This window comes from Pristiophorus japonicus, chromosome 4, assembly GCF_044704955.1.
Source record: "Pristiophorus japonicus isolate sPriJap1 chromosome 4, sPriJap1.hap1, whole genome shotgun sequence".
Lineage (NCBI taxonomy): Eukaryota > Metazoa > Chordata > Chondrichthyes > Pristiophoridae > Pristiophorus > Pristiophorus japonicus.
The window spans coordinates 68706340-68850518 of NC_091980.1; the positions used below are offsets into that span (position 1 = coordinate 68706340).

Below are 144179 nucleotides of genomic sequence, written 5' to 3' on the forward strand. Positions count from 1 at the left end.
ATTAGCTAATCCCGGAATTTTTGATGGGATCAGCTTCATTTTCATTGGGTGCAGTTAAGTTCCTCCCCCTTGCAATTCTAGCAGTAGATTGCTGGACTCGGACTTTCAGGGCCAAGATTAGTACTTCTCAACAGCTAGCTCAGTGCAGAAACAGTTCTGAAAATAAGAACATAAGAAATAGGAGCAGGAGTAGGTCATTTGGTCCTTCGAGCCTGCTACGCCATTTAATAAGATCATGGCTGATCTGATCATGGACTCAGCTCCACTTACGCCCGCTCCCCATAACCGTTTATTCTCTTATCGCTCAAAAATCTGTCTATCTCCGTCTTAAATATATTCAATGACCCAGCCTCCACAGCTCTCTGGTGCAGAGAATTCAACAGATTTACAACCCTCTGAGAGAAGAAATTCCTCCTCATCTCAGTTTGAAATGGGTAGCCCCTTATTCTGATACTATGTCCCCTAGTTTTAGTTTCACCTATGAGTGGAAATATCCTCTCTCCATCCACCTTGTCGAGCCCCCTCATTATCTTATATGTTTCAATAAGGTCAACTCTCATTCTTCTGAACTCCAATGAGTATAGGCTGAACCCATCTTCATAGGTCAACCCCCTCATCTCCAGAATCAACCTAGTGAACCTACTCTGAACAGCCTCCAATGCAAGTATATCCTTTCTTAAATAGGGAGACCAAAACTGTACGCAGTACTCTAGGTATGGCCTCACCAAAAGCCTGTATAGTTGTAGCAGGGCTTCTCTGCTTTTATGCTCCATCCCCCTTGCAATAAAGGCCAACATTCCATTTGCCTTCCTGATTATTTGCTGTACCTGCATACTAACTTTTTGTGTTTCATGCACAAAGGCCCCCAGGTCCCTCTGTACTGCAGCACTTTGCATTTTTTCTCCATTTAAATTATAATTTGCTTTTCTATTATTTCTGCCAAAGTGAATAACCTTACATTTTCCCACATTATACTCCATCTGCCAAATTTTTGCCCACTCACTTAGCCTGTCTATAATCGCTTTGCAGATTTCTTGTGTCTTCCTCACAATTTGCTCTCCCACCCATCTTTTTATCAGCAAACTTGGCTACATTACACTCGGTCCCTTCATCCAAGTCATTCATATAGATTGTAAATAGTTGAGGCCCCAGCACCGATCCCTGCGGCGCCCCACTAGTTACTGTTTGCCAACCAGAAAATGACCCTTTTATTCTGACTCTCTGATTTCTGTTAGTTAGCTAATCCTCTATCCATGCTAATATATTACCCCCAACCCCTTGAACTTTTATCTTGTGCATTAACCTTTTATGTGGCAACTTATCGAATGCCTTCTGGAGATCCAAATACACCACATCCACTGGTTTCCCCTTATCCACCCTGTTCATTGCATCCTCAAAGAACTCCCGCAAGTTTGTCAAACATGATTTCCCTTTCATAAAACCACGTTGCCTCTGCTTGATTGAATCATGCTTTTCCAAAATGTCCTGCTACTGCTTCGTTAATAATGGACTCCAGCATTTTACGAACGACAGATGTTAGGCTAACTGGCCTATAGTTTCCTGCTTTCTGTCTGCCTCCTTTTTTAAATAGGGGTGTTACATTTGCGGTTTTCCGAGCTGCTGGGACCTCCCCAGAATCCAGGGAATTTTGGTAGATTACAACCAATGCATCCACTATCTCTGCAGCAACTTCTTTTATGACCCTAGGATGCAAGCCATCAGGTCCAGGGGACGTCTGCTTTTAGTCCTATTAATTTACCGAGTACTGCTTCTTTAGTGTATTAAGTTCCTCCCTCCCTATAGCCCCTTGATTATCCATTATTGGGATGATTTTAGTGTCTTTTACCGTGAAGACAGATACAAAATATTTGTTCAAAGTCTCTGCCATTTCTCTGTTCCCCATTATTAATTCCCCAGTTTCATCCTCTAAGGGAACAACATTTAGCCACTCTTTTTATGTATCTGTAGAAACTCTTGCTATCTGTTTTTATATTTCGTGCTAGTTTGCTTTCATAATCTATCTTCCCTCTCTATTATTTTTTTGGTCGTTCCTTGCTGGCTTTTACAAGTTTCCCAATCCTCTCGCCTCCCACTAGACTTGGCCACTTTGTATGCCCTTGTTTCCAATTTGATACCATCCCTTATTTCCTTAATTAGCCACAATCGTTATCCCTTCTCTTAAAGTCTTCTCATTGGAATATATTTTTGTTGAGAGTTATGAAATATTTCCTTCAATGTTTGCCACTGCTCATCAACCGTCCCACACTTTAATCTATTTTCTCAGTACACTTTAGCCAACTCTGCCCTCATACCTTTGTAGTCTCTGTTATTTAAGCTTAGTTTGAGATCCAACTTTCTCACCCTCCAACTGAATTTGAAATTCAACCATGTTATGGTCACTCATTCCTAGAGGATCCTTTACTAGGAAATTGTTTATTAGTCCTGTCTCATTACACAGTACCAAATAGAAGATAGCCTGATCCAAGGTTGGTTCCACAACATATTGTTCAAGTAAACTATCCTGGATACACTCTATGAACACTTCCTCATGGCTACCCTGGCAAGTTTGCTTTGTCCAATCAATATGAAGGTTAAAATCGCCCATGATTATTGCCGTTCCTTTTTTACAAACCTCCATTATTACTTGATCTATACTCCGTCCAACAGTGTAGCTACTGTTAGGGGGCCTATAGACTACGCCCACCAGCAACTTTTTCCCCTTATTACTCCTTATCTCCACCCAAACTGATTCAACATCTTGATGTTCTGAGTTATCCACCTAGGATAACCGTCTATAGTTATTCTTACCAAACAGCTTCATTAAATATCATTTGGAAACAAGAATCAAATAAAAATGTAGAGGATGCAACAGAATATGTTTCATATTGTTTCATGGTTATAATGGCTTGCTTCATTTATTAGAAGAGTTTAAAACATTCACAACTATGGGTACAAAAATTAGAAATTGACAACCATTTAGCCAAACTGTTAGAACACAGTATAAATTGCACAATATATAAATTTTATGCACAGATAAATTAGCCAGAATATTAACAATATTTCCATTAACATCATACAGCAGTATCAAAAAAAATAATTTTCAAATACCACAGCTGCAACTTCATATTTTTTTAACCAAATTAAGCATACAGCTACAAAACTGTAGAAGAAATCATGCTATTTTAGGCTCTTTACAGGAAGCATTTGACAACAAAACAGATTTTCAAGAGTGAAAGGTGGGAATGAAATGTAAGAATGACAAGTATGTTCCAGCACAATATGGAGAACTACATATGTTAAGCCTCATTATACATTGTGCTACAGTGTGTCCAATTACAGCCAGCAGTTTCGCCAAATTTACCACTCAGGAACAGATAGATATCAGCTGTGTAGAGTTATGAGTGATCTTAGTAATCCTCGTTTAATTATTAAATGGATAAAGTGATTGATATACAATTTACAAAAATATTGTTTGTAAAACAAGTGCTTGCAATGGCTTGCAGGGAACAGAAGACCAGTACATGTATATATATGACACCTGTCATATAATACTAGTATGGCTAATATGTGACACCATTTACAATATTATGTGCTACAAAAATATTTTGCTATTTAAGTAGTTTTGACAATCAAATGCCATTATATATGTATGTCACTGCTCCGTGTATTTTCAATGGCTTTAATTTCCAGACTTTTAATTAACAGTGGTATAATCATACACAGTTATCATCTAGACTTAGTTCTTCCTCAATATTCTTGACCAACATGATGGTTCAGATAGCAGTCAACAGTATTAATCAATAATACATTTGCTGTAGTAAATTATAAAGGTTAGTAGAAGTATGTGAAAATCACATTTATACACACAAAATTATCACATTCTGCAGAAAAAGGCATGTTTATGCCAGATTTGAACCCTATAAATTATAATAAAATGTTATGGAGGTTCAACAGACTAATTACATTATTTAATAGATAATGTAAATAATCTATGTCTAATAATCTAAGCAGTTACGTTATTTCATAGATAATGCAACTGCAGTCTGTTAAATCTCCATAACCTTTTAATATAATTATTCAGGTTTAAATCTGTTGTATTAATCTGTGATTTAATGTGAACAAGGCATACTGACAAATGGCATTTTACAACTCAAATTCTTTTCCACATCTGAAAGGGCTCAAAAGAAAATCAGATTTATAGTTACATTATGCATTTCTATATTGTTTAAACAATGTTAGCGATGAATTGTATCATCTAGCCTTGCTAAACAAGTTAAAAATGTCACAATAATTCAAACTTTAATGAGACATTTTAAATACATGCACATGATCAGGTCAGGTACCCATTGAGTAAAATTTTACAACACAAAATATGTGCTTTGTAGAATTACCAAGTAATGCACACAACTGAATATCAGTCTAGTAGAATCTTCCTGCATATGGAAGTGATCCGTTCCAGTTGAGATAAAGAGCAGTTACCTTTGCACAGTGAATCCTCTGCTTCTCGAATTCAGCTCACATGTTCAAACCCATTTCAAGTCGAGTTTAAAACATGAGCAATCCAGTGCCCAGAATATAAAAACATGTATTTACTGACACATCCAGAGTTCATTGAGAGAAAATATTTCTGCAGTCTGTTGTTTGTCTAGATCAGTCACAGAACATGTAATAATAGAAATATTTCTGTTTTCAGTATTTCTGTAATTTAGTATTATCTGGTTTTCTGTAAATTAGGATCTGTACATCTTAAATACTGCTTTTGTTCAGAGAAGATTGCAGTGGAGGAATCAATTTTCTCTCTGCATCTAAATAATTCTGACTGATGAATCCTGCTCATCAAAGTTCATAAGAAAACCTAGGTCTTTGCTGGTTTCTGACGTCAATAGTGCAAGCTATGTTATTGGTAGATTTGTATCCTACTGCTTCGATACACTCATGTCTTTCCTAAAAGTGTTGATCTGAAACAAATAAAAGTCAGAAAATTTAGAAGAGGAGATTTCTGTCAGATTTATGAAAATACTTTGCATCCTTTAAATTATCTAAAGCATGAAAACATGTTACCGAGAAATATATATATATTTTATTCATTCCAGGGAGGTGGATGTCGCTGGCAAGGTCTAATTGCCCTTGAGAAGGTGGTGGTGAGCTGGTTTCTTGAATCGCTGTAGTCCTTGTGGTGAAGGTACTCCCACAGTGCTGTTAAGGAGAGAGTTCCAGGATTTTGCCCCAGCGACGATGAAGGAATGACGATATATTTCCAAGTCAGGATGGTGTGTGACTTGGAGGGGAACTTGCAGGTGATGGCGTTCCATGCGCCTTGTCCTTCTAGGTGGTAGAGGTTGCGGGTTTGGGAGGTGCTGCTGAAGAAGCCTTGGCGAGCTACTGCAGTGCATCTTGTAGACAGTACACACTGCACCAGTGGTGGAGGGAGTGAATGTTTAAGGTGGTGGATGGGGTGCCAATCAGGCGGGCTGCTTTGTCCTGGATTGTGCCAAGCTTCTTGAGTGTTGTTGGAGCTGCACTCATCCAGGCAAGTGGAGAGTATTCCATTACACTCCTGACATGTGATTTGTAGATGGTGGAAAGGCTTTGTGGAGTCAGGAGCTGAGACACTCGCTGCAGAATACCCAGTCTCTGACCTGCTCTTATAGCCACAGTATTTATGTGGCTAGTTCAATTAAGTTTCTGGTCAATGGTGACCCCCAGGATGTTGATAGTGGGGGATTTGGTGATGATAATGCCATTGAATGTCAAGGGGTGGTGGTTAGACTCTTGCTTGTTGGAAATAGTCATTGCCTGGCACTTGTGTGACGTGAATGTTACTTGCCACTTATCAGCCCAAGCCTGAATGTCATCCAAGTCTTGCTGCATTTGGGCATGGACTGCTCCATTATCTGAGGAGTTGTGATTGTGAATGAAACTGAACGCTGTGCAATCATCAGCGAACATCCCCACTTCAGACCTTATAATGGAGGAAAGGTCATTGATGAAGCAGCTGAAGATGGTTGGGCCTAGGACACTGCCCTGAGGAACTCCTGCAGCGATGTCCTGCGGCTGGGATGATTGTCCTCCAACTACTACAACCATCTTCCTTTGTGCTAAGTATCACTCCAGCCATTGGAGAGTTTTCCCTCTGATTCCCATTATCTTCAATTTTATTAGTGCTCCTTCATGCCACACTGTCAAATGCGCCTTGATGTCAGGGGCAATCACTCTCACCTCACCTCTGGCATTCAGCTCTTTTGTCCATGTTTGAACCAAGGCTGTAATGAGGTCTGGAGCCGAGTGGTCCTGGTGGAACCCAAACTGAGCATCGGTGAACAGGTTATTGGTGAGTAAGTGCCCCTTTATAGCACTGTTAATGACACCTTCCATCACTTTGCTGATGATTGAACGCAGACTGATGGGGCAGTAATTGGCCGAATTGGATTTGTCCTGCGTTTTGTGGACAGGACATACCTGGCCAGTTTTCCACAGTGTAGGGTAGATGCCAGTGTTGTAGCTGTACTGGAACAGCTTGGCTGGAGGCATAGCTAGTTCTGGAGCACAAGTCTTCAGCATGACATCTGGGATGTTGTCAGGGCCATAGCCTTTCCTGTATCCAGTGTGCTCAGCCACTTCACATGGAGTGAATCGACTTTGCTGAAGACTGGCTTCTGTGATGGTTGGGACCTCAGGAGGAGGCCGATATAGATCATCCACTCGGCACTTCTGGCTGAAGATGGTTGCAAACACTTCAGCCTGGTCTTTTGCACTCACGAGCGCGGCTCCACCATCATTGAGGATGGGGACATTCATGGAGCCTCCTCCTCCCGTTAATTGTCTATCACCATTCACAACTGAATGTGGCAGGACTACAGAGCTTTGATCTAATCCGTTGATTGTGGGATCGCTTAGCTCTGTCTATAGCATACTGCTTCCGTTGCTTAGCATGCATTTAGTGCTGTACTGCAGCTTCCCCAGGTTGGCACCTCATTTTTAGGTACGCCTGATGCTGCTCTTAGCATGATCTTCTGCACTCCTCATTGAACCAGGGTTGGTCCCTTGGCTTGATGGTAATGATAGAGTGAGGGATATGCCGGGCCATGAGGTTATAGATTATGGTGGAATAGAATTCTGCTGCTGCTGATGGCCCACAGCGCCTTATGGATGCCCAGTTTTGAGCTGCTAGATCTGTTCTGAATCTATCCCATTGAGCACGGTGGTAATGCCACACAACATGATGAAGGATGTTCTCTGTGAAGATGGGATTTTGTCTCCACAAGGACTGTGGGTGGTCACTGCTACCAATGCTGTCATGGACAGCAATATTGGAATACTTACTATTACAAACAGTTTGAGTGTACTAATAAACTGTATCTAAACTTAACAGATAAACCCACCAATTCAGATTATGGTAAATCCAGAGATTTGGTAGGTTGGAGTTCAGTAATGAAATCTTACCATGCAACTCCAGATTTACCAAAGTTCACATTTATTGAACAGGTTCCTTACTTTGATACAATTATGTTCTATTGTTGCCCACAATATAAGTCACTGCACTTTAAAATAATTCATTGTATGTGAAATACTTTGCAACATTGTGATATATTTGATAAGTTGTGATTATACATATAAAACTTTTTGCATTCTCTTGGAAATGACATGAAAACACCTATAGTAAACATTTCATAGTTTTTATCCATAACAGCTTTTGGAATAAAATATATTAGAATTTGAGTTTACCTTAAAGTTTTCCATCTATCTTTTTCAAGCTGATTTTCTGGACTTTCACTTTCATACGATGCCAAATACAAACCTTACAGTAGGAATGGAATGCAATTTCTGTTAATGTATTTCATCAAAGCGATGTAGATCAGCTTCATTTGCTAACTTTTCAAGTGTAAAATCTAACTTTTAATTAGAGAACTAATAAATATGATTTTAGGACTAGAACAAGTAAAATTAAAAAACATGGAGTACTGGAAACTAAAATCAGGAATAGTTATGAGAAACTGTATTTAGAAATAATCTTTAACCACAATATAGCAAATTGAAGCCAATCAGAAGAGTAAAGAAACAAATTTCAACTCACTAAACACTGAAACAGGTTATTTCAGAGTGGGGATGATTGCGCTGTTCTTTAACCTATAGATTCAAATCTAGCCCAGACTAATGGAACTTCTCATCTCAGCCAATTGTAAAGGTCTCATGCAAAATGACCCAAAGTTCACAGCACATAATTTGCTATTGACTAAATTTTGTTCACAGCAAGTAGCAACTTTAAAGGTTGGATTTTTCTTTGAGGGTCATATGATGCGACTTCTGCCCACCCCTCTGGCTTTGCCCCGACCCCAACTCATTATTTTTGGTAGGGATCGTTAAGGATGCAAGGCAGGCTCCTGGTAGGACTCCCGCTGCCAAGAAAAAAGTCTGCAAAATCCCAGTAGTACTGCATTGGGACCAAGGCCTTCAGAAGCCATGTACTTGGGCCAAAATGGTGTGAGACGGGGTTGCTACAAAGTCGCCTTTTTCCATCAGGATAAAATGGAACACCCAGTAGTTGCCCTCGGGACTAACTACCTCAGCTTTGCAAGTTGCTCCTGCGGAGAGATGGGATGGTAGGCCAGTACAGTACAGTGAAAACTTACCATGCAACTCCAGAGCTACCAAAGTTCCAACTTCCTGCCGGTATTTGCATACAGCAGAGGGGGAAGGGAAATTGAGATCTCTGCAGAGGTTGTGGAAGGAAAATCGAGGTTGGGTTGGGGAGACTGTGGTAGGCCTCGCCATCCTACTTTCCCTGCTATATCCGCCCACTATCCTGCCCAATTTTGATGAATTAGTGGAGGAAAGTCCAGGCCTAAACATCAGTAAAATCAGAATATAAACTTGAGCCCTCAGTATAGGAGTGCTCTACCACAGTTTTGCAATTTTAATAATGTAACATAAAAAATGACTTTCTGTATGATTAGTGAACCAAAAACTTACCATCCTCAGAGAAGACAGGGGCTGTGTGAAGATAATGGATGATATTCTGATCATCTTCAAAAGGACATGTCACCTGCTTCCACATCATAAATTCTCCTACTTGTTTGGCTAATTCTAAAAATTTCTACGGGTACAAAGAACACATTATACTTCATAGCAAAACATAAAATCCTCCCTAAATTTCTATAATTTGGAAGTAACAGTATTAGATTTTAAAATATGCTTCTATCTGATGATCTCAAACATTAGAAAATTCTTTGTATTTACATGTAATAAAGTGCACCAACAAATTTTATTTGTTTTGAATGTAAAAATAGCTTTTTAAAAAAGTTTTGAATAATTATACTCTAGTAGCTGAATCAAAGGTAATCGAATTTTTTTGCTGCAGAATCAAAGTATGATGAAATCTATAAAAATACACTGTTGAGATGAAAATACTTGTAGTATCTTTCAACTTATTTGCTCTCATATTTCCTTGGCCAAACGCAAACTGGGGCCGAGAACGTTGGCAGACAACTTGCTCCCAGGTATCCATCAATGTTGCTCTGAACTGAATGTTACGAGTGCATAAGAGGAGCCTGCAGCTGACTCACATGTGCAGTAGCTCCTGTGCGATGTTCTGCAGGCTGTGTGGGAGGGGCCTGAAGCACACCGCCCCTAGCCCTGGCTGAATGGACTCCCTCATCGGTGGCCCGCTGCGTTCCCTAAGGTAGGACTTCTATTTTTTATTTGTTATTATTGATTGATTGATTGCTTATTACTTTGGTCTTGGTGCTTCAGGTGCAGGGTTCCTTCTATTTTTTATTTGTTAATTAATTGTTCATTACTTTTTGTGCTTTGTTTAGTGCTTTGTGCAAATGTACTGCTTTGTTTAGTGCTTGGTGCTTTAAATGTATTTATGCTTCTTTAATGTTGTTGTGAAGGTGTTTAGTGCTTTGCAAGGTCCCCTTCCCCACCCCCCAACCCCCCATCTCTGGCTGCCTGCGCTGATTTCTTAATTCACTGCTGGGTTTTTCAGAACGTACGCTTACGCTGGTCTAAGTTAGTTTGGAGTAACTATTAGCTGGCTAAACTTGCTTAAATGGCCAAAACAGACACAAGTGGCTGGTAATGGCCCCTTTTGAAAAAACAATGGAACTTTTAAAAAAAACCTAACTAATTCACTTATACTAGAGCAACTTAAATGGGGAGAATTGCAATTTTTAAGTTACTCCAAACAAATCTAGTTGCTCCAAAAAAATGGAGCAACTCCTGGGGAAATTTGGAACTAATAGGAGTGAAAAACCGGAGGCAAAATGCACTGTTTGAGATTTTCTGACTGGACAACACTGGAGGACGAGGTGGCTTGCGCTGCCTGATGGTGAAGTTCATGAAACTTTTATGAAGTATTTAAATTAAGGGGGTGGCTCTTTCCCCACACTCTATGGTGGTTTGCACCACCAGTGTTCACCATTGTTGAGTGTCTCTATAAACAGGTGCATAGCTAATGGAAGTGAATTATTGCTCCTCTTAAAGTTGCTTCTTTTAAGGTTTGGTGACTACTTTAAAAAAAAACTTTTTTTTCTATTGTGGCATTCTGTAGGGAGTATTTTTTACATTTCAATTTAATTTAGCTTTTTAAAAAAACTTTTTCCTGTTATGTGTCAAATTATTATTGTACAATGCTCCTTTGAAGCGCCTTGCAACATCTCACGACATTAAAGGTGCTAAATAAAGACAAGTTGTTGTTGTTATCATCCATCAGTTAGGGGAGTATCACTGTGATTTACTATAACTCCTGTAGGGAGAATTGCCATTCCTTTTGAAATCCCTCTCCTCCTATAGGAGCTGGAGGACAATTTCAGAGAATTAATTACAAGGAGGCCTGTCTGCACCTGAGGCAGGTGGCACAGACCTTTGTCAACAGACCCTGCCACAGTTCCTAGGGCACATTGTGGAAGAATTGAGCAGATGATCCTTTCTCCAGGTCGTGATTGTTCCTACAAAGTGCACATCTACTTGTGCCAACAGAAAAGATAGTCTTTAGAAGTTGAAGGAGCACACGTTTAATGACAGACATGTGCACAACGTACACCAGTCTGGGGATCAGTGAGTGATTGTGAAACAAACTAGCCACATGATGCACAGTGAGTTTGAGGTGTTTTAGCTTTGGAAGTTTTCCAGGATTTCAGTTGTAAGGTGCATTTTGAAGATGTTCCCATCTCAAGTATAAGTAGGCATAAGATGCAAAAAATAAACTGCAATGGTTCTATGAGGGCTTGGCAAGATGAGTATGTGCGGAACAGGCAACACTTTGTGGCAAGCAATTATTGAACAATCCACAAGATGTTTAATTTTGGGACTAAACGAGGTGGCTCATGTGGGGAAAAACACAGATACAGACTTGATGGGCTGAATGGCTTGTTTGTGTGCTGTAACATTCTGAGATTCTATCTGCAGACACTGCCTCTGGTTATGTGCAGAATTATCCTGCAAACAGGATAGAAAAGGGAGTTTTGTTATAGAAAGGATGGTTTAGTATAATGGCTGCCACCCAATTGCCCAGGCTGTTTACCACTTTGATTGGGTATATAGACCTTGGGCTCAAATTTCCAGCTATCTGCCTCATATGGATTCATCATGTGGGGCATCAACACCTTCTTGCTGTCCAACAGCCTGCTCTCACACAGCTCTGTTCTTGCTGTCAGTGTGCCCAGCAGCAGGGTGATGGTAGGACTTGGGGATTGATAGTGGGGGTGACTTGCTGGGTAATCCCACTACCACAACACTGAGTCATCTTGCTCAAGTGACAGCGGGCCAGGCAGCCACCACTATGAGAAAAGCAAAATATTGTAGATGTTGGAATCTGAAATAAAAACAGAGTGTGACCCCGAGCTTCTGGTTGCCTGTCACTTTAATTCCCTGTTCCACTCCCACACCAACATCTCTGTCCTCGGCCTCCTACACTGTTCCAATGAAACTCAACGCAAGCTCGAGGAACAGCACCTCATCTTTCGTTTATCACTTTACAACCATCTGGACTCAACATCAAGTTCAACAATTTCAGACCATAACCCCTGCCCATATTTTGCTCTGTTCCCTCATTTTTTTAACCCCCCCCTCCCCTCCCTCCGATCTTATGTATTTTTTCTCTTTGCTTCCCATGGCAGCTGGTAATTATTCCGTCATTCGCACCCTATCTAGACTAATCTTTTTCTAACTTCTGCCATTACCATCACAAGTCGGCCCATCATCCATTTTGTCTCTCAAATCTCTCCTGTCTTCCACCCAACACAGACCTTCCCTTTTGTTCTTTCCTCTCCTCCCCCTTTCAGTGCTTCTTAAGAATCTGTTCATTTCGAACATTTGCCAGTTTCGATGAAGGGTCATCGACCTGAAACATTAACTCTGTTTTTCTCTCCATAGATGCTGCCTGACCCGGAGATTTCCAGCATTTTCTATTTTTAAGCCGCCACTGCAATACAGTCTACTGCTGACAATTCAAAGTTGTTTTTGCACTAAAAAATATTCAATAATTTGAAATAGGTTACATACATAGCACAGTTGGGAATTTGGCGCTAAAAAGATTTGAATTATTAAATATTTTTTCATGATGTCATTTTGAATTAAGAGTAGACAGTTGGAAATGGGAGGTCATGTTATAAAACCTTCTGGAATACATCAATCAGAGTCGGCAACCCTAGCTGACAGGGCTTGTGAACTATAATGTGTGATGCTGTACACAGTAGGCACTGATAAAGTGAGATGCCCATGTCGATATACAACTGCACTTAAGGGTCTTATCAGCCCCACTCTGGTACATTGTGTTTAATCTTTGTAAATGTAAGCAACAAATGAGAGTCAGCTTTCAAAAGATTCCAGGTACCTATCTAACACCTATAGTAGAAACTGGTCATTTATTAGTACTACAACAAATGTGGTGATATCTGTGACACTTACCTCAAAATTGACATGCCCATTAGGAAGACGGTTTGCACAACCCTCATTTAAGAAGTAAATGTCTTTGATCAGTAGACTGAAGAATGGGATAACTATCTGGAAAATAGCAAATTATGATTTCACCCACAATTTTCCATTTATACTTATTGCTTTTTACTTCTCTATTGTAATAAATATAAAAATGTGTTCCAGTTGAGCTACCAAATGAAGCATTTACTACACAATCCTAAAATCCCATGGATTTAAGTTCCACCACAAACCGATGCACCAGCTTTCAGGGATGATCTCAAAACTCATATTATTCGTATCACTTACACTAATTAGACATATCTACATTTGAGCAACTCTAATGAATTTAGACTTTGGATGCTATCTTTGCTTGTCCAGTATACATTCATTGATAGTTATGTAATAAATTGATAACACTGCTTTAAAAACTGATTGCACGGTTAAAATATTCTGAATTTGCTTATGAAAAACGGAGCTCAGAATCTGAATCCAAATCAGATTTGAATTCAAGTAACTTGCTTAATCCCACCAACCTACTCAGGGCTAGATTTGTCACTTCTCAAACAGGCCACTAGATGGGGTTACCCACAGTTTATAAATGGACATTCCATTTTTCATGTTCTTTTGAGGCATGCACATTTTGGGAGCAGTTGTCGTCTGTTCACTTCCTCTTTTGGATGGAGTGGTATACTGGAGGGGAGTGAGCCATGGAGAGTGGGATGGGAAAAGGAAGTCAGAAAAATAATAAAAAATTTAAAAAGTACAATTTTGTTTTAATGTACTGCAACTCCATAAACCCTCATATTAGATGATTATACTCAAGTAAGGTACTGGGTAAATGTTAAAATGTTTGTCCAGTTGAAAAAAGTACACTCCAGTTTATATATTCTAGCCTGCCCTGTACCATAATACATTATTGGTAATCTTACCTTTTCTCGGTTACTATGTGCAGTCAGAGATCGATGAGCTGCCCCTCGGAGAGCTGTCCTGTAATTGTAGAAGTTACCTGTAGGATCCATTTGATGCTGTATATCAAATTTAGAAAGGTCATTATATTAGACATTAGCTTAACTAACAAGGGATAATCATACTTTAATGTAATTTTGTTGTCATATTGTACTAACCTCAAGAATGAAAAATTTGGCTGTTTTAACTTTCCCCCATGTCTTCTTTAGCCGAGCAACAGGGCTCATGTTCATACCAGCTGCGGAAGGTAAACAAAACTGATCACTTTACAAAACCTTTTTCCTGAAGGTACAAGTGCATAATAGTGACATTTTGCATTCTGTAAAAATGTATATTGATTCTCTCTGCAAATAGTACAAGATAAAGATTTTAAAAAGTAATGACAAAAATCCTAAAAGGTTGGATCTTGACTGGATAATTATGTGGATCAAACCAAACTAATACAATCCGTTAAAATGCCTGATCTTTTAAATTTTTTTTAAAAAGGTTGGTTTTATTTAAAATTCATTCACGGGATGTGAGCATCGCTGGTAAGCCCAGCATTTATTGCCCATCCCTATACAACTGAGTGGCTTGATAGGCCATGTAGTCAACTGCATTGCTGTGGGTCTGGAGTCACATATAGGCCAGACCAGGTAAGGATGGCAGATTTCCTTCCCTAAAAGGACATTAGTGAACCAGATGGATTTTTAACAACAATCTGGTAGTTTCATGGTCACCATTACTGATATTAGCTCTTTATTCCAGATTTATTTAATTAACTACATTTAAATTCCCTAGCTGCCGTGGTGGGATTTGAACCTGCCTCCGGATCATTAGTTCAGGCCTCTGGATTATTAGTCCAGGAACATAACCACTATGCTACTGTTCCCACTAAAAAGTGTCATCATAAAACATATTTCATGAGGTAGGACTGAACCTGGCTTATTTACCCTGGGAAATAATAACTCATGATAAATCATGAGACCAATGTTATAAAGTGTAACTTAGGGAATAAAAAAATCCTACTGCTCGTCTGTATTCACCCGAATTGTTTTATTCAATATTCATATTCCTCTCCTTTAAAAAAGGACAATTCAGTCATACTTACATATAATTGCCATCAAGGAATTAAAGTTGCCAATATTAAAGCACTCTCGAGCAACATCAATAAAAAATTCTATTACTTGTGCTCGGTGTTTCTTCTTCGCGGGCTGCAATTAAAAAAAATATATTAAATTGATAAAATAGTGCAACTACATATATTAAATTGTTATTTTATAGAATTACTTTTAAAGAATTTTGAGCCAAGTATTATCAAAAAAACCTGTATTATATATTGTAAAAAAAAAGCACTTACCATGCATATTTCAGTAGCTACTAAATAGCAGAGTCTGTTGAACCATTTAACGTAGGCTTCGAGATTGTCTGTTTTCTTTTGGTCACTGAAGCAAGTCTTGAGATAAAGAGAGGGAAAGTTAAGTATTTATTATGGACTAATGTAGCCATGATGATAAACTGATTTTGCGGTCAGTGGCGAAGAAATGATGCCCGCCATTCACCTCGCAGACAGCTGCTCACAGAGCTTTTGCGGGTTTTTGAGCAGAGACTTGCTGTCATTGGGCATCTGATCCAGTGTGGTGCCCTCTACAGGGGATCTGTGGTGTCTGTAAGCAGGACAAGGAACAACGAAGTTCGTCAACCAATCAGCTTGAAGAATCCTCCCCGAGAAACACAGGGCTGGATTTTGAAGAGGAAGGCAGGGTGGGGGCAGGACTCTGAGGCGGTCGGGAAACCCTGGAGGTTTTTAACAATTTAACTACCCCCACGCTCCAACTCACCCATTTAATGTATGTTAAAATTCCCCCCAAAGAGTCTAAACCAGGAATTATAATTGAGATTTAAATCATGGACAGAAAGCAAAATTAAGATTGGGAATGAAAGATGAGATTAAGAGAGAAAAATAAAAGAGACAGACAGAAAAAGTAAAAACATTTTTTTAATTATTTAATTTAAAAAAAGTTCACCAATGCTAATTAAATTCTGAAGGAATGAGACTCCACACTTGTAAAATTAATTTTATGTGCCAGAGAGGTTGTTTGGCAGTAATTATGACTGATCATGCTGTTAAAAATTCACTTACACCTGAATGCACGAGCCCAAACTTTTTCTTGCATGTCTAATGGGTAAGTAACACAACTTCATTCCCTTACATTGATTTATTTGCCAAATATCGATGAGGTACTTGTTATGTCTTTAGATGCTCTGATGATGATGATTCCACGAGGCAATGTGTTGTACTTGAACTGTAGTGACCTTAGTCCTTTATTGATAACTCCAGAGTGAGGGTCACACCTGGTGGCCTGCCTTTTATACTAAGCCAGGCACATCTGTATAGGTAACCTGCAAGTCTCCCACTGCGGTGCCCTCTGGTGGCACACCTTGTGATGGTGCACACAGTAACCATGTTGGATACATGACATCACTCTCCCCCAAGCCTTTAGTGCAAATCGCCTTTGCATTGGGCTTAGCTCTATCTGGTTGACCCTTGGCCGGTCGTTTCTATCTTGGGTGAGTGGGTGGTGTTTCGTTGGCAGTAGAGTGCTGATGTTTCTGTTTGTGTGTCCATGACCACTCCATTCTCTCCCCCCCCACCGCGCATATTGTCGGAGGCTCATTACATACATACACATTCATAGAAACATAGAAACATAGAAAATAGGTGCAGGAGTAGGCCATTCGGCCCTTCTAGCCTGCACCGCCATTCAATGAGTTCATGGCTGAACATGCAACTTAAGTACCCCATTCTTGCTTTCTTGCCATACCCCTTGATCCCCCTAGTAGTAAGGACTTCATCTAACTCCCTTTTGAATATATTTAGTGAATTGGCCTCAACAACTTTCTGTGGTAGAGAATTCCACAGGTTCACCACTCTCTGGGTGAAGAAGTTTCTCCTCATCTCGGTCCTAAATGGCTTACCCCTTATCCTTAGACTGTGACCCCTGGTTCTGGACTTCCCCAACATTGGGAACATTCTTCCTGCATCTAACCTGTCTAAACCCATCAGAATTTTAAATGTTTCTATGAGGTCCCCTCTCATTCTTCTGAACTCCAGTGAATACAAGCCCAATTGATCCAGTCTTTCTTGATAGGTCAGTCCCACCATCCTGGGAATCAGTCTGGTGAGCCTTCGCTGCACTCCCTTAATAGCAAGAATGTCCTTCCTCAGGTTAGGAGACCAAAACTGTACACAATACTCCAGGTGTGGCCTCACCAATGCCCTGTACAACTGTAGCAACACCTCCCTGCCCCTGTACTCAAATCCCCTCGCTATGAAGCCAACATGCCATTTGCTTTCTTAACCGCCTGCTGTACCTGCATGCCAACCTTCAATGACTAATGTACCATGACACCCAGGTCTCGTTGCACCTCTCCTTTTCCTAATCTGTCACCATTCAGATAATAGTCTGTCTCTCTGTTTTTACCACCAAAGTGGATAACCTCACATTTATCCACATTATACTTCATCTGTCATGCATTTGCCCACTCACCTAACCTATCCAAGTCCAGAAAAAAAGCTTGCATTAACAGCATTACATTTGTGGTTCAGTTGTGAGGCAAGTACATTCGACTGGTGAGATACATTCTTGATTCGTACAAGGGATCGGTAACCGGTGTGTAAGGACAAGCTAGTTCCAGAACTGCTGGATGGTGTCCAGGCAGTCTGGTGGCAGCATGGTGCCCAGTGCTGGCAGTGGGAACCCGGTTGGCTCAAGTTACCTGCTCTCAGGACTGTTGCCGTAGCTCCTAGCGTGGGGCAGGTTCACAGATGCCTGTGACCTCCCTGTCCTTTCTTTGTGCCCTGGTTGCTGCTGCTCCTGGAGGAGCTGTCATCTAGCAGTGCACAGGGAACTGCTGACACGCTGGCCTGGGCGTTGTTTGGTTTGGGATCCCGGCTAGTCCCGGTCCCCTTTGGGTGAACTGTTGCGGGTGACCCTTCGTTCCCGGGTATGGCCTTGGTGGCGATGGGGTCTGGGGGCTGCGGCTTAGCACAGTTTGCTCTTTCAGGCTTGTGGCGGTTGGTGCCATCGGGTGCCTGAGAGGTGGAGCCGATCAGGGGCAGGGTAGCGATACCGGCGCTGTTGCCCTCCTGAGATCGCTTGCTCTGCAGCTTGTATATGTTGGCTGCTTGTGGTCACACTCCATGGAGCATAACTCTGGTCCCAGGGACGCAGGCTACTACGTTGGGTAGCTCGCTGGACCAGTGTGCTCCCCATGGGTGTCTGCCCGCTGCACTGACTGAGTGCAGTTGAAGTCCTACATTACACATCATTTCATTACTCATTGTAACTATCTTGTAGCTCTGATCGCATGCCTTTTTTTTGGTTATTGCCTGTACACAACTCTGATCATCAACTGCACATTTTACATCTAACTCAAGTTGCTCTTACATTGTTTGAAAATGTGTAACTGTCCCTTTAAGTGGGTTGCAGGCCTCTTTTAAGAGAGCCTTGCTTTCTTTACCCCAATCCTCTTTGTTTGGAGCCACGTGTTGCCCCATCAGCGCTGCACTTCGTGGTCTGGCCGCAGCCATCTTTTTCTTCAGCACATTACGTCGTGGTTTGGGCGCCATCTTTCCTCCATCCACGATGTCGGTTGTGGTGACTCTCTTCTCCCCGGGTTCTGCCACCGAAGCTGGGAAGTCGCCTTTGGATCCAATTTTCTTCCTCCAGAGTCCTGCCACTGGAGCCTGGTAGGTGCGTTCGGGTTGTATCAGCTGGATCATCTCCACGCAGTTGTGCTGGGCGGTCTATGCCTCGGGTGCTGTGCTGGTATGCTCTCTGGTGCCGGATCCACCCTCAAGTGAGAGCTTGCTTTGCCTCTGAACGCGGAGGACGTCGATCGCTGGAAGAGTGAAGTCTTTCCACTTTCAATGGATCTTCTCCATCCACCTTCTTCCACGTAGTGTTGGTCCATCATCTGCAACAATCCACAAAGGTAACTTGTGCACCGCGCCGTCATGGAGAACCTTTACATCCGCACTACCAACGACTGGGATAAGTTCATCGGTGTAGTTGCGCAGCTTTACCTGAACCAGGACCAACTTGAGTCATTCAGCTTGATTGTCCCATAGCCTCTCAAAAGCTTCTTGGTTCATTACTGACTGGCTCGCCCCCTGTCCACTTCCATGAAGACTGGAACGCCATCTATCTCAACTTCCATCCTCAACGGGGAACACTCGATGGTGCAGGTAAACATGCTATATACCTCATAGTGGGGCTGAGCTGCCTCTCCGCCTACCGTTTCATAATCCGCGCTGGATTCATGGCCATCTGCAGACTCTTCATCAACACAGTGAGTCATATTTCTCTTACACATTTGCTGGAGGTGGTCCTTTGTACTGCAGCCTTTACACACATAGTCTTTAAAACGGCACTAGTGAGCCCTGTGATTCCCTCCACAATGCCAACATGGAGCTACTCGACTAGCCTCCCTCGCCAGATTCTGAGTTAAGGGACTCTGGGGCTTGTTCTCTCTCCCCTGAGAAGGTTTACGTTCTACAGTCCAGCCTCTAAAAGGCGTCGCTCTGTGCACAGTACTTGCCGGGTTTGAGTCCTGAAGATGAGTCATCTGCCTAGAGCCCTAGGTCGAGGTCACGAATGCCTGGCTCACAGAAATGGCCTTCTGCAGTGTAACTGTGGTATCTGCAGACAGTAGCTTATGAAGAAGGCCCTCATGGCCGATTCCAATGACAAAAATGTCCCGCAGCGCTTCGGTGAGGTGCTTGCCGAAATCACATGGTGCCGCCAGCCTCCTGGTCTGCAGCATATTTCGTGATTTCCTGGCCTTCGGGCCGTCGGTGGGTGTAGAACCGGTGTCTGGCTGTGAGGATGTTCTCCTTGGGCTTGAGTTGCTCTTGGATCAGTGTTATGAGCTCCTCGTACGTCTTGGTTGTTGTCTTTGCTGGTGCCAGCAAGTCCCTGACGAGGCCATAGACAGTGGGCCCACAACTGGTTATTAGGATAGCTCTGCATTTATCAGTTAGTGTGGCCAGGTTGTCGCCTGCCAGGTCATTTGCTGTGAAGAAATAGTTGAGCCTCTCCATAAAGGCGTCCCAATCATCACCATTGGCGAATTCTGCAACGTACCAAGGGTAGCCATTTTCGCGTGAAGGTCCGTAACCTCGTCGCCAATTGTTATGTCTTTAGATGCTCTGATAATGACTCCACAAGGCAATGTGTCATATTTGAACTGTAGTGACCGTGGTCCTTTATTGATAACTCCAGAGTGAGGATCACACATGGTGGCCTGCCTTTTATACTAGGCCAGGCACACCTGTACAGGTATCTTGCAAGTCTCCCAGTGCTGTGCCCTTTGGTGGCACACCTTGTGATGGTGCACACAGTAACCATGTAGGATACATGACAGTACTGTTATAGCACAGCCTGTGAAAGAGCAGGTTAACTCAGACCGCAACTTCCGGATTTCTGCGATTAATCGCGCATTCGCATACTCCGGAAGTTGCTGTCCGATTTACTCCTTAATAATGGTGATCACTGTTAATCTCACTGTTATTCTCAATGCAAAGTCTGGGCCAATGTCTTCGAGATAATACACTGAGAAATTATATACTACTACTCAAATAAATGCACTACTTACGAGGTTGGTAATTCAGTGCAGTACTGAAACAGAGTACATGCATCAAACTACAGTATTGCAGATTTCTGAGATCCACTCAGTGCAGACATGGCCTATACAGCATGCCACCAATAAAAATGTTACCAATGAAACAAGACCAAGTGATATAATTCCCCAAAATTGCTAATACTCAATTTGTTTTCCCCCTCTGGGGAAAATCTTGTATGATAGGAGTTTGAAAAAAGGTTTTTGATCTAGGAGCTAGGAATTTAAAGAACTCATTAAAAATTCCCATAAACATAAAAAATTCTAGGTTATATTTATCCAAAATACATGTAAATACATTTCCCCTTACTCCTCAACTAGTAGGTAAGATGTGATCAAGTAAGATCCATTTTAGAATAGGAACAGTAAGCTGATTAAAACATTAAACAGCCGCCTTCAACTTTAATGATCTTTTTGTCCTGTGGTGCACAGCATTATACACTTCTTAATAAATAATGCAGTGACATCAATGTCAATCATGCTTTGCTTAATTTCCTTTCTGGCAAGTTTCAATATGAGATAGTGCAGTGTATCTATATCTGAGCAACTCAAATTAATTTAGACTTTGGATGCTACCTTTACTTGGTCAGCTTAAGTCTATTGACAATTTTGTAATAAATTGCTAACACTGATTGCATTGTTAAAAGAATCTGAATTTGGCTTTGAAAAACAGAGATCAGAATCTGAATCTCAAATCAGATTTAGATTTAAGTAACTTTACTGAATCCCACCAACCCATTTGTCACTTCTCAAACAGGCCACTAGATGGTATAATGCTAATGCTCGAGTTTCAGTTTTTCTTTTAATTTTATTGTGCTGAATAATGTTGGTTATATTTTGCGCTAGAACACCATGTATATGTATACTGCTGCGATTGGTCTTATACATAAATTCTATAGAAACAAAATAAATCAATAGCTTAACTTATGAACTCTATAGGATGAATACAATATTAATTTAGAAAATATTCTGCATACAAGATTATCTGCATGAAGTTGTACCTTTGTGTTATCCAAAGAATCCTTATGTACAAATGCTTGCACAAATTCTTCAGGACCAATAAGACTCAATCGTTCCTTGGGAAAATTAAATAAGTGTTAATATACTTTAAATCAAAAACCGAGCAGAAGCATTCTATATACAGTTGAAAGCAATTTATGGTTAAAAAGTGCAATCTCACCTATCTCATCAATAGTACAATGTGTGTATGTATTTATTCGCGTAGTTCAGAAACACTAAAATTAAATCTGATAGATTTTTAATATGTTAAGTCAATGTTTTATTCATGGTTGTGTCATATTATGGTTATTTATTTATGTATAGCCAAATCCCATTATTGTAGAGGCTTGAGACACAAATATCCTGTTGAAACAATAGCTAATTTATTGCTCCAGTCAACACTCATTAAAAGATTAATTGTTAGTTTTGATTATTCCTGATAATAAATACATAATATGCAGGATGATAAATTTAGAATGACTGATTTCTGGAAAAATACATCTGAATGAGATTATACTGGATATTATTATGGTCAAAAGATGTTTATTTTAACTGGTTGTGAAATACCATTAGTAAATGATTCCCAAACACAGGTAAGTAACACAAAATAGGTATCTCACACTTGTGCACACATTACCAGAAAAACTCATTGGTGATTGATTAACAGCTAATAAACCTTGATAATATTCCGGCACCTTTAAACAATGACAATGCTCTGTGTATATTGCTAGAAGATACTGAAAAGATAGTTTACTTCTATTTTCTTATTTTTATTGAGTTAGTTGTTTGGAACAACATTGTGTTTGGATTTTTTACTAGTATCACAGCATTTGAGACAAGAATATCTGTAGCAGATGCCTGATCAAAAAGTTTAGAGAATTTATAGGCCTAGAAATTGTATTGCGCTGCACCCGCTTTTTAAGGAATGAAATGAGGGCCTAAGGATGCAATATGGTGGGTGATGCATGCAGATCCCTCCCCCCATTGGATTGGTCTCCCCCATAGGCATCGAAGTATTCAAAAAGCTCATTATCTGTAATGGAGCTCGGTCACCTGCTGCAGCTACAACTGGAGCACCAAACAGGGCATGCCGGCTGCTGTTAAAGTTGTTGTAACCCATAACTTTTACTCCACAGGGTCGTTCCAGGCTGCATCAGAGAATCTGGATGCACCTTGCAGCCATGTTTGCCAGCTTCCAGCATTTCCTGCTGCCTGCAGCCACCATGTACCTCCCCTTTAAGAGGTGACAGTTGCCTTTAAGTAGCAACAGTGAAACTTGCTTACTCCTCCAAACAAACATGCAGCCAATAGCAAGCAGCATGTGTAGCGCTGTCTGCTCAGTATAATGAGCTGCCAGCACCAATTTCACGGTGTCCCCGCAACCACACAAAGACACGTTCAGCATGCTCCCTGCCTCTTGCGTGCCTGTTTTCGACCGCGATCAAATTTCTAGGCCACAATGTTACTTGAATGTTTAGTATACTTCCTCTTCATGGTTCCTCGTTTATTGTGGTCATTCAAATGTTTTATTAAAATTTGTAATTAAAGATATTGTATTACAATAAATATATAAAATATATAAATTAAGGATAAAATTGTACAAAGGTAATATGCAAGATGGAAAACTACTTGTCATTACAAACAGCACTCATTTATAAACCCTAGGACAATTTATGGCAGCTGATACCTATGATATGCAACTAGTCGTATCACTGAACCAATGGAAAGAGTTAGGTATGTTGTATATAGAAGCTGTGAAAATCAAAATCCCAGTTGAGTCCCATTTTTAATGGTAAAACCCCTGTTAGATTGCCATGTGGGCAATAAAGATCAAAATCAACAACAAATATTTATATAACACCTTTAACGTAGTGAAATGTTCCAAGGCGCTTCGCAGGAATATTATGCGATAGAAATTTGACACCGAGCCGCATAAGTAGAAATTAGCGCAGGTGACCAAAAGCTTGGTCAAAGAGGTATGTTTTAAGGAGATTCTTGAAAGGAGGAAAGAGAGATTATGAAGTGGAGAGGTTTAGGCAGAGAGTTCCAGAGCTTGGGGCCTAGGCAACAAAAGGCACGACCACTAATGGTTGAGCGATTATAATCAGGGATGTTCAGGAGGGCAGAATTAGAGGAGCACAGACATCTCGGGAGGGTTGTGGAGCTGGAGGAGATTAGAGAGATAGGGAGAGGCAAGGTCATGGAGGGAATTGATAATAGGATGAGAATTTTGAAATCAAGGTGTTGCTTAACCGGAAGCCAATGTAGGTCATTAGGCACAGGGATAACGGGTGAGCGGGACTTGGTTCGAGTCAGGACATGAGTTTTAGATCATCTCTAGTTTACGTAGAGTAAAATGTGGGAGGCCAGGCAGGAGTGCATTGAAATAGTCAAGTCTAGAGGTTACAAAGGCTTGGATGAGGGCTTTAGCAGCGGATGAGCTGAGACAAGAGCAGAGACAGGCGATGATATGGAGGTGGAAATAGGCGGTCTTAGTATTATGTGGTCGAAAGTTCATTTCAGGGTCAAATATGACACCAAGGTTGTGAACAGTTTGGTTCATCCTCAGACAGGAGTTGGGGAGAGGGATGGAGTCAATGTCTAGGAAACAGAGTTTGTGGCGGGGACCGAAAACAATGGCATCGGTCTTCCCAATATTCAATTGGAGAAAATTTCTGCTCATCCAGAACTGGATGTCGGATAAGCTGTCTGACAAGTTAGAGACCGTGGATATAAATCAGGAAGTGACGGGAATACAAAAACTTTACTTTACATTTCATTTTAAATTGCAAGTTTCTGATAATTACCCCTCAATACAGTCATAGTAATTTTCATAATGAAGATTGCAAATTTCTTGTCAATACTTTTGATCCTCACCTTTTGTTTGGTCAATTGCCCCAGTCCCATACTGGCTGCCATTCCATGCCTCCATCATTCCCCTCCCCTGGTCTATGAGCTTTCAAAATGAAAGCGAGGCAGAGGCAAGTTCATATATACCTGGAGCCAGCACTTACTCAGCCTTAATATTATTGAACCACTCTATAAACATTATAAATACCAAAGAGGCCAACTTAGTTCAATCAATGTGATCTGAAATGGAATTAAACACTGGTTCTAAGATATTACATTGAATATTGCATCTCCTGCTGAAATGTCAACTTTCCTCGCCACTTTGAATTAGTTGAATTATGCATTCTGAATTGCTGCAGTGTTCACCAGAATCATTTCAGGAGTTGGTCTCATGCCAGTGCTCAGTCAGACTAGTGATAGTATCATAATTCTGGCACTCTGCTGGCAGATGTGTTTTACCTCCTTTCAGTTAGCACACCTTGCAATTTCTTCAGTGCCATTTCATGTGTTGTGCCACCATTATATTGAAACCCCTTACACCAAAAAATGTTTATCAGATCCATGTATTCAAAGGCTAAGAAAGATGATGGTGCTGATCAAGCTCTATGAAAATATTCATCCTACTTACCAGTTCTATATGAGTTAGCTGCTGTGCTAGTGTATAAGGGTCATTGCAGATACTCAGCACATCCCTTTGAATAGATGGAGGCTTTGTTTTGATAATAACCAATTTATCAGACACACTAGCATTAACCTTGATCGTGTTTTCTTCACCTTGATTTAAAGTTGCCAATTTTTGGTTCAGTGTTTGCAAAAGCTGATTCATCGTCTTCCAATAACTCTGGGGGAAAAAATGACATGTACATGAATTGTGAAAGTGACTGCACATTCTTACCTGTACCTACAGCAAATAAAGTATACCAATGCTAGACTTGCTTCATTTTATAAAACATTCTGAACATTCATGAAGTTGTACCAAGGGTTCAGCATCATCATAGGCAGTCCCTCAGAATCAAGGAAGACTTGCTTCCACTCTAAAAATGAGTTCTTAGGTGACTGAACAGTCCAATACAAGAATTACAGTCTCTGTCACAGGTGGGACAGACAGCTGTTGAGGGAAAGGGTGGGTGGGACTGGTTTGCCGCACGCTCCTTCTGCTGCCTGCGCTTGGTTTCTGCATGCTCTCAGCGATGAGAGTTCATAAGTGCTCAATCTCTGGATCTTTGGATTGCAATCACAAATGGGAACTTTGGCTGATTCTCCACTCCCTAAGCCTGAGTGTGCCACCCGAATTATAGTTTTATATCATGCCCCTATTGAAAGAATAATATAAACTCATGGAGACTTTTGATTAATGATCAGTAAACATTTGCTTGCACACGTGAGAGTTGTCATTTTTAGTGTAGCTTCAAAGCCAAGCATTTTGCATGCTATAAGCTACATGAAACAAACGAATTAAACTTCAAATTTTGAGTTGATCAATGCAGTTTCACAAAAGATGTAGTCTAACTATAGTTTGTGTCTTATTAATTTGTGCTCACATTGCTCATCAGAAGTGCTGTAAGATGACTGCTTGTACAGAAGCCAACTTTTTAAAACATTGATTTATTTTTTATTTTTAAATGCTAGAAAAGTGCTTATTGTCCCTACCAATTCTTTTCTAGTATTGAAGCATTTCACCAGCAGTCAGGAGACCAGTATGCAGAGCTCCGCTTGTGCATTTAAATGCTTATCTGTAATCTTGATCTGAGTGATGTGATGGATGTAATATAATTGGATGCTGTCAGTTCGTATTGCTCTGAAAACAGGTAGTGATGTCAAACCAGTAAAGAAAGAAGTTTGATTTATATTGTGCTTTATTACCTCTCATGAAGTGAAAGTTACTATTGTTATGTAGTTAAACATGGCAGCCATTTTGTGTATAGGAGGTCACGCAAACAACAAGATGAGTAACTAGTTATTCTATTTCTGAGGGTGTTTGTTATTGATGAATGTTGTCTTAAGCCACCAAGAGAGCTCCCTGTTCTTTCACTAGTGCCATGAGATACGAGGGTAATCTTTGTGTGGAGGCGGAAGATGTTAGTAAGGTTCTTAACGAATACTTTGCATCTATTTTCACAAAGGAAAGGGGCAATGCTATCGAGGAGGAGTGTGATATTCTGGATGAAATAAATATAGTGAGAGAGGAAGTATTAAGGGGTTTAGCAGCTTTGAAAGTAGATAAGTCCCCAGGCCCAGATGAAATGCATCCCAGACTGCTGAATAAAGTAAAAGAGGAAATAGCAGAAGCCTTGACCATCATTTTCCAGTCCTCTTTGGATTTGGGCATGGTGCCGGAGGATTGGAGGACTGATAATGTAGTACCCTTGCTTAAGAAGGGAGAAAGGGATAGGCCGAATAATTACAGGCCTGTCAGCCTAACCTCAGTGGTGGGAAAATTATTGGAAGCAATCCTGAAAGACAGAATAAATCTACATTTGAAAAGGCAATGATTAATTAAGGACAGTCAGCACAGACTTGTTAAGGGAAGATTGTGTTTGACTAACCTGATTGAATTTTTCGAGGAGGTAACCAAGAGAGTCGATGATGGTAGTGCGTACGATGTAGTGTATATGGACTTTAGCAAAGTTTTTGATAAGGTCCCACATGGTAGACTGAAGGTTAAAGCTCATGGGATCCAGGGCAAAGTGGCAATTTGGATCCAAAATTGGCTTAGAGGTAGGAAGCAAAGGGTAATGGTCGATGGATATTTTTGTGACTGGAAGGATGTTTCCAGTGGGGTTCCACAGGGTTCAGTACTGGGTAGCTTGCTTTTTGTGGTATATATCAATGATTTAGATTTGAATATAGGGAGTATGATTAAGAAGTTTGCAGACGACACTAAAATTGACTGTGTGGTTGATAATGAAGAGGAAAGTCATGGGCTGCAGGAGGATATCAATCTACTGATCAGGTGGGCAGAGCAGTGGCAAATGGAATTTAATTCAAAGAAGTGTGAGGTAATGCACTTTGGGAGGGCTAATAAGGAAAGGGTATACACATTCAGCGGTAGGCCACTTAATAGTGCAGGTGAACAAAGGGACTTTGGAGTGCTTGTCCACAGATCCCTGAAAGTAGCAGGTCAGGTGGATAAGGTGGTTAAGAAGACATACGGAATGCTTGCCTTTATTGGCCGAGCCATAGAATATAAGAGCAGGAAGGTTATGCTTAAATTGTATAAATCTTTGGTTAGGCCACAGCTGGAGTACTGCGTGCAGTTCTGGCCACCATATTATAGGAAGGACGTGATTGCACTAGAGAGGGTGCAGAGCAGATTTACTAGGATGCTGCCTGGAATGGAGAATCTTAGTATTGAGGACAGATTGGATAGGCTGGGTTTGTTCTCATTGGAACAGAGGAGGTTGAGAGGAGACCTCATTGAGGTGCACCAAATATTGTGGGGCCTGGATATAGTGGTTCGATAGTAAGGGCCTATTTCCATTGGTGGAGTGGTCTATTACGAGGGGGCATAGTTTTAACGTAGTTGGTGGAAGGTTTAGAGGGGATTTGGGGGGAGGGGCTTCTTTACACAGAGGGTTGTGGGGATCTGGAACTCACTGCCTGGAAGAATGGTGGATGCAGAAACCCTCACCACTTTTAAGAGATGGTTGGATGGACACTTAAAGTGCCGTAACTTGCAGGATTACGGACCTAGAGCTGATAATTGGGATTAGACTCTTGTTGGCTGGTGCAGATATAATAAGTACTGCAGGGAATCGAATATGGCCAGGGTGATCTCCTGGACTAGTTTCAATTGCCTGGATGGGTTGGAGAGGAATTTTCCCAGATTTCTCTTCTCTAAATTGGCCTGGGTTTTTAATCTGGTTTTTGCCTCTCCCAGGCTCTGGTTGGAGTGGAGTGTAGAATGTTTCAGTGTAAAGGGTGTCGCAGTTGTGTGGGACGGACTGGTTGGGCTGGGTGCTCTACCTTTCTGCCATTGTTCATAGGTTTATATGTAACCTTCAGGGCTGCTGACTGAGGGCCGTGTGGCTCTTTGTCAGCCGGCGATGGGCCGAAATGGCCTCCTTCTGCACTATAAATTTCTATGCTTCTATGTTTCTATATTTAACATCCATCTGAAAAAGCAATTTAACATCTCATCCAACAACACAGCACTCCCTCAGTATTGCATTGAAGTGTCAGCTTATGTCTTTTGCTCAAGTCCTGGAGTGAGACTGGAACCTAGAACGTCTGTCTCAGAGCACGTGCTACAGCTTTGCCAATGGTACCCGCAGTATAGCAATAATTAACGGGAACATTGTTGTAGAGAAGCGGCAAAACACAGTTAATGTAAAATGTGTTCTTTGTATAGTTGATTGCGGGAAAAACAAAATCATGAATCGATTTTTCTACCCGTTAGGAGGAATCTTAACTTCCTTCTTTAGCAGCCTGTGAGACCCACTTATCAGGTGGCCAGAAGACAATAATTTAAGTGCAGCCAGCAGACTCCAGAATGATTTATACTGCACCACTGTAAAGAGACTTTAGATGTGGATCATACAAATTGGCAGAATAACTTTGAAGTCAGGTCCCAATCTGACTGTGGAACATGCTAAAAGCAAACAGTGCAAGACCCACTAGGGTTTTACATTACCAGGACTTGGGGACCATGTGGAGTATAATTCTAATGCAGTATGGAACCAGTTTTGAAAAGCTGATCTCCTAGGCACCTTATCAACTTAATGCAGAGCTTTTTAATATTATCTCAAAACATTAAAATGTATTGCCAGCAAGCAGAGATGTGTGCATGTACGTGACCATGTACGTGACCATGCACACACAATGTTCACTCGTAGTGGACAGAAAGAAATGTGCAGCCCGCAGTCAAACACACAAAATGCCAGCTGCGTTTTGCACTGTTCAACTCCCTATCTCAGACCCGTAGTGGAGTATTAAAAATTCAGAGCCTCGACCACAGCTTTAATATTAAATAGGTGTTGACTCCAGTATTGACATTCAGTGCTGATAGAAAGAAAGATACTGATTTATGAACTCAATGCATTTGCCAGGTGAGTGTCACTCAGCCAAGCTTTGAGATCTAACGTAGCAGGTCTGTGGTACACTGCCAGGGTGGGGAGTAAAGTTAGAATGGTCACAACATTGCATTAGCATGTGAGCTATTTATTTTTTGGTTGTCTTTATTAAGCTCTAAATAAATATCTAATTATTGAAGAAGCAAAATGTTGATCTTGTTGCAATCATGATAATATTTGCTGGGGAATGATTATGTATTCTTGGTGTTAAGATCAAACATATTCATTTACTTCTAAAACACAATATTTGCAAAGACAGTGAAAAATCTATTTCTGTTTAGTCAGAAGCAGTATCTGTAGTCAGACATGGCGAGTTTATTTACTGGTAACTTTGTTCTATTGATCATTAGTCACATAATTTACTCAAAATGAATAAATGAATCAGGATGTGTTTGTCTTTGGTATATAATAAAAGGGTTCTCTAACAATTATTTTTATTTTAAATTAGTGGGTGCTTTTATATTATAAAAAGTGGTATTAATGATTTTATAGATTACTGTTAAAAGGCAGAACTCAAACATAATTTTGGTACACGGTTATAGACTTTTAATTATATATTCATCAGAATTTATTTCACAAGGGTTTCTACATAATTAAAAGTGCAAAAAAGCCAATAGAAGGTTAAACTAATAAAAATAAAAATATGGGAATAATCTTGCTTGGGACATATAGAACAAGCATTCCAGTAGATATTTTAATTCTGATGCTTCATAATTCTTGAAACTCACCTCATCACAGGGAGCTATCCTACGGATCATGTCCTTTAGATGTCCAATCATTCTCTCATCCCGAAAATCAGAAGGGAAAGTTTCAGTCCATTCTGTCAGCAGCTGCATTATCTTCGGTCCAAATTTTCTAATTCGTACCTAAACTCCAGCAAAAAAGGTATAATTAAAGTTAAAATAAAAGTACAGGAGTCAAATATCTGCAGAGCTTTGATCCTGGCAGTAGTCCCAGGGTCCTGGCACCTCCACCACTGACCCTATTCAGTGTCTAAGGGGTCAGGGACAGGTTCCTTTATTAATATAAAGTTGTGGGCACCCATGCCACTAAGGCAGATCTTGGACCAGAGTTGGGGTTGCCAGAAGTAGGATATGCCAGTCACATTTGAAAGTGTGGTGGAATCGGGGACTGAATTTTATATACTGGCAACCCGAGTCTTCAGGGGTCCAGGCTGAGACCCAACCCTTGGCTCTCAGGTAGGCTTTGCTTCTGCTGATAGCCAGTGCGAGGAGCCTATCTGGAAGATCTTAGGCCTGGGACTCTCCTCCTGAGAATCGCTTCTCCTGATGTGAATAACTTGGTTTGGGGTGGATAGAGGCTCCGCCCCAAACAATGCCCTATGAATACTGGCAGCATCTAATTTTCAGGCCTTCCACTGCACTCCCATCTGACCTACAACAGGAATGAGCTGGAAATTCATGGCCACAGTCTTAGGAATGGAACGTGAAAATTATCTATCCCAGTTAATTGTGTGCAAATTTTGTTATCAAATAGTGTAAATTATATTCAGCATCTGTACTTGGGTATTGTCTTTTTCTAAGAAAAAAATGTCACAACTCCTACTGACCACTTTAAAAAAATCATACTGAACATATATTGTAAAAAATCATCAGTAAGCTTTTAAATGTATCCAGCATTAATGCAGCTCGTGCAAATTTTTCATTATCTGTATCGTTAGTAAAATCTATCAAAATAACTTGAGAATGTAGGAAGAAGAAGGGGCTATTGTGATATCACAATTGGTTTAAATTTCTGTCTGCCCTAAATCCATATCGCTCTCCTCTCTCCAGCAGAATGGGATAAATCATTTGCCGGCAGATTCCTCTTCGGCAGTTTGCTGCATTGGAGTGACAGGGCAGGCTGACCCAACAGACCTGCCACTGACCATGCACAAGTTTGCAGGGCTAGCCTCATTAAAGTTTCTTCAGCATCTCCCATCAATATTCCCACCTGTGCTCTGGAACTTTCCATGTGAGGGACAGATGGACACCGGCAGCAGCTTAAAGGGGTGGGCAGTTTTGGAGTTTTGAAAGATTTTGTAGCTTCTAACGGAGTGACATATTCTATCGATGTAGAATTGCCAATTGCAACATCAAATCAAATTTAATTGCAGCATTTCAAATATAATAGGATGATCTATCATGCCTCATTCGATTTCCATTCCTTCTTTGGGTATTTTAATTGTTTCTGGTCACAGAATTGCTAACTAACGGAACTACCATCTCAAAGAACAGGAATGTTTTGGAAAGTCGATGGAAATTCAAAGTAACAATTGCAAAGAATGGAACTTGAAAAGAACCTATCAAATAAATTTTATTCAGTATCTGCAAATAGATAGTCATTGTCTGAGATAATCTCATTTACATATTATCGGAGATGTAATGTCATAGCACATTTACTGGTGTTTCTGTTTTGAATCATGTATCTGTCCTAGCAACTGTGGCCACCTGTTAAGATTGCTAGCATTAAGCAATGTACTGCGCTGTCTAGGTAATAATGATGGAAAATGTTGTGGCATCACTCTGTGATCATCATAATTTTAATATGCCCACTCATATTTGGACAAGAACTTCAGTATCTCCTGATCTGATGGAAAATATGTCAGCATAAAAATGGGTGGGGATTCTCTGTAATGCATTTCCATTACTACTTGCCCCATTAATGTTGCTCAACAGATTGGAAATAACAGGAAAATCCTGTCTCATATTTACTGCAAGAGGTGACAGCCGATTATATTTGAAATTCTGCAATTACATTTAATTTGATGTTGCAAACATTTAGCCAAATTTCTTTGTGGTATAAATGTTGGGTGAAATTTCCCTCATTAGCAAGAGTGCACCCGGAAATGGGTCAGAAAGGGCTTCTGCCCATCACTCCAACCCCACTGTAACCCTGGCTCATTTTCTTGGTTCGTCAGTCCTGTCTCAAAAAAATCCTCAATCACTCCACCCTCTCCAGTTACCACAATATCTGCAATATCCGTTCCTATCTAACATTCTTGAACATGATGGACGAAATTTGCGGTCAGCGGCCAAGCGAAGGTGTTCGCTGCTAGCCCCAGAGTACGCTTCGCACAAGGAACTGTGTCGAGAACGTTGGGTTTTCCTACGTTCAATTCAAATCAACGAAGTATAGTGGAGATCCCCTAGTGCAAACTGCTGTGATGTCAATCAAAACACAGACAAACAGCTAATAAGGAAGTGGATAAGCTCTTAAAATTCTAATTTTTCAAAAATGTTAAGAGAACAAAACAAAGATTGGAGCTCTCACATGGGGAAAATGCAAACCTGAAATAAAGATGGACAAACTTAAAAAAAAATTAAACATTTTTTTGAAGTTTCTAAAAAATATATATTTTTTATTAAAATGGAAAAATTTCACCCTCCACAAAATATAACTTAGTTTTCCAGGCCCTTAACCTTTGTTTAGCAGTACTAATTCTGTTAACACCCAGTTACACCTAATCCCTTTGGCTCTAACTTTTAGTGGAGAATTTAACAGTGTAATTACTGCACAAGAGCCGAAGTTTGTATCAGTTTCCCTGATTCAGGCGATTACACAGATTGATGGCTCTGTGAGGGGTGGGGAGGCACAGTGCAGCCTGTTTTGAAGCTGTCAATGACAGACCACAACTTCAGGTTTTCTTATGCGCAATCCCGAATTTGCGGTCAGTTTCAAAGGCGGAATGATGGTGAACGCTGCCAGCTCGCTGTCATCATAACTTCAAATTGCGGGCTATCACCACCATCCAACTCTGTTCCAACCTTTCCTAAGATTCTGTCTTTGAATACCTTCCATCATCAAGATTGCCTATTCCCACCTCCACATCATCATCTGCCCCAGCCCTACCTCGCATTCACTGCCATTGAAACATTTATTCATGCCTTTGTTATCTCCAAACTCAATTACTCCAGTGCTCATTGCTGCCTCCTGACCACCCCCACCCCACACTGTTTACAAATTACAATGTTCAAAACGGCAATTACTGCATCCTACCCTGCACTAAGTTCCACTTCCCCATCACGCTTGTACTCACCAACCTTCATTGCTTCCTTATCCCCACTGAACTGAAGGGGATAGTTGGAACCCCCACCCCCCCACCCCCCCAATATACATCTAGCCAGCCACGCCATTTATGTAAAACAAGTATTGAATGTTGGAGAGTTGCAGTAATACTTGGAAGAAGCTGAGGTTGATGTCACACACTTGGGTAAATTTCACAAATCTGCAGTGCTGGCAGGCAAAGCTCCATGGAAACGTGCAAATCAGTAAAATTGACGTTACCAACTGAGTAATATCCTTTTCTCATGTATGGCATTACTTTAGGCTAATGAAGCTTGAATTGGAATAGGTGTGTAATTGATAATGCCCTACAACGTTGAGAAATTGACAGTGTCAAGGAAGCCTTGCTGCTTGATATCTGTTGCTGCTGGCCTGTGCCAAATTCTTTGCTTTTGCAGACATAAAGGATACATCACTTTATCTTGAGCAATGGCTCCTGTCAAAGCAGTTATGATAGTTTGGCATGTCCCTAGGGCATAATAAATGAGGTTGTAATCATTTAAGAGCCACAGGCAGAGCTGTGCACATAGTAGATTGCACGTATAGCTCAGGTTCCATGAGACACAAAACTGAGCAACCATATCCTTGGCTAACTGCAAGTCATGCATGGAGTGCTCTGCAGTCATATTCAGGTAGGTGGTCTCCAGGTGGTAGACATGCCCATGTAGATGTCTGGTGCCAGTGGCTGTCAGGTTGTATACAGTCTGTACTCTCTGGCCTCTAGACCACGTACTAAATATAAACATTGGCAACTCTACTCATCATGTAATCTTCTGTTATTTTAACTCTACTTTAAAGTAAGGGCAGATAGCTAGTGGCGTAGTATCATAGAGATCAATGGGGGGGCCGGGGGGTAGCTCTGATAGAAATGACTGAGCTACAAATAGGCCTTAATGCGCTTTCCAAATTTGATATTGGCAAAAAACACACTGAAGATTTCTGTTCTCGGCTGGAGCAGACAAAGAGCTCCAGCTTGTGCAGCAGTCTAATGACTTCAACAGAAAGTATAATTACGCAAAGTGTAAAGTGGATCAGTTTCCCACTGGAAAAGTTGTTAAAATGACCACTGATCTTTCACTAGTTACCCTCTCTCAACTTTTCAGAATTCTTAAAACCTCCTGATACTTTCCGGTTTCAGTGAAAAAAAAGCATTTTAAGTCTTACTTCAAAACTATAACCTTGCATTCCTGGCTTCATTCTAATACAGGTACAACGTCCCAAATCCGGCTGTCCAAAAACCGGAATTGTCCGAAAAATGGACATTTTTGAGGCGGCCAAGATGGCGACATTGGGCGGCGAGGGACGAGGAAAACCAGTAAAAAAAATGCAGCGCTGGGGGACTGTGGGTGGCAAGAATTGGCAGGCGGCGAGGAACGGAGGGAATCGGCGGATGGCGAGGAACGGAGGGAATCGGTGGGTGGCGAGGAATGGAGGGAATCGGTGGGTGGTGAGGAACGGAGGGAATCGGCGGGTGGTGAGGAGCGGAGGGAATCGGCGGGTGGTGAGGAACGGAGGGAATCGGCGGGTGGTGAGGAACGGAGGGAATCGGTGGGTGGTGAGGAGCGGAGGGAATCGGCGGGTGGTGAGGAACGGAGGGAATCGGTGGGTGGTGAGGAACGGAGGGAATCGGCGGGTGGCGAGGAACGGAGGGAATCGGTGGGTGGCGAGGAACGGAGGGAATCGGCGGATGGCGAGGAATGGAGGGAATCGGCGGGTGGTGAGGAACGGAGGGAATCGGCGGGTGGTGAGGAACGGAGGGAATCGGCGGATGGCGAGGAATGGAGGGAATCGGCGGGTGGCGAGGAACGGAGGGAATCGGCGGGTGGTGAGGAACGGAGGGAATCGGCGGGTGGTGAGGAACGGAGGGAATCGGTGGGTGGCGAGGAACGGAGGGAATCGGTGGGTGGTGAGGAACGGAGGGAATCGGCGGGTGGCGAGGAATGGAGGGAATCGGCGGGTGGCGAGGAACGGAGGGAATCGGCGGGTGGTGAGGAACGGAGGGAATCGGCGGGTGGCGAGGAGTGGAGGGAATCGGCGGGTGGCGAGGAACGGAGGGAATCGGTGGGTGGCGAGGAACGGAGGGAATCGGCGGGTGGTGAGGAACGGAGGGAATCGGCGGGTGGCGAGGAGTGGAGGGAATCGGCGGGTGGTGAGGAACGGAGGGAATCGGCGGGTGGTGAGGAGTGGAGGGAATCGGCGGGTGGCGAGGAACGGAGGGAATCGGCGGGTGGTGAGGAACGGAGGGAATCGGTGGGTGGTGAGGAACGGAGGGAATCGGCGGGTGGCGAGGAGTGGAGGGAATCGGTGGGTGGCGAGGAGTGGAGGGAATCGGCGGGTGGCGAGGAAGGGAGGGAATCGGTGGGTGGCGAGGAACACCACCAGCGAAGTCCGAAATCTGTCTTGGTCCCAAGGCTGCCGATTTCGGACATTAAATCAATATGTCTGAAATCCGGCAAAATCCAAAAACCGGTTCGGTCTCAATCCCGAGGTTGCTGGATTTTAGATGCTGTACCGGTACACAGAACAGTTAACAATATTCCAACTGTGTTCCAAACAATGTCTGTACAAATTCAATATCACTTCCTTATTTTTAGGTTATGGCAATTACATCTGAAGTGTTCTCCCATTTTCAGACTGTTTACTTGTCTTGCCTTGTTACTCAGAACCAGAGCTACAACTTCATTCCCGTTGGACATGCAATTTACTGATTAACTCCTGGATATATTCTAAAAACCTTCTCATTTTGTCCACAACCTTTACCTAAGGATTGCCTACAAATCTCACTCTCGATTTGTTTCCAATTATTTCAAAGTCTACGATTTTATGAATGCTTGATAACCACGGAGAGCCTCACCTGCACATTACTCATGATTTTCCATCTATTAAAATTAACGGGAAAATCACTCATCTGTAATTCCCAATTTACAGGGTCAGGAGAAAGGCTTCTTGCCAGTAGCACACATTTATAAAACTCAGCCATTTAATGTACTACAGATCTCCCGTTATTTCTTAACTCATCCCAGACCGACTTCATCTGATCACCACCACCAAAAATAACTTTCTTCTCTATTTGCAGCTATGTGGATTAGGCTTACATCCAAAGCAGTAAATAGTGTCAATTAACTCTTTTTCAAAAGGTCTGATGAATGTCTGGTGGAGAACGTAATTTAAAGCTAGTTGACATAGACAACCCAATGTCTTTGTGGAACATTATAATTTAATTCCGACATGAAAATACTATCTTTGCAATGTGTCTGTGTAGGCTTTGCTCACTTGGTAGCACTTTTAACTTGGAGTCAGAAGGTTGAGTTCAAGTCCCATTCCAGAATATGAGTGCATAATTTAAGCTGATACATTAGTGCAATATTAAAGGAGTGCTGCATTGTCAGACATGCTGCTCTTCAATTGAGATGTTAAACTATTTATTAATTCCTGTATTTGAAGTAGATATTAAAGATCCCACAACACTCTTTAAATAGTTTAACCTTAGTATCCTGGCCAGCATTCCACCTTCAACAATCACCACCAAAAACAGGTTAAATAGTCATTTTTCTGGGATCTTACTGTGTGCAAAATGGCTACCATGTTTACCTGTATAACAGTCACTGCACTTCAAAGTAATTCATTGCATGTGAAGCATTTATAATGGGCCAAAAATCGCGGTCTCCAAGGGCACGTACGATGTGCACACGCACCCGTAAAGGCACAGCAAATGCCGGCTCTTACTGCGCGATGCGTATGCGCCGAAATCCAGCACTTGCGAACTGTCAACATTTCTTATGATAGTTCCAACGCATCCCCAGGAGAAGGACCTTCGCGGGCAGAGTGTTCAACTCCTGCACAGCACACCGGGTAAAAAGGAGGTGTAAGGCCTGCTTTTACCAGCGTAAGAGTTTAAAAAGCAGAAACATAAAGTGTTACCAATAAATTTTATATTAAAAACTTTGTTCACTAGGGCAAGTTTATTTTTACCTCTATAAAAACATTTAAAAAAATTCAAGAAAACATTTAATTAAATTCAATTTTAATTTATTTAAAGTGTGTGAAGTATTTTTCTTATTAATTTAAAATGTTTGTGTTTTTGCGGTATCCTCATTCATACAAATGGAACTCACCATTACTGTGAATGGGGATACTTCATTTTTATTGGTTGGTTTGGCCCACATGATCCCACATATGCTCCTGGAATACGTGGGCCCTTACACTGGGCTGTGAATGGAGGCCTCGTAGCGCAAGTCTACATTCCTCTGGGACCACCAGGTACATTCGTAAGTATTTTTGTGGTTGGAGGCATCCGCCCGCAGGAAGCCTCCGACTGCAATTTCAGGGCCATAGTTTTTGAGAGACATGAGAAGACACAAGTATTTCAACAATGCAGATCCCTGATTTGAGAGATTAGAGAGATTGCCGGCTCTTCAGCGGGTGGGGGGTGGGGGAGCGGGGGGGCACAGCGCAGTCTATGGAGGAGCAGTGAATGACAGGCCGTAACTTCAGGATTTCTGCATTAAACTACGCATGTGCTAACTTTTGCAGTTGCGGTCAGTTTCAAAGGCGGCATGACGGCAAACGCTGCCAGTTCAACGTCTTCAGGATCGCAAATTCATGGCCATCATAATATTCTGAGAGTATGACTATGTCAGGCTGTAGCTTGTCTGTGGGACAGATCTCAGATTTTATGCTCCCACTATGACTTGTCTGTGGAATAGCTCTCCCAACTTGATCACCAGACCCCAGATGTTAGTGAGGAGGACTTTAAATGGCTGAGATTGCCCGAGTATTATTTCTCTTATTGTAATGTTTCATAGCAGTTGTTTTATAACAGAGCGGTTTCCTAGGTGACTGAGGAGGGCAACAAGAATCAACCACATAGTGTGGAACTGGTATCACATATAGTGGTAGATTCCTTTCCTCGAAGGGCATTAGTGAACTAATTGGTGTTGGCTCACAAAATACCAAATTTATTGGATTGAATTTCACAACTTACCATGGTTGGACCTCCACCCCTGACCTCTGGGTTGGTAATTCAGTCCCATAACCACTAGGCTACTGTACCACATTACTGAGTTCTGGGAAACCCTAAAAACCTCAAACTGGAATTCTAGAGGAACAAACAAAATCTTGTAGAAAAGTGAGACAAATGACTCGCACAGACGGGTCCACATGCTTCTATTTAAACCTGGAGTCACAGTATGCTAAATCAGATAAAATTACAAACCTAAATGATTAATTGATGGGTCAAGAAAACTGAGCTACTCCTGAGAAATTGTTATGTCTTTAAGTTATATGTGTACCTAACAATTAACCTTAATTAACAATACCTCCCATAAGTACCTATTATAATTCTCAATGTTTAATCTTGTGATGGTATTTGTTGTGTTAACTTAAGATGATCAATTAAATTATTGGTTCAGTAATTCTGGCTAGAAATTAACTCATTCCACTCAGGATTGTACTGTAATTCTGTGATATTTTTGACTGGGTATATAAAGAGAGTAAGAAGTGTGCTAAATTGGGTATTTTATAAAGAATAGACTTTAATGGTAAATTCCAGTCCATTTCCTATATACAGGTGTAAGAAAACAAGGAAAAGAGTGATCTGAATAGCAGAAATTCAAATAATGACCCCAAATTTCCACACAATGAATTATACCGTTTTTGTACCAATATGAGACGAGTTTTGGTCGCTGATGGTCTGGTCAGCTGTTTGCTCCTGAATTTCGTGGGTCAGCTCATTTGCTTAGCCACTGGAGGAGTCATTGGAGTAAATCCCACTTAAAATGGGAGTAATGTGCTGGAGTGCTTGGAAATTTAACTGCAGCCTTTCAAAGGTCAATTCTGGGTGAACATTTTAGCAGCAGACTGGGTGAACAGCAGGTAACTAACAAATTGCTTGGTTCACTCAGTTCATAGAAACATAGAAACATAGAAACATAGAAAATAGGTGCAGGAGCAGGCCATTCAGCCCTTCTAGCCTGCACCGCCATTCAATGAGTTCATGGCTGAACATGAAACTTCAGTACCCCCTTCCTGCTTTCTCGCCATAACCCTTGATCCCCCGAGTAGTAAGGACTTCATCTAACTCCCTTTTGAATATATTTACTAAATTGGCCTCAACTACTTTCTGTGGTAGAGAATTCCACAGGTTCACCACTCTCTGGGTGAAGAAGTTTCTCCTCATCTCGGTCCTAAATGGCTTACCCCTTATCCTCAGACTGTGACCCCTGGTTCTGGACTTCCCCAACATTGGGAACATTCTTCCTGCATCTAACCTGTCTAAACCCGTCAGAATTTTAAACGTTTCCATGAGATCCCCTCTCATTCTTCTGAACTCCAGTGAATACAAGTCCAGTTGATCCAGTCTTTCTTGATAGGTCAGTCCCGCCATCCCGGGAATCAGTCTGGTGAATCTTCGCTGCACTCCCTCAATAGCAAGAATGTCCTTCCTCAAGTTAGGAGACCAAAACTGTACACAATACTCCAGGTGTGGCCTCACCAAGGCCCTGTACAACTGTAGCAACACCTCCCTGCCCCTGTATTCAAATCCCCTCGCTATGAAGACCAACATGCCATTTGCTTTCTTAACCGCCTGCTGTACCTGCATGCTAACCTTCAATGACTGATGTACCATGACACCCAGGTCTCGTTGCACCTTCCCTTTTCCTAATCTGTCACCATTCAGATAATAGTCTGTCTCTCTGTTTTTACCACCAAAGTGGATAACCTCACATTTATCCACATTATACTTCATCTGCCATGCATTTGCCCACTCACCTAACCTATCCAAGTCACTCTGCAGCCTAATAGCATCCTCCTCGCAGCTCACACTGCCACCCAACTTAGTGTCATCCGCAAATTTGGAGATACTGCATTTAATCCCCTCGTCTAAATCATTAATGTACAATGTAAACAGCTGGGGCCCCAGCACAGAACCTTGCGGCACCCCACTAGTCACTGCCTGCCATTCTGAAAAGTACCCGTTTACTCCTACTCTTTGCTTCCTGTCTGACAACCAGTTCTCAATCCACGTCAGCACACTACCCCCAATCCCATGTGCTTTAACTTTGCACATTAATCTCTTGTGTGGGACCTTGTCGAAAGGCTTCTGAAAGTCCAAATATACCACATCAACTGGTTCTCCTTTGTCCACTTTACTGGAAACATCCTCAAAAATTTCCAGAAGATTTGTCAAGCATGATTTCCCTTTCACAAATCCATGCTGACTTGGACCTATCATGTCACCATTTTCCAGATGCACTGCTATGACATCCTTAATAATTGATTCCATCATTTTACCCACTACTGAGGTCAGGCTGACCGGTCTATAATTCCCTGTTTTCTCTCTCCCTCCTTTTTTAAAAAGTGGGGTTACATTGGCTACCCTCCACTCCATAGGAACTGATCCAGAGTCAATGGAATGTTGGAAAATTACTGTCATTGTCAGGTAGCTGACTGTGGCTGAAATTCTCCCCCAGCAGTGGTGTTCTGGCAGGGTGGGACTTCCACTCAATCTTCTCAAAGCTGATAGCCCAACCCAATTGTTTGATTAGGGGGTCATCTCATATACAGGGTGGGCTCTGGTAGCACTGCCACCACCAAGAGGGAGCCTTCCCTGTTTCTTCTGGTGCTACAGCACCAAAAGAACTGGGAGTGTCATTAAAGGAGTAGAAGTATTCCATAGATTGGAATAGACGTCCCATTAAAGTCTCAATCGAGACCAGGGCCATCAGCAAGTAAGTACTGGAGCTGAATGGAGAGACAGACGTCTACTAGGAACAATTCAGCACTGTTACCATTGTTTCCTGGGGCCTACTACTACTAACCTGCCCATGGCAGAAGTGATGGTAACGTGGGCAGACTAGAGGGAAATTGGCCAAGAACCCAATACCTGCCACCATTTATAGTAGGTGGAGAAGGAACAGACAGCGGCGTTCAACAAAGGTAGAATGCAGGATGGACACCCTTATTTTGCGCAGGAGCATGATGGAGAATCCAGCTTAAATGTCTTATCAGTGTTTTTATGCCACATTTTAAGAACGTCTACCAAAGAAGCAGCTGGCAGAGGCAGCCAGAAAGGGACAAGAATATGCCAGAGAAACATAAAAGAAAAGCTTACATTGTCAATGAACCTGCAAACTCCCCTCACTGAAATAAGGCAGAGAAGTGACAGACTGCTGGGCGTCTGTGGGATGAAGCCTCCAAAAACTGTCTCTCCTGCCACATGAAAGGTGCTACTAGCACTGAGTGACAATGGTGTCATCTCGAAGACTACAGACCAGTGCTGCAAGAAGTTTACTGACCAGACTAGGGCAGGCAATGCCATTCAGCGACAACTCCCCTTTACTTCCTTGGGCACCCTGGGCACCAGAACAGTCTTTGCCCTCAGCTGCAATAGTTACCCTTCACAATGTATTCTGGTTAATGGGGGGGAAGGGGAGACGGCACTAACTTGACATCTTACAGAATGGGTTACCATCTCCCTTAAAATCAATTACTTACATACTTAACCTTAAAACCAGGGTGGTACCATCACATTTCTTTCTTCAGATGCCACCAGACACTCCTCAGTTGCTAGCCTTCATCAAATTCACTTTATCTTGTTGTACAATGTCATGAGAGACATGTCACTGGAAGAGGCATCCCTGATTCTACGAGCAGCAGGCCATGGAGCTGGCCATAGAACTAGAGGCACTTTGCTCTTGCCATGGGAGGATAGGAGCATAGTTCCTGCACCAGGCTAGTAACTGAACACCTGCACAGTTGTCGCAGTCTCCGTTGAAGACCCTCACAGACACGAGCTTCCACCCTCTTCTCTATTTCCTTAATCTCACAGGGGTAATGCTCCCCCATTCTTAGCTTCTAGCTTCTTGCCTTGCAGATCCACCACCACGACAGGGGCTCATCAGGAAGATGATAATGATGATGATTAGGAGGAGGAGCCCGAAACTAGCTCTGTGAACTATATTGATGAGGAGGAACGTCAGAAATAGCAGAAGTAGGCCATATGCCCATTGAGCCTGCTCCGCCATTCAATAAGATCATGGCTGATCTAAATTAACTCCACTTTTCCACCCTATCCCCACATCCCTTCATTCTCTTAGTGCCCAAAATTCTATCAATTTCAGTCTTAAAAATAATCATTGATTGAGCATCATCAGCCCTCTGGGATAGAGAATTCCAAGAACTAGACTTTCCACTATGATCGCTATCGCCCAAAATGGGCAATATTTCCGGCCTTAGTGCTTTTTTATTTTTCAGGATAGCTGGAATATCGCCCATTTTTAAAAACGCTAGTTTCACCTTTTTCATTTGGGCAATAGCCAAGTGAAATCGGCCTTAGCGATATATTTGGTCGTGCAAGGCTGGCATCCATAGCAATGGCCATTCTGCGCATGCATGATTTTTTTTTTAAGTAAAGAAGTTTTCCCGCGATTCAGGAGTTCAGAGGTCATGTGCGCATGCTCAGAAGAGTGAAAGAAAGGGAGAGAGAGAGAAGGAGAGAGAAGGGAAGCAGTCTGTTCAGTTTAAGCATGTCTAGTGATACAGGTACCAGTATGCAGCAGAGGAGCTGTCAGGAAGAAGGAGGGTGAAAGCCTTCTTGGATGAGGTAAATCAGGCCCTTGTTACTGAGGTGGAGAATAGGTGAGGTCAATTAACTCAGTGTGGGCGAGGGAAACCTCCCCCCCCGGACCCATCAAAAAATATGGGGCGATATCGCCACCGTTGTTTCATCGGTGGCCCACGATAGGCATGAGGCAGACCAGTGCCGCAAGAGGTGAACAGTCTGGTTGCTTCGGCAAGAGTAAGTATTAATTATTACATTTTAAATTGTAACGATGCACTGAATTAATTAGAATGTAAATCTGTCAGATTGTAATTAAGCTGGGTAGCTTCCATGCTAAGATTTGCACTGGAGTCGGAACCTCCACCCTTTAAGTCTAATTTTACTGAGATGCCTTACATTTAATCAACAGTATTAATTATCATTATTTAAAGGAATGATTGGAAACAGACAGACCGCAAACATTCGGCATTCTTACCACTTTAGTTTAGAAGGAGAATTTGTGTGTGCTGCGAGCAAGTCTTTAACTTGGGCACCATCATCATTTGCAGTCCCTCGGAATCGAGGAAGACTTGCTTCCGCTCCTAAAGTGAGTCCTTTGGTGGCTGAACAGTCCAATACGAGAGCCACAGACCCTGTCACAGGTGGGACAGATTTGTCGCACACTCCTCCCGCTGCCTGCGCCTGATTTCGTCACGTTTGCGCCGTTGAGATTCGAAGAATTCAACGCCCTCCCGGATGCACTTTCTCCACCCAGGGCGGTCTTCGGCCAGGGTCTCCCAGGTGTCAGTGGTGATGTCGCATTTTACCAGGGAGGCTTTGAGGGTGTCCTTATAACGTTTCCGCTGCACACCTTTGGCTCGTTTGCCATGAAGGAGCTCCGCATAGAGCAATTGCTTAGGGAGTCTCGTGTCTGGCATACGAGCTATGTGGCCTGCCCAGCGAAGCTGATCAAGTGTGGTCAATGCTTCAATGCTGGGGATGTTAGCCTGGACGGGGACACTGATGTTGGTGTGCCTGTCCTCCCAGGGGATTTGCAGGATCTTGCGGAGACATCGTTGGTGATATATCTCCAGTGACTTGAGGTGTCTTCTGTACATCGTCCATGCCTCTGATCCATACAGGAGGGCAGGTATTACTACAGCCCTGTAGACTATGAGCTTGGTGGTAGATTTGAGGGCCTGGTCTTTGAACACTTTTCCTCAGGCGGCCAAAGGCTGCACTGGCGCACTGGAGGCAGTGTTGAATCTCCGCATCAATGTCTGCCTTTGTTGATAAGAGGCTCCCGAGGTATGGGAAGTGGTCCATGTTGTTGAGGGCCGCGTCGTGAATCTTGATAACTGGGGGGGCAGTGCTGTGCAGCGAGGACAGGCTGGTGGAGGACCTTTGTCTTACGGATATTAAACGTAAGGACCATACTTTCATATGCCTCAGTGAATACATTGACTATATCCTGCAGTTCAGCCTCAGAATGTGCGAAAACGCAGGCATCATCCACAGCTCAACAACAGAGGTTCGCGTGATCTTGGACCTGGCCTGGAGGCGGTGTAGGCTAAACAGCTTCCCACTGGTTCTGTAGTTTAGTTCCATGTCAGCGGGGAGCTTGTTGACTGAGGTGGAGCATGGCAGCGAGAAAGATTGAGAAGAGAGTTGGAGCGATGACGCAGCCCTGTTTGACCCCGGTCCGGACGTGGATTAGGTCTGTAATGGAACTGCTGGTAAGAATCACGGCCTGCATGTTGCCATGGAGCAGGCGAAGGATGTTGACAAACTTTTGGGGGCTTCCAAAACGGAGGAGGACACTCCATAAGCCCCCACGGTTGACAGTGTCAAAGGCCTTTGTAAGATCGAAAAAGGCCATGTATAAGGGCTGGCGCTGCTCCCTGCATTTTTCCTGCAGCTGTCGCGCTGCAAAGATCATGTCCGTTGTGCTCTGTAGGGGATGAAATTCGCACTGTGACTCCAGGAGGAGCTCCTCAGCCACAGGGAGAAGACGATTGAGGAGAACTCTAGCGACAACCTTCCCAGTGGCTGATAGCAGTGAGATTCCCCTGTAGTTGCCGCTGTCGGACTTGTCCCCTTTTTAAAGATAGTCATGATCACTGCATCTCTGAGATCTCCCAGCATGCTCTACTCCCTCCAAATGAGATGTATCCGCGCCAACAGCGCCTCTCCACCATACTTTAGCACCTCAGCAGGAATTCCATCCGCACCCTTAGCCTTGTTATTCTTGAGCTGTTTCATAGCTTTGCCTACCTCGTGCAGCGTTGGGGTTTCACTGAGGTGGTGGCGGGTCGCATGCTGCGGGATGGAGTTGGGAACACGCGAGTCAAAGGCAGAGTCTCGATTGAGGAGATCTTCAAAATGCTCCTTCCAGCGGGCCCTGACAGCCTCGGTGTCCTTGATCAGTGTTTCCCCATTCTTGGCCAGGATTGGGGTGGGGCCTTGGGAGGTTTGACCGTAGGTGGCCTTGACTGCAATGAAGAATCTTCGCATATCGTGGCTGTCGGCCAGTTGTTGTATCTCCTGTGCTTTCTCCATCCACCACCTGTTCTTTAGGTCCTGGGTTTTTTGTTGGACCTCAGCCTTGAGCCGTCTGTAATGTTGCTTTGCAGCTCCCGAGTTGGGTTGTTGCTTGAGGCTCAGAAATGCTCTGCGCTTACGATCTATTAGTTCTTGACTCTCCTGCTCATTTTCATCAAACCAATCCCGGTGTTTTCTGGTTGAGTAACCAAGTGTCTCTTCACAGGCACTGGTTATGGAGAACTGGAGGGCAGACCAAGCGCTGTGGGCATTCAGCATCTCAGTGTCATCAAGGCACGCCAGGTTAGCTGTGAGGCGCTGGCTGGAAAGGGCTCTCTTCGCTGGGTCTTTAAGTGCTCCGGCATTAAGTTTTTTTGCGGCACTGCTTCTGCTGTCCCCTCTGCTTTGGGGCTATGTTTATATCGATGATGGATTGGATTAGGCGATAGTCCGTCCAGCAGTTGTCAGCTCCTGTCATGGCGCGGGTGATGCGCACATCCTTGCGATCCCTGGCTCGGACGATGACATAGTCGAGCAGGTGCCAGTGTTTGGAGCGAGGGTGTTGCCATGATGTCTTGTATTTGTCCCTCTGGAAGAACAGGGTGTTGGTGATAAGGAGTTAGTGTTCTAGACATTGTCAGCAGTAGGATACCGCTGGAGTTGGCTTTCCCTACCCCCTCTCTGTTAATCACGCCTTCCCAGAGGGCTGTGCCTTTGCCGACCCTGGCATTAAAGTCACCTAGGAGGATCAATTTGTCACCTGTGGGGACGGGGGACAGGGATGTCTTGAGATTGGAATAAAAACCCTCTTTAGCCTCATCCGTTGCATCAAGTGTTGGGGCATATGCACTGATGACTGTGGTGCATTGGTTCTGGGATAAGGTAAATTGAAGGGTCATGAGGCGTTTGTTAACCCCACAGAGGGAGTTTGTGAGGCGGTCGACCAGTTCATTTTTGACGGCAAAGCCGACTCCATGAAGACGGCGTTCTTCCTCTGGTTTTCCTTTCCAGAAGAAGGTGTAACCTCCACCATGTTCCTTGAGCTGGCCTTACCCCGCCCGCCGTGTCTCGCTTAGGGCGGCGATGTCGATGTCAAACTGTCTAAGTTCCCGGGCAACTATGGCGGTGCGGCATTCTGGCCTGTTGCTATTGGAGTTATCCATGAGGGTCCTGACGTTCCAGGTCCAGAACTTCATATTAGTGAAGTGGAAGATGCCTGTGCATGAGTTCGTTTAACGTGGGGTGGTTGCTGTACACCGGCAACCACACCGGCTTAGCTGAACAAGGTCTTGGTCCAATGGCAAGGGGGTCCAAGACGACTGGAGACCAGGCACAGCTCTATAAACCTAACTGCCTACGGCGAGGTGTTAGCCGCAAACTTGGCACCGAGTTGCGTCATGGATGGTAGACGGCCCGAGGCTGGGTTGGGGGTCAGACATTAGGAAGGTCAGCTGTCCGCTGGGGTTCTGAGGGATGTCTTGGAAAGTTTCTTCCAAGGTTAAAAATTTTCCCAAAGGTTTCCATGTTGTTTTAAAAGTTTAAGAGTTTAAAAGTATTTTCGAATTATTAAAAAGAAGTTATACTGGTTGATTGAAGGTTAAATAAATAGATAAAATTGATAAAGTTGATAAAAAAAAGTCTAAAATGTAAATCAAGTTGATTAAAAGTTAGAAAAAAAAAAGAAAAAAGTTCTCCAAATTGATTAAAAAGCGATTTCCCGAATTGTTTAAGAAGTTTAAAAGTTGATTAAAAGTTTTTAAAAATTGAGTCCCTTCAGCCGGTTCAGCACCGGCCCCGGAGTCCCTTCGGCCGGTTCAGCACCGGCCCCGAAGTCTCTTTGGCCGGTTCAGCACCGGCCCCGGAGTCTCTTTAGCCGGTTCAGCACTGGCCCCGGAGTCTCTTTAGCCGGTTCGGCACCGGCCCCGGAGTCTCTTTGGCCGGTTCAGCACCGGCCCCGGAGTCTCTTTGGCCGGTTCAGCACCGGCCCCGGAGTCTCTTTAGCCGGTTCAGCACCGGCCCCGGAGTCTCTTTAGCCGGTTCAGCACTGGCCCCGGAGTCTCTTTGGCCGGTTCAGCACCGGCCCCGGAGTCTCTTTAGCCGGTTCAGCACTGGTCCCGGAGTCTCTTTGGCCGGTTCAGCACCGGCCCCGGAGTCTCTTTAGCCGGTTCAGCACTGGTCCCGGAGTCTCTTTGGCCGGTTCAGCACCGGCCCCGGAGTCTCTTTAGCCGGTTCAGCACTGGTCCCGGAGTCTCTTTGGCCGGTTCAGCACCGGCCCCGGAGCCTCTTTGGCCGGTTCAGCACCGGCCCCGGAGTCTATTTGGCCGGTTCAGCACCGGCCCCGGAATCTCTTTGGCCGGTTCAGCACCGGCCCCGGAGTCTCTTTGGCCGGTTCAGTGCCGGCCCTGGAGTCCCATCAGCCGGTTCGATGCCGGCCCTGGAGTCCCTTCAGCTGGTTCGATGCCGGCCCTGGGCAGAATGTTTCACAGTCGCCACGGAAGTCCAGCCGGGAGGCCCAAGTTGCGAGACTGCAATATAGAGCAGGACACCGGGGCTGGAATCACCACCACACCTGCTCTCTCCCCTGCTCCCGGGCGGGGTCTGTCCTCCGCTCTCAAACCCACAACCGACTCAGATAGAAGCAGGCCGGTAACGCGGTCTCTTCGGCCCAGGATAGAAGCAGGCCGGTGCGGTTTCCCTTCGGCCCGGGAGAGAAGCAGGCCGGTGCGGGGTTCTTTCGGCCCGGGAGAGAAGCAGGCCGGTGCGGTTTCCCTTCGGCCCGGGAGAGAAGCAGGCTGGTGCGGGGTTCTTTCAGCTCGTACTCTCATCCCATTCTGAGCCCATATGCTCACTCCCCTGTGCGTGCAGCTTCAATGGAGCACTACAATTAACTTCTATGCCATGGACTACAGAGGTGGATCAGTGTAACTTGGGCACCATTTCCTTTTTTGGTTACATTAGTGGATGGTGCACGACCGAGCACTGAGGGGTCTAGTCACTTTTACCAAGACTGTGTGAGTCTCTTCAGCTGCTATCACTCACACAGTGACCCAGCCTAGACTGGGGGAGAGCTGCCCTGGCTCACTGTCTGCCCTGGGACACTAGCTCCGGCCACACGGAGGTCTCCGAGAACAGCCCATGGACACAGTGCCTCCTCCCATTACAGTCCTGTCATCGCCAGGCTGATTGTCCTCCACAAAGTCCTCGTCCTCCTCCTCTTCCGCCTCCCCTCTCTCCCGAGATGGACCGGCGGTACCATCTGGAAATTGTTGTCCTCTCCTAAAAGCTGGGTTATGAAACATGCAGCACAACACAATGAACTCAGCGACCTGCTGAGGGTGGTATTGTAGGTTGCCTCCTGAGTGGTCCAGGCATCTGAAGCACTGCTAAAGCACTCCAATTGTCTTTGACAATATTGCGTGTAGCTATATGGCTTTTGTTGTAGCGTTTCTCGGCTTCTGTCTGGGGCTTATGCAGGGAGATCATGAGCCGGCTGGCAAGGCCAAATCCTTTATCCCCCAGCGTCCAACCGTGACCTTGTGGCTGACTGTTAAACAGCTCAGACATAGTGCTCTCACGCAAGATGTGCGCATCATGGATGCTCCCTGGAAAATTTGCATTTACTGCCATGATTATTTGCTTGTCGTCGACAACAAGCTGCACATTCAGGGAGTGGAATCCCTTTTGGTTCCGAAACACCTGTGCATCCTGTAAAGGTGCTCGCAGGGCGATGTGCATACAGACTATTGCTCCCTGCACCTTGGGGAAGTTTACTATTCTCGAGAAACCCAAAGCCCTCTCAGTCTGTGCCTCCCTGGTCATAGGGAAGTTTATAAAGTCCATCCTGCATGTGTAAAGGGCTTCAGTCACCTGTCGAATGGAGCAATGTGTGGCGTGCTGAGAGATACCGCAAATGTCGCCAGCTGAGGCCTGAAAGGAGCCAGATGCATAGAAAGAAAGTGCTGCAGTAACCTTAATCTCAATGGGCAGTGCAGTCCTCATGGTGCTGGTAGGCTGCAGATCTCCCTTAATTAGCTGGCATATCTCACTGATGACCTCCTTTCGGAAGCGCAGCCTCCTAACGCATGTGTTATCGGACAAGTCCAGGTATGACCGCTCATCCCTGTAAATGCGTTGGGTGTAATGTCTCCACCTCCTCAGCAGTCTGCCCCCTCTTTGGTTGGACACATAATGCTCTTCAATGAACCTTCTCCCATCTCGATTCTGCAGCATGTGGCTAGTGATCAATATTGGTTGAGAAATTACAAGCCCCATCACTATAAATGCCCTTAATTTGTCCTCAACAAATACAAATGTGATTAGATGATTGGCAAGAGTCAAAAAGGCTCTTAAAATCACTCACAAATTGCTTCTCCTGATGAGCACTTCAAGCAGTCTTTTATTAAAGATCCTCCGAGTTACAAAATGGCGTCCGCAGTAACAAGTTAAGATCAGGTGATTGCAGCTTTTCTTCAGCGTCTTTTTGGGCCAGTGATCATTTTGGGCGAAATGTCGAAAGTTGTGCCAGCGATAAATGGGCTATAATCAGGCTCTAGTTTCCACTTTTCAGCAAATATGGATGATAGCCTGCATTTCAGCACTTATACGGGCGCTAAATGGGCAATGATGTGCCGAAAGTCTAGCCCCAAAGATTCACAATCCTCTGAGTGAAGAAATTTTTCCTCATCTCAGTCCTAAATGGCTGATCCCTTATCCTGAGACTATGACCCCTAATTCTAGATGCTCCAGCCAGGGGCACAGCTTTTCGGCATCTACCCTGCTAAGCCCTCTAAGAATATTATACGTTTCTATGCGATCACCTCTCATTCTTCTAAACTCTAGAGAATATAGGCCCATTTTACTCAATCGCTCCTCATATGACAACCCTCTCATCCCAAGAATCAATGTAGTGAACCATCATTGCACGCCTTTAAGGCAAGTATATCCTTCTGTCGGTAAGACGAGGAGGATGATGAAGAAGAGGGACATGAAGTCAAATTAAAGCTTCAATAGTGAAATATTGGTCAAAACTACATCTGCCTGATTTTCCTGCCACAAAATGTTATTTGCTCCAATTATGCACTGGAAAGATGCTGAGAACGTTGAGCATATTCACCCCCATGGTGTGTATGACTTGCAGCTACCACACTGCTTTAACAATTGCTTTTACGTTGTATTACATTTCATAAAAGTAATAGATAAAAGTACAACAGATTATTTCTAACAGCAGTTTGTATCAAATTCAAATCAATTAGCAACAATGGAAAAATGAATTGGCGATGAGAACAATTTTTGTTATGAAGAATTAATTTCTTTTGGATAGTACAATCAGCTTACTGTTAAAAGGAAATACCATACACGTAGTTAAATATAACTCTGACCTTGTCAAGCACTGGCTCATCTAGACTTTGCTGCTCAATACACATGTGACATACTTTTGATAAAAGCTCATGAGGTTCGATGAATAGTCTTGAACTCAGTAGAAATGTAAATATATACGCTTTCTGTAAGAAAAAATGCACATTTGTAACAGTTAAAAGTTAGCAAATGACGGGAAATATACAAGTATCTGTAGTGTATGCACTTTCTGTGCTTTTGTTATTGAGCTAGCATACAAAAGGCTCTTTGATATGGTGGCTTTAACATGGTAAATATCCAAGGCACCCAACGGAGGAGAAAAGAATTCTGAGAAGTAATAGAACTCACAGGTCAGTTTAATCTACCATCCTGCTGTACTAGCAGTTACAACCAATAATGAATAAGGTACGAGAGTAGATTTTCCGGCCTTTCCCTCTGCATGGTACTGGACAGGGACAGTTCCCTTGAAGTGTGCTGTTCCTGTCCAGAGCCAAGAATACCTCATTTTCTAGCCATGGCATAGATCCACCCCAGGCAGGGCCACTTGCTGGGAGAGGGACAGGGAGTATCAGCATAACTGCAGCATTCCCATACCTGCTAGCTATGCATCTGTTGCTGAGATTGTGGCCTTCTGGTTGATGGTGGATGCCAATATCCTGGAAGGGTGGTTTTTCCTCTCTGGTCTTGGTTTTTATTTACCCATCACTGGATGCCCACAGACCCTCTACACCCTGCATTTGGTGTGTGCAGCAAGCATCTTTCCAGGAAAATGAGGGGGAGGGGTGGGGGGGGAACACTGGGAATACCACCTCCTAGTTCATGAGTATGCCTATGATGGCCATGCATGTCCCCCACCTCCACCACCAACCCCCCCCCCCCCCGCCACAAATTCCAAAAATCACGGCACAACGGAAAAGGGTTGCCTGGAGAAATGGGTATTTCTTGGGGGCAAAGCTCAGGAAAATCTTACCCTATGGAATATTAGTCTTCCTGATGTTTAGTTGGAAAGAGTTCAGCCAGCTTGAAACCCTGAGGAAATGGCAAGTCAACTTGGTGAAAATTTCTGTAGATCAGTACCTGTGGTCAGAGAAGTAAGGGAACTGTAATGGTGGATGGTGGGGGGGGGGGGGCTATGGAACCCCCCCCCCCCACCAATGGTGGGTGGACAGAAACTAACATTTTTGTGGGAATGAGGCAGATGTACTCCAGCAATACAACCAAAGTGATGCTTGTGCCTGCCTGCTCAATACCAATGCAGTGCTGTCTCACTGATTCTGAAAACTCCAGTGGGGCTAGTGCTGGAGGGATGTTGGGCATGATCTTGGTGTGACCGTTGAGATCATAACTTGAAGAATTTAGGGGCCAAATACTCTGAGGGATACTTAACAATATTTTGCTAGCGCAATCCATTTGAGCTAAGCTGCAATTTAGTTGCCAACCAGATTAACTGAGTAGAATTGGAATGTAATTCATGATTTACGGTTAACCTTTAAATCGCAAATGAACAATTTTACACAAAGTTTCCATGAAATACAATAGCAAAATAACTTTGGCACCATAAAAACCATTACCAATTTATAGATCAGCTTGAATATTTAGTTGATTCCGAATGTCTTTTGTAGAAAAGTTAAGTGTTATGTTTATTGCAAAGGGGATGGAGTATAAAAGCAGGGAAGTCTTGCTACAGCTACACAAGGTTTTGGTGAGGCCACACCTGGAATACTGCGTGCAGTTTTGGTTTCCATATTTACGAAAGGATATACTTGCTTTGGAGAAGGTTCACTAGGTTGATTTCAGGGATGAGGGGATTGACTTATGGAGGAAAGGTTGAGTAGGTTGGGGCTCTACTCATTGGAATTCAGAGGAAGGAGAGGTGATCTTATTGAAACGTATAAGATTATGAGGGGCCTTGACAAGGTGGATGCAGAGAGGATGTTTTTACTGATGGGGAGACAAGAACTAGAGGGCATAATCTTAGAATAAGGGGCCGCCCATTTAAAACAAATGAGGAGAAATTTCTTCTCAGAGGGTTGTAAATCTGTAGAATTCGCTGCCTCAGAGAGCTGTGGAAGCTGGGACATTGAATAAATTTAAGACAGAAGTAGACAGTTTCTTAAACCATAAGGGGATAAGGGGTTATGGGGAGCGAGCGGGGAAGTGGAGCTGAGTCCATGATCAGATCAGCCATGATCATATTAAATGGCGGAGCAGGCTCGAGGGGCCGTATGGCCTACTCCTGTTCCTATTTCTTATGTTCTTATCTGAACCAGAAAGAACAGGTATATCAAATGTCGATCAGGAGTGGCATTATTAAGTATGGTTAAATAACATAGTTTATTGGACAGCTTAGATTTGGAACTGACTGAAATGTAAACCTGATACTAGAGCCAATTTTTAAATAACAGTCTATTTATTTCACTTCTGTCTTGTGTGAAGTGGGAGCATTTATCATTCTGATTATTACATTTGTCAATGAATGTTCATCATCAGGAAAGCAAAGCTTAGAGCTCAGTCTTGGAATTGTCAAAGGGAGCAATCCGAACAGTGCAACCTATTTTGGTACCACTGTGAAAATAAATAGCTTCATATATTTAAATGCTTTGGAAGCCGTGTTCCTCTTACTGGTCATAAATTGCACTCGTATTCCCCCAAAATTGATACCTCTATAATAAGAAAGAGGGATGGTGTCTGTGGCATCATACAACTAAGAGAATCTAAGACCTTAGCAGACTGCTGTTCACCAAATTATTTCCAATATTCATTTCATTGGTGAAAATTCTGTGTCATGATTTATTTTTTTCTTCACAGAAAGGATTTTGCAATTGAACAATATTTAAGTACTGTGTTTTAAAACAGAATGAATTGGCACAGGTTGAAAAAAAACTGGCACAGGCTTGTTGCATTCAAGATAAGTATTAGAGCCAGGTTGGCCAGTTTGTGCAATGTCAACTGATACAATGATCCCTGATCCATTAGTCTGAATGGCTTCTATTCATTTTGAGAACAGCAGAAGATGTTTAAACCCACATCCAATGGGAGAGAACACATAGTCTATTTTATGGACACACCCACAGATGAATCACTGATCAAGGAGAAAGTCATCATCATCGCCCACCCTCAGTGAGGAACACACAGAAAAGCGGACACAATGGTCAGTCAGGTTTTAACAAGAGATTGCAAGGAATAAAAACAGAAAATGCTGGAAATACTCTGTGGAGAGAGAAACAGAGTTAACGTTTCAGGACGATGGCCCTCAGAAAGGAAATACTCAGCAGGTAAAATGCCTTACCTGCTGAGTATTTCCAGCATTTTCTGTTTTTTTATTTTAGATTTCCAGCATCCAGTGTATTTTTACTTTTGTTTAATAGATTGCAGGGTGTAGGCCTGGGACCTTAAGCTGGAAGATAAAAATGTAGGGGGTCAATTTTTGCAGTTAGAGGTAGTGTGAAAGAAAGATATTACCAAAAACAAGTCAGCCCACAAAAAGGGACAGGGGCAGCTGACTTATTACTTTGCCCCAGTTACTGAGTTAAGTATATTAAATATGACTGTTACTCTGCACATGGATTGGCTGTTGGTGAAATAAAGCAGCTAAATAATTGTTTATCTTTGGCCTTATCTTACCAAGTGTGTTCTCAGTCTTCCCTTGCATAGATTGGAGAAGAGCTTGCTAGTGTGTGTACACAAGACATGGGGCTAGATTTTACACTTGTGTTTATCGCCCAAAAATGGGCGTTATTTCCGGCGTGGGTGGTAAAAATGGGTTTTCAGATTGCCGGCTTCTCGCCCATTCTCAAAGCAGCTAGTCTCCATTTTTTAAATTGGGCGTTACCACGAGCGATATGAAATGAGCGGTAGCATTAAATCTCACTGACCTTCTGCTGTAAAGTGTCGCCATCCTTAGCAACGGTATGGCAACACTTGATTCCCGCGATTCAGAAGGTCAAGGGTCATCAAGACACTCGCAGAAGAGGAGACAGAGAGCGAGGGAGCTCAGAGGGACTGAAGGCATGTGTGGGTGTGGTGTGTGCTTGTTTGGCTGTTGTGGGAGGCATGAGGGAGATTCACTAGCAGCAAAAAGCCTACTAAGCACCAAGAACATAGTTGGCACCGAGTTTTTGTCCAACAAATAAGATATAACCTGGAAGGGATTGTGGAGGCCCTGGAGTTGGTAGCCAGGTACACTGCTGGCAGAGGCTCCCAGTGGTTCTGGAGCACGGCACTGCACCCCAAGGTGCCGCACCCCCATTGCCAACCACACAAGAGCTAGGAGCAACATCTTGCTTCTGGCTCGGAGCACGCTCCCACCTCGGGACCATCCTCTCCTGTATCCGTCCAAGCAGCAGTTCGGCTGTCATTCCCCTCCGCGCCCCCCCCCCCCCTCCCCCAATGAAGCACTGCCTGAGGAGTTCCTCGGCCAGGCGGCTTGGAGTCAGGAGGGGAAGGGGAAGGGGTAGAGGTGGGGAGGAGAAGCTGGGGGGGGGGGGGGGGGGGGGGGAGAAAGGGTTGGTTTTATACAGAAATACTAATGATTTCAGACAAATGTTCAGTTTAAATGTTTTTTATTTAACAAAACCTTGTTGCGCATTGGCTCAGATAGCTGCACCATTACATGCTGGTGATTCCTTATCAAAGGGTATAATTACACTTAACTTCAATCAACTTAAACTTTAACTGTCACCAAGGTGATGCCCACCATTGATGTATGACCTGCACACCCAGCAGTGTGTCAGCCTTGTAAATGACACCAACATTCTTTCAGGCAAAGCGCTCATTGATGAGCTCCTGACATAAGGCTCTTGCAGCTATGATGCCACCATGGGCCCTTTCATGCAGTTTCCAGGGGGGCGGGGTATGGTTTCAATGTCAGCCTGATTGTCTGGGCCAATGTCAGCTTCCGCCTCCTTATTCTACTCTTTCTCTCTGTGGTGAGATAGACTGTCAGACTCATCAGGCAATTCTTGTCCACTCCTGATAGCCAAGTTGTGCACACCACCACAAATTCAGTTACCGGTCAGGGTGGTATTGGAGCTCGCCTCCCGAGTGGTCCAGGCATCTAAAGCGCTGTTTAAGCACTCCAATGATTTTCTCCACGAAATTACGAATGGCTCTGTGGCTCTCATTGTATCGCCTCTCGGCTTCGGTGTGGGTGTCATGCAGGGGGGTCATCAGCCAGGTGGCGAGGCCATATCCTTTGACACCAAGCATCCAGCATTGACCTTGTGGTTCATTGTTAAACAAGTCAGATACAGTGCTCTCACGCAGGATGTGAGCATCATGGATGTTGCCCAGAAATTTAGCATCCACTGCCATAATAATTTGCTGGTGGGCGACAACGAGTTGCACATTCAGGGAGTGGAATCCCTTGCGGTTCCTAAAAACCTCTGCATCCTGAAAAGGTGCCCGCATCGCGATGTGTGTACAGTCTATTGCTCCCTGCACCTTGGGGAAGTTTGCAATTCTGGAGAATCCTCGAGCCCTCTCAGTCTGTATCTCCCTTGTCAGAGGGAAGCTGATCAAGTCCCTCCTATGTACATACAGGGCTTCAGTGACCTGTCTAATGCAGCAATGTGTGGCATGCTGAGACAGTCCGCAAATGTCACCAGCTGAGGCCTGAAAATAACTCGATGCATAGAATGACAGTGCTGCGGTGACTTTAACCTCGACGGACAGTGCAGTACTGATGGTGCTGGCAGGCTGCAGATCTCCCCTTATGAGCTGGCATACATCAGTGATAACTTCTTTGTGGAAGCGCAGTCTCCGAAGGCAGGTGGTGTTGGGCAAGTCGAGGTAAGACCGTTTGTCCCTGTACCTGTGGGGAGTGTAACATCTGGTTCTCTTCATCAGTCTGGCACGTCTTACATTGGGCACATCATGTTGTGGAGCGTTCCTTCGGCCATCTCGAGCTTGCAGCATGTATTTGGTCATCAAGAGAAGGTGAGAAAGGACAGGCTCCATTGCAATAGCTCTCTGTTTTCCACCGATTGGTCACAAAGAATGAATGTCCCGACAAAGACACCTATTAAATTCCAATCGTTCTCAGTATGATAAAGATGTTTGTTCAGATGTTCACATCACCTCCAAAGACCTCCAGAGTACATCCGAACTCCCCCGAGGTTGAAGTAGAGCAGCCTTTTAAAGGATGCGACATGTGATGTAGAACATGGCGTCCATAACGGTGTGATTAGTTCCGGTTAGTTACACTTTTTCCGGGCGGTTTTTTGAGTGAGCGATTTTGTGGGCGATATGTGTGCGAGGTGGTGAAAGTGACGCTGGGCGATCTCATGGCCGTTAGTTTCGCCAAATGTGACCTTCACGACAAAAAAAAATGGGCGGGCGGTATTTAATTCCATGCGTAAACTAACGCTGGGCAATATTATGGGCGTTGATTTCGCCCATTCTGATGATTCGGCCCCCAAAAAAGTGGGCGGGCAGTAATATTTTTTCCCAGCATTACGCACATGGGGAAAGTAACGCTCGGTGATAAGTTTCCGAAAAATGCCCGTCAGTTTCCATTTTGTGGCTAAATGGGCGTTATATGTCATTTCAGCGGTAAAATGGACGTTAAGTGGGCGTTAAGCATGCAAAAAAAGTGGAAAATCTAGCCCATGATGTCCAGTTTGTATCACAGGTGCTAATAGGCACTCGTATTGTTAAATGATTGTATAATTAGATATTGGGCAGCACAGGCACATTCCTGAATGAAGATGCTCGGACCACTTATGGGAGTGACCAGCACCTGATAGAATATCCAAGACAGATCTGAAACTAGTAACAATCTGGTAAATCTTTTTGACTAGGTCAGTCTTCTCAGTCCCGTTTTTAACCTAAGCCGCTCAGTAGGAATGGAGTGGGTTAGAATCAGATGCCCGTTTTTATTCTCCATATTAGTCAGCGAAGAGCAAAGTCAGGCAGCGTATACTCAACCTGCCCCATTACTACTGGGCAGGTTACATTAAAATTGGGGCTTAAGTTTCAGAAATGAATGAACATTTTGTAGTGAACTATTGTTGCTAATTTTAACAGGGGTAATAGAGTTAATTTAATAAATGTTTGGCTTGTTCTGTATGTTTTATAATCATTGAGCAACAAGCTGGTATGTGAGACAAAATATCAACAAGATTATGAATTCGGAATTTAGCTTAATTTGAAGTTCCTGCAAAATTATGCAATTTTTAATTTTTTTTAAAAACGGGTACAGTATTACAATTTTAAAGTCAGCGGAGAGAATCAGATTTCAAAGGAACTGCTGTCTTAAAATACAAAACATGTGGGAGACTGCTTCCATAGCAGGAGCAATAAAATGAGATTGGTTGCCACTATACATAGTATCTGATATTTAAGACGACTGCAGTTCCCATAATGCTTTGTCTTGGCCTCAGACAATATATATCAGCAACGACATAAAAAGTAAATGATGAGTCAGGATAAGTCACTGATCCTGAAGAGAATAAACATTGCAGAAGCATAATGACATTTAAAAAATATAGATACAATGGTGCGGTGAATTTTATGATTTTCTAAACATTTCCACTAACACCTATGTAAATACAGTACCGAGAGAAAATGCATTACGTTTGTATGCAATAAAAGTGCCAAACACTTACTTCAGGATAATAATCAACTGTAGGTATGAGATGCTGGATCAATGCCTCTAAAGATGCAGAGATAAGGTTACCATCCTGAAATATCAGCCTTCCATGTTCATTTTCTTTGGTTGGGTGAAGTTGATGGCTAAAGCCACTGGTATTAAACATACTTGTAGAAGTCAATGTTTGTGGCATGCCTTCCTGTGAAGAAAGACAGAAAGATCCATGAGCGACGAGTAAAAACAAATACTATTTATTTGCATAACTGCCTTTAGAAAAACTCGGCACACAATACATAATTTTTCTTCTAAATGGAATGGTATTTCAAATTGTTCAACCAAAGTGCTTTAGTACCACATATTTGTCACAATGTTAATTTTCCTCCTCTACAGCTCAGTCTTAAAACACTGTTTCACTTTGGACCAAAAAACATTCACGGTTATGAACAATCTCCTTCCTGTTCCTCCCACTGGCTGTCAACAACCAACTATTCAAATGAGAAAAATGAGAGGATTTTGCTGATGCAACTTTGCTTTTGTCCATTTCCACCATATCAGATATTACTAGAAGAACCAAAGTCATTTTTGAATATTTGTACATTTGGATATCTAGAGTTATGAAAAGGCTTCCCGTATCATAATTATCCATATATTTTTCCTCAATTTACTTTTGCAAATTATTTTCCATCCTTTACCCAATGAAAAATCTCAGCTGCAGTTAAGCAACCCAATTTAAACAACGCAACTCACTGTGATCCAGTGGCAGCAGAGCCCCACTGCCTCATAGGATTTAAGAACTACCATCAAACTCTCCTGTTGCCAAATAGAGAATGGTGGCAGACAGAAAACCAGGGGGACAGGGGAGCGGGGAAGAAATGACAGAGTTTATGGCACAGAAACAGGCCATTCGCCCAACTGGTCCATGCCGGTGTTTATGTCCCCATGAGCCTCCTCCAATTCCTCTTCATCTAACCCCATCAGCATATCCTTCTATTCATTTCTCCCTCTCAACCTTATCTAGCTTCTCCTTAAATACACCTATGTTAATCGCCTCAAATGGTAGCGAGTTCCACATGCTTACCACTCTTTGGGTAAAGAAGTTTCTCCTGAATTCCCTATTGGATTTATTAGTGAATATCTTATATTTATGGCCCCTAGTTTTGGTCTCTCCAAATGGTGGTAAAATTCCAGTTTAGTATTGCTGTTTGGAAACTGGTGCAGCAAAGTGCAAACAGCACTTGGTTCGGAGTGGGATGATCCAGTGACAAACATCTCAGTTGACCTAGTAAATGTTGCATTTTATTTGACATAAAAGGAAATACGTTACAAAAAAGTGATCCCTTCCTTTCTTTAGAAACCAGACTAGACTACCAAGAGAAATATCAATATTTCTAATGTAGGTTATTTTTTTTTAAATAGCTCATGTATTATATCAATAATAAAATCTGTTTTCAGTCTTCTCTCTAAAAAGGTAGTTGCAGACTCCCAAGATAAAATTTAGTGCAAAAGGTTTATGTTTCCACATCAGGCACAGATTCAATGGTAAATAATTTTAATACTGGAATCTTTTTCCTACTGAAATTTATTGCCATCCCCATGCGTGAATCTAAACAGAGAGTCAACATGTTAGTCAACATTGGCTCGGAAAGATCCATGTGGGCCAGTGATAACAAAAGTGATTTTCTGACCTGTATGAAGACAGGCAGGAGTGCTCCTCTCACTACTCAAGCTACAGGCAGCCATAACTGTTGAACACCTCCATCTGCAAGCTGTTGGGCATTTATGCTGCTGGAGTTGGCACGGTCATTGGAGGTGCAGATTGAAGCTCACTACCTGCAATGACAAGATCATTACTTGGTTTACATATAGATGTTGTTGCCGATTTCCGAGGTGCTGTCAGCAACAAAATGTAAATATAAGTAATTGTATTATTTATTCACATACCACCTAGATAGCAACACTGTAAATTCCAACATTCAGCACTTTAACTCAGTAACTTGTAAAATTATTTACTTGCTCTTCCACAAACGTAACTCAATGTGATCCGAATGGCAAGTGCCAGAGTTTTTTTTTTAAAAGAAGGAAGCTGCTAAAATTCAAAATTGATGATAAAAGTGGTAGGAAGTGCATTTGCCCACTGCAAAATGTTGACTGTTTCGCCGTGACTAGCGAGCTGCCTCTGTTTCAAAGCCCATTACACCACACAAACATTATATGTGAAGCATTATGGTAAATAATTCATCAATTCTTTTTGTTCCATGATAGTGCTTTTTAAAAGTGTAATTTTCAGTTTCCTTTTTTTAAAAGGTAAATATACTTCAAGTTGTAGAATGAAATGAGGAATGATGCAATGGCATTATATTACTTGTTAAGTCTGCTACTCTTTAATTTTTAAAAAAATATTAGAAATGTATCTTTATTGGCAGATATTTGTTGCAATACAAACTTGCTCCAACAGTCAATGTGATAGAGATTGAGTGACCTGGCAGATCCAGGAAAACTCAAGTCTACAATAAAGTCCCTTTAATAAAATCTTTGTTAAAACAAAATTAATAAATGTTTCGTACAAAGTGTATAAAGCTTCTTCCCAGCCAAAACCAAACCCTTATTTCAAGACATCATTGTAAATTATAAGTTGCAAACTTTAAAGATCATGGTTTCATAGCAATTTCAAAAGAATGGTGCTTTATAAATGCTACTGAATGTTTAAAAAAATGTTAGAGCCTCTTCAAATATCCTGGTCATGAGGATTCTAGGATAGCTGACCAAAAAAAGTCAGAGTTGGGGAGGAAAAAGAAATCGGAGTATTGCTACTCCTGATTGCTATCCACACCGCAGATGGGAATGCACTTGCATGGATGTTTGATGAGAGAGGGATCATGCTGGGCTGTGATGTCTTGATACAGTCGAAAAGCTGGATGACTAATTGTCAAGTATCACATTTGAAGAATAGCTACTTGGATGAGGTAGTGGAGGGCAAATGACAACTCTTAAACTGCAGAAGGCATCAATTACTTTAGGAGAGGAGGAGGGAAGGTGAGAACATTGAAAGGAAAAAGATTGTTTTGGTCACCAGATGGAAAACAAGAGAACAAACATCTGACTGTTTGTCACACTAATGCCTTGCACACGCGATATGATGATGTGCTCCGTGTTGTTTACCAAACAAGATAAAAATATTTGGCAACAGGTTCCCTCATTTTCACTTCAGGGTTCTACGAATAAAATATTTATTTTACTTAAAAGCCAGGGACTGTGCACTAAACAACGCTTACCTCCACATATACTACTGGTTCTTATTTCAGCAATTTAACAAAGGGGATTTTAACTACATTAAATGTGCATATCATTTGGTAAAGTATTGTACCAAATTAAGGAGTGACTTAACCTTTTTGTTTTCAAATATGGTGATCATTTGTGATGACACCATTATGTCATTGTTTTTGCCCGAACAGTTGTTCTCATTTTAATTTAAAATGGACAAGTTTTAACACTGTAGAATCTGCTGCTACATAAACTTACCTTGGTACTCACATCAGAGTATTCTTGATCTTGAACTTAGCATGTCCCAGAACCCCACAATATAGCAACTATGTCTCTTTATTGCTGCTGTTATACCTGTAATGGTTGGAATGATGGGCATCAGAAACTTAACGGGCATAAATACTGTGGAAACAAGAGCAGGTCAGAGGTGGTATTCTGTAGTGAGTGACTCACCTCCTGACTCCCCAAAGCCTTTCCACCATCTAAAAGGCACTAGTCAGGAGTATGATGGAATGCTTCCCACTTGCTTGGATGAGTGCAGCTCCAACAACACAAGCTCAACACCATCCAGGACCAAGCAGCCTGCACCAATTATGCCACCTTAAACATTGACTCCCTCCACCATCAGCATAACATGGCTGCAGTGTGTATCATCTACAAGATGCACCACAGCAACTCGCCAGGCTTCTTCAACAGCACCTCTCAAAACCGCGACCTCTACCACCTAGACGGACAAGGGCAGCAGGTGCATGGGAACACCACCTCCAAGTCACACACCATCCTGACTTGGAAATATATTGCCGTTCCTTCATCGTCGCTGGGTCAAAATCTTGCAACATCCTGCCAAACAGCATTGTGGGAGTACCTTCACCACATGGACTGCAGTGGTTCAAGAAGGCAGCTCACCACCAACTTCTCAAGGGCATTTAGGGATGGGCAATAAATGCTGGCCTTGCCAGCGACGCTTACATTACATGAATAAATAAATAACGTTTAAAAATCAGCACCAATAAATCTTGGAATTGCACATATATGATCAGTGCAGCTCTGAAATTCAGGTCACTATTTAGCATACACAGTTAGATAATATGCCTCTATACATGCGCATCTTCACACTGAAACCTACATACTGGGCCAAGAAAGGGGTCAGATTTGTATCAGTACATAAATAGACTGGTTTCTAAAAATTACCCCTCTCCTTAAGGCCTGTTACCACTGCAAATCTGCGGCCACGCTGCGGAGTGGAGTGGCCGCCGACTTTTCGTGGAATGGCTGCGCTAGGCCAATTGCCCTCCCGAGTTTTCCCAGCGGAGCCTCGATCCTCCCCCTACCTCTCCGCTGCTGCTGATCCGTGGTAAGTATGTCATCACCATGCACGCCGTCGATCTAACCCCCGACGGCGACATTCCCCTCTGAAAATCTTCGGCCCGCCCAACGTGCCAAAACCTGTTTTCTTCCCGGTGGTCTAGTGAGGCTGTGGCCTTCTGCAATGGCGGTGCGGTTTCCCTTAAAAGGGAGGATGCACTGCCGCTGCCGCCATATTTTTTTTTCGGCCGACTGCCATGTCAGCCCGTCAAATATGGCCCCGGGTTTGGCTGGGCCGCCAACAGGCAGCCTGGCACTCTCTCTTGGGTGTCAGGCCACTGGCCCGGCTGAAACCCTACCTGGTGGCCCAAAGTTTAAAAATCGCAGAGGCTCTCCCCTTTAAGTAAAGGGGAGAGACAAGGTGATGCGGTGCCGTGATGATGTCATCGCGGTGGTCACTTCGCACCGCCCCCAACTTCCGCCCCTCAGTTGCTGTCACCACCACGTTTCTGCCCCTCAGGTATTGTCATTATGATCGTGTTCCAAATGCATGGAAAAGAAAACCCAACAAAGAGCCGAATGTCGCGCAAGAGTCGACCTGAATCGTAGCTGTGGTAAAAACCATCAAAACCAGGCGATTTGGTGCTACTCGTTTGGAAGCCATTTTTTTTAAAGTGTGGCACAGTTCCATAATTTTATATTTGCATTTGCTGTCAATAATATGAGAACTGCGTACCTGCCACTGGTGGTAGTACCTCAAGCAAAAGCGCCTTCAGGGAATATAATATATCAAAACTTCAACTGAGTATTGATAGAAACTACATGGATCTTTGCTGAAGGCTGAAACCGTTAAATATACTGTCAGTTTTCAACAATATTAGAGTAAAAGGCCAGTTTGTAAGTTAAGTTGTCAGTGTATTGTGGCTTCTGGTATATTTGTAAAAAGAATGCCAGTGATGCAATACAAATTATTAAGAAACGTATTGATGCAGTGCTGCAATCTTATTACAGAAAAAAGTAAACTGATATTCGATCAAATGTGAAGAACTGGAGATGTGATTTTTCTTTAAGAAATCTGGAATATATTTCCATTGACTGTTAAATTATTGATTAGAAGACAAATCCATTTTATTCCAATTTAAGAATCAATTTTGCATGAAATCATTCAATCAATCATGAAGGTTGATGAAAATAATCAAACAAGTGTAAACATTGTTTCTTTCTTTAAAGAACTCCCTGTGGGGATTAATTAACCACAAGCAGCTCCTTCAGTGGACAATTTGCTTACTTGCCTCGATCTCTCTTTTATATTAGTGTTACTGAAGTTCATACAATATTGTGTCTTATCTATAATCCAAACCAACAAATTAGGGCATTGAAGGGGAACTTGTCTCTTGTATCCCCCAACCAGCGACTGCACATGTGACTGATTAATTCTATGTGTGTGAGTGATATTTTCCCCCATTTGTTCCAATGTCTAATATTTGATTTAAAAGCATAAAATGCTGGAAATACTCAGGTCAGGGCAGGTCAGGTCTAACGAAAGGTCAGCGACCCGAAACATTAACTTTGTTTCTATCTCCACAGCTGTTGCCTGACCTGCTGAGGCTTTCCAGCATTTTCTGCTTTTAGTTCAGATTTCCAGCATCCGCACTATTTTGTTCTAATATTTGATTACTCAGTGTATCATTGCTTGCTACTGTAAAGTTGCACAATATTGCACTATACTTGGGGTTATTCCATGCTGTCAGTGGGGAGGTGTGTTTGAAGGGATTGCAGGTGGAGATAGTGCTCTATTGGAGCACTGATCCTCCTTCCTTTTGAGTATAGTTCCCCGCTGATTGCACAGGATGAGCCTCCAAGCTTAAAAGATTGAGACTGGAGAACTCGAATATGCTAAACTGTCAATGTGTCCAGTGCATTTGAAATGTTCCTGTAAAGCTATAGCAAGTAGAATGGTGAAAATATCAAAAACATGAAAATGGATGGAAAAATGGTGGTTTGGATATCAAAATAGACTTTAATGATTTATATTACCAGAATGTAATATTTGTTGTCAATCACACTTTTATTAGCGGCTGAATCAGCAAAAAATGATGCAAGATCATTAATTTGTAATCCAGGTACCCATGAAACTAATTGCAGACCACCAGTTTTATTACATAATCGCTAACTTGAGATTTATTGTATAAAATGTTACTTTCTCGATATAGGTGGTGAATGCCCTCACGGCACTGAGGTAGAACACATACCTCAAGGATAGCTTGGCACTTATCATCATCATCATCATAGGCAGTCACTCGGAATCGAGGAAGACTTGCTTCCACTCTTAAAATGAGTTCTGAGGTGGCTGAACAGTCCAATACGAGAGCCACAGACTCTGTCACAGGTGGGACAGATGGTCGTTGAGGGAAAGGGTGGGTGGGACTGGTTTGCTGCACGCTCTTTTCGCTGCCTGCGCTTGATTTCTGCATGCTTTCGCTGATGAGACGCGAGGTGTTCAGCGCTCTCCCGAATGCACTTCCTCCACTTACTTTGGCCAGGGACTCCCAGTTGTCAGTAGGGTTGTCGCACTTTATCAGGGAGGCTTTGAGGGTGTCCTTGTAACGCTTCCGCTGCCCACCTTTGGCTCGTTTGCCATGAAACAGTTCCAAGTAGGGCACTTGATTTGGGAGTCTCGTGTCTGGCGAACTATGTGGCCTGCCCAGCGGAGCTGATCGAGTGTGGTCAGTGCTTCAATGCTGGGGATGTTGGCACTAACTGGTACTCCGACTGCAGTGTATGAGTATAGACACCTCTGATTTGTTTTCCATTCATTCACGGGATGTGGGCGTCACACTGGCAAAGCCAGCATTTATTCTCCAAGTTTGCAGATGACACTAAGCTGGGTGGCAGTGTGAGCTGTGAGGAGGATGGTAAGAGGCTGCAAGGTGACTTGGACAGGTTAAGAGAATGGACAAATGCATGGCAGATGCAGTATAATGTGGATAAATGTGAGGTTATTCACTTTGGTGGCAAAAACAGGAAGGCAGATTGTCTGAATGGCGACAGATTATTAAAGGGGGAGGTGCAATGAGACCTGGGTGTCATGGTACATCAGTCACTGAAGGTAGGCATGCAGGTACAGCAGGCAGTAAAGAAAACAAATGGATTGCTGGCCTTCATAGCGAGAGGATTTGAGTATAAGAGCAGGGAGGTCTTGCTGCAGTTGTACAGGGCCTTGGTGAGACCACACCTTGAGTATTGTGTAGCGTTTTGGTCTTCTAATCTGAGGGAGTGCAGCGAAGGTTCACCAGACTAATTCCCGGGATGGCAGGACTGACATATGAAGAAAAACTGGATCAGCTAGGCTTATATTCACTGTAATTTAGAAGAATGAGAGGGGATCTCATAGAAACATCTAAAATTATGATGGTACTGGACAGGTTAGATGCAGGAAGAATGCTACCGATGTTGGGGAAGTCCAGAACCAGGGGTCGCAGTCTAAGGATAAAGGGTAAACCATATAGGACCGAGATGAGAAGAAACCTTTTCACCCAGAGAGTGGTGAACCTGTGGAATTCTCTACCACAGAAAGTTGTTGAGTCCAATTCGTTCGATATATTCAAGAGGGAGTTAGATATGGTCCTTATGGCTAAGAGGATCAGGGGATATGGAGAGAAAGCAGGAGTGGGGTACTGAAGTTGCATGATCAGCCATGATCATATTGAATGGCGGTGCAGGCTTGAAGGGCCGAATGGCCTGCTCCTGCACCTATTTTTTCTATCTCTATCTGCCCTTGAGAAGGTGGTGGTGAACCTCCTGCCACCTGGTGGGAACTGAATATTCAGGGGTATTTGACAATTCGGAAGGAGGTGGGGTAGCTTTGTTAATAAATAATGAGATCAGTGCAGTAGTGAGAAATGATGTTGGCTCAGAAGATCAAGATGTTGAATCAGTTTGGGTGGTGATAAGAAATAATAAGGGGAAGAAGTCACTGGTAGGCGTAATCTATAGGCCCCCTAACAATAGCTGCACTGTTGGACGAAGTATAAGTAAAGAAATAATGGAGGCTTGTTAGAAAGTTACGGCAATAATCATAAGAACATAAGATAAGAACATAAGAAATAGGAGCCCTTGAGCCTGCTCCGTCATTCAATAAGATCATGGCTGATCATGGACTCAGCTCCACTTCCCTGCCCGCTCCCCATAACCCCTTATCCCTTTATCGTTTAAGAAACTGTCTATTTCTGTCTTAAATTTATTCAATGTCCCAGCTTCCACAGCTCTCTGAGGCAGCGAATTCCACAGATTTACAACCCTCAGAGAAGAAATTTCTCCTCATCTCTGTTTTAAATGGGCGGCCCCTTATTCTAAGATCATGCCCTCTAGTTCTAGTCTCCCCCATCAGTGGAAACATCCTCTCTGCATCCACCTTGTCAAGCCCCCTCATGATCTTATATATTTCGATAAGATCACCTCTCATTCTTCTGAATTCCAATGAGTAGAGGCCCAACCTACTCAACCTTTCCTCATGTCAACCCCCTCATCTCCGGAATCAACCTAGTGAACCTTCTCTGAACTGCCTCCAAAGCAAGTATATCCTTTTGTCAATATGGAAACCAAAACTGCACACTGTATTCCAGGTGTGGCCTCACCAATATCCTGTATAGCTGTAGCAAGACTTCCCTGCTTTTATACTCCGTCCCCTTTGCAATAAAGGCCAAGATTCCGTTGGCCTTCCTGATCACTTCCTGATAGTACCTGCATACTATCCTTTTGTGTTTCATGCATAAGTAGCCCCAGGTCCCACTGTACTGCAGCACTTCGCAATCTTTCTCCATTTAAATAATAACTTGCTCTTTGATTTTTTTTCTGCCAAAGTGCATGACCTCACACTTTCCAACATTATACTCCATCTGCCAAATTTTTGCCCATTCACTTAGCCTGTCTATGTCCTTTTGCAGATTTTCTGTGTCCTCCTCACACATTGCTTTTCCTCCCATCTTTGTATAGTCAGCAAACTTGGCTACGTTACACTCAGTCCCTTCTTCCAAGTCGTTAATATAGATTGTAAATAGTTGGGGTCCCAGCACTGATCCCTGCGGCACCCCACTAGTTACTGGTTGCCAACCAGAGAATGAACCAATTATCCCGACTCTCTGTTTTCTTTTAGCCAATCCTCTATCCATGCTAATATATTATCCCCAACCCCGTGAACTTTTATCTTGTGCAGTAACCTTTTATGTGGCATCTTGTCAAATGCCTTCTGGAAGTCCAAATACACCACAACCACTGGTTCCCCTTTATCCACCCTGTTCATAACATCCTCAAAGAATTCCAGCAAATTTGTCAAACATGACTTCCCCTTCATAAATCTATGCTGACTCTGCCTAACCGAATTTTGCTTTTCCAAATGTCCTGCTACTGCTTCTTTAATAATGGACTCCAACATTTTCCCAACCACAGATGTTAGGCTAACTGATCTATAGTTTCCTGCTTTTTAATCTTCATATTGATTGGACAAATCAAATTGGCCAAGGTAGCCTTGAGGAAGAGTTCATCGAATGTATCCGAGATGTTTCCTTGAACAGTACATTGCGGAACCAACTAGGGAGCAGGCTATCCTGGATCTGGTACTGTGTAATGAGACAGGATTAATAAATTATCTCATAGTAAAGGATCCTCCAGGAAAGAGTGACCATAGCATGGTTGAATTTCAAATTCAGTTGGAGGGTGAGAAAGTTGGATCTCAAACCAGTGTCCTGATCTTAAATAAAGGCGACTACAAAGGTATGAAGGCAGAGTTGGCTAAAGTGGACTGGCAAAATCGATTAAAGTATGGGACAGTTGATAATCAGTGGCAGACATTTAAGGAGATATTTCATAGCTCTCCAGAAAAATATATTCCTGTGAGAAGGAAAGACTTTAAGAGAAGGGAGAACCATCTGTGGTTAACTAAGGAAGTAAGGGATGGTATCAAATCGAAAAAATGGCATACAAATTTGCCAAGATTAGTGGGAAGCCAGAGGATTGGGAAATATTTAAAAATCAGCAAATGATGACTAAAAAAATTATAAAGAGAAGGATGATAGAATAGGAGAGTAAACTAGAAAGAAATATAAATACGGATAGGAAGAGCTTCTGCAGGTATATAAAAAGGAAGAGAGTATCTAAAGTAAACATTGGTCCCTTAGAGGATGAGACTGAGGAATTAATAATGGGGAACAGGGAAATGGTGGAGATTTCACCACATATTTTGTATCGGTCTTCACATTAGAAGACACTAAAAACACCCCAATAATAGATAATCAACTGTCTACAGGGAGGGAGGGAGGAACTTCAAATAATCACTATGACTAAAGAAGAAGTACTCGGGAAAATAATGGGACTAAAGGTGGACAAGTCCCTTGGACATGATGGCCTGCGTCCTAGGGTCTTAAAAGAAGTTGCTGCAGAGATAGTGGATGCCTTGGTTGTAATCTACCAAAATTCCCTGGATTCCAGCAGATTGGAAAACCGCCTCTATTTAAAAAAGGAGGAAGAAAGTAAGCAGGAAACTATAGACCAGTTAGCCTAACATCTGTTGTTGGTAAAATATTGGAATCCATTATTAAGGAAGCAGTAGCTGAACATTTGGAAAAGCATAATACAATGAAGCAGAGTCAGCATGGTTTTATGAAATGGAAATCAGGTTTGACAAATTTACTGGTGTTCTTTGAGGATGTAACGAGTAGGGTGGTTAAGGGGGAACCAGTGGATGTGGTGTATTTTGATTTCCAGAAGGCATTCAATAAGGTGCCATATAAAAGGTTACTGCACAAGATAAGAGCTCACAGGATTAGGGGTAATATATTAGCATGGATAGCCGATTGGCTAACTAACAGAGTGGAGATAAATGGGTAATTTTCTGGTTGGCAAACAGTAACCAGTGGGGTGCCACAGGAATTGGTGCTGGGGCCTCAACTATTTTCAATCTATTTTAATGACTTGGATGAAGGGACCGAGTGTAATGTAGCCAAGTTTGCTGATGATACAAAAATGGGTGGGAAAACAAGTTGTGAGGAGGACACAAAAAATCTGCAAAGGGATATAGACAGGCTAAGTGAGTGGGAAAACGTTTGGCAGATGAAGTATAATGTGGGAAAGTGTGAGGTTATCCATTTTGGCAGGAAAAATAAAATAACAAATTATTATTTAATTGGAGAGACACTACAAAATGTTGCAGTACAGAGGGACCTGGGGGTCCTTGTGCATGAAACACAAAAAGTTAGTATGCAGGTACAACAATTAATCAGGAAGGCAAATGGAATGTTGGCCTTTATTGCAAAGGGGGATGGAATATAAAAGCAGAGAAGTCCTGCTACAACTGTACAGGTGAGGCCATACCTAGAGTACTGCTTCCAGTTTTGGTCTCCGTATTTAAGGAAGGATTACTTGCATTGAAGGCAGTTCGGAGAAGGTTCACTCGGTTGATTCCGGAGATGAGGGGGTTGACTTATTGTCATGTATGTACATGCTGTTTGTAGCCACCAGATGGTGTCATTGCTGGAGACCACTGAGCAGCACGCACATGGTGTTGCTCTGGTATAAAAGGCCACCCATTTTGTGAGTCAGACACGTTGGGCCAAAATAAAGCAGAAGCAAGGTTGTACCTTGCTGAGTTAAACAGTACTCAGTTTGAATCTTTATTGCATACATAACATTTGGCGATGAGAATAAAAGAACCTTTGTTTGCAAAATGAGCACGATTGGATTTTTAGAGCGATTCGTGGAGGGAGAAGATTGGGCAGACTTTGTGAGCTGTTTGAAACAGTACTTCATGGCCAACAAAATGGAGGGGGTCGACGATGCAGATCGGCGCCGGGTCGTGTTCCTCACTGTGAGCGGTTCAAAGATCTAAGGCCTGATAAATAATCTACTCATGCCGAATGATCCAACAGAGTAACCGTACAAGGAGTTGTGCACATTGGTACGGAAGCACCTTAAGCCAGACGACGGCATCATCATCTCGAGATACAGGTTTTATACACACGTTCGATCGGAGGGCCAGAGCGCGGCAGAATTTGCTGCCGACCTGAGACGTCGAGCGGGTCCGTGCAAGTTCGGGCAGTGTTGGCAGACATGCTGAGGGACTTCTTTGTTATCGATATCATAGAAACATAGAAACATAGAAAATAAGTGCAGAAGTAAGCCATTCGGTCCTTCGAACCTGCACCGCCATTCAATAAGATCATTCCCTCAGTACCCCTTTCCTGCTTTCTTTCCAGACCCCTTGATCCTCTTAGCCGTAAGGGCCATATCTAACTCCCTCTTGAATATATCCAATGAACTGGCATCAACAACTCTCTGCGGCAGGGAATTCCATAGGTTAACAACTCTCTGAGTGAAGAAGTTTCTCCTCATCTCAGTCCTAAATGGCCGATCCCTTATCCTAAGCCTATATCCCCTGGTTCTGGACATCCCCAACATCGGGAACATTCTTCCCGCATCTAACCTGTCCAGTCCCGTCAGAATCTTATACGTTTCTATGAGATCCCCTCTCATCCTTCTAAACTCCAGTGAATAAAGGCCCAGTTGATCCAGTCTCTCCTCATATGAGAGTCCAGCCATCCCTGGAATCAGTCTGGTGAACCTTCGCTGCATTCCCTCAATAGCAAGAACGTCCTTCCTCAGATTAGGAGACCAAAACTGAACACAATATTCCAGGTGCGGCCTCACTAAGGCCCTGTACAACTGCAGTAAGACTTCCCTGCTCCTATACTCAAATCCCCTAGCTATGAAGGCCAACATACCATTTGCCTTCTTCACCGCCTGCTGTACCTGCATGCCCACTTTCAGTGACTGATGAACCATGACACCCAGGTCTCGTTGCACCTCCCCTTTTCCTAATCTGCCGCCATTCAGATAATATTCCGCCTTCGTGTTTTTGCCCCCAAAATGGATAACCTCACATTTATCCACATTATACTGCATCTGCCATGCATTTGCTCACTCACCTAACCTGTCCAAGTCACCCTGCAGCCTCTTCGTGTCCTCCTCACAGCACACACCGCCACCCAGTTTAGTGTCATCCGCAAACTTGGAGATATTACACTCAATTCCTTTATCTAAATCGTTAATGTATATTGTAAAGAGCTGGGGTCCCAGCACTGAGCCCTGCGGCACTCCACTAGTAACTGCCTGCCATTCTGAAAAGGACCCATTTATCCCGACTCACCTTCCTGTCGGCCAACCAGTTCTCTATCCATGTCAGTACATTACCCCCAGTACCATGCGCTTTGATTTTGCACACCAATCTCTTGTGCGGGACCTTGTCAAAAGCCTTTTGAAAGTCCAAATACACAACATCCACTGGTTCTCCCTTGTCCAATACCCTGCTAGTTACATCCTCAAAAAATTCCAGAAAATTCGTCAAGCATGATTTCCCTTTCATAAATCCCCCATGCTGACTTGGTCCGATCCTGTCACTGCTTTCCAAATGCGCTGCTATTTCATTCTTAATGATTGATTCCAACATTTTCCCCACTACTGATGTCAGGCTAACCGGTCTATAATTACCTGTTTTCTCTCTCCCTCCTTTTTTAAAAAGTGGTGTTACATTAGCTACCCCCCAGTCCATAGGAACTGATCCAGAGTTGATAGACTGTTGGAAAATGATCACCAATGCATCCACTATTTCTAGGGCCATGTCCTAAGTACTCTGGGATGCAGACTATCAGACCCCGGGAATTTATTGGCCTTCAAACCTATCAATTTCCCTCACACAATTTCCTGCCTAATAAGGATATCTTTCAGTTCCTGCTTCTCACGAGACCCACTGTCCCCTAGTACATTTGGAAGGTTATTTATGTCTTCCTTTCTGAAGACAGAACCGAAGTGTTTGTTCAGTTGGTCTGCCATTTCTTTGTTCCCCATTATAAATTCACCTGAATCCGACTGCAAGGGACCTACGTTTGTCTTCACTAATCTTTTTCTCTTCACATATTTATAGAAGCTTTTGCAGTCAGTTTTTATGTTCCCTGCGAGCTTCCTCTCGTACTCTATTTTCCCCCTCTTAATTAAACCCTTAGTCCTCCTCTGTTGAATTCTAAATTTCTCCCAGTCCTCAGGTTTTTGCTTTTACTTGCCAATTTATATGTCTCTTCCTTGGCTTTAACACTATCCTTAATTTCCCTTGTTAGCCATGGTTGAGCCACCTTCCCCATTTTATGTTTACTCCAGACAGGGATGTACAATTGTTGAAGTTCATCCATGTGATCTTTAAATGTTTGACATTGCTTATCCACCGTCAACCCTTTAAGTATCCTTTGCCAGTCTAGTCCAGCCAATTCACGCCTCATACCGTCGAAGTTACCTTTCCTTAAGTTCAAGATCCTAGTTTCCAAATTAACTGTGTCACTCTCCATCTTAATAAAGAATTCTACCATATTATGGTCACTCTTCCCCAAGGGGCCTCGCACAACAAGATTGCTAATTAGTCCCTGACTTCCCACATAGTACAGGAGGAGCATAACACGTGTCCGAGCTCTCCTGCCATGTCTTAACCCTTAGATTAACTTAAATTGGCAACAACAATGCTAAATGTTACTTAATGATATCAACCACGAGGTGATCTTGCGCAAACTTCTGGTAGTGGAGGAGTTGGATTTAAAAAGGGCCATCCAGATCGTTCAATCATGTATGATGACGGACAGGAGTCTAAAGCAAATAGCGGTGAAGAACTGAACCTCGGCAAGTACTGTAAATGAGATTGATTCGGCGTTTGGCAGAGGGCACATGGTAGGGCCTATCCGGCTGCTTTCGCAAAACCTGTGGCTGCCCAAAGTCCGCCAGAGGGAATGTATCTGACTTCTCCGTGTTGCCGTTGTGGGGGAGATCATCGGCACTAGCAGTGCTGATTTAAGCAACATACTTGCAAAGGCTGTCTGAGAGTGGGGCATCTCCAGCGCAAGTGTCTGCAGATGAGGAAGCGAGCTGCGACACACCACGTGGAGGATGAGAGTCAGACTAGCACGGATCCGGATACGCAATCTGAGATGCCAGAGGGGGAAGTGTATGGACTGTACTCTTTCATAACCAAGAGAAAACCAATTTTGATTAATGTGAAGTTTAACGGGATACCGGTACTGATGGAACTGGACACGGGGCGAGTCAATCAATCATGAACGAGAGGGCATTTAATAAGCTGTGAGATACTAAAACTGTGAGGCCCAGGCTGAGCCCTATTAACACTAAGCTGCGCACATACACCAAAGAACTGATAAAGGTGATTGGCAGTGCACAAATTAATGTGTCGTATAACGATGCGGTTCAGGAGTTACCGCTGTGGATTGTTCCAGACAATGGCCTAACACTGCTCGACAGGAGCTGGTTTGAGAAAATCAGATACAACTGGAATGACATAAAGGCGTTGTCATCGGAGGAAGATACATGTGCCCAAGTATTGAGCAAGTTCCCCTCGCTGTTCGAACCGGGTATCGGCAACTTCACGGGAGCCAAGGTGCAGACCCACGTGGACTCAGATGCAAGACCCGTCCATCATAAAGCTCGGGCAGTGCCGTATATGATGAGGGAGAAGATCGAAATTGAACTGGACAGACTCCAGATGAAGGGATCATATCACCGGTTGAATTTAATGAATGGGCCAGCCCCATTTTTCCTGTGCTGAAAAGTGATGGCGCAGTCAGAATCTGTGGAGACTACAAGGCTACGATCAACAGGATTTCGAAACCAGATAAGTACCCATTACCGAAGGCTGATGACTTGTTTGCAATGCTAGCCGGAGGGAAGTTATTCACAAAACTGGACTTGACGTCGGCCTATGTGATGTAGGAATTGGTCGAGACGTTGAAGAGACTTACGTGCATTAATACACACAAAGAACTGTTTATTTACCACAGGTGCCCATTTGGAATTCGCTCGGCTGCAGCAATATTCCAGAGGAATATGGAAAGTCTACTGAAGTCTGTTCCCAGAATCGTCGTGTTCCAAGATGACATCCTGATCACCAGTTGTGACTCTGAGAAACATCTGAACAACCTGGAAGAGGTTCTGCAGAATTTGGACAGAGTGGGACTCAGACTTAAATGCTCGAAGTGCGTCTTCATGGCACCAGAGGTCGAATTCCTCGGGAGGAAAATCGCCGCTGATGGCATGAGACCTACTGACGTGAAAACCAAAGCCATCAAGAATGCACCCAAGCCCAGAACGTGATGGAGCTGCGTTTGTTCCTGGGTCTACTCAACTACTTTGGTAACTTCCTACCTAAATTGAGTATCTTAATTGAACCACTGCACATGCTATTGAGAAAAGGCAACAACTGGGTGTGGGGCGCATTGCAAGACAGAACCTGCGAGAGAGCCACCAATCTGCTTTGCTCGAACAAGCTGCTGATACATTATGACCCATGTAAATGTTTAGTTTTGACCTGTGACGCATTGTCATGTGGAATTGGTTGTGTGTTACAACAAGTCAATGAGTCGGGGAAACTTCAACTTGTCGCGTATGCATCCAAAAGTTTGTCTAAAGCAGAAAGAACCTACAGTATGGTAGAAAAAGAAGTTTTAGCGTGTGTGTATGGTGTTAAAAAGATGCATCAATACCTGTTCGGTCTGAGGTTCGAATTAGAGACTGATCACAAGCCGCTCATTTCGTTGTTTTCCGAGAGCAAAGGTATCAATACCAACGCTTCATCCCGCATGCAAAAGGTGGGCGCTGACATTATCTGTCTATGATTATGTCATTCGCCACAGACCCAACACAGAGAATTGCGTCGATGCTTTGAACTGGTTGCTGTTGCCCACACTGGAGGTGGAAACGACACAACCGACAGATTTAATGTTAATCATGGATGCTTTTGAGAGTGAAGGTACCCCTGTCACGGTTCAACAAGTTAAGACCTGGACCACCCAGGACCCGATATTATCAGTGGTAAAGGGTTGCATCCTCAAACGGGATTGGTCTGCCATACCTAAGTAAATGTGCAAGGAGGCCAAACCGTACATTTATCGCAAGGACGAACTGTCTATTTAAGTAGATTGCATATTGTGGGGCAATCGCGTTGTAATGCCCAAGAAAGGGAGAGAGAAGTTTGTGCATGAGTTAATCAGCACACATCCTGGTATTGTGATGCTGAAGGCCATCGCCAGGTCCCACGTCTGGTGGCTAGGAATTGACTCGGGGCTGGAAGCATGCGTGCATCAGTGCAATACCTGCATGCAGCTCAGCAAAGCACCAGCGAAATCGCCGCTGATTCTGTGGTCATGGCCATCCAAACCGTGGTCCAGGATCCATGTAGATTTTGCAGGTCCCTTCCTGGACAAGATGATTTTAGTGGTGGTGGATGCTTATTCGAAGTGGATAGAATGCATAATCATGTCATCCAGTACGTCCACGGCAACCATAGAGAATCTCAATGTCATGTTCATGACCCATGTTCTGCCTGACATTGTGGTGAACGACAATGGGTTGTGCTTCACCAGTCAGGAGTATCAGGAGTTTGTAAAACTTCACGGCATAAAACATGTAAGGTCAGCACTGATCAAGCCTGCATCCAACAGGCAAGCAGAACGTGCAGTACAAATTATCAAGCAAAGCATGAGGCGAGTAACCCAATGATCACTGCAGACCCACTTGTCTTGCATACTGCTGAGTTACAGGACAAGACCCCACACACTCACAGGGGTCTCGCCTGTTGAACTCATGATGAAAAGAGGTCTTAAGACCAAGTTATCTCTTGTACACCTGAATTTAATAATCATGTTGAATACAGAAGACAGAGTCAACAAGGGTACCATGATTGCGCAACTGTGTCACACGAGATTTCTGTTAATGATCCTGTACATGTGTTGAATTATGGTCAGGGTCCCAAATGGATCGCTGGTATGGTCATGGCCAAGGAGGGCAACAGAGTATTTGTTATTAATCTCAAGAATGGGCAAACTTGCAGGAAACAGATGGATCAAACAAAGCTGAGGCACACAGACGAGCGAGAGCAGTCGGATGAAGAAACCGTCGATGACCAACCAATCTACCAGCAGCCTTCAGTGGACTTAAGGATCATCAGTGAACCCGGAATTTCCATCACGGAACTGTTCAATGAAACTGGACTTGCAATTCCTGACATGGCCACTGCCACCCCTAACAAGTCAGCCATCCAGCCACAACAGACTCCGTACATTCACCCAAGGCCTGAATCGAACTGAGACGGTCGACCCGGGAGCGTAAAAGCATCGGACCATCTCAACCTGTGAAAGACTGTGATAAGATCTGAGAGGAGGGTATTGTCATGTATGTACATGCTGTTTGTAGCCATCAGATGGTGTTATTGCTGAAGGCACTGAGCAGCACGCACATGGTGCAGCATGCACATGATGCTGCTCTGGTATAAAAGGTCAGCCATCTTGTGAGTCAGACACTTTGGGCTAAAATAAAGAGAAGCAAGGTTGTACCTTGCTTAGTTAAACAGTACTCAGTTTGAACCTTTATTTCAATCATAACACATGAAGAAAGATTAAGCAGGTTGGGCCTATACTCATTGGAGTTCAGAAGAATGAGAGGTGATCTTATTGAAACATATAAGACACTGAGGAGACTCGACAAGGTAGATGTAGAGAGGATGTTTCCACTCATGGGGGAATCCAGAACTAGGGGGCATAGTTTAAGAATAAGGGATTACCCATTTAGAACAGTGACGAGGAGGAATTTTGTCTCTCAGCGAGTCATGAATCTGTAGAATTCTCTGCCCCAGAGAGCTGTGGAGGCTGGGTCATTGAATATATTTAAGGCGGAGATAGACAGATTTCTGAGTGAGGGAGTGAAGGGTAATGGGGAGTGGGGAGGGAAGTGGAGCTGAGTCCATGATCAGATCAGCCATGATCTTATTGAATGGCAGAGCAGGCTCGAGGGGCCAAGTGGCCTACTCCTGCTCCAAATTCTTATGTTCTTGACATCCAAGAGACATGCTAGGTCATGTCAGAGGGCAGTTGAGAGTCAACCACATTGTTGTGGGTCTGGAGTCACATATAGGCCAGACCGAGTACGAACAGTATGTTCCCTTCCCTAAAGGACATTAGTGAACCAGGTGGATTTTTACGATAATCTGGTGGTTTCATGATCACAATTACTGATACCAACTTTTTAATTCCAGATTTATTTAATTTAATTTAAATTTCCCAGCTGCCGTGGTTGGATTTGAACTCATGTCTCCGGATCATTAGTCCAGTCCTCTGGATTACTAGTCCAGTAGCATCTGACATATAAATTGGCAGAAAAATCAGCAAACCTGAGGACTGGGAGAAATTTAGAATTCAGCAGAGGAGGACTAAGGGTTTAATTAGGAAGGGGAAAATAGAACATGAGAGTAAGCTTGCAGGGAACATAAAACTGACTGCAAAAGCTTCTATAGATATGTGAAGAGAAAAAGATTAGTGAAGACTAATGTAAGTCCCTTGCAGTCAGAATCAGGTGAATTCATAATGGGGAACAAGGAAATGGCAGACCAACTGAACAAATACTTCGGTTTTGTCTTCACTAAGGAAACACGAATAACCGCCCGAAAATACAAAAGGACCGAGGGTCTAGTGAGAAGGGGGAACTGAGGGAAATCCTTATTAGTCAGGAAATGGTGTTAGGGAAATTGAAGGCCGATAAATCCCCAGGGCCTGAAAGTCTGCGTCACAGAGTACTTAAGGAAGTGCTCCTAGAAATAGTCGATGCATTGGTGGTCATTTTCCAAAATTCCATGGACTCTGTATCAGTTCCTATGGATTGGAGGGTAGCTAATGTAACACCACTTTTTAAAAAAGGAGGGAGAGAGAAAACAGGGAATTATAGACCGGTTAGCCTGACATCGGTGATGGGGAAAATGCTGGAATCAATTATTAAAGATGTAATAGCAGCGCATTTGGAAAATAGTGACAGGATTGGTCCAAGTCAGTATGGATTTATGAAAGGGAAATCATGCTTGACAAATCTTCTAGAGTTTTTTGGGGATGTAACTAGTAGAGTGGATAAGGGAGAACCAGTGGATGTGGTGTATTTGGACTTTCAAAGAGATTAGTGTGCAAAATTAAGGCACATGTATTGGGGGTAATGTATTGACGTGGATAGAGAACTGGTTGGCAGACAGGAAGCAAAGAATGGGAATAAGCACGTTTTTCAGAATGGCAGGCAGTGACTAGTGGGGTGCCGCAAGGTTCAGTGCTGGGACCCCAGCTATTTGCAATATACATTAATGATTTGGATGAAGGAATTGAATTTAATATCTCCGAGTTTGCAGATGACACTAAGCTGGGTGGCAGTGTGAGCTGTGAGGAGGATGCTAAGAGGCTGCAGGGTGACTTGGACAGGTTAGGTGAATGGGCCAATGCATGGCAGATACAGTACAATGTGGATAAATGTGAGGTTATCCACTTTGGTGGCAAAAACAGGAATTATTATCTGAATGGTGACAGATTAGTAAAAGAGGAAGTGCAACAAGACCTGGGTGTCATGGTACATCAGTCACTGAAGGTAGGCATGCAGGTACAGCAGGCAGTAAAGAAAGCAAATGGCATGCTGGCCTTCATAGCAAGAGGATTTGAATATAGGGGCAGGGAGGTCTTGCTGCAGTTGTACAGGGCCTTGGTGAGACCACACCTTGAGTATTGTGTGCAGTTTTGGTCTAATCTGAGGAAGGCCGTGCTTGCTATTGAGGGAGTGCAGCGAAGGTTCACCAGACTAATTCCTGGGATGGCAGGACTGACATATGAAGAAAGACTGGATCGGCTAAGCTTATACTCACTGGAATTTAGAAGAATGAGAGTGGATCTCATAGAAACATATAAAATTCTGACGGGATTGGACAGGTTAGATGCAGGAAAAATGTTCCCGATGTTGGGGAAGTCCAGAACCAGGGGTCACAGTCTGAGGATAAGGGGTAAGCCATATAGGACCGAGATGAGGAGAAACTTTTTCACCCAGAGAGTGGTGAACCTGTGGAATTCTCTACCACAGAAAGTTGTTGAGTCCAATTCGTTGGATATATTCAAGAGGGAGTTAGATGTGGCCCTTACGGCTAAGAGGATCAAGGGGGTATGGAGAGAAGGCGGGCGTGGGGTACTGAAGTTGCATGATCAGCCATGATCACATTGATGCAGGCTCAAAGAGCCGAATGGCCTGCTCCTGCACCTATTTTCTATGTTTCTCTATTTCTATGTAACCACTATGCTACCAAGGATGCATTGCAGTGGGAGAAAATCATCACAGAGTGACCTGGTGGCACTGCCATAAGAGAGACTTTATGCTTGAGGCATACATTAGACAATTTTCAACTAAAGTACTGAGAAAGAATGCAGGGAATTCCAGTTGCCATTTCTCTTTCTGCTTTCTCCCAGGGCTGAGTGGCATACTTCTTGCCATAAGGACCTGAATTAGATTCTGGCCTAAACTGATAAGACAAAGAAAGATACAACCTCACCCCCCCCCACCACCTCGCCTCCCCCCATAGTCTGGGATATGAACTCCTATAATTATAACTGATGCTGCACTGTCATCCTAATGCAGGAGGAGCAACGATAACAATGAAACTGAACATATCTCGGATTGTGAATTTGATGCAGAACCATTTGGCACGTTCCCTCCCCCAAAATTAGAATAGTAAAAAATTGTTTTTAAAATGACATTTCTTTCCAAACCCTAATGAGACAATGCCATCAGGAAATCCATAAATAGACAAATTGCTCATTCAGTGCTTTCAAGATGATCGTAGATTGAAAATATATCAACATTTTCACTATGAAGAATTTTAAAAAGTGTAATTTTCACAGTGAAAATTCTCTTTGCAGACTACTTCAATATTAATATTATGGTGAGGTTGTGGCAAACTCAAAATCACTTTACAAGTGGCAGTACAACAATGTGGTGAATTGTGCACCTCCTCAGTTTTTCCAAAATATTTGTTTTCCTTTGGCATAATTTACATATTTGTGGAGAGCTTAAAAGTACATTTATTTAATTAAATTAAAATTTATAGTTTGGCATATTCATTTGATATTTAACGTGGATTCTTTTTCTTTTCATGTTCGATTCACTCCAGGATCCTATGAGTCACCATCCTCTCCAGGTGGTCACACATCTTTTCACTCTAGCCAAGCACCTCAAGGGACTAAGAACGTGACCCAGAGCATGCAGGCACTGGCAGCCACTACATCATCACACATGGCACCAGCTGTTGCAGAGACATCGCATGATCCTGTATCCAGAGGATCCAGACCACGACCATCTCATGCCTCAGTCTATACCAACCAACAGCCACCTGTTACCATAGTCACTTCTCTCACTTGAAGTACTTTCGCACAGTTAAGAAATAGGACAGTCAAAGCATGCAGCAGCAGCAAAGCGACGTTGGTGCACAAGACTTAGATAGTATTATAATTGTAATTCTCACCCAATCAATATTGATCTTGTTATTTCTCCACTGTATCGTCATTATTTGGAGAGCTGACCAGTGGCTGGCTACAGGTGTGGTGCCAGAGGGCTGGAGGACTGCCACGTTGTTTAGAAAATGGAGAAAGTGATAGACCGAGTAATTACAGGCCAGTCAGCCTAAGCTCGGTGGTGGGAAAATTATTTGAAAAAGTTCTGAGGGACAGGATAAATCTTCACTTAGAAAGGCACGGAGTGATCAAGGACAGTCAGCATGGATTTATCTGACTAACTTGATTGCATTTTTTGAGGAGGTAACAAGGAAGGTCGATGAGGGTAGTGCGTTTGATATAATATATATGGATTTTAGCAAGGCTTTTGATTAGGTCCCACATGGAAGACTGGTCACGAAAGTAAAACCCCATGAACAAAGTGGCAAGTTGGATCCAAAATTGGCTCAAAGGCAGGAAGCAAAGGATAATAGTCGATGGGTGTTTTTGTAACTGGAAGGCAGTTTCCAGTGGGGTTCTGCAGGGCTCAGTACTAGGTCCTTGCTTTTTGTAGGGATATCAATGATTGAGACTTGAATGTAGGGGGTATGATTAAGAAGTTTGCAGACGACACTAAAATTAGCTGTGTGGTTGATAATGAAGAAGAAAGCTGTAGACTGCAGGAACATATCAACAAACTGGTAAGATTGGCAGAACAGTGGCAAATGGAATTCAATCTGGAGAAATGTGAGGTAATGCATTTGGGGAGGGTTAACAAGGCAAGGGAATACACATTAAATAGCAGGACACTGAGAAGTGTAGAGGAACAAAGGGACCTTCGAGTGCATGTCCACAAATCTCTGAAGATAGTAAGCCAGGTAGATAAGGTAGTTAAGAAGGCATCAGGAGTACTTGCCTTTATTAACCGAGGCATAGAATACAAGAGCAGGGAGGTTATGCTTGAACTGTATAAAACACTAGTTAGGCCTCAGCTAGCATACTGCGTGCAGTTCTGGTCATCACATTACAGGAAAGATGTGATTGCACTAGAGAGGGTACAGAGATTTACGAGGATGTTGCCTGGACTGGAGAATTTTAGCTATGAGGAAAGATTGGATAGGCTAGGTTTTCTTTGGAACAGAGGAGGCTGAGGGGAGACCTTATTGGAGGTGTATAAAATTATGAGGGGCCTAGATAGAGTGGATAGGAAGGACCTGTTCCCTTAGCAGAGGGGTCAACAACCAGGGAGCATAGATTTAAAGTAATTGGTAGGAGGTTTGGAGGGGATTTGAGGGGTAATTTCTTCACTGAGAGGGTGGTGGGGGTTCTGGAACTCACTGCCTGAAAGGGTGGTAGAGGCAGAAACCCTCACCACATTTAAAGGTTACTTGGATGTGCACTTGAAGTGCCGTAACCCATAGGGCTACGGACCAAGAGCTGGAAAGTAGGATTAGGTTGGATAGCTCTTTGTTGGTCAGTGTGGACACGATGGGCCAAAATGGCCTCCTTCCCTGCTGTAAATTTCTATGATTCTACATCGGTGCTGGGTTCAAACATTTATTTTGTAGCTAATTGGGGCATGCTGAGTAAATCTTACAAAATTGAATTTTGTAAACATTCCGTTGAAACATTTGTTTCCTCAGTGGTAGCACTCTCGCCTCAGAGTCAGAAAGTTGTGGGTTCAAGTCACACTCCAGAGGCTTGAGCACAAAATCTAGGCTGACACATCAGTTCAATGCTGAGGGAGCGCTGCACTGTCAGAGGTGCCATCTTTTGGATGAGACCTGCTTGTTCAGATGGACGCAAAATATCCTATGGCACTATTTTGAAGAAAACCAGGGGAGTTATCCCCGGTGTCCTGGCCAATAATTATCATTCAATCAATCTAACAAAAACAGATTATCTGGTCATTTTCATATTGCTGTCAGTGGGACCTTGCTGTGAGCAATTGACTGCTGTGTTTCCTACATTACAACAGTGATTACACTTCAAAAGTATTTCATTGGCTGAAAAGCGCTTTGGGACATCCTGAGGTTGTGAAAGATGCTATATAAATGCAAGTCTTTTAAAAAGAAAAAATACAGGAATGAACAAATTCTGGAAAACTACAGAAATCATTTCTGGCAAAGAAGTGTAGAGTTTTATAGTTAGTTAGGTGGTAAGGACTTCATTTAAATATTTTACTCCCAGTAGTATTTAGTTGATAACATCTGAGAAGATGCACAGCTCCAGCACAATGTTCACAGAGGAATGCTTGGCACAGAGATAAAATACAGGCAAAAGCATTCCTCAAGATCAGGAAAAAAATCAGGAAAGAGTTGGAATCATCATCAACCTGCCCCATTTTAAAATAAAATGCCAATGGAACTGGCAAATCATCACTCTTGTGGGTGCACATCAGAAAATGGCTCAGGTCCAGTCAGCCATCTGAAAATGCGAACCGTCATCAAATCTCCCATTTAACAATTTCTCACTATGTAGGTTAGTTGTAAAAATAAATTAGCAGTATGTGAATTATTTGTCCACTCTAGTATTGTTAAAATATTCTATCTCATTCATGCTAGTATTGTTAAAATGTTCTCTCTCATTCACACATGTACTTTTAATATGCACAGAAGCAAATAGTTAAGATCAGATATATTTGAAGCAACAATATTTAACTGAAGCATATCATTACTCCATTATGATCTCCTGTATATAGTGTAATGGGCAAAAGTATTGTACTCGCATGAAACTACTAACTGCATGCTGTCACGATGCCCAAACCCACACCTTTGGAATAGTCCGAGGAAAACGAGCTGAAGATTATTCTGCAAATCTTACTGAACATTTTTAAATTAATGACAATACCATGCAATGCAATTTCAGTTGACTGTTGACCACAGCCACAGCACACAGGTTTGCCCAATAAAATCAATAGATCATTTGTCATCTTGGAATCCTCAAAAATCTAGAGTGTCTGCATCTTCAGAGGTTGTTGCTTGAGTAAATTGAATAGCAAATTCCAGTACCCTTTGACCTAAATCTCCATAGTGACCACTGACTACTTTATTTTATGTTAGCTTTCATCCTCCTTATCCCTCTACACATTTCTCGCTCAAGGATTCCAATAATCTACATATTTTGTTGTTCTATCAAGGAGGTGATTTAAAAAAAAAGGATTTGTGTTCAGTGAATAAAGAATTACGTTGGCTAAATAAATGCCTTGCAGCTGAACAGCTACAGACCCTCCCCCTTGCTTTTTGCACATGGTTGCAACAAATACGCTGATCTGAATGAAGCACAAAAAGAGGAAGGCATTTTTTGGTTCTAACATGAAGCTCAGCTATTCTATTATAACAGTACAACGTGATGCACATAATTTAAAAATATCACATTCATGAATGAAGTGTCAGATCCATGTTAGTTGATATATATTTTTATTGGGTTATTCTTTATATGCCTTTACTTACTTTGAACATAGCAGATTGACTGAAGCTGATTAGAAACTTAGGCTCTAACTGGATGCTTTGCAAAAGAAGAATTATCAGTTGTCAGCTTCAGATAGAAACTTTGATTCGGAAATTTACTTATTTGTCCCAAAGCAACAACACAACACAAAACAGAGCAGAGCAAGCAGTAAGCTTTAGCTGTATCTGTACAAGGAAAAGAAAAAAGATGCACAAACAAATAAAGGACAGAAAATTAAAAGCAGCAACAGGAATAGGTCAGCGGATTAATTTACTGGCAACTTGCAGTCACCCAGTTAATAGTAAATCAACATTCAGACTACCAACAATGGCATCCTACTGTTCCAGTTCTTGTTGGAACTCGGTCAAAATTTCTTCCTGTAACAACTTAGATTTCACATACTCTATAAGTAGGACATTATTAAAACCAAAACTATGACAGCAACTGCTGTTACTTATCCATTCTGTGCTATAATGCTCTACTTTAAACTTTTTCTTATCACAGTCATGTCAATAATGAAAAGAAGTTAATAAAGTAGGCGTTTAGCTGTACCTGCAATCAGCAAATCCTACAGATTAGTCTTCCGTGAACAGAATGGCTTCACGTATTAAGGACTCCCGCTGTTTAATGTTGAAGGTCCTGTTTTCCAATGGTCTTTAGGTACAAATTCTTCACCTTGCTGTTGCCCATTCAGCACTTTAATTACATCCTCACAATCCTCCAGCAATGCCTAAAATGGCTTACTAATACAATGGAAGTAGAAGCAGCTCAAATTTGCGGAAGAAAGAATGAGCAAACACACCTACAGGAGACAGCTGAGCTGTGTGAGCAGCGAGGCAGATCTCTGAAACAGGATACTATGAGGGGAGGTTGAGCTCCGGGCAGGTCCCTCAGCCTATTGCACATAGCCTTGAAGCAGAAATGTTCACATGTGGATGCTGAAGGGACAAACAACCGTTCCGTAGCTGACAACGAACTCGCACCGTTGAATAGTCCATAGCTTTGTGCTGCTCGCTTGTTTTTGAAGGCAGGTGCAATTATTGCACACAAACATCAGCTGGGAAACCACATACACTCCGCTCGGTGTCTGCTGTACTACTGAAGCTTGCATTCAAATGAGCTCATGCCTTAAGGGCAAAGGTTGCTTCACAATGGCTGTCTCGCACACACACACGGCACAATTACAGAGTGAAAGGCAGTTGGAAACAGATTATGCCAGAGAACTGCTTTGAATGGCTGGAATAGACTCCCACATAACAGATGAAATCAGGAGCTGTCTACAAAATGGTATCCTATTTTCTGTGCTAAAGCAAGCAGTTGTTATGAATAAATCAATATTTCAGTTGCTTTAATACCTCTGCATGCCAGACATAAAGCAAACTGTTAGTGGATGAAGTGAAAATGAGGGAGTTTAGCATTGCGAGAATTATCCTGATCATGTTGTGAACTCCAATATATTTTAACAATACTTTTTCTCTTAAAATATTTGGGGATTTTATTTGTTGAAGAAATAGGAGCAGCAGTAGGCATTCGGCCCCTCGAAAGGGATCAATAAGAATATATCACAATGTTCACGCAGAGCAAATGGTCTCAATAAAGATCTGTCAGTGAACCTGCCGCGTCTTGCTTGATTCCAGTTTAACACTGCTCTTTCCTTTACCAGCAGACATCTGCACATGCTCAGATCTCATTCGGAGAGACATACAATCAGATGACTCATTCACATAGCACCGAGTCAAACAATTACTTCAGACTAAATAGCATTATTTGTTTAGGTAGGTGTGCATAAAAACAAGAATCTAGCTTTATGATTATGACAACCATCATAAACCGAATCAAATATTGATTTGTAATTTACAAATATTGCGTGAACACAGTAAAAAAGGCAATCTTTTGTATATTAAACACAGTGACAATTACAAGCAAAAAGTATATTTCTCAATGCTATAAATATCTTAATCAGAGAAAAGGATGTTTTCTGTCTTAACATAATTTATCTTAGTATGAGAAAAACTTGAGAAACATTCTGAGCATGTGCAGATATCTGCTGGTAAATCAATAGCTATTTCCATGAGAGTAATTGGCTCCTGCAGAAGCCGTAAAGCACTTTAAAAAATTGAAATCTGAAAATAGTAACTTACACAAGCTGACTTTAGTGATGAGATACAAATTTGGATAGTCTTTACATCAGGGTGTTATTGTGGACTTCAGCACATTTTCCCGCAAGCCAAGGATCAATAGAGTTTCATAGTACTATATAGCTTAAATCTGCCTGTCAGGGTTTTAATTAGAGGCAACAGAAGCTAAGGCATGTAATAAACAAAAGACAGCGGATGCTGGAAATCTGAAACTGAAATAGAAAATGCAGATCAGTCAGCACCTGTGGAACGAACAGACAAGCTTATGTTTTACGTGCGGAAAAGGATCCGTACACAAAACTTCAACTTGTCTGGTGTCTCCGTAGAACCTAAGGCAAATATTGAAACTACTATAAGAGTCTTAAAAATTACAGGTAGCTCTATTTCTTTGCTGGTGTGGATACCCTCAAGCTGCCTTTCAAAAACTCGAGGCAAGGGCAATCGCCTTTAATTATTCGTGCAGCTCATGTACCATGCTTTTGATTACATGCCCTCAGAAAAAAAGATTTGGGCAACAAAAATATACTTAGCAGAGGGATAAACAGAGAAACTATGAATTATAAATCTAAATTCAATATGAAACTACTTCATGAACATTAAGATAAGTGCTTCTGAATATTAATATGGTTGAGTTAGCAGCTCACTTAACAGCTAGACACCTGGGATATTTTACAAGTAATATTTAATAAATGCAATTGTAGCACAACATGCCCATTCATTGGCTTCCCATTAACGTCAGCTGCGAGATACTTAGAGCTGCCAACATGTTCAGATGTTCAATAGTCATGGGAATTATAATTTCATTACTAAGTGACAAATGAAATAATAGCTTTTCTCAAAATTAAATATAAAATATTGCAAAACTGTTTAATATATTTGAGACTGAGCAATTATTTTTTATAAAATACAAGCTTTACCCTAAAATTCTTAGAATACTGTCAAATCTCATTAGCATGTCCTGCAATAAACCTGAATGCTTTATACTCATTATCAGGTATTAGCATTGCCTGCTATTAAGTAGCTGTGCTTTTATAACACATGGCTGGCTTGAATAACAAAGCAAATAAAATGTCCTGGTTAGACATGTAGTTGTGTTATCAAGGTCCATCAAACTATTTAAATGATATTACCATGACTTAAGCTGTATTTAAGAAATTAATATTTCATGACCATCCATCAACTGCTCCCATTTATGTGCAATTTTTGGTACAGTATTTTTATATTTCCAAATGAATATCTTGACTGTTCTGAAGGATTATATACTTATGATATCAGTGTAGTGCCACTTTTTATTTTCAGTTCCATTCATTTCTACTGAGTGGAAAGTGGAAAAATCATGTTCCTCTCTCATTTCTGTCAGATGTGAAATCACTTAGTGCTTTGAAAAATGATCTATTATTGGTGATTCTTGTTTCTTTAATGATAGGGTTGTCATACAGTTATGACCTAAACTCATGAATCCTATTGCAGTCACAACCTAGCCTATGTTTATTATTCACATTTACTGACCTGTTTGAAAAGGGGTTGAAAGTAAAACCTCAGATTTTGTTTGGACAAATTATACCAGTTCTTAAAAATTACCCCCTTCAGCTCAAATCAGATTAGTACATTTTGACTGCACAGTATTTGTTACTTCACTGCCCACTCACCTGAATTCTTCTATCTACCTTTCCCTATAAAGCAGTAACAACGCATCTACTGGTTATATTTCCCATCGAACCAGCTATAAGTTCCACAAAGAAGTCAAAACATCAGTGCACAATATTGAGCAGTGGAGAAGGTTACCACTGCATCCTTTACGGGAAAAGTGGATAAATATTTAAAACATAAAAAGATACAGGGCTAAGAAGGGAGTAAGATAGTGGAATTAGGTTTGGATATTTATAGCAAAGTGCTGGCACAGGCACGATGGGCAGAATGTCCCCCTTCTGTGCTGTAACCGATGGTATTTCCACTGGCAGCATTCACAAACAACAAAGAATGAAAGAAATTAAGATTACAATCCTCCTAAATTTACAAAGAAAATAATAGAATCATAGAATGGTTACAGCACGGAAGAAGGCTATTTGGCCCGTAAAACCCGTGTCAGCTCTCTGCAAGAACAACTCAGCTAGTCCCACTCACCTGCCCTTTCCCAGTAGCCCTGCAATTTTTTTTCTTTCAGGTACTTATCCAGCTCCCCAATCTCTCAATATTCCACATTCTCTCAAACCAGTGTGTGAAGAGTTTTTTTTGTTTTCCCTTTTAACTGGCTTGGTTCAAATTCTAAGATATGTCCTTGTGTTTTCAAAACAACTGAACATTTTACGTTCTAAAGTATTCCATAAACTCAATGTTTGTTTCTATGTCGCCCATGAGGTTTAATTGGAGGAAGCTAAGTGACCCATTAAGCAAAAAATTGGAACCCCTAGGCTAAGTCATATTTACAGACTTGAAAGTCCAGATCAAGTCTGCTTCATCCCTAAAAATATAGAAGAATGTCAAGAAGTAAAAAAGCACCTGCTGTTCCATAACCCCTTTCCTCAATTAAATTAAAAGACTAATTTATGTAGAAACAGTTTGATGATTTATTAAAGGCAAATCGTGTTTAACTAACTTGATCGAGTTTTTTGATAAAGTAACAGAGAGGGTTGATGAGGGCAATGTGGTTGACGTGGTGTACATGGCATTCCAAAAGGCGTTCGACAGAGTGCCATATAATAGGTTTGCCAGTAAAGTCGAAGCCTATGGAATAAAAGGGACAGTGGCAGCAAGGATACGAAATTGGCTAAGTGACAGGAAACAGAGAGTAGTGGTGAACGGTTGTTTTTCGAACTGGAGGAAGGTACACAGTGGTGTTCCACAGGGGTCTGTATTAGGACCATTGCTTTTTTTGATATATATTAATGACTTGGATGTGGGTGTACAGGGCACAATTTCAAAATTTGCAGATGACACAAAATTTAGAGGTATAGTGAACAGTGAGGAGGATAGTGATAGACATCAAGAGGTCATGGACAGGCTGGTGAAATGGGCAGACACGTGGCAGATGAAATTTAACACAGATAATTGTGAAGTGATACATTTTGTTAGAAAGAATGAGGAGAGGAAATATAAAGTAAAGGTTACAATCCTAAAGAGGGTGAATGAACTGAGAGACCTAGGTGTATATGTGCACAAATCGTTGAAAGTGGAAGGGTAGGTTGAAAAAGCAGTTAAAAAAGCTTATGGGATCCTGGACTTCATGAATAGAGGTATAGAATACTAAAGCATGGAAATTATGATGAACTGTATAAAACACTGGTTTGGCCTTAATTGGAGTATTTGGAAGGATGTGAAGGCCTTAGAGAGGCGTAGAAAAGATTTATGAAAATGATTCCAGGGATGAGGGACTTCAGTTACATGGATAGACTGGAGAAGCTCAGCTGTTCTCCTTAGAGCAGAGAAGATTGAGAGGAGATTTGATAGAGATGTTCAAAATCATGAGGGGTCTTGACAGAGTAGATAGAGAGAAACTGTTCCCATTGGCAGAAGGGTCGAGAACCAGAGGACACAGATTTAAGGTGATTGGCTAAAGAACCAAAGGCTACATAAGAAGCAATCTTTTTACGCAGCCAGTGGTTAGGATCTGGAATGCACCGCCTGAAAGGATGGTGGAGGCAGATTCAATCACGGCTTTCAAAAGGTAGTTGGAAAGGTACCTGAAAGAAATAAAATTGCGAGGCCACAGGAAAGGGCGGAGGAGTGGGACTAGCTGAGGTGCTCTTGCAGAGAGCTGACACGGGCTCGATGGACCGAATAGATTTCTTCTTTGCTGTAAGCATTCTATGATTCTATAACTATTAATGGGTAAATTTACAGGCAAACAGTGGAAAGTATTCAAAGAAGTATTTGGTACAATACAAAACTAGTGCATAACCATTAAAGTCAAAGGCACTACTTGTATAGTTAAGTTATCAATGTCTACAAACAAGGTAAAAGACAGTATCAAGCTAAAAGAAAAGGCTCACACAAATGCAAGGAAAAGTAGAAATCAAGCAGACTGGGAGAGCTATAAAAATGAACAACAGGATGCAGAGAAACTAAACAGTGCAAAAGGGAAAATGAAAACAACCTGCAAGGGATATCAAAGCTAACAGCAAAGGTTTTTATAAATACATTACAGGAAAGTGAGTGAAGGGAAATGTGGGCCCATTAAAGACAGATCTATTCTATTCTATTCTATGGGCAAGACTATAATGGACAATAAGGAAATGGTAGACTTGATAAATGAGTGCTTTATATCCGTTTTTACAGTGGATGAAAAGGACAAAATATTAGCTGTTCCCATGTTGCTTTCATTGCCTCTGTGCCGTCGAACTGCTTGACACCAAGCTGCGCTTTTGACCAAATATACTCTCTATCACAAAGAGCGCCCACGTGCACCTCCTTAACAGTGCCCATGCCTCAGCTCATCTGATGCTAAAACCTTCATCCATGTCTTCGTCATGCCCAGACTCGATTATTTTAATGTTCACCTGCCGGCCTCCCATTCTCCATTTCAGTTCATCCAAAACTCTACTGCCCGTATCTACTTGTATTTTTGGCTTTGGCAGAAGTTTCACTGGTTCACATCCTGGTTCCAGTTCAATTGGCTAGCTCTGGAATATCCAAACTACAGTTTGGAAGCTATATTCAGCCTGTGAAATATGGATTTCCAGCCTGTGAACATAAAAAAAGACTTGCATTTATATAGCACCTTTCATGACCACCAGACGTCCCAAACTGCTTTACAGCCAATGAAGTACTGTCACAGTTATAATGTAGAAACGTGGCAGCTAATTTTGCGCATAGCAAGATTCACAAACAGCAATGTGATAATAACCAGATAATATGTTTTAGTGGTGTTAGTAGAGAGATACATTTTGGCCAGAACACCGGAGAAAATATCCCTGCACTTCTTCAAAATAGTGCCACGGGATCTTTTACATCCACCCTGAATTTTTTTTCATGGTCTTGGTTTAACATCTCATCCAAGAGTACCTCTGACAGTGCAGCACTCCCTCAGCATTGCACTGGAGTGTCAACCTAGATTTTTGTGCTCAAGTCTCTGGAGTGGGACTTGAACCAACAATCTTCTGACTCAGAGGCAAGGGTGCTACCAACTGAGCCACTCGCTGACAAATCTTAAAGCCACCAAAACAGCTTAATTGGCCATTTATCTAATTGCTGATGGTGGGACCATGATGTGCACAAAATAACTGCCCATATAACAACAATTAACTTCAAAAGTAATTAATTGGCCATGAAGCACTTTGGGACAATGTGAGGATATGGAAGATGCTATATAAATGTAAGTTCTTTCTATCATTTCTCTTTTCAGATGCTTACAAACCTATTGTGTTTCCCCCCACATTCATTTGTGCTGTGTTCAACACTGATGCGAGAAGAATACAGATCCGGCTCAAACATTACTAGAATGCCCAATTTTACAGACTGCAGTTGCTATTCAGCACTTCGTTGGGATGGAAATTTGCTTTGTCATTGCTGTTGTTGCAGATTCCTTCTCTATCTATGCCAGGTTTAAAAATATGCTTTCCATTAATGCCACAATGATAAAATAAGTCCAAAGATATCTAATGAAACTTGGTATGAGCTGCTATTTTCTCCACTTTGTCAAATTTCTGAACGGGAACTCAATAGATATTAATCAACACAAACAAGATTTTTCTCTCGTGCTTGATCACCTGCATGAACCTCTTGTATGGTATTTTAATATTACATTAATGAACTAATGCAGGAAAAATACAAGCAATTAACCATATGGATATGTACTTGAAATATCCCAATATAACTAGTGTGCATACTCTAATATAATTTATAATAAAAAGAATTATGTAATACAATGTGTAAACATATGTAAATAACTAATTAATAGGGTATTACTACATATAAATGCATATAAATAATGATGAATTCTGTGATCTACAATATTTCAAACTTTACAAAACCTATTTCACATTCAAGTATTTAATACAAGTTGTAATATAAATAAGAATGTTGTTAACATTTCTGTAATATTAGCAACTAATCATATTTTCTCATTTAGTAATGTGCCAATTCTGGGCATCACACTTTAGGGAAGATGTCAAGGCCCTGGGAGGGTGCAAAGGCGATTTACAAGAATGATGTCAGGGACAAAGCTAATGTAGAATGATTAGATAAGCTGAAATTGTTCTCCTTAGAGCAGAGAAGGTTAAGGAGAGATTTAACGTAGGTGTTAAAAATTATGAGGGACTTTGATTGAGTGAACAAGGAGAAACTGGTTCCACTGACAGGTAGGTCAGTAACAGAGGACACAGCTTTAAGATAATTGCCAAATAACCAGAAGTGAGATGAGAAATATTGTTTTTACGCAGCAAGTGTTGTGATGTGGAATGCACTGCCTGAAAGGGCGGTAGAAGCAGACTCAATAATAACTTTCAAAAGGGAATAGGATAGAAACTTGAAAAGGAAAAATTTGCAGGACTATGGGGAAAGAGCAAATCACACAAGGTGAAGGAAATATGAGCACCTATCTTCTGAAGAAGATTGTAAGACACTCTGGACCTTATGTATATTATCAGTGACTCATTCTGAGACCAAACCCGAGATCATTTGTCAATATTGGGAACATCTTTGAGGTGATATTTTTAATCATGAGTTAGCCAAACATGCACAGCATTGCCTTTCATCAAAATATTGTCAGTTCCTCTGCTCAGCTGCCACAGTTGGGGCAGAGTGGAATGGCGAAACTGGAAATTGAAACTGAAATGAACTAATGATATTGATTTAAAGTAGTCTTATTGTCAAACTGCACTGCCTGAAAAAATCCTCTCATCTCTGGTAGTTGTGAAATTGTCTTTTAGCAATTGCATTTTTCTTTCATTAAAGTTCTGTGAACTTTAAATAGTAGGACAGGGAATTATTATCACCAATATTGCTAGGTGATCATTTGACAAGATGACCACTCTCTGTGAAATGCGAATGTGAACAATGAGTCGGAATTAAAAAAGTTTGGAGCATTTATTCGCTGTGCCACATCTATTTGTATTTTTCTACAAATTCAATAAATTCAAAAAACATGAAAAAATTATAGAATTCGCAGGCTTATAGGTAATCAGAAGTGACCTGAAATGTCTCAAATTCACTATGTCATCTCGCAAGCCTTTTGGGGATCTGGTTAATGCTCTTAAAGTGCCCTCATTTAATCCTGAGGCACACTGGAGTTCTGGGACAATGCTAATGTCCCAAACACCTGATTGTGGGCCCCACAGAAGAACTCCCAGGCTTCAACCTACACCAGAAACAATGGTCTGTATTGAACTGTTTCCGAACATTACATGGCAGATGCAGTCATTTCTGACAACTCTGGTATAAGAGAGACAACGCACAATGTGACTCTGGATGCCATTCACAAACTATGGTCCATATTATACATCAATGTCCACATTGATTGTTTGCTGGCCATACCTCAGAATTGTCAATCTGAATTTGGATATCTTGCTAAACTTTTCCTTCAGCTTGATTTCTGTTCACTATCTTTGAGTCCTTCAGTATGCAAGAAATTTAACTCAAGGCATAAAGTAGAAGCTGCAGGCAGATGTGGAGTCATTACAATTGAGCTGCGATCACTCGTTGATGTGACTGTGGTGAAGTGAGAGATGTTTGAAAGTCCAAATATTTTCATCTATAAATCACACAAGTGTTCACGGGGTACAAAATGCTGATTGTTTATGTAAAACACAGATAGTTGATATGCATGTGTATGGAGTACTAAAAACATGCATATGAACTATAAATTATGGTTAATTACAGTGATACAAATATTGAAAGTGTGCATATTTGACCATTTCCAGAAATGCGAGGGTATACATATCAGGAAAGGATGAACAGGTTGAGTCTCTTGAAAAAAGAAGGCTGAGGGGTGACCTAATAGAGGTCTTTCAAATTATGAAAGGTTTTGATAGAGTGGATACGGAGAGAATGTTTCCACTTGTGTGGAAGAGCATAACTAGAGACCCTCAATATAAGTTGTCACCAAGAAATCCAATGGGGAATTCAGAAGAAACTTCTTTACCCAAAGAGTGGTGAGAATGTGGAACTCGCTACCACAGGGAGTGGTTGAAGCGAATAGTATAGATGCATTTAAGGGGAGGCTAGACAAGCATATGAGGGAGAAGGGAATAGAGGGTTATGCTGATAGATTTAGATGAGGAAAGACAGGAGGAGATTCGAGTGGAACATAAACACCGGCATGGATGGGTTGAGCTGAATGGCCTGTATCTGCGCGATATATCCTATGTATGTAATCCTATGTATGTAAAACCTTGGAAAGGAATTATATGGATTCTATACAGGATGCAATGAAGCTCAAAATAAAAGGAGACAGGTTTTCGTAACCAAGGAAAGATGCCAACATGTCTGTTGTGCAGCATGCTACTTTCGCATTCCTTTGAGGAGCAGGAATTGTTATAGCTAGTGTCTTCCCACAAGTAGCAAGGGTGCAGGGTGCTTCTGAAAACAAAAGGCAAGTTATTCCATTCGATAGATTTTTTTCAGTCAGTAGTCAGTCTGCTGTCTTGATAAGAACAGTCTGCTGCTTTTGTATTTTTTGAGTGGGGAGAACAAAAGCCATCTGGCCACTGTGCACAGATAGTGCCTGGGTGAGGCAACATTTTATTTCCAGAAGCAGTGTGGTGCAGATGCAAGACAAAAACTGACTAAATAAAAGGCCCCTTATGTCAGCAATTAAATTCGGTGTGTAATGCAATATGCATCGTCGAAACTAGCAGGGGCAGATTAAGTGCAGTGTATGAACATTGGCTTTTACAATATGCACAACTAAACAGTACTAAAAAAGTGTGAATGTTAGAATCATAGAATCATAGAAATTTACAGCACAGAAGGAAGCCTTATCGTTCTGTGCCTACATTAATGTTTCCTACATTACAACAGTGACTACACTTCAAAATAGTATTTCATTGGCTGTAAAGCACTTTGAGACATCTGGTGGTTGTGAAAGGTGCTGTATAAATGCAAGTCTTTCTTTCTTGCTGGCCGAAAAAGAGCTATCCAGCCAAATCCCACTTTCCAGCTCTCGGTCCGTGGTCTTGGTCTTGTAGGTTACGTCACTTCAAGTGCATACCCAAGTACTTTTTAAATGCAGTGAGGGTTTCTGCCTCTACCACCCTTTCAGACAGTGAGTTCCAGGCCCTCACCACCCTCTGGGTGAAAAAGATTCTCAACTCCCCTCTAATCCTTTTATTAATTACTTTAAATCTATGCCCCCTTGTTATTGACTTCTCTGCTAAATGAAATAGATCCTTCCCATCCACTCCATCTAGGCCCTTCATAATTTTATACACCTCAATTACGTTTCCCATCAGCCTCTTCTGTTCCAAACAACCCCTGCCTATCCAATCTTTTCTCATAGCTAAAATTCTCCAATCCTGGCAACATCCTTATAATTCTGTACCCTATCTAGAGCAATCACATCTTTCCTGTAAGGTGGTGACCAGAACTGCATGCAGTACTCTAACTGTGGCCTAAATAATGTTTTATATGGTTCTAGCATAATCTCCCTGCTCTTATATTCTGTGCCTCAGCTAATAAAGGAGAGTATCCCATATACCTTCTTAACCACCTTATCTACCTGTCCGGCTACCTTCAGATATCTCTGTTCCTTTACACTTCTCAGTACCCTACCATTTATTGTGTATTCCCTTGCCTTGTTTGCCCTCTCCAAATGGATTACCTCACACTTCTCCCGATTTAATTCCATTTGCCATTTTTCTGCCCACCTGACCAGTCCATTGATATCTTCCTGCAATCTACATCTTTCTTCCTCACTATCAACCACACAGCCAATTTTTGTATCATCAGAAAACCTTCTGATCATGCCCCCTACATTGAAGTCTAAATCATTGATGTATACCATGAAAAACAAGGAACCTAGAGTACTGAGGCCTGCGAAACCTCACTGGAAATAGCCTCAAAGTCACAAAAACACGCATCGACCATTACCCTGCCACTTGGATCCAACTTGCCACTTTTCCTTGGATCCCATGGGATTTACTTTTCTGTGGCCAGTCTGCCATATGGGGCCTTGTCAAAAGCCTTGCTAAAATACATGTAGACTGCACTAAGCGTGCTACCCTCATCGACCCTCCTTGTTACCTTCTCAAAAAATTCACTCAAGTTAGTCAGACACGACCTTTCCTTAACAAACCCATAATGACTGTCCTTGATTAATCCATGCTTTTCGAAATGACGGTTAATACTGTCCCTCTGAATTTTTTCCAATAATTTACCCACCTCCAAGGTTAGGCTGACTGCCCTGTAATTATTCAGTCTATCCCTTATTTCCTTTTTAAACAACGGTACAATGTTAGTAGTCCTCTAGTCCTCTGGTACCGCACCTGTAGCCAGAGGATTGGAAAATGATTGTCATAATCTCAGCTATTTTCTCCCTTGCTTCTCTTAACAGCCTGAGATACATTTCATCTGGGCCTGGCGATATATCTACTTTTTATTTTGTCTATCACTATGCTTATCCCATCTAATATTTCACACATCTCCTTAACTACAATGTCTGTGTTATGTATTAATGTGTGTATCGTCCTGCTATCTTAAATGTATAATAAGCACAATGGTACACCACAGAGGGCGCTGTGGTGGGAAACCTGAAAGTACCTGCAAGAGGCAATATAAAAGGCTGACCACCACACCTGAGAGTCACTCTGAGGCTGTTCAATAAAGGACGAAGGTCACAGCAGTTAGATTAACACCAGACCGTGTGGAGTCAGTGATTTGTGTGCTACATACACCACAGTCTGCATCATCCCTCTCCTTTGTGAAGACAGACACAAAAAATTAATTAAGAAGCATACCTATGTCTTCTGCCTCAGGTTACCTTTTTGATCTCTTAATAGGCTCTACTCTTTCCTTAGTTAGACTCTTGCTCTTTATGTATTTACAAAATATCTTTGGATTTTCCTTGATTCTACTTGCCAATATTTTTTCATGCCCTCTCTTTACTTTCCCAATTTCCTTTTCAATTTCACCCCTGCACTTTCTATGCTCCTCTAGGCTTTCTGTAGTATTGAGCTCTTGGTATCTGACATTAGGTTGCCTTTTTTGCCTTATCCTATCTTGTATACTCCTTGACATCAAGGGGGCTCTAGATTTGCAAGTCCCACCTTTTTCTTTGTGGGAAAATATTTGCACCAAACCCTATCACCTCCTTGAATGCCTCCCACTGCCCTGCCACTGATTTACCTTCAAGTAGCTGTTTCCCGTCCACTTTCACTAAATCACATCTCAGCTTAGTAAAATTGACCTTTCTCCAATTGAGAACTTTTACTTCTGATCTATCTTTGTCCTTTTTCATAACTCAGCTAAATCTAACTGAATTATGATCACTACCACTAAAATACTTTCCCACTGATGCACCTTCCAGCTGCCCAGCTTCATTCCCTGAAACTAAGGCCGCAATTTACCCTACCTCGGCAGGTCCGAGGCGGGTGATGTCAGTGGCAGGTCTCGGCCCTGCCGTTGGCTCCATCCCAGCCTCCGACATGACTTTCCGCTGATTGGGCTTGTTAAGCCTGCCCAGTGAGTTTCCCGGCTAATTGAAGGAAACAGATCTGATGATGTAATTTATGACGCTTCATCAGCTAGTTTCCTTAAAGGGACCATACACAAATTTACTTTGACATTTGTGCTGTCAGTGTTCTACAGCATTGACGTGCACGACTGCACCCAGGCTCACCCATGACTCCCTCCAGATGCTTATGGAGGGAGTCACAGCACACAGGGAGGTTCTTTTCCCTTCCAATGGGTGGAAGAGACCTCCCCAGGACACCAACATAGCCTGGGTGCACATTGCACAGGAGAACACAAGCAGGGATGTCGCCAGGAGCACCAGGCTGCAGTGGCGCAAACCTTTCAATGATCCTGGTAGATGACGAAATGCTACTGCAAAGCCACACTCAATCTCATCCTCCTGTGCCACTCATTACATCCCCATCACTCTGCCTTCTCCACCCTACTCCTGCACATCCTTACTCATACCAACTTACCTTGCACATCCACCCACCCGCCTCTATCCATATTATTACTTCCCCATCTCATTAGCCACCCCTCACACTCACCCTCATCCTAGTCCAATCATACCAACTAACAACACACAAGTGTCTTTTATCCAATGTTCATGTAAAGTTTCTGTTAATGTGCTGTCAAACATTGAAATCTTTATTTTCAACACTTTGCTTTCTTGGATAGATTTGTGGGCACCTTTGAAAGTGGCTTCGTGAGTTGCAGTGAACGGTGAGACATAACGGTACTGCCTGGAATGGCTTGGGCATGGTAGGGATTCTTTATGGCGTTGGTGTGGGGTGGTGCCAACCTGGCGCATCATGTGGTGTGTAGGGTCAAGAGAATTAAATGTGGCCCCAGGCAGCAATGTGGTCGGGTGCTGATGCCCTGTGTCCTGTGCAGCATCAGGTGATTGCAGAAAAGGTTAGTGTTGTTGGTGATGCTGGTGTGCCTGGTGATGATGGTGTTAGAGCTCATCATGGTCAGATTCTGAGGACCAAGGTGAGAGAGTAATAGGGGCACCCAAGCTGATGGAATAGATGGCAGGTGAAGTAGAGATGACAGAAGTGATCTGTCAATGGTAGGAGATGTAATGAGGTCAGACTTATGGAGACTTGTGTAAAGACTTGCAGCGTCCTGAATCTGTAGTGGAGTTTAGAGATGCTAGTGCTTAAGAGAAGATATCTGATTCAGCTGGGAGCTTTGAGTTGACATTTAAAACTGTCAACACATCAGCTGATTCAATGGCCACTAACCTCCCGCCTCAACTTCACTGATGAGGTGCAGGCATAGCGTGAAACCTGTGGGAGATCTGTGAAAGTTAGAAAGCTGGGGGAAAAAACCATTGCTAAGTGACAGCAAACAAGCCACTAATGATTTGAATTGGGCCCCCGCTGCTGCCTGTCGGGTCTGCTCAGCACTGGCAGACCCGACATCGGGGAATGCAGATGTGCACATTTTGACAGTGGTTTCCTGATCTGCTGTTAATCATTTTAAATTTCACAACTGACCCGCCCCCAATCGGGTCTGCTGAGTGCCAGCAAAATTGTGGCTTAAGTCCAGAATCACCCCCTCTCTTTTTGGGCTGGCTAAAAATGTTCTCCTAAATGCATTTTAAGAATTCTGCACACTCTTTGTGTCTATACACTGATTGTATCCCAGTTAATATTAGGGTAGTTGAAATCTCCCACTATTACTGCCCTATTGTTTTTGCACATCTCATAAATTTACGTACATATTTGCTCTTCTATCTCCCTCTGACTGTTTGGGGGTCTATAGTACACGCCCAGCAGACTGATTGCCCCTTTTTTGTTCTTCAGCTCAACCTATAAGGCCTGATTTAATGACCTTCTAACATATCATCCCTCCTGAGAGTTGGAATTGTTTCTTTAACCAATTTTGTGACCCCCTACTTTTTTTTAATCTCTCTCTATCTCATCTGAAAATGTTGTACCCAGGAATGTTGAACTGCCATTTCTGCCCTTCTTTAAGTCATGTTTCAGTAATAGCTGTGTGACCATCTGTGCCCTCAGCTCATCTGCCTTACTCACTAGACTCCTGCATTAAAGTAAATACCACTAAGCACTGCCAAACTCCCTTGTTGTCTATTTTCAAGCTTTTGTTTCCTCTGCCTTCCAATCATGCATTCTAATTTTCTGCCTTCGATTTCCAGTTTTGCTTCTCTCACTTCTGAATCTACATTCAGGTTCCCATCCCTCTGCCAAGCTAGTTTAAAACTTCTCCAACAGTTTTAGCAAACCTCCCCGTGACGATATTGGTCCCTGCTCTGTTGTGGTGCAACCCATCCGGCTTGTACAGGTCCCAATGCCACAGGAGTCTGAAGCCCTCTATCCTGCACCAACTTTCCAGCCATACATTCATCTGCTCTATCCTCCTATTTCTGTACTCACTAGCATGTGGCACCGGAAGCAATCTGGAAAGTACTACCTATGAGGTCATGATTATTAATCTCTTTCCCAACTCACTAAATTTGCCTGCAGGACCTCATCCCTCTTTTTACCTATGTCATTGGTACTGATTTGGACCACGACCTCTGGCTGTTCACCCTCCCCCCCCTCAGAATATCCTGCAACTGCCTCAGGACATCTTTGAGCCTGACACCAGGGAGGAAACATACCATCCTGGAATCATGCGTGTGAGCACAGAAACACCCTTCTGTTCTCCTAACTATTGAATCCCCTATCACTATTGCTTTCCTGGCCTTTCTCCTCATCCCTATTACAGCTGAGCCACCCATGGTGCCGTGGACTTGGCTCTGGCTGTACTCCCCAGAGGAAACATTGCCCTCACCATTGGTTAGAGAGCAAGATGCCTCATTCCGCTTGACTGTCTGGTGGTCACCCATTCCCTCTCTGCCTGCAAATTCCTAAGCTGCAGGATGACCACCTCCTGAAATGCGCTTTCGACGTAGCTCTCAGCCTTGCTGATGCACTGCAGTGACGCCGAGCTGTAGCGGATGCAGTGAAGTAAGTAATGTCGACCTCCGGTAAGTGTGATTGTTTTTTATTTTATTTTTTTGTGATTTATGTTTTGGTGGCGTGAGTTATTTATTCTGAATGTTTTTGGTGGGGTTTTTCAGGTTCCACCCGCAGGCCTCTCACAGAATGTTCCGAGGCTGGCTGTTTAGCTTGGGATTTTCGCTTGTTCAGCCGGCCTAGCGCCCTGAGAGAGGTGTGCAAAGCTTCCCTTAGCGCTCCACCCCATACTCAGGGCTAAGCTGCTGAATGTTGCTGACTGAGGTGCAAATTGTTCCTGGGCACAAACTTTACTGCGCTGCCGCCATTACTACCCTGAAATGAGCAGAACCGAAACTGTTTACCTGCTTGCTCTGTATGATTTTCTTTTATGTTTCTCCATATTACCAACCATAATTGGCTAACCATAATGTTGCTTGAAATCCTAATCTAGAACCCTAAGTTCTGGTTCACAAAGACCAGTGACCACCTCTGCAGAAGATATCAATGTGGCTCCCTTCTCTCAGAGTGACACATTCTGTGGAACTCAATTGGCATATATGTATGGCACATCATGAAACTTTCTTTCGATGATCACAGCTTGTGTATTATCTTGTTGAATGATTCCCTTCTGCGTTTTCTTTCTATTTACAATGATTCCTAGCTGTTTAAAACTTCTCGAGTGAGAAAGTGACACAGTGTCTGTAAAGCACTCTTTGCACTGCCTCATGGTCTTTAAGTCTCTTCTTCACCATTTTGTATTTTATCTGTAAATTTGGTTTCAATAGCTCAAAAAAATGTGAGGAAATCAGTGAGAAAAAAGTTGGACTTCAAAATACCTGGAAAAATTAAAAAAATCAGTAAAAATTTAAGGCTAGACTTTCCACTTCAGATCGCCCATCTATGGCCCATCTATGGCCCAAAATGGACCTTTATCGTCCATTTTGAGCAAAAAGTGGAAACTAGGCCCAAAATATCACCGGAAAAATAAGCCCCCAAGTTTCCACTTTGATTGCTGAGATGATCGCCCAAATGATTGCCCACACAAGGCCCATCCCAAGTTTCAGCACTTAGCATGCACTTCGCTGGGCTGATGCAAGGCCCAAAAGAGTGCTCAAAAATAGTTGCTTTTTCAGGGCCTTAGAGAGGGAAATGAGCACTACGGACGCCATTTTTAGCCTCTGAGGAAGGGTGGTGAATTGTTCTGAGTTATTTAGAGAGTAAAATTGGAGCAAATTGTACTCAGAAATTTGGGACAGGGAATATAAATAGGTATTATTACCTTATTTATGCTAAATAGATCTCATATATTGGAATTATTTATTAAATAGCTTTTACGTAGTAAAGTTATTTAATGATATTCCGTGGGGAAACAGAATAAACAAACAAATCTGCATGAAGAACTGTACGTTGTAAAACTTATGTAAATAAGAGAGAAGGTACAAAAGTTGTAGAACATTTTTTTTATTAACAAACACATTTTTTTTTAAGAACTAATGAACAACACCCTCCCTCCAACCCCCAACCCCCGCACCAACCCACCCTTCCCTCAAAATCCCCAAAACGTTAGAAGAAGAATTGAACATTTTAAAGAACAAGTGGCCATTTAAGTAATGATAACAAGTGACCATTTCAATCATGCTAACAAGTGACCATTTCAGTAATGTCAACAAGTGACCATTTCAGTCATGCTAACAAGTAACCATTCCAGTGATGACAACAAGTGACCATTCCAGTGATGACAACAAGTGACCATTTCAGTGATGACAACAAGTGACCATTTCAGTCATGCTAACAAGTGTCCATTTCAGTAATGATAACAAGAGACCATTTCAGAAAGAATGAAAAGTGAACAGTTAAGTAATGATAACAAGTGAACAAGTGAACATTTAACTATTGAATACAATTGGCCAATTTAGTAACAATAACAATAACAATAACAAGAGTATAACACATTGATAATAACAAGTGAACATTATAAAACAAGTGAACTATAGAGAAGCACTTCCCCCTCCCTTCCTGTGGCCACGTTTCCCTCCAGATCCTGTACCATCTTGTGTTCGCACCCCTACGCAGACCGACACCAAAACGTCGTGCAGAGTGGGATTTCAAGACTTCCTGCCATGGTGGAGGTGACGGAGAGGAAGCGGAAGCCTGAGGCTCTACTTCCGAGTCTGGAGGAACTGTGCCCTCCGTACTCGCTTGCGTGCTCGGGGTGTCACTGTGAGCAGATACGACACCTTGGGGTGCAGCGCCATGTCCAGCTAGCAACACATGCCGTGGGGCATTGGTTGCGGCTGTCTGCTGCCGAATAGCCTCCAAGGTCTCCCTTGCAGTCTGTGACTGCTCAGAAGACCAGTCGGAGAAGTTCTGACAGAACTCACTTCAGGATGCTAGAAACTGGCTCCAGTTCGCAGAGAACTGGCCCCAGTTCGCACAGAATCCTGCGAACCCCTGGATAAAGTTACAACCAATCGCGACCATCTACCTGCACAGGGAAATCAAGCTCTCTGTCTGGCCCTCCAAGGCAGGCGATTGCTTGCCACGCTGACCGGACCTCCGTGGGGTTGGTGTTTGCAATATGACGCCCCTTGGCGTCGCCACCGCACACCGCTTGGTCCCGGTGCTTCTTCCATCTCAACCGAGATGGCCGCAGGTTGTTGCCCCCCCACAACAAAAATCTCTTCTTCTTCCGTCTCCTCCTCAATCTCCTCCTTTTCCTCCTGCTGATATACAGCAGCAGGAGTCTGCAGTGGCTCCTCTTCTTCATCCTCCTGCGATCTTGGAGACGGTTCAGTGGTAGTGGACTCCACTGACTCGACGATCACTTGACCTTTAATTTGATAAACAACGTTTAACAATTCAAATCATTGCATTACAATTTTTCTCGAACTCAAAACATTGCAATGCTTTACATTACCACATATGCACAAGTGATCACAAGGTTTAACATGACCGAACATGACCTCATTCGAAGATCTATAGTACATCACAATTATATATCAGATTATTTTATAATTGCATAACATTATATGCGTAACTACGATATTTTCAGTATTTACTAATGATTCACACATTGTACAATGCACATTTCTCATTACTCACATGTCTCAAGGGTGGGTTCGGCCACACCACGGGATGTGACCGAACGGCTTTCTGGCCCCACCAAGGTCATCGCGAGCTCCTCGTAAGCACTTAATGTGTGCATCATGACAGAGCCCCCGCCCGTCCTACATTGCTCCCGATTATTGTTCGAGATCTTCTTCTGTAAATGATACGATAACATTGCACGGCATAAGCAAATGGATCAGGCAATTTAAGACATTGAAGACATTTAAGACTGACAGATGTTTTATTACAAATTAGCATTACGTTGCATATTTCACACTACAACATTTAACTTTATGCTGGGTTGCATACATTTATTCATAATTTAGTTATGTTTAAATGTAACCAAATAATATTGCAGATTCTAGTTACTATTTAGATCATTAAATAATACATAAATATAAATTTCAACTTACTCTCACAGCTGCCAGAAGGCTGTTCCACCGTTTGCGGCACTGGTCCGGTGTGTGCATTTCATTAGAGACCAACGTGACTACGCCGGTAATGTCGGACCAAATCCTCCGATGTGCAAGGGGAGGAGCTTTCCCATGCCCACCCCATGTCAGATCCTCCCGCCTGGAGCTGACAGCATTCACGAGGGCCTCATTGGCCTCCTCGCTGAAGGGCTTCGCCCTATGCCTCTCAACTGATCCCTCCATGTCGATTAATATCGGATAAGTCAGACCACAAAATGCTTTCTCGTCTCTCTCTCTCTCTCTCTCTCTCTCTCTCTCTCTCTCTCCCCAACCCTCACAGAGCTTCTGAGCATGTACCTAAACGCACGCAGCATTCGAAATAAAGTAAATGAGTTGACGGCACAAATCATTACAAATGGGTACGATTTTGTGGCCATTACAGAAACGTGGTTGCAGGGTGGCCAAGACTGGAAATTAAACATACAGGGGTATCTGACGATTCAGAAAGATAGACAAGAAGGGAAAGGAGGTGGGGTAGCTCTGTTAATAAAGGATAATATCAGGGCAGTTGTGAGAGATGATATTAGCTCCAATGAACAAAATGTTGAATCATTGTGGGTGAAGATTAGAAATAGTAAGGGGAAAAAGTCACTGGTGGGTGTAGTTTATAAGCCCCCAATAATAACTTCACGGTGGGGCGGGCAATAATCAAGGGAATAATGGAGGCATGTGAAAAAGGAACGGCAGTAATCATGGGGGATTTTAACCTACATATTGATTGGTCAAATCAAATCGCACGGGGTAGCCTTGAGGAGGAATTCATAGAATGCATACGGGATTGTTTCTTAGAACAGTATGTTACAGAACCTACAAGGGAGCAAGCTATCTTAGATCTGGTCCTCTGTAATGAGACAGGAATAATAAACGATCTCCTCGTAAAAGATCCTCTCGGAATGAGTGATCACAGTATGGTTGAATTTGTAATACAGATTGAGGGTGAGGAAGTAGTGTCTCAAACGAGTGTACTATGCTCAAACAAAGGGGACTATAGTGGGATGAGGGCAGAGTTGGTGAAAGTAGACTGGAAACAAAGACTAAACGGTGGCACAATTGAGGAACAGTGGAGGACTTTTAAGGAGCTCTTTCATAGTGCTCAACAAAATATTATTCCAGTGAAAAAGAAGGGCGGTAAGAGAAGGGATAACCAGCTATGGATAACCAAGGAAATAAAGGAGAGTATCAAATTAAAAACCAATGCGTATAAGGTGGCCAAGGTTAGTGGGAAACTAGAAGATTGGGAACATATTAAACAACAGCAAAGAATGACTCAGAAAGCAATAAAGAAAGGAAAGATAGATTACAAAAGTAAACTTGCGCAAAACATAAAAACAGATAGTAAAAGCTTTTACAGATATATAAAATGGAAAAGAGTGACTAAAGTAAATGTTGGCACCTTAGAAGATAAGAAGGGGGATTTAATAATGGGAAATGTGGAAATGGCTGAGACCTTAAACAATTATTTTGCTTCGGTCCTCACAGTGGAAGACACAAAAACCATGCCACAAATTGCTGGTCACAGGAATGTGGGAAGGGAGGACCTTGAGACAATCACTATCACTAGGGTAGTGCTGGACAGGCTAATGGGACTCAAGGTAGACAAGTCCCCTGGTCCTGATGAAATGCATCCCAGGGTATTAAAAGAGATGGCAGAAGTTATAGCAGATGCATTTGTTATAATCTACCAAAATTCTCTGGACTCTGGGGAGGTACCAGCAGATTGGAAAGCAGCTAATTTAACGCCTCTGTTTAAAAAAGGGGGCAGACAAAAGGCAGGTAACTATAGGCCGGTTAGTTTAACATCTGTAGTGGGGAAAATGCTTGAAGCTATCATTAAGGAAGAAATAGCAGGACATCTAGATAGGAATAGTGCAATCAAGCACACACAACATGGATTCATGAAGGGGAAATCATGTTTAACTAATTTACTGGAATTCTTTGAGGATATAACGAGCATGGTGGATAGAGGTGTACCGATGGATGTGGTGTATTTAGACTTCCAAAAGGCATTCGATAAGGTGCCACACAAAAGGTTACTGCAGAAGATAAAGGTACGCGGAGTCAGAGGAAATGTATTAGCATGGATCGAGAATTGGCTGGCTAACAGAAAGCAGAGTGTCGGGATAAATGGGTCCTTTTCGGGTTGGAAATCGGTGGTTAGTGGTGTGCCACAGGGATCGGTGCTGGGACCACAACTGTTTACAATATACATAGATGACCTGGAAGAGGGGACAGAGTGTAGTGTAACAAAATTTGCAGATGACACAAAGATTAGTGGGAAAGCGGGTTGTGTAGAGGACACAGAGAGGTTGCAAAGAGACTTAGATAGGTTGCAAGGAGTATCCGCAATAAGGTGGATGAATTAACTGTGCAAATAGATGTTAACAAATATGATGTGATTGGGATTACGGAGACGTGGCTCCAGGATGATCAGGGCTGGGAACTCAACATTCAGGGGTATTCAACATTCAGGAAGGATAGAATAAAAGGAAAAGGAGGTGGGGTAGCATTGCTGGTTAAAGAGGAGATTAATGCAATAGTTAGGAAAGACATTAGCTTGGATGATGTGGAATCTATATGGGTAGAGCTGCAGAACACCAAAGGGCAAAAAACGTTAGTAGGAGTTGTGTACAGACCTCCAAACAGTAGTAGGGATGTTGGGGAGGGCATCAAACAGGAAATTAGGGGTGCATGCAATAAAGGTGTAGCAGTTATAATGGGTGACTTTAATATGCACATAGATTGGGCTAGCCAAACTGGAAGCAATACGGTGGAGGAGGATTTCCTGGAGTGCATAAGGGATGGTTTTTTGAACCAATATGTCGAGGAACCAACTAGGGGGGAGGCCATCTTAGACTGGGTGTTGTGTAATGAGAGAGGATTAATTAGCAATCTCATTGTGTGAGGCCCCTTGGGGAAGAGTGACCATAATATGGTGGAATTCTGCATTAGGATGGAGAATGAAACAGTAAATTCAGAGACCATGGTCCAGAACTTAAAGAAGGGTAACTTTGAAGGTATGAGGCGTGAATTGGCTAGGATAGCTTGGCGAATGATACTTAGGGGGTTGACTGTGGATGGGCAATGGCAGACATTTAGAGACCGCATGGATGAATTACAACAATTGTACATTCCTGTCTGGCGTAAAAATCAAAAAGGGAAGGTGGCTCAACCGTGGCTATCTAGGGAAATCAGGGATAGCATACAAATTGGCCAGAAATAGCAGCGAACCTGGGGACTGGGAGAAATTTAGAACTCAGCAGAGGAGGACAAAGGGTTTGATTAGGGCAGGGAAAATGGAGTATGAGAAGAAGCTTGCAGGGAACATTAAGGCGGATTGCAAAAGTTTCTATAGGTATGTAAAGAGAAAAAGGTTAGTAAAGACAAACGTAGGTCCCCTGCAGTCAGAATCAGGGGAAGTCATAGCGGGGAACAAAGAAATGGCAGACCAATTGAACAAGTACTTTGGTTCGGTATTCACTAAGGAGGATACAAACAGCCTGATGGACTGCATCCCAGAGTACTTAAGGTGGCCTTGGAAATAGCGGATGCATTGACAGTCATTTTCCAACATTCCATTGACTCTGGATCAGTTCCTATCGAGTGGAGGGTAGCCAATGTAACCCCACTTTTTAAAAAAGGAGGGAGAGAAAAAACAGGGAATTATAGACCGGTCAGCCTGACCTCAGTAGTGGGTAAAATGATGGAATCAATTATTAAGGATGTTATAGCAGTGCATCTGGAAAATGGTGACATGATAGGTCCAAGTCAGCATGGATTTGTGAAAGGGAAATCATGCTTGACAAATCTTCTGGAATTTTTTGAGGATGTTTCCAGTAAAGTGGACAAAGGAGAACCAGTTGATGTGGTATATTTGGACTTTCAGAAGGCTTTCGACAAGGTCCCACACAAGAGATTAATGTGCAAAGTTAAAGCACATGGGATTGGGGGTAGTGTGTTGACGTGGATTGAGAACTGGTTGTCAGACAGGAAGCAAAGAGTAGGAGTAAACGGGTACTTTTCAGAAAGGCAGGCAGTGACTAGTGGGGTGCCGCAAGGTTTTGTGCTGGGGCCCCAGCTGTTTACATTGTACATTAATGATTTAGACGAGGGGATTAAATGCAGTATCTCCAAATTTGCGGATGACACTAAGTTGAGTGGCAGTGTGAGCTGCGAGGAGGATGCTATTAGGCTGCAGAGTGACTTGGATAGGTTAGGTGAGTGGGCAAATGCATGGCAGATGAAGTATAATGTGGATAAATGTGAGGTTATCCATTTTGGTGGTAAAAACAGAGAGACAGACTATTATCTGAATGGTGACAGATTAGGAAAAGGGAAGGTGCAACGAGACCTGGGTGTCATGGTACATCAGTCATTGAAGGTTAGCATGCAGGTACAGCAGGCGGTTAAGAAAGCAAATGGCATGTTGGCCTTCATAGCGAGGGGATTTGAATACAGGGGCAGGGAGGTGTTGCTACAGTTGTACAGGGCCTTGGTGAGGCCACACCTGGAGTATTGTGTACAGTTTTGGTCTCCTAAGTTGAGGAAGGACATTCTTGCTATTGAGGGAGTGCAGCGAAGATTCACCAGACTGATTCCCGGGATGGCGGGACTGACCTATCAAGAAAGACTGGATCAACTGGGCTTGTATTCACTGGAGTTCAGAAGAATGAGAGGGGACCTCATGGAAACGTTTAAAATTCTGACGGGTTGAGACAGGTTAGATGCAGGAAGAATGTTCCCAATGTTGGGGAAGTCCAGAACCAGGGGTCACAGTCTGAGGATAAGGGGTAAGCCATTTAGGACCGAGATGAGGAGAAACTTCTTCACCCAGAGAGTGGTGAACCTGTGGAATTCTCTACCACAGAAAGTAGTTGAGGCCAATTCAGTAAATATATTCAAAAGGGAGTTAGATGAAGTCCTTACTACTCGGGGGATCAAGGGTTATGGCGAGAAAGCAGGAAGGGGGTACTGAAGTTTCATATTCAGCCATGAACTCATTGAATGGTGGTGCAGGCTAGAAGGGCTGAATGGCCTGCTCCTGCACCTATTTTCTATGTTTCTATGAATGGGCTAAGGTTTGGCAGATGGAATACAATGTCGGAAAGTGTGAGGTCATCCACCTTGGGAAAAAAAACAGTCAAAGGGAATATTATTTGAATGGGGAGAAATTACAACATGCTGCGGTGCAGAGGGACCTGGGGGGCCTTGTGCAAGAATCCCAAAAAGTTAGTTTGCAGGTACAGCAGGTAATCAGGAAGGCAAATGGAATGTTGGCCTTCATTGCGAGAGGGATGGAGTACAAAAGCAGGGAGGTCCTGCTGCAACTGTATAGGGTATTGGTGAGGCCGCACCTGGAGTACTGCGTGCAGTTTTGGTCACCTTACTTAAGGAACGATATACTAGCTTTGGAGGGGGTACAGAGATGATTCACTAGGTTGATTCCGGAGATGTGGGGGTTACCTTATGATGATAGATTGAGTAGACTGGGTCTTTACTCGTTGGAGTTCAGAAGAATGAGGGGTGATCTTATAGAAACATTTAAAATAATGAAAGGGATAGACAAGATAGAGGCAGAGAGGTTGCTTCCACTGGTCGGGGAGACTAGAACTAGGGGGCACAGCCTCAAAATACGGGGGAGCCAATTTAAAATCGAGTTGAGAAGGAATTTCTTCTCCCAGAGGGTTGTGAATCTGTGGAATTCTCTGCCCAAGGAAGCAGTTGAGGCTAGCTCATTGAATGTATTCAAGTCACAGATAGGTAGATTTTTAACCAATAAGGGAATTAAGGGTTACGGGGAGCGGGCGGGTAAGGGGAGCTGAGTCCACGGCTAGATCAGCCATGATCTTGTTGAATGGCGGAGCAGGCTCGAGGGGCTAGATGGCCTACTCCTGTTCCTGATTCTTATGTTCTTATGTTCTTATGTATGATGACCCCTGACCACCCAAAACGCGGGAAGGAGCATCAACCTGAAAAAAAAATCAAGCTACACATGCGCAGTATAGCTTTGCTAGGGAAGCTTTTTTTTTCATTCATTTCCGTTTTCTTTGGGCGATCGTGAGATCGCCGAGAAATCACATCACCCATTTGAGATCACCAAGGTAAGGCCGAGTGGAAAATCGCAAAAAAAAAATGGGCCTTGAGCCGCCGATCAGCATGGACGATAGGTCCCGCATCGCTGGAACAAGGCCCATTTTCTTCGGTCTTAGCCACAAAGTCGAAAGTCTAGCCCATAGGGCCTGAACTTGGTGAAAGCTAAGGCCCGTCCAAGTGCGGCCCAAAGGACCGCCGAGAGACCTGGCGGTACTTTAGCAGGGAGATTCCTCAAAAAGATCTGCAAAGATCGCCCGGCGACAAAAAAACAACTTGCGCCCTGAATGTGGGCGGCAGTGGGTGGGAGCTCCTAATCTCAGCGGCAAACGCAAACCTCGTCAAAGTGCGGCCAGGGAGTTAAAATACTACACTCAAGCTAAATGAGAACAATTATGTATACAGTTAATAGATATCATTTTATGGGTTTCGCTTAACCTGGAAGTAATTTTTTTTTAAATTAAAAGTAAAATGAAAGAACCTAGTCTCGAACTTTAATTAGTTTCTGGGGTGAAAGTCAGGTGTAATGCCAACAGGGGGAACTTGAGATTGGGTGGAACCAATATCTATTGGGTTTCTGCTCTTTACAAGCCATAGCAAATTCCGATGGAGATGGGGTGGCTGTTTCTACAACCTGCCCTCTTATCGCAACATCATTTTGAAGACTGGGATAGGAAAGGATTGTTTCAATCCCAGAGTGACAAGAAGCTCCTACAAAATCACCCCATAGTGTCATTACTGGTGTGGACACTCTGTCCTCCTATTTAAATTACTCCATCCTGAAGATTTGGGATGAGATCATAGCTGGAACGAAACAGTGAGTTTTAGGCCCCTATTTTTATTGTTGTGACTCCCGCCACTTACCTACCATTATGATGGAATAATAAAAAGTGGTAGAACTTATGCAGGTGGGAATAGTTGTGATCGTGCTTTTAGGAAACAATGCCTTGAGGCATGGCCTGAATCAGCCATTGATTGATGACTTGACTCTTCAGGGGGCTTTCAGTGTGTTAAATGTGACAGCATATTGGTGCTCTTGCTCCGTATCTAACGGCAACTGAAAGATTGACATTTCCTGCAATATAACAAATATAGTCCTCATAGCAGCAAATTGTGCAGCCTTTGTTTTTTTTCTTGCAAAGTATCAGGTCCAGAGATGCAGGGGTATTGCATCAGTGACATCAGCACAGCACGTTCTGTATGCAATGTGCGTGCTGACCTCATGGGTGTAATGCATTCACATCTCCAGATTCATTTTCTTGGTAAGAAAATAAAAGGAAATGTGCATTTGTTTTTCTTAAATTTAAACTGATTCACCATCCAAAAAAGGTCTGGAGATTTATCAATAGAAATCAGATTTTAATGATTCCTATTTATTGTTTACATTTAATATTACTATTGAAATGCAAAATACCACGATATGGAGCAGGATGACATGTTTTCAATTAACAACAGTTCATGCTCTTTGTAGAGAACCTGACCTAGGAATTTGAATGCAGAGCACCCGTTTTTGAGCACTAAGCAGCCTCTAAAGCCTCCAATATGGTGTGCAGGAAGTGCACTTTCATTACGAGCTAGAAATGTGCCAAATTCTGCAAATTCTTCCCACAATCACCAGAGTTGATGCCTAGAGGGCTCCCTGCTCCTGGGGAGGGGAAGAAGATTTCCATCTTCCCATCCATTGCCCACAACAGGGCTTCCAATTCAGTGGAAAACTTTGGTACCCTGTCTGGACCTTTTACAGCCATCTTTTTGATCCTGAGCATCTCCCTGTTGTCTGCAGCCACAGTGCATCTCCCCTTTAAGAGATGCTGGCTGCCTTTACGTGGCATCAGATATGGCCGATATTCAGCCCCCGCCCCCTAAGAGTCATGCAGCCAATGAGTAGTGAGGGTAGTGCTGGCTGCACGCCTGAGTGATTATACTCAGCAGGAAGCATGAATATTATATGTTGCCCGAGTCAACCCCGTACGCATAGTATGTGTCCCGTCCACTGTATGCTAGTTTCTGGATGCGATTGAATTTCTAGATCCTTATCTTTTGGATGGTATTGTTTACATCAATAATTATAGTAGTTGTTTATATATTTCACTGAACATTACAAAAGTCCAGTTGACAACTGGGAGGAATAAGCAGTTTCTCATTCTGCCGGACAAAGGACATCAGTTGATGAACTTACAGTAAATGTAGACAGTTGCCATGAAGAGTTTGATTTACTAGCACCATTGATTGTGGCAGAATGGATTTTGTGATTGCGGCTTCATGACACCATTAATCGCAAAAGGAAAACAACATATTAATTCTTATTTACTGGAAATACAACATATACCACACAGACTCTTTTAGTTTCTGTTAGTAGCTGTAATTACAGGGCAATGAAAGAGCACTTTGTTCAGCAGAATGCACTTCAATGCTCAAGGCCACAGTCCAACAGAGAAGCCCTTGCTGCATGAGAGATTTGCAGAAGTTGTGTGGTAAATGCGTGGGACAACACAATTCCTATCCGGAAAAGACTCACTTTCATCTTTGCTGGAATTGTTGCCTATTTTTTGTTGATGGATCATGGGAGAATTCTCCTAATGCTGCAGCTCAATTATCTTTTATCAAGAAAGACCATGTCTCATCCTGTTGGCTATTTGAAGTATTTGCTCAACATACGGAACAGTCTGGAACAACCAAAACTGATCCACAGTAATGATATTTCTAGGTCATCATCCTTCAACAGTAACAAAACCAATACATAGCCAAATGATCAGTCCCTGCAAACATTTCAGGTTTACAAGCTGATGTGTTGATACGTACACTCAGGAATTATATTATCATATCAGGATATCCGTCAATCCATGCGATGATCAGAAGTACGCAAAATTATACAATATACAAAACTAATGTTTCAATGAGGCTGAGTTCAGGCACAGATGAAGGCAGTTTGAAATTAATTTTGCTGTGTTCACATAGTTAGTATTTTGAGGCATTGAAAAATAAAATATTGATCCATTAGGCATACATTTCTTTGCTGCTAAATCAGTAACTTAAAATAAATTGTAGGACCGTGCTACATCCAAATACTGATAAATGCACACCGAACCTTTGATCCCAGCATCATTCCAATTGCATCAACATTCTTTTGCTTGAAGGTTTTGTTCTATTTCAAGAAAAAAACAATCATTCTTATGTAGGTAGTTTTGTTGAAAAAAACCACAGTACCTTTTCATTTCGTAGAATGAAAGATAGGTGAAACCCTTTATACAAAACACAATTGCTCAATTGCTTAAGGCATAGCTAAGAAAATCAACTTCTAATAACTTAACTGCTACTTAAGTCATCAAGTAAAGTAAGAGTTACGCAATAAAAATAGTTGGAGGAAGGTACATTTATAATCACTTCTAGTCAGCGCTAAGATGGGATTTCTATAGCAGTTCCTATGATTGTTTGTCCATATACAATTCTGGACAATTGAGTGTGAAGAGTTAAACTCAATCTAATACTCATCTTTATTATATATAATCATAGAATGATATAGCACAGAAAGAGGCCATTCAGCCCATTGTGCCTGTGCCGGCTCTTTGAAAGAGCTTTCCAATTAGTCCCACTCCCCTGCCATTAACCCACAGCCGGCAAATTCTTTCCCTTCAAGTATTTAGCCAATTCGCTTCTGAAATTTATTTTTAATCTTCTTCCACCACCCTTTCAGGCAGTGCATTCCAGATCATAATAACTCGCTGCGTAAAAAAATCTCCTCCTCTCACCTCTGGTTCTTTTGCCAATTACCTTAATTCTGTGTCCTCTGGTTACTGATCCTTCTGCCACTGGAAACAGTTTCTCCTTATTACTCTCTCAAAACTATTCACGATTTTGAACACCTTTATTAAATCTTCCCTTAACCTTCTCTGCTCTAAGGAGAACAATACCAGCTTCTCCAGTCTCTCCACAGAACTGAAGTCTCGCATCCCTGGTACCATTCTCGTAAATCTCTTCTGCACCCTCTCTGTGGTCTTGACATCCTTCTTAAAGTGCGGGGCCCAGAATTGGACACAATACTTCATCTGCGGCCTAAACAGTGATTTATAAAAGGTTTAATATAACTCCCTTGTTTTTGTACTCTGCCTCTGTTTATAAAGCCACGAATCCCATATGCTTTTTTCGCAACCGTCTCAACTTGTCCTGCCATCTTCAGTGATTTGTGTGTGTACATCCCCAGGTCTCTTTGTCCCTGCATCCCCTTTAAAATAGTACTATTTCTAACAATTTTTAGTCTACATTTTATGGTTTCATTAAGAGTAAAACAATAATAAGCCATTAAAAGTAGCATTGAAATTACACGGTTTGTAGACCATCTGTCCAAAAAATTATTGCCTTTTAATTTACAGGAGTACAATACGAGACTTATTTTAAATAAAGCAGATACAATGGAATTAAGAATCTAGTATACATTATTTATAGACTTAATCTATGGTGCAAAGTAGTTTCAGCTTCGCACCAAAGCTAAAGTTATGTGCTGTAAATTGCATGTGAAGGACCAACTTGAAGCAGAGTGAGATTCCCCACCCTAGGGAGTCTCACTCAGCTTTGCTCCAGTGGCAGGTAAGGAACTGATTCTGGATGCAGGCTGCATTTATACTATATTTGGCCTACATTTTCTGAGTATGCTTAATGGCAGAAAGCTCGCATCAAAGCTTCAGTTGTGGTGTAAATGCACCTTTAGTTAATCTACTTTCTTTCAAAGATTTCATCCCAAAGGCAAACATGCTCGATATTTTTATTATCAGTTGTTTGAAGCACTAGAAGCCTTAGATTTAAAAAAAATGAAAAATAGAGTAAGTTTTCAGTATAATTACCTAAATCACAAGAATGTATTAATATATCCTTTTGTCAAATTTTGTCTGATACTGCTCCTGGGATGTGCCCCAATGTTGAGGGCATCAGTGTAGAATATTAACACCCAGTGACCTTTGGTGCAGTTCCCGGGAGGATGCATGCCAATTGAAATGCTGGGGCTATGGATTTTCATCACCTTTTTCTGTATGCGAGACAAACATCAAGTTTTACTTCCGCTGTGTGTGCATAGCCAAGCTTATTCAGAATAATTTCAGAAAAAACTTTTGGCACAATTTTTTAAAAACCACTTTGCTTGTGAAATAATGCATAATAATCAATTATGTATCAATCATTCGCTTGTTCTGTGTTCCATTTTAATTTCTGGTATCAAACTACAGTACTGGACTAGAAAGCCCGAGAATTTGCCTGTAGCTTACTGATGACATCACCATGCCAGCAGCATGCTGCAACTTGTAAGGTTCGTCTACCATTCTTTACAACGGAAAAGAGAATGCTGTTAACAAATATGTGGATACCATAGGCTCTGGCTATCAATAATTTTGCTCGTTATCCTGTCCGTGCTCTGGAAAAATTAAAGCGGAAATAAACAAGAATAAACATCTTTGCGGTAGCTGCACGAACGATTTTAAAGAAGTTATGTTTCTCATTGATATGAATGGTAAATGTACTACTGGCAAGCTGATGATGTGGTGGCATCATCAATATGCCATTGTCCTTGGCAACAATCCCTTTGTTGTTCTCCTGGGCCGTATTGTTATAGTCCCTAAGGCTGCTTGCAGAATATTGCCCTGAGCTTCAACAGCATTTCGCTGGCAGGTCTGCGTAGCTCATTAACTCCATGGAAATGAGGTCCAATGCTCAATATCTAGCGTGCCTCAGGCCTCATTCAAGCACAGAGATCATATACTTCACCACTGCACACCTAAAAATGAGCCATTCACAAGTTTCATGCAAAATTTAATTTAATGACATTTTTCAATAGGCTAGTGCCTATCAGTAGACCATGTTTCGAAGTTTTTGAAATTGTAACATTACTTTGTTGAGGAAATATTTTAGGCAGCTATTGTCTTAAAAATTTAAGGGCTAGAATTTCCCTCAAGCCCGCCAGCGCCCGATTGCCGCCCCCAAAAAATGCTAAGGCTGGGAAGATTATCGCTGGCGAAAACATTTTTTAAATTCGTCCAGCGAAAAATATGGGCCTTGTACCCCCAGTCTGGGCGGAAAAGTGCAATTTCGGCCAGATTGGGCAGTGCCTAAAGAAAATGGGCGAAAAATAAAATAATCTAAAAATTTACACCGAGGCTGCAGGTTGGGTCTAACACCAAAAAAAGAATAAAAATAATTTTTCAAAAAACCTAACTAAAAAATCCCCAAAACATTTCCAAGATACTTTTAAATTAAATCACCCCAACAGATTTTGAAAATAAATAGTAAAAAACCAATCACTTACCTATTTTTTTGCAGACCTACTTACCTACCACTCAGCTCCGCTGATCCTCGTGGGCGTTTAAAAAAATTATTTCTTATACTTACCTACGGGTTCCCGCTCAGCCAAAGATTGAAACCGTCGACGTGCCTCAGCCGGGGAATTTTTCGCCGACCCGGTTCTCGACCAAAACGGCCAATACTGCCGAGAAACTGGGTGGTGAAAGAGTGCAAATTCTAGCCCTTAGAAACTAGTTAACCGTTGTGAATACTCTTTAAAAAAACATTTAAATTATACATGATTTCAATGACAGTGAATAGGATTGCAAAAGATATGACAAACAGGTCGCTTTATAAATGTAAATGATGTATTTTCAAAACTGTTGGTCTTGATCTAGTCTTGATCCATTAATCTATTGCTAATTCTGCTCCAGTTGCACCTTTTATGTTGTCTGTTTGGCAGATGTACACGGTTTACTTTGATTCAAGAGGCAGAATTTCGTTATTGGGTTGTAGTCAATTTATTACTCACGCCTCCAATGGCAAATCGCCCATCCAGGGAAAAAGCTTGCCCATAAGCAAAAGGAGGAAAATAAAGTGACTGATGACAAATCATTGTTTATTGGTCATATTTAATAAACTACAAAATCTGTACTGATTTTGTACATAATTATGGCATATAAGTCATGGTGGTTATATGTACTACAGATTGTACTATCAAATGTTGACTTTGCATGAGATATTGTAAAATCTTACCAAGACCTGTTAACATTGAGTGTAGAAGACGCTCCTTAAAACCTACCTCTTTGACCAAGCTTTTGGTCATCTGCCCTAATTTCGTCTTATGTGGCTCGGTGTCAAATGTATTTGTTTTGTCTCATAACACTCCTGTGAAGTGCCTTGGGACATTTTACTACGTTAAAGGCACTATATAAATAAAAGTTGGTTGTTGTATAACTGAGCTTTTGCCACACTAGGGATATTTGGGAAGACATGTCAATGTATCAAATGTAAATACATCAGTTGAAACCCTGAAATTTGTGTTTGGTATGAACTATTATTGATATTTTGCGACTGGTCAATTAATTTTAACTAGAAAATAGGTTTTCAATAATTACTGAGAATAACAGAAATGCTATTGTGAGTAGCATGTTCTGATAGAAATGTTCTAATCTTATTTTCACAGTGATGACTGTTTTAGTGCTACTGTTGGACCTGTCCTCATCTTCCAACAGAGCTCAAGTGACAGATGCATTTGGCACAGAGCAAGAAACCTGCATCAGCAAAGCCTTGTGCAATGCTTCATTATTCATCTTTAGAGACACACCAACAGCTGCCCTGTATTATAAATCCACTTTAGATAAAATGAACTGGTTAAAATACTGTAACAGTAAGCAAAAGACTAAGCTGAAATGAACCAGTTCTATTTTCAGTCTTATTAATGCAATATAGCAGCTTTATTATATTATTGAAGAATATTTCTGAAGCAAACTTGTATTCACTCATTTATCATTTTAGTATACCTAGATTAAGTCCCTAAATAATCAAAAGTTGCTCTTTTATTCGACTTTACAAAACTCAAACAAAGATGGTTAGTGGGAAATCTGGGCAAATTATGATAGCTACAGATACACAAAGCTCATTCTATTTCTTACTAGTGGTTTTCTACCACAGTTCAGAGTAAATTTGAATGCAGTACTTTCATGGCTGATGTTTACAGTGACACTGTATTTGTGAATGTACTGGCAGTGTGCCATTGGCCCATATGCTTCCCCTGTAACCTGAACAAGCTAAGAAATGACCCAGCTGCAAAGTCATTATTCCCCTATACTGTGCAACTGTTTTTTCATCTGCTTTTCATTGAATGCTACCTTGGGAGCTTTTAACGTTCACTGAAACCACTGGAACAGGCAGACATCTCTGCTGAAGGATGGCGCATCACGACAAAAAAATATTCCTCCAGTACTGCACTAGATTACCAAACCCTGAGGGCTCAAACCCTCAAACTTCTCACCCTGAGATGGATATGTTACCAACTGATCTAGAGAGAGGAAATCATTTCACCCTATCAGAATCTACTTTTTTTCCAGAATAAAACATAAAATCTTGCATTTATATAGTGCCATTAATGTAGAAAAATGTTGCAAGATTCTTCATAGAGACACAAGGAGAAAAACTGGAGAGTGAGTCAGTAAAGTGATATTAGGCAAGGTAACCAAAAGCTTGGTCCAAGAGATAGGCTCGAATGAGGGCCTTAAAGGAAATGGGAGCGATGGGGGTGGAAGGGGTTAGGTTGCGAATTCCAGAGCTTGTGGCATAGGTGGCTGAAGGCATGGCTACCAATAGCTACCAATGGTGGGTAAATAATATGAGATCAGAGTCCGTGGAATGGGGAGTTTGGGTTAGGAGATGGCAGTAGTGCTGAAGGAGGCAACAGAAATAGGGAGGTCAAGGCCTTGGAGAAATTTAAACATAATGATGCAAATTTCAATTTAGAGATGTTAGGAGTCCAAGGGGCCGAAATTCAGCCTCCCGATAAGGCCTGTTACCGCTGGAAAGCGGCGGCCATGCAGCGGTGTCAAATGGCCGCCGATATTTTGTCGAATGGCTGCCGCTCGCTGTTATGTATGCAACACCTTGTAACCAGCAGTCTACCGCCACCAGAGGGCGCATCTGTTGGAGTCCCAAGGGATCCCAGCATCCCTTGGGAGCACTGTATATAAGCAGGCCTTCCATGCTGTGCCGGCACTCTGGAGTCAGAATAAAGAGACCAAGGTCATACTTACTCAAGTCTACAGTACTCAGTCACATTGCTTTATTTGAGACATAACACTTGCTAAATTCTCCTAGGTGGTTTTTCCAGCGGTCCCCACTTCCGCCCCGCTGCTGCCGAACCCTCCTAAGTGCATCATCAAAGCACACATCGCCAATCTCCCGCCCTACAAGCAAAATTCACGTAAAAAATCTTGCATCCGCCACACGGTGCCCCCGACAGTTTTTTCTGTCGGTGCACTGTGCTTGCAGTGTATTTAAAATGACGGTGCAGCCACCACTAAAGGGAGGGCGCACTGCCATGGCCGGCAACTTAATTTTTTATAGCTGACTGACAGGTTGGCCTGTCAATTATGCCCCCGGGTTTGTCCGGGCTGCCAATAGGCAGCCTGGCATCATCGCTTAGGTGCCAGGCCACTGGTCTGGCTGAAACCATCCCTGGTGAGTCAGTGGACCTAACTAAAATACTTCTTCTTCTTAGGCGGTCCCTCGTATCGAGGATAACTTGCTTCAACATCCAAAAAGAGATGAGTTCACAGGTGTTTCAATGAAGGACATGACATTTCAGGTCCCGAACTACATATTGAAGTGTAGAAGATGCCTGTGTGTAGATATTTTTAACGTGTGGTGGCCGTTGCACACCTGCCACCACATGGGCTTGACAGAGTTAGGTCTTGTTCCAGTGGCAAGGATTAACCAAGACGACTGGGAACCAGCTCTGCTGCACGGACCTAGTGCGCACACGTATTGCATTGTGGGGTGGCCCGTGCTGCCCCTGGGCCCTCGCCTCTCCTGGGCCCTGACCTCACACCTTTCCTGGGCCCCGATCACGTTGCTGTATAATCTCTCACCGCTTCTTCACCCTGACTTCGCAACTCCTCTGCTGCTTGCCACCTCTCCTGCTGTACCTGCCCATGCTCCAATCAGCGGCCTTGATTTTGGTGACGTCTAATCCAGTCGCCCTTCTCCAAGTCGTTGCCCTCCTGCACCAGTTTGGCTGCTCCCAGAAGTGGCATGTCTCCATGCTGATCCCAGGCCGCCGCATCTCTGCTCCTTTTATGGCCCCGACCTGCCGCTGGTGGTTTCTCGCATTTCAGGGTCTCCATGCTAAGTAAAATAATCGCAGAGCTCGCAGCGGCTCTCCCCTTTAAGTGAAGGGGAGAGACGTGATGACGTCATCAGTTGTACGCTGATGACCAACAGGTGTGGACACTCTGCCCACCCCCCACTTCTGCCTCCATTATGACTGACTTCCGCTCCGCTCGAAAAAAAGAGACAGAGTTGAATTTCGCGCAAGAGGCCACCTTCTCAAGGGCAGTTGACAAGGGCAATAAACGTGATCTGGCCCAGGAGAGTGTCATGTATCTTACATTATTATATATAACTGTATCCTAACATGCTATACATGACTGTAATAAGATATGACCTGTAACCACCAGCATACCTTACCACCAGAGGTGCACTTGCAAGAGACAGGTATATAAGGACAGGTCTCAGGCAAGTGCAGCATTCCAGAGCTGTGAAATAAAGGTGCAGGTCCAGAGTGACCTTGAATTCACTACATGCCTCGTGTGAATCTGTACTGAGGGGACAGGACTTTACAGAGAGGTGTGAGGTCAGCGGTGAAAACACAGGAACAACGGTAGGTGCAACCTGTTTCCGGCTAGGTTGAATTTCTATCCCCAGGAGTCAATGTAAGTTATCAAGGACAGGGATGATGATGACATAACTTGGTGACAGATAGGATGCAGTCAGCAGAGCTTGGATAAGCTGAAGTGTACCAAAGAATGGAGGATGAGAAGCCGGCCAGGAGAGCATTGAAGTAATCAAGCTTGGAGCTGACAAAGGTATGGATGAGAACTAAGGTAAGGACAGAGGTGTGTGATGATATGGAAGTGGAAATAGATGGTCTTTATGATGGTGAGGATATGGGTCAGAAGCTCAGATCAGGATCACCAAGGACACAGATTGCAAACAATCTGATTCAGATTGGGCTGGGGGAGAAGGCCATTCAGTCTCTTGAGCCTGATCCACGATGGCTGACCTGTACTTCAACTTCATTTACCTGCATTTGATCCATATCCCTTGTTAACCTTACTTAACAAAAATTTATCAATCCTTATCTCTAATCCTTTGCGCTCTTAGTTTTTCTAATAATATCTTGTGCAGAACCTTATCAACTGCTTTCTGACCATCTATATAGACACTTCCCTATCCACCATGCTAGGGACCTCCTTAAAAAATGCAACTAGATTAGTCGGACATGAACTACACTTCAGAAATCCAAGCTGACTCTCTTTGTGATCAACAGATACATGTCCATGTGCTCAGTCACTGTCTCCGATGATAGATTCCAGTTCCTTCAACGTCGCTGGGTCAAAATCCTGGAATTCACTCCCTAACAGCACTATGGACCTTCACCACACACACTGCAGTAGTTCAAGAAGGCAGCTCAAGGGCAATTGACAAGGGCAATAAATACTGGCCTTGCCAGTGATGCCCACATTCCAGGAATTAATTAAGAAAACTTATCCCTGAAATGTAATCCTATCTTTTCTCTCCACAGATGCTGATTGTCCAGAACCTCAAGAAAAAGGGGGGAATTTCCTACCCCCTCCTGCAAAGACTATGCTCTCCATTTTGTTCTGGACTGCAGGTATCTCCATAGGTAACCTTAATATGAATTGCTTGGGTAACTAGACAGAACGTACACAGCAATGGGTCCTCCCTCAGTCATCCACCTGAAGTGGTGAAATCCATTTCCCAGGTGAAGTAGCAGACTTTAAAAGAAAGAATAGATAGAATGTGCCATGGAGCAGAAGAGCTCAATGTAACGTTTCACCATTAAACACCAGATCAACCTGATTTAATAGTTAGAGGTCCTGCAATATCAGCTTCTTGTAGAAAGAGTAATGATCAGATCAAGTGAACGACAGAGCTCAATGCACCACAAATTAATATTCATGAAACTGAATGCACCGTGATTTATTATTTCATTGTTCTGATCTGGAAACTTTGATACTGAATGTTATTTGCACCAATGAGCTGTCATATTAAATGATATTTAGATCAACTTCTGATGTTGCAGACAATGAGGTAGAATGCAATGAAATCCGAAACCACAGAATAGATCCTTCACATTCTCATGAGGACAATGTTGTGTATGGAGAAAGAGTCAGACTGAACACTGTGAGCTCAAAGTAAAGTGTGACCTTAGTCTTTTATTGCAGGTCTCCAGAGTGCCTCTCCAACCTGTGAAGCCTCCTTAAATACCTGTGCTCCCAATGGATAATGGGATCCCTTGGGACTTCAGGGGATGAGCCCTCTGGTGGCTGTACAGAGTCAATACAAGTCCACATATATAACAACACTCCCCTGCAAAGTCAAAAGTGCAACTATTTACAATGTGAGTTGATCTGGGGCCCTACTTGCCCTGGTTGATCATCTCGGTGTGAAAGCTGGTGTTGTTGAATCATTTGTTGGGCCGTCGCTGGGCTGCTGTGCAGTTGGCCTTGCTGGGCTGCCTGGTGTGTTGGGCCCTGCTGGGCTGCTGTGGATAATGGGTTCTGCTTCGTGATCAACCGTGGTGCCGGTTGCCACTGGTGTGTATGTTGGGGGATCAAAAAAGGTAGGATCCAAGGCGGGTTGCTCAGGATAGTCCATGAATCTGAGTTTGATTTGGTCCAAGTGTTTCCGGTGAATGAGTCCATTTGAAAGTTTGACCCGAGACACCCTGCTCCCCTCTTTGGCCATGACAGTGCCAGGAAGCCACTTGGGACCTTGTCCATAATGTAATACAAATACAGGATCATTGATTTCAATCTTGCGTGACACATTTGCGCTATCATGATATGCACTTTGTTGAAGCCGCCTGCTCTCTACCTGTTCATGTAGATCAGGGTGAACGAATGAGAGCCTTGTCTTAAGTGTTCTTTTCATGAGCAGTTCAGCAGGTGGGATCCCAGTGAGTGAGTGGGGTCTCGTGCGGTAGCTAAGCAGGACTCGGGATAGGCGAGTCTGCAGTGAGCCTTCAGTTACCCTCCTCAAGCCTTGTTTGATGGTTTGCACTGCTCTCTCTGCCTGACCATTGGATGCTGGTTTAAACGGGGCAGATGTGACATGTTTGATCCCGTTACGGGTCATGAATTCTTTGAACTCAGCACTGGTAAAACATGGCCTGTTGTCGCTCACCAGGACATTGGGTAGGCCGTGTGTGGCAAACATGGCCCGCAGGCTTTCAGTAGTGGCAGCGGACGTGCTAACCAACATTATCTCACATTCAATCCACTTGGAGTGCGCACCTACAACCACATGGAACATTTTACCCAAGAATGGGCCTGCACAGTCGACGTGTACCCTAGACCACGGTTTGGAGGGCCAAGACCATAAATTTAGCGGCGCCTCCCTGGGTACATTGCTTAACTGCGAGCATATATTACACCTGTGAACGCAGGAAACTAAGTCTGCATCGATACCAGGCCACCACACGTGGGATCTGGCTATCGCTTTCATCATTACGATGCATGGGTGGGTATTGTGGAGGTCATTGATGAAGGTGTCTCTGCCCTTCTTGGAGACCACTAATCGATTGCCCCACGGAAGGCAGTCTGCCTGTATAGACATTTAATTTTTGCGCTGCTGGAACGGCTTTATCTCTTCCTGCATTTCCACTGGGACACTAGACCAGCTCCCGTGAAGCACACAGCTTTTGACTAGAGATAATAAGGGGTCCTGGCTTGTCGAAGTTTTGATAGCTGGGCAGTGATGGGTGATTGCTCACCCTCAAATGCTTCCATAACCATGGCTAGACCTGCGGGCTGTGCCATTTCCACCCCCGTGGTGGGCAATGGCAGCCTACTGAGAGCATCGGCGCAGTTTTCTGTGCCTGGTTTGTGGCGGATGGCGTAGTTGTATGCGGATAACATGAGCGCCCATTTCTGGATGCTGGCCGATGTGTTGGTATTTATCCCTTTACTCACGGAAAACTGGGATATAAATGGCTTATGGTCAGTTTCCAATTCAAATTCTAGCCCAAACAGGTATTGATGCATTTTCTTTACCCCATAGACACACGCAAACGCTTCTTTTTCAATCATGCTGTAGGCACTCTCGGCCTTAGACAGACTCCTGGATGCATAAGCAACTGGTTGCAGTTTCCCAAAATCATTAGCTTGATGCAATACACACCCGACGCCATATGGCGACGCAACACATGCTAGTACCAAACGCTTACATGGATCATACAACAAGCAATTTGTTTGAGCATAACAATTTTCTCGCTTTTAAAAAGGCATTTTCTTGGCTTTTGCCCCAAACCCATTCGCCCTCTTTCATAGTAAAACATGTAGTGGTTCTAGCAGGGTGCTGAGACCTGGTAAGAAGTTACCAAAGTAGTTCAAGAGTCCCAGAAACGACCGCAGCTCCGTCACGTTCTGTGGCCTTGGTGCGTTCTCGATTGCCTCCGTCTTCATGTTGGTGGGCCTGATACTTTCCGCCGCAATCCTCCTTCCCAAGAACTCCACTTCAGGCATCAGGAAAACGCACTTTGAGCGAATTAACCTGAGCCCCACGCAGTTGAGTCAACTAAGAACCTCCTCCAGGTTCTGCAGGTGCTCGACTGTGTTCCGACCTGTGACCAAGATATTATCCTTGAAGACCACGGTGTGCGGGAGCGACTTCAGTAAACTTTCCATGTTTCTTTGGAATATCACGACCACTGATCGGATTCCAAATGGGCATTATAAACAAAGAGACCTTTGTGCGTGTTGATGCAGGTGAGGGCCTTCGATGATTCCTCCAGTTCCTGCGACATGTAGGCTGAAGTCAGATCCAGCTTCGTGAACGCTTTCCTCCCGCCAGCGTTGCAAAGAGGTCGTCGGCTTTTGGTAGTGGGTATTGGTCCTGCAGGGAGAAACAATTGATAGTTACTTTGTAATTGCCACAAATTCTGATGGTGCCGTCTCCCTTGAGGACTGGAACAATAGGACTGGCCCACTCACTGAACTCGATCAGTGAGATAATGCCCTCTCGTTGCAGCCGGCCTCGCTCGATCTCTACCCTTTCTCTCATCATGTATGGTACTGCTCTCGCCTTGTGATGGATGGGTCACGCCTCTGGAATTAGGTGGATCTGCACTTTTGCTCCTTGGAATTTCCCGATGCCTGGTTTGAACAGCGAAGGAAATTTGTTTAAGACATGGGCACACGAAGTGTCGTCAGCGAGTGATAGCGCTCGGGCGTCGTCCCAGTTCCAGCGTATCTTTCCCAGCCAACTCCTGCTGAGCAGCATGGGACCATCGCCCGGTACCATCCAGAGTGGTAGCTTGTGCACTGCTCCATCGTAGGAGACCTTTACGGTAGCACTGCCGATTACAGGAATCAGTTCTTTCATGTAAGTTCTTAGTTTCGTGCGAACTAGAGTTAAGACTGGCCTTGAGGCCTTGTTGCACCACAACCTTTCGAAAGTCTTTTTGCCCATGATGGACTGGCTCGCCCCTGTATCCAGCTCCATTGACATCGGGAGTCCATTTAGTTCAACATTCAGCATTATCGGGAGACAATTCGTGGTGAATATGTGCACGACATGTACCTCTGCCTCCTTGGTCTGAGGCTCTGGTTCATCGTGATCCTCCATGGATCTGTCCTCTTCTGTAACATAGTGGTTTGCAGGTTTAACAGGCTTTGCAGCTTACCTGCACACTCGTTGGAGGTGTCCCATTGTTCCACAGCCCTTGCAAACGTACTCTTTGAATCGGCATGAATGGAAATGATGATCACCCCCGCAGCGCCAACAAGGTGTTAATGGCTTTGCATTCATCACCTTTGATGGTGGACTCAGAGTCATCTGTGAACGTGCAGCTGCAGGTAGGTGTGGCTGCCCTGTACATTACGATTCGAAAACAACATCACTTTGTTCACAGTACTTGTAGCAGCACTTGTGTGCTGAGAGATTTGCTTCGTATTGTCACTGGTGGCCATGAACGTCAGGGCTATCGCTATGGCCTTACTGAAGGTTGGGGTCTCTCCAGTCAAAAGTTTGCAAAGTATGGTTTCGTGACCAATGCCAAGTACGAAAAAGTCTCTGAGCATGTGCTCCAAATGTCCTTCAAATTCACAATGTCCTGCAAGGTGTATTAGCTCGGTGACATCATTCGCCACTTCCTAGCCTTCAGATCTTTTGTCGGTGTAGAACCGATACCTCGCCATCAGAATGCTATCCTTCGGGTTCAAATGCTCTCGGACCAGTGTGCACAAATCGTTGTACGATTTCTCCGTGGGTTTTGCTGGAGAGAGCAGGTTCTTCATGAGGCCATACGTTGGTGCCCCACAGACGGTGAGGTGGATCACCCTTCATTTGGCAGCGCTCTCTTCCCTATCTAGCTCATTGGCCACAAAGCATTGGTCGAGTCGCTCCACAAAAATTTCCCAATCATCTCCCTCCAAGAATTTCTTCAGGATGCCTACTGTTCTCTGCATCTTTGGGTTCGCTATCTGTATCTCGTCGCCAGTTGTTGTGTATGGAGAAAGAGTCAGACTGAACACTGTGAGCTCAAAGTAAAGTGTGACCTTAGTCTTTTATTGCAGGTCTACAGAGTGCCTCTCCAACCTGTGAAGCCTCCTTAAATACCTGTGCTCCCAAGGAATTATGGGATCCCTTGGGACTCCAGGGGATGAGCCCTCTGGTGGCTGTACAGAGTAAATACAAGTCCACATATATAACAGACAGAATTTTTATTTCCAATTCTTGCAAAAATAATATTCTGAAAACTGCAATACCAAGTATGAGGGAATATGTGAGAATAAAGTATAGGCAGAATCTTTGTATTTATAAAACTATAGTAGATGAAAAAATAAAACTCTATTTTCTAGACCAATAATTCAGAGACTACGGTCCTGATCTTAAAGAAAGATAACTTCAATGGTATGAGACGTGAATTGGCTAGGATAGACTGGCGAATGATACTTAAAGGGTTGATGGTGGATAGGCAATGGCAAACATTTAAAGATCACATGGATGAACTTCAACAATTGTACATCCCTGTCTGGCGTAAAAATAAAACAGGGAAGGTGGCTCAACCATGGCCAACAAGGGAAATTAGGGATAGTGTTAAATCCAAGGAAGAGCCATATAAATTGGCCAGAAAAAGCAGAAAACCTGAGGACTGGGAGAAATTTAGAATTCAGCAGAGGAGGACAAAGGGTTTAATTAGGAGGGGGGAAATAGAGTATGAGAGGAAGCTTGCAGGGAATATAAAAACTGACTGCAAAAGCTTCTATAGATATGTGCAGAGAAAAGGATTAGTGAAGACAAACGTAGGTCCCTTGCAGTCTGAATCAGGTGAATTTATAATGGGGAACAAAGAAATGGCAGACCAATTGACAAATACTTTGGTTTTTGTCTTCACTAAGGAAGATACAAATAACCCTTAGGAAATACGAGGGGACCGAGGGTCTAGCGAGAAGGAGGAACTGAAGGAAACCCTTATTCGTCAGGAAATTGTGATAGGGAAATTGATGGGATTGAAGGCCAATAAATCCCCAGGGTCTGATAGTCTGCATCCCAGAGTACTTAAGGAAGTGGCCATAAAAATAGTGGATGCATTGGTGGTCATTTTCCAACATTCTATAGACTCTGGATCAGTTCCTATGGATTGGAGGATAGCTAATATAATCCCACCTTTTAAAAAAGAAGGGAGAGAGAAAACATGGAATTATAGACTGGTTAGCCTGACATCGGTAGTGGGGAAAATGTTGGAATCAATTTTTAAAGATGTAATAGCAGCGCATTTGGAAAGCAGTGACTGGATCGGTCAAAGACAGCATGGATTTATGAAAGGGAAATCATGCTTGACAAATCTTCTAGAATTTTCTGAGGATGTAACGAGTAGACTAGCCAAGGGGGAACCAGTAGATGTGGTGTATTTGGACTTTCAAAAGGCTTTTGACAAGGTCCCACACAAGAGATTGGTGTGCAAGATTAAAGTACATGGTATTGGGGATAATGTATTGACGTGGATAGAGTACTGGTTGGCAGACAGGAAGCAAAGAGTAGGAATAAACGGGTCATTTTCAGAATGGCAGGCAGTGACTAGTGGGGTACCGCAAGGTTCAGTGCTGGGACCCCAGTTATTTACAATATACATTAATGATTTAGACAAAGGAATTGAATGTAATATCTCCAAGTTTGTAGATGACACTAAGCTGGTGGTAGTGTAAGCTGTGAGGAGGATGCTAAGAGGCTGCAGGATGACTTGGATAGGTTAGGTGAATGGGCAAATGCATGGCAGATGCAGTATAATGTAGATAAATGTGAGGTTATCCACTTTGATGGCAAAAACAGGAAAGCAGAATATTATCTGAATGGTGACAGGTTAGGAAAAGGGGAGACCTGGGTGTCATAGTACATCAGTCATTGAAAGTTGGCATGCAGGTACAGCAGGCGGTGAAGAAGGAAAATGGCATGTTGGCCTTCAAAGCAAGAGGATTTGAGTATAGGAGCAGGGAGGTTTTACTGCACTTGTACAGAGCCTTGGTGAGGTCACACCTTGAATATTGTGTATAGTTTTGGTCTCCTAATCTGAGGAAGGACATTCTTGCTATTGAGGGAGTGCAGCGAAGGTTCACCAGACTGATTACCGGGATGGCAGGACTTACATATGATGAAAGACTGGATCGACTAGGCTTATATTCATTGGAATTTAGAAGAATGAGAGGGGATCTCATAGAAACATATACAATTCTGATGGGATTGGACAGGTTAGATGCAGGAAGAATTTTCCGGATGTTGGGGAAGTCCAGAACCAGGGGTCACAGTCTAAGGATATGGGATAAGCCATTTAAGACTGAGATGATGAGAAACATCTTCATTCAGAGAATTGTGAACCTGTGCAATTCTCTACCACAGAAAGTTGTTGAGGCTAGTTCGTTAGATATATTCAAAAGGGAGTTAGATATGACCCTTATGGCTGAAGGGATCAAGGGGTATGGAGAGAAAGCAGGAATGGGGTACTGAAGTTGCATGATCAGCCATGATCATATTGAATGGTGGTGCAGGCTCGAAGGGCCAACTGGCCTACTCCTGCACCCATTTTCTATGTTTCTATGTACTATTTGAGGGGATGATGCAAAAGTACTCTCGTAGTAATCCTCAAAGGGTTAGCAGTATTAGCTGACATAATAGAAACATTGTCATTTTGTTGGATGGGATTTTTTTCCTCAGGTGTAATATTGTTGGTGCATATAATGCTTTTATCATTATGGGATTAGCTTTCTCAAATTTGTCAGCCTATTAGATGCAATTACAGTACATACAATAAGGACATTAATGACTACCACAAAATGTCAAGCTACAGTAGCAACTGAAAACTGTGCCAAAGGACTGCACCAGTTATGAACAATTTTATTTAAAAGAAAGGAAAGGCGAGTGTGTACAGCTGACAGAAACCTTCATCCATAATCTGAAAGCAAATCTTAAGGGTAGTTCAGTAAAACTATTTACAGTTCTCGAAATCATGGTCTTTCTGAAAGCATTATTTACCCCATCCTATATCTGCAACCATTTGGCTGACACAGCTTGCTTTGATGGAATATTATTATGGTTTTCGAACAGAGTTAACCAACGTCTGGATGACACAGTCGAAGAGGAGACATAAAGACCTTTATGCAGTCCCTGGACTATATTTTTATTATTAACTTCAAAGCAAGCAAATCAATTAGTAAATTTGATGTGAAGTGCTGACAGTAGGTTCCTATGCTCCTGTGAAAGGCAGAGACCTCTGATTATGAAATTGTGCCCGAGCATATCTGCAAGGGTGCAAGAAAGTGATCTGCTTCAACTCTATTCATCTAAATGGGATTGGTAAATCTGTATGACAGTGTGAAATCATAAAGATCCTATTAGGAATATAAAAATCAAATTACATTAGAAAACTGAGTAGTTCCGAGCTCTAAGTATGGCTGACTTTGCTGCTAACTCAGTATGCTCGAGATGATTTAACCGTGACTAAAGTCAATCAGCATTCTGTAGTCAATTTTACTCAAACACAACTGCAAAATGCTGTATAATTTTATTGCTTTTCTCCAAGCAGAACAGCGGCCAAATCGGCATTAATGAGCTTCTAAGCTTCAAATTGGGTTTGGTGGATATACCACCCCATTAATGTGGACTCCCTATCTGTGGCCATTTTTAAAGAGGCCTACTTCTGGATGGCTAAAGCACCCGCTTACTTCAGGCATTAGTCTTTATAATATGCAAAATGGGTCTCTACATTCGTATTTTTGGAGACAACTGGGCATACTCCAATGAGTTTTACTGGTGGTACAGCCATACAAGCTCCAAAAAGGTAAGTTTTAAATTGTTTTTAAGGTGTCAGAAGGAGCAAGCGTGCTCCTCCAGGTCCCACAAAAATAATCTGGGCTGCTGCCACAATTGCAATCCTTCCTCCCAGGACTTACCTTTTTGTACCACCCTGAACCCGATAAGCTTCATCAGGTGCCCAGTTTGGGCATCCAGCTTGCCGGTTCCATATAAATGGCTCCGACCTCGTTGCTCCTGGCACAGGCAGCCTGCATGCACTGCCAGTCGGCTGCTCAAAAGTTAAAATCTACATCAAAAATGTTAATTTATGTTCACGTAACCACTTTCCTTTATCAAGGTACTAATTAATCCTTGGAATTATTCCAAGGTAATAATTAAATGGTCTTTGGGTCGCTATATTTAAAATTCTAAATTCAGAGAACAGCTTTCAGCATTGAGATTATATACAGCAAATAACCGCAGATAGTTGATGGCTAGATGTAGAAAGCAAGGATTTTACTTAGACCGGAGAGAGGTTGGTGAGAGGAGGCTTCTCTTTGATCAGCCCAGAATTATTGCTCTTACATCTGTGAAGGTGTGCCAAATGAGTCTGGCTGTCAGGTGTCTAGCAGCATGTTACTGAACCTGCTTCCTAATCTTCATGGGCCTGTTCCTCAGCATCAACAGTGTTATCATCAGCCTCTCTGCAAACAGGAAAGAAAGAAAGACTTGCATTTATATAGCGCCTTTCACGACCACCGAACATCTCAAAGTGCTTTACAGCCAATGAAGTACTTTTTGAAGTATGGTCACTGTTGTAATGTGGGAAACGAGGCAGCCAATTTGCGCACAGCAAGCTCCCACAAACAGCAATGTGATAATGACCAGATAAACTGTTTTTGTTATGTTGATTGAGGGATAAAGATTGGCCAAGACACCAGGGATAAATCCCCTGCTCTTCTGCAAAGACAGCACCTCCGACAGTGCAGCACTCCCTCAGCACTGCACTAGGGTGTCAGTCTAGATTTATGTGCTCAAGTCTCTGGAGTGGGACTTAAACCCACAACCTTCTGACTCAGAGGTGAGTGTATTACCCACTGAGCCACAGCTGAGACAGAAGACTGATGATAGATGTTCCAGAGAACACCAAAGTTATGAAGCACACAACAGGATACCACAATGCAGACTGCAGGGGAAGACTTCCTCAATATAACTGTACTTTTTTCCAAATACCTGCAGTTAATGGCAAGATATGACCAAAAGTCTGCATAAGCATTCTCACTTCTGCAATCTTCTTTTATCAAGCACTTCCAGCTTGATGAGTGAGTTCTGGCAAACTATGGGCTAGAACCTCCACTTTTTTTGTATGCTTAACGCCCATTTTACCGCTGAAATGACATTTATTGCCCAGATATTGCCCATTTAGCCACAAAATAGAAACTGACAGGCATTTTTCGGAAACTTTTCGTCAAGCATTACTTTCCCCATGTGCTTAACGCTGTGAAAAAATAATACCACCCGCCCATTTTTTGGGGACGGAATCATCAGAATGGGCGAAATCAACGCCCATAATATCGCCCAGCGTTAATTTCCGCACTGATTTTACGCTGAGATTCAATAATACCGCCCACCCACTTTTTTTTGTCGTTAAGAGCATATTTACCGAAACTAACGGCCAAGAGATTGCCCACCATCAATTTCACCACCTCACACACATATCGCTCACAATATCGCTCGCCCCAAAAAATGCCCAGAAATAGTGGAACTAATGGGAATAAATCACAACGTTATGGACGCCATGTTCTACATCACATGTTGCATCCTTTAAAAGGCTGCTGTGTTTCAACCTCGGGGGAATTCGGATGTACTCTGGAGGTCGTTGGAGTTGATGTGAACATCTCTACAAACATCTTGACCATGCTGTGACTGATTGGAATTTAATAGGTGTCTTCATCGGGACATTCATTGTTTGTGACCAATCAGTGGCAATCAGAGAGCTTTTGCAATGGGGCCTGTCCTTTCTCACCCTCTCTTGAAGACCAATTACATGCAGCAGACTCGAAATCGCTGAAGGAATGCTCCACAGCATTATGTGCCCAATGTAAGACGTGCCAGATTGATGAGGAGGATCAGACGTTACCCGCTGCAAGTACAGGGAGAAGCAGTCTTACCTCAACTTGCCTGACACCACCTGCCTTCGGAGACTGCGCTTCCACAAAGAGGTTATTACTGAGGTATGCCAGCTGATAAGGGCAGATCTGCAGCCTGCCAGCACCATCAGTACTGCACTGTCTGTCGAGGTCAAAGTCACCATGGCACTGTCGTTCTAGGCCACAGCTGGTGACATTTGTGGACTTTCTTAGCATGCCACACATTGCTGCATTAGACAGGTCACTGAAGCCCTGTACGCATGCAGGAGGGACTTGATCAGCTTCCCTATGACCAAGGAGTCACAGAGTGAGAGTGCTCTAGGATTCTCCAGAATTGCAAACTTCCCCAAGGTGCAGGGAGCAATAGACTCTACACGCATCGCGATGTGGGCACCTTTTCAGGATGCTGAGGTTTTCAGGAACTGCAAGTGATTCCACTTCCTGAATGTCCAAAAGGTTGTCGACCACCATCAAATTATACTGGCAGTGAAAGCTCAATTTCCGAGCAGCATCCATGATGCTCACATCCTGCATGAGAGCACTATAACTGACTTGTTTAACAATGAGCCACAAGATCAATGCTGGATGCTTGGTGACAAAGGATATGGCCTCGCCATCTGGCTGATGACAGCCCTGCATGACACCCACACTGAAGCCGAGAGGCGATACAATGAGAGCCACAGAGCCATTTGCAATATCGTGGAGAAAACCATTGGAGTGCTTAAGCAGCGCTTTAGATGCCTGGATCACTCAGGAGGCGAGCTCCAATACCACCCTGAGCAGGTAACTCAATTCATGGTGGTGTGCTCCATGCTGCACAACTTAGCTATCAGGAGGGGACAAGAATTGCCTGATGAGTCTTACAGTCCACCTCACCACAGAGAGGAAGAGGAGGACAAGGAAGTGGACGCTGACATCGGCCCAGATAATCAGGCTGACACTGAAGCCATACCTCCGTCCCCCCTGTAGACCACATAAAAGGGCCTGTGGTGGCCTGATAGTTGCAAGAGCCTTATGTCAGGAGCTCATCAATGATCGCTTTGCCTGAAAGAACGTTGGTGTTATTTACAAGGCTGACATACTACTGGGTGTGCAGGTGATACATCAATGGTGGGCATCACCTTGGTGACAGTTAAAATTTAAGTTGATTGAAGTTAAGTGTCATTATATCCTTTGATGTTAAGGAATCACCAGCATGTAACGGTGCAGCTATCTGAGCCAATGCGCAACAAGATTTTGAGAAATAAAAAACATTTAAACCAAACATTTGTCTGAAATCATCAGTTTTTCTGTAAAAACCAACCCTCCCCCCCCCTCCCCACCCCCACCTCTCCTCCCCACTTCTACCCCTTCCCCTCCTGACTCCAAGCCGCCTGGCCGAGGAGCTCCTCAGGCGATGCTTCATTGCTTGGACGGATACGGGAGAGGACGGTCCCGAGGTAGGAACGTGCTCTGAGCCAGAAGCAAGATGTTACTCCTGGCTCTCATGTGTGGTTGGCAATGGGGGTGCAGCACTTTGGGATGCAATGCTGTGCTCTGGGGGCACTGGGAGCCCTCTGCCACCGGTGTTCCTGGCTACCAGCTCCAGGGCCTCCACCATCCCTTCCATGTTATATCTTATTTGTTGGACGAAAACTCAGTGCCAACTATGTTCTAGGTGCTTAGTAGGCTTTTTGCTGCTGGTGAATCTCCCTCGTGCCTCCCACAACAGCCAAACAAGCACACACCACAGCCACACAAGCCTTCAGTCGCTTTGAGCTCCCTCTCTCTCTGTTTCCTTTCTGCGCATGTCATGATGACCCTTGACCTCCTGAATCATGGGAATCGACCGTTGCTAAGGACGGTGACACTTTACAGCAGAAGGTCAGTGAGATTTAACGCTACCGCCCATTTCATATTGCTCGCGGTAACGCCCATTTTCAAAAATGGAGACTAGGTGCTTTGAGAATGGGTGAGATGCCGCCGATCTAAAAACCCTTTTTTACCGCCCACTTCGGAAATAATGCCCATTTTTGGGCGATAAGTACAAAATTGGAAAATCTAACCCTATACCTTTTAAATTGTGGCACACATTCACAAAAGTGGATGGGAAGGTGAAAATCACAGAATTTAGGACTGCTGAAGTCATTGTTTATTTGAGAAACAATAGAGGTGCTATTACATTGAGAAACAATAAAGGTGCCATTACACTACTAGCTGTAATTTATAGGCCGTCAACTAGTGGGAAGGATATAGAGCAGTAAATTTTCAGGGAAATTACAGAGAGATGCATGAACTATAGAGTATGGGTGACTTCAACTATCCTAATATAGACTGGGATAGTGATGGGACTGCAGAGAGGGGGAAGAATTTCTGAAATGTGTTCAGGAGAACTTTCTTGATCAGTATGTTTCCGGCCCGACGAGGAAGGAGGCATTGCTGGATCTGGCTCTGGGGAATGAGGTGGGTCAAAGTGGAGCAAGTGACATTAGGGGAACATTTAGGGAACAGTGATCACAGTATCGTAAGGTTTAGACCAGCTATGGAAAAGGACAGGGAGCAATCTAGAATAAAAAAACTTAATTGGAGGAAAGCCAATCTCAGTGGGTTGAGAATGGATCTGGCCCGGGTAAACTGGAATCAAAGATTGGCAGGTAAAACTGTAATAGAACAATGGGCTGCCTTTAAAGAGGAGATGGTTTGGGTAAAGTTGAGGTTCATTCCCATGAAGGGGAAATGTAGGGCAACTCAAGTCAGAGCTCACTGGATGACAAAAGAGATAGAGAGTAAGATGAAGCAGAAAAAGGGGGCATATGACGAATGTCAGGCCGAGAATACAAGTGAGAACCAGGCTGAATATAGAAAGTTCAGAGGGGAAGTGAAAAAGGAAATGAGGGGCAAAGAGAGATTATGAGAACAGAATGGTAGCTAACATAAAAGCGAATTCTTCTACAGGCATATAAATAGTAAACGGGTAGGAAGAGGAGGCGTGGGGCTGATTAGTGACCAAAAAGGAGGCAGAGGGCATGGCTGAGGTGCTAAACGAATACTTTGCATCTGTCTTTACCAAGGAAGACGATCTTGCCAAAGTCATAGTGAAAGAGGAGGTAGTTGAGATACTGGATGGGATAAAAATTGATCAGGAGGAGGTAGTAGAAAGGCTGGCTGAACTTAAAGTAGATAAGTCACCAGGACTGGATGGGATGCATCTGAGGATGCTGAGGGAAGTAAAGGTGGAAATTGCAGAGGTACTGGCTATAGTCTTCAAATCCTTCTTGGATAAGAACATAACATAAGAAATAGGAGCAGGAGCAGGCCATTTGGACCCTCGAGCCTGCTCCGCCATTCAATAAGATCATGGCTGATCTGATCATGGACTCAGCTCCACTTCCCTGCCCGCTCCCCATAACCCTTTACTCCCTTATCGCTCAAAAATCTGTCTATCTCCGCCTTAAATATATTCAATGAACCAGCCTCCACAGCTCTCTGGCAGAGAATTCCATAGATTTACAACCCTTTGAGAGAAGAAATTTCTTCTCATCTCAGTTTTAAATGGGCAGTCCCTTATTCTAAGATTATGGGCTAGATTTTTCACTTTTGTGCTTATCGCCCAAAAATGGGCATTATTTCCGGTGTGGGCGGTAAAAATGGGTTTTCAGATCACCAGCTTCTAGCCCATTGTCAAAGCACCTAGTCTCCATTTTTAAAAATGGGCATTACCGCGAGAGATATGAAATGGGCGGTAGCGTTAAATCTCACTGACCTTCTGCCGTAGAGTGTCACCACCCTTAGCAACGGTATGGCAATGGTCGATTCCCGCAATTCAGGAGGTCAAGGGTCATCATGACATGCGCAGAAGAGGAGACAGAGAGAGAGGGAGCTCAGAGGGACGGAAGGCGTGTGTGGGTGTGGCGTGGCTGCTTTGGGAGGAAGGAGGGAGACTTTAGAGCTTCACAGCAAGTAGGGAAAGAAAAATTAGCTGTTACCAGCCACATATTTGCCCGAATTTGGCCTATAATGGAAAGAGAGGAAGAGGCATCACAGCACACTGTGGAGACTGAAGCTAGAGAGAGCAATGAGATGGGAGAGGAGCACAATGGAGGGCACAAAAGAGCCAGGAGGTTCTCGGACAAGGCAAATGCCTCCCTTCTGCAGGAGGTCGAGTTACGTTGGGGGGATTTGACACAGGGAGGGCATGGGAAGCCCACCCCAAAGGCCTACCAGAAGATATAGACCGAGATAGCAGAGGTGGTCTCATCAGCGATCAACGAGGTTCGTGAGGGTAACCAATGCCGCAAACGATGGAACGACCTTGTGGGATCCACAGGAGTAAGTATTAAATTGATTTACATGTACTTATGTATTTATATAATTTGAATTTGTAATAGTCATGACTGACTATCAGCAGATGTGAGGTCTTTCACTTTTACTGGGAATGTTTTACTCAAAGCCTGTGGTCACGGTGCACGTCTTTAGGTAAAGAAGGATCATTTTCATAATAATCATGATTACATCTGTCGGTTATGTGTTGTATCAGTCTCTGTGACGCAATGATATCATGCCATGTCGTCCTGTCACCTTTTACAGAAGAAGCTATCGATGATGAGATCCGTGCAGAGGTGAACGGGTGGGGGGCCACCAGTCCCCAGCGACATCACTGAGATGGAGGAGCGAGTGCTCGCACTCGAGGGGAAGCATCCCCTGGACAGCCACGGAAGCATCTGCAGACCCTGAAGTGATTCCACGTGAGTAAAGCTTACACCATTGTGTAATGTAAAGTCAATAGATGCCACACCCACTCATATCCGCCCAATCATATATGATAGATGATTTCTAAAATTGTCATAGAAATAATGCTGGTCTAATGAAAATCATTGCAATGCACAATGTGTTGATGGTCATGAAATGTGATGTCTGCGATGATTTTGATAGCGGTGGTGCTTTGTCGTGCATATGCTGTGTGCAGTGCTGGACTCACCTTGTCACCCTAGCACCCCCTTCTCCTCTAATAACCTCATTTGTGTTTTGCAGCTCAGCCAGCAGCTCCAGGCAAGACCACAGAGGCCAGAAGATGGGGGCGCGGGGCCCGACTCTCTGGCCAATCTTATATCTGGTGCTGAGGAGCTCTGATTCTCGCCCGTCAATCCACTGGTTCTATTCTCCACGGATGAGAGCGCGGACTTCGAGGAACCTGCATCGCAACGCTCCAGAAGCCATTTCACCCCAAGGCCATCTAGTGGTCCTACGGTCAATCCCGCCTCCACTCGAGGTACCGGCCCCAAGCACCTCACCACAGGGTATTTGTTCCCATTTGTTCCCAGGACCGTGCCGACCCCGCGGAGGCCTCGTGGACGCGACAGGTCTGTTCCATGAGTGCCAGATGAGAGCGGAGAGATGGTACATTTGTCCAGGAGGACTGTAGACATTGGTGACCAACTCATCGAAGCATTGGGGGGCATATTCCGACAACTGGCCACCATAACTGAGTACATTCCGTGGATGGCACAAGGACCAAGATCCTGCTTCTGCATCAGAGAATGTTGCCCCCTCAGCACCCCCCGCTCTCTTACCCGTGCAACCACCGCATCTGTCTTTATCTCCTCTAATGAGCTCCTCGGCCAGGCGCCATGGAGCAGGAGGGGAAGGGGTAGAGATGGGGAGAAGAAGGGGAGGGGGAAGGAAAGTGAGGTGCATGTCCGCAGCTGATGGCTGTGTTATATCTCCATCTGGGTGTATGCAATTTGTTGTAATGTATGGGGGCTGGGAACCACCCTCCTGCTTTGCCTTTGTATTCTGTGTTGTTGGACATATTGAACATTTGATTGATGTCAATGGTGGAAAAAGTGGGGTGTGGGCGGGGGTTGGGTGTTATTGCCTGTGAGACTTATGATTTCAGACCAATGTTGGTATAAAAATTTTTTTAATGAACATAACCTTGTTGCGCATTGTCTCAGATGGTTGGACGGTTACAAAATGCTGATTCCTTAACATGAAAGGGTTAAATACAACTTCAATCAATGTAAACTTTAACAGGCACCAGGGTGATGGGCACCATTGATGTCTGAGTGGCACACAAGCAGCAATGTGTCAGCGTTGTCACTCACATCAACGTACTTTCAGGCAAATCGTTCAGCTATCAGCTCCTCACTTAAGAGTCTTGCAGCTATATAGCCACCATGGGCCCTTTCCTGCAGTCTGGAGGGGGTCGTGGGCATGATTGCATAGCCAGCCTGATTGTCTGGCCCTAGGTCAGCGTCCAGCCCCTCGTCATCCTCTTCCTCTCTCTCCTCAGGTGGAGCATCAGTGCCTATTGGCAATTCTTGGCCCCTCCTGAAAGCTAGATTGTGCAGCATGGAGCACGCGACCATGAATTTACCTACTTGCTCAGGGTTGTATTGTAGCTCCTCTCCTGAGCGGTCCAGACATCTGAAGCACTGCTTAAGCACAGTTATTGTTTTCTGGACCACATTGGGTGTGTTTGTCTCTGTGGCTCTGGTTGTATCGCTTCTCGGCCTTGGTGCGGGTGTCACTCAGGGGGGTCATCAGCCAGGTGGCTAGGCCATATCGGTTATCACCAAGAATCCAGCATTATCCTTGTGACTGACTCTTAAAGATGTCAGAGACAGTGCTCTTATGCAGGATATGAGCCTCATCGAAGGTGCCCAGACATTTGGCATTCACTGCCAGTATGACCTGGTTGTGGTCGACAACTAGTTGGACCTTCAGGGAGTGAAACACTTTTCTGTTACAAAAGCACTCCGGGTCCTGAGAAGGTGGCCGCATGGCGATGTGAATGCATTATATAGCTCCCTGCACCCTGGGAACTTAGCAATGCAGTAGAATGCTCCAGCCCTGTCAGTCTGAGCCTCTGTGGTCATGGGGACGCTGATAAAGTCCATCTTTCTCGCGTACAGGGCCTCCGTGACCTGTCTAATGCAGAGATGGATTGCATGGTGAGACAGAGAGCAAATCTTGACCGCGGAAGCCAGAGAGGAACCGGACGCGTAGAAAGACAGTGCCGCAGTGACCTTGACCTCGACCGACACTGATGTCCTGATGGCAGGCTGCATGTGTGGCCTGATGTGCTCACATATTTCATTGATCACCATCTTGTGGAAGCGCAGTCTCCGAAGGCAGGTGTGGTCGGACACGTTGAGGTAAGACCTCATTTCCTTGTACGTGCGGGGTGTGTATGGTCTGGCCCTCCTCATTCTTGCACGTCTTAAATTGGGGACATAATGATGTGCATCACACATTGAGCCATCTGCACTCTGCAGCATCTGCATGTTAATTGATGCAGGCTGAGAAATGGCTGGCCCCATTGCAAAGAAAGTATAATAGCGATTGATCAGAAACAATGATTTCCTCACTAAAATACACCTAGAGTAAACCCCCAATAGTCCAGAGTCAGAATATATGTCTGTTGAGATGGTCACTTCACCTGAGAAGAACGCCAGAGTCAATGGAAACTCCCCCAAAGTTTAAGCAGCCTTTTGAATGAAGCGACCTGCGATTTAAAAAATGTCAGCCACACCACTGGCTTTAGTTCAGAACAGTTCCACTTTTTCTGGGCGTTTTTTTGGGTGAGCGATATTGTGGGCGATATGTGGGTGAAAGTGACGGTGGGTGTTCTCCTGGGCGTTAGTTTCACCAAATGTGCTCTTTACGACAAAAAAAAGTGGGTGAGCAGTATTATCGTGTGGAAAGCAGGGCGATATTATGGGCATGGATTTCGCCCATTCTGATGAATGCGTGCAAAAAAATTGGGTGGGCGATAATATTTTTTCCCGGCGTTAAGCACATGGGGAAAGTAATGCTCGATGATACGTTTCCTAAACATGCCCGTCAGTTTCTATTTTGTGACAAAGTGGGCGCTATATGGGCATTATACGTCATTTCACCGGTAAAATGGGCGTTATGTGGGTGTTAAGCATGCAAAAAAAGTGGAGGTTCTAGCCCTATGTCCCCTAGTTTTAGTTTCCCCTATGAGTGGAAATATCCTCTCTCCATCTACCTTGTCGAGCCCCCTCATTATCTTATAAGTTTTAATAAGATTACATCTAATTCTTCTGAACTCCAATGTCTATAGGCCCAACCTACTCAACCTATCCTCATAAGTCAACCCCCTCATCTCCGGAATCAACCTAGTGAACCTTTTCTGAACAGCCTCCAATCCTTCCTTAAATACGGAGACCAAAACTGCAAGCAGTACTCCAGGTGTGGCCTCACCAATAACCTGTAAAGTTGTAGCAGGACTTCTCTGCCTTTATACACTATCCCCCTTGCAATTCCATTTGCCTTGCTATACCTGCATACTAACTTTTTGTGTTTCATGCACAAGGACCCCCAGGTCTCTCTGTACTGCAGCACTTTGCAATTTTTCTCCATTTAAATTATAATTTGCTTTTCTATTATTTCTGCCAAAAATTTTCATTTTCCCATATCATACTCCATCTGCAAAATTTTTGCCCACTTACTTAGCCAGTCTATATCCCTTTGCAGATTTTTTGTGTCCTCCTCACAATTTGCTTTCCCACCCATCTTTGTATCATCAGCAAACTTGGCTACATTACACTCGGTCCCTTCATCTAAGTCATTAATATAGATTGTAAATAGTTGAGGACCCATCAGTGATCCCTGCGGCAACCCGCTGTCACCAACCGGAAAATGACCCATTTATCCCGACTCTCTGTTTTCTGTTAGTGAACCAATCCTCTATCCATGCAAATATATTACCCCAACCCCTTGAGCTTTTATCTTCTGCAGTAACCTTTTATGTGCACCTTATCGAATACCTTCTGGATATCCAAATACACCACATCCACTGGTTCCCCCTTATCCACCCTGCTCGTTACATCCTCAAAGAACTCCAGCAAATTTGTCAAATTTGATTTCCCTTTCATAAAACCATGCTGACTCTGCTTGATTGAATCATGCTTTTCCAAATGTCCCGCTACTGCTTCCTTAATAATGGACTCCAGCATTTTCCCAATGACAGATGTTAGGCCAACTGGTCTATAGTTTCCTGCTTTTTGTCTGCCTCCTTTTTTTAAATAGGGGTGTTACATTTGTGGTTTTCCAATCCGCTGGGACCCCTCCAGAACCCAGGGAATTTTGGTAGATCACAACCAATGCATCCACTATCTCTGCAGCCACTTCTCTTAAGACCCTAGGATGTAAGCCATCAGCTCCAGGAGCATTGTCCACCTTTAGTCCCATTATTTTACTGAGTACTACTTCATTAGTGATAGTGATTGTATTAAGTTCCTCCCTCCGTATAGCTCCTTGATTATTCACTATTGGGATGTTTTTAGTGTCTTCTACCGTGAAGAATGATACAAAATACTTGTTCAACATCTCTGCCATTTCCCTGTTCACCATTATTGATTCCCCAGTCTCATCCTCCATGGTACCAACATTTACTTTAGCCACTCTTTTCCTTTTTATGTACTTGTAGAAAAAACTCTTACTATCTGTTTTTGTATTTCGTGCTAGTTTACTTTCATAATCTATCTTCCCTTTCTTTATCATTTTTTTAGTCGTTCTCTGCTGGTTTTTAAAAATTTCCAATCCTCTGGCCTCCCACTCTTCTTGGCCACATTGTATACCCTTGTTTTCAATTTGATGCCCTCCCTTATTTCCTTAGTTAGCCACGGATGGTTATCCCTTCTCTTACAGTCTTTCCTTCTCATTGGGATATATTTTTGTTGCGAGTTATGAAATATCTCCTTAAATGTCTGCCACTCATTAACCATCCCATACTTTTATCTATTTTCCCAGTCCACTTTAGCCAACTCTGCCCTCATACCTTTGTAGTCTCCTTTATTTAATCTTAGGACCCTGGTTTGAGAACCAACTTTCTCAACCTCCAACTGTATTTGAAATTCAATCATATTATGGTCACTCATTCCTAGAGCATCTTTTATTGCAAGATCATTTATTAATTCTGCCTCATTACACAGTACTAGATCCCTGGTTAGTTCTGCAACATACTGTTCAAGGAAACTATCCCGGATATACTCTGTGAATTCCTCCTCACTGCTACCCTGGCCAATTTGCTTTGTCCAATCAATATGAAGGTTAAAATCGTCCATGGTTATTGCCGTTCCTTTATTACAAGCCACCATTATTTCTTGATTTATACACCGTCCAGCAGTGTAGCTACTGTTGGGGGTCTATAGACTATGCCCACCAGCGACTTTTTCCCTTTATTATTCCTTATCTCCACCCAAACTGATTCAACCTCTTGATCCTCTGAGCCACTGATCCCATTCTTTATTAACAGAGCTACCCCACCTCCTTTTCCTTTCTGTCTGTCCTTCCAAATTATCAAATACCCCTGAATATTTAGTTCCCAGTCCTGGTCACCTTGCAACCATGTCTCTG

The 144179-nt window shown here is 43.0% G+C and overlaps 1 protein-coding gene across 1 annotated transcript; it reads right to left on the minus strand.

Annotated features, from left to right (window-relative positions):
• Nucleotides 1-4875: 4875 nt before the first annotated feature.
• Nucleotides 4876-60267, minus strand: LOC139262080 (ras-GEF domain-containing family member 1C-like). Its single transcript, XM_070877234.1, has 14 exons — nt 60247-60267; nt 58578-58760; nt 50994-51116; nt 30197-30334; nt 25025-25237; nt 21549-21623; nt 15224-15319; nt 14975-15077; nt 14043-14122; nt 13848-13943; nt 12910-13005; nt 8971-9094; nt 7726-7798; nt 4876-4958 (listed from the first exon to the last, which is right to left on the minus strand). The coding sequence occupies exons 2-14, from the start codon at nt 58752-58754 to the stop codon at nt 4934-4936; spliced, it is 1419 nt and encodes a 472-aa protein (XP_070733335.1). The 5' UTR covers nt 58755-58760; nt 60247-60267; the 3' UTR covers nt 4876-4933.
• Between the last annotated feature and the right edge of the window lie 83912 nt (nt 60268-144179).

What these genes read in the sequence shown, in the direction of transcription:
- LOC139262080 (XM_070877234.1), bottom strand. Translation starts at nt 58,754, where the DNA reads ATGCCACAAACATTGACTTCTACAAGTATGTTTAATACCAGTGGCTTT. An exon ending in GGATAGCTCCCTGTGATGAG is followed by an intron (nt 25,238 to 30,196) that starts GTGAGTTTCAAG and finishes TTTTTCCCCCAG; the next exon opens with AGTTATTGGAAGACGATGAA. An exon ending in CCCTGTCTTCTCTGAGGATG is followed by an intron (nt 7,799 to 8,970) that starts GTAAGTTTTTGG and finishes TCCTACTGTAAG; the next exon opens with GTTTGTATTTGGCATCGTAT.